The following is a 141,632-nucleotide window of genomic DNA, read 5'->3' on the forward strand; positions in this document are numbered from 1 at the left end:
AAGACTTTGGGCCCTCCTTGACTGTCTTTCCAGGCCACAGGCAGGGATCTGGGTGGGAAGTGGAGCTGCCAGGGTTAGAACCGGCGCCCATATGGGATCCTGGTGTGTGCAAGGCGAGGATTTTAACCATTATGCTATCGTGCCAGGCCCTCTTAGTACTTTTCTAAGAACTTACATTCAGAGAAATAAAGCACACCTACCTCCTAGAAAGCGTTTGGGGTGCCAGCACCTCTAAGCGTTGTATGTTATCTCGCTTGGTCTTTGCAACACCCCTATGAGGCTGGTCACCTGGTCAGGTCCAGTTTTCAGATAAACAAGCTGGACCTCAGAAAGAGGAAGCAGCTTGCTCACAGTCACACAGATGTGAGGAGCAGGGTCCAGGACTTGGATCCAGGCAGGCAGCCTCACAGTTGGTGCCTGTGAACAGCACCCCTCCCCCATCTCCCTTCCCCGTGCCACGCTTGTGGCTTCATTCAGCGATCACAGCTGCCTCATGTACCAGGTTTCGTGTATTACTGTGTGTGGGGGTTGGCCAGCACGGACTTGCTGCTTCTATCCACAGGCAGGCAAAGGGTCAGATACTCACCTTGCAGGCCTCTTTGTAGCTAGAAGCAAACACGTGACCCGCTCACTGGGAACTCAGGCTCAGAGAAGCAGTGAGCGGGTGTGTGTGTGCTGGGCCAGCGCCGGTGGGCAGCAACGCTGTGGCAGTTATGGGGTGGTGGCATGTGGGATCTGGGGAGCACAGCAACATTCTGGAGAGGGATCCCAGGCCAAGGACCAGCTCTCTGGCTGCTCCTGGCTGTGGTCCAACCTTGGCTGCCACTGTGACGTTATGACTCAGCACATCCAACGGTACTGCGCAGGGTGGGGTGAGGGGTGAGGCTCCAGCAGGCAAAACCCAGAAGGAGAGTGGCTTGGGCGGCCCAGAGCAAGCAGATCAAGATGCAGCCCTGCTCTCACAAGCAACGGGTTTTCTCCTAATGAGCAGCTCCCTTGTGAATGACCCCCAGGCTCGGGGTTGTGGGACCTCTGGCAACCTATGAGTCATGAACTAGAGATTGTGGGATCCACCTGACTGACCTTGGGGGGAGGGTGAGAAGGTGGGCATGGATACAGAACTCTTGTCCTCTGCCAGAAGTGGTGGGCAGCACCTGAAAGCAAACAGAAGCTGCAGAACAGGCCCCTTCCCTGCTCCCCTCCCCCGCCGCTGGCCCCCAGCCTGCACTGCCTGTAATTGCAGCCGTTTCTTCCTCATTCCACAGCAAGGCATAGAGAAGTTGCGCATGGAACATTTGGGGAAAAGCACACAGCAGCCTGCATTGCGGGTGGCTGGCTTCCCGAAGCACACCCTCTTGGGCCGATTATTAAGTTACTTCGCTATATGAATCTGAGAGAGCCCTTTAATCCCTCTCCCTCTCCCCTTCCCCGCCTCCCCCCTCTCCCCGCCGGACCCATCACTTTGGTTTCCTCATCTCCAAAGAAGGCCCATGAATTACCTGTCCCCATAGGCTGTTTGCTAAACTGAACGCGTGCAGTCCTTAGTGAAGCCCCAGATCCTGTGAGCCACCCACCCCCAACACACACGTGTTCTTGTTATCAGGTCAGGAAACGCCCTCTTCACAATTGTGCGCATGCACTCAGTAGCACTGACCCAGACACATGGCCGAGGTGGGACCCACGTGTGGTGCACCATCCTACTGTGTAAGAGGACTTGTTCGAATCCTGGCTGCTCCTGTTCCCATTTGCTCGCAGCTACTGTGCCCAGAAAGGCAGTGGAAAATGGCTCAAGGGCTTTGGCCTCTGCCACTCAGGTGGGAGGCCAGGATGGAATTCCTGACTGCTGGCTTCGGCCTGGCCCAGCCCTGCCTGGGGTGAGCATTTGGGGAGAGAACCAATGGAGAAAAGCTCTCTAGTTTTCTGTCTCTCCCTCTCTTGTTGTCACTCTTCCTTTTAAATAAAATTATTTTTTTAATTGGCTAAGATGGAGTTAGATGTTTGGACTAGTAGTTAAGATACCCTTGTCCTATGTTGAGTGCCCAGGTATGAATGCCCATCCAGGTGAGGGACTTAGGTTCCTGCTGCCCAGGTGGGCTGGCTGGGGTTCTGAGCTCCTAGCTTCAGTCTGGTCTAGACCTGACCTTTGGGGGGGGGCCATTTGGGGAGTGAACTAGCATACGAAAGCCCTTTTCCTGCCTCTGAAATGGAAAAAAGAAAGAATGGTTAAGATGATAACTCAAATATTGCTTATTTTTGCCATAATGAAAAATAAGTTATAAAGCATTTTTTGCTAAAATAAACACATTTAATTTATCAAAAGAGAATATTTTTTTAAAGATTTATTTATTTTTATTGCAAAGTCAGATATACAGAGAGGAGGAGAGACAGAGGGGAAGATCTTCCGTCCGATGATTCACTCCTCAAGTGACTGCAACGGTCGGTACTGCGCCGATCCGAAGCCAGAAGCCTGGAGCTCTTCCGGGTCCCCCCCCTCGTGGGTGCAGTGTCCCAAGGCCTTGGGCGATCCTCGACTGCTTTCCCAGGCCACAAGCAGGGAGCTGGATGGGAAGCAAGGCTGCCAGGATTGGAATCAGCACCCATATGGGATCCCGGCGCATTCAAGGTGAGGACTTTAGCCTCTAGGCCACCGCGCCAAGCCCTATCAAAAGAGAATATTAAGGGTGTACAAAAGAAAAGTCACTTGGGGCAAAAGATGCCTTTCAACACAAGTAACTGACAAAAATATAAGTTTAGGAGAATTAAACACCTACAAACTGAAATGAAAAAAGTGGTAGAAACTTCGAATGATAGAACAGGGAGGAAATGTTTCCAAAGATGGTCTGAGCAAAGATTTTGTGAACCTGATCCAACTTACAACAAAAGCAAAAATTCACAAATAAGAGGGGTTAACATAATGGCTCAACCGGCTAATCCGCCAGCTGCATCCCAGGTGGGTTCCAGTTCATGTCCCAGCTGCTCTTTTTCCCTGCTTGTGTCCTCAAAGGCAGTGGAGGATGGGCCAAAGCCTTGGGACCCTGCTCCCATGTGGGAGACCCAGAAGAAGTTCCTGGCTCCTGGCTCCAGATTTGCTCAGCTTCAGCCGATGCAGCAATTTGGAGAGTGAGCCAACAGATGGAAGATCTTTCTGTCTTTCATTCCCTGTAAATTTACCTTTCCAACAAAAATAAGTAAATCTTTTGGAGAAAATAAAGTTGACAAGTGAAGATCTTTTGCAGGGCTAGTCATTTTAGCACCGTGGGTTAAGCAGCTGCTTGCAGAGTCTACATCCCATATTGGGGTATCTGGGATGAGAACCCCCTCTGACTCTGCTAATATTCCTGAGAGGCAGCGGATGAGTCTTTGCCAAAAGCAGCGCTGAGATGGAATTCATGGCCCTTGGCTTTCAACTGACTCAGCCCCAGTTGTTATGAGTATTTGAGAAGTGACACAGCAAACAGACCATCTCTCTCTGCAACTTTGCTGTTCAAATTATTAAATAAACCTTTTTTTATTCTTAAGATTGATTTATTTTTATTGCAAAGTCAGATATACAGAGAGAAGGAGAAATAGAGAGGAAGATCTTCCATCCGATGATTCACTCTCCAATGACCTCAACGGCCGGAGCTGAGCCGATCCAAAGCCAGGAGCCAGAAACTTCTTTCCAGGTCTCCCACATGGGTGCAGAATCCCAAGGCCTTGGACCATGCTCTGCTGCTTTCCCAGGCCACAAGCAGAGAGCTGGATGGGAAGTGGGGCTGCCGGGATTAGAACCGGCGCCCATATGGGATCCCGGAGCATTCAAGGGGAGGACTTTAGCCGCTAGGCCACTGCTCCAGGCCCCCCCTTTTCTTTCTTTTTTTAAAGGCTTTGTGAAGCAAAGGAAATCAGACTCAAGAGACAACATACATGATAGCATAAAATGATTGCGAACTATTCATGTGACAAATGATTCATTTCCAGAATATATGAGACTAATTCAACAGGAAAAAAAAAATATTCCAATTGAAATTTAAGCAAATTAGCTGAATGCTTTTCTCAGAAAAGAATATGTACAAATGGTACATGTGAAAAGCTGTCCAGTGTCACTATTCATCAGGGGGTGCAAATGGAAAACACAGTGAGCAATCGCCTTAGTTGTCACAATGGCTGTTCTCAAAAAGACAACAAATGACAGATCCTGGCAAGGAAACGGAGGAAGGGGGAGCTCACATATTCCGTGGGTGAGAACGTTAATTAGTATAGCCGTTATGGAGAGCAGTACGGAATAAAAAAAAAAAGTCTACCTGCAAATAGATCCACCATATGATCCAACCATTCCACCACCGGATATATAGCCAAAGCAACTGAGTTGGTGTATCAAAGAGACACCTGCAGCATTGTTCACAAGAGCCAAGATGCAGTTAATCTAGGTGCTCATTGGTGGAAGAATGAAAAAAGAAACTGTTCTTTCTCTCTATTTAAATAGAATAGCTTTAAAATTATTTCTTTGAAAGAAAAGTGCTTCTCAGAGCCCAAGGAGGGTGTGGAGGAAGAAGAGTACAGACAGGATGGTTGTGTGGTTGGACAGGAGGATAACATCTAATGCTTATAGCACAGTAGGATAACTGTGGTTGACAACAGTTGATTGTATTTTTAAAAATAACTAGCAGGGGGCCCGGTGGCATGGCCTAGCAGCTAAAGTCCTCTCCTTGAACTCACCAGGATCCCATATGGGCGCCGGTTCTAATCCCGGCAGCTCCACTTCCCATCCAGCTCCCTGCTTGTGGCCTGGGAAAGCAGTTGAAGACGGCCCAAAGCTTTGGGTTCCTGCACTCGCGTGGGAGACCGGGAAGAGGTTCCTGGTTCCCGGCATCGGATCGGCGCGCACCGGCCCGTTGCGGCTCACTTGGGGAGTGAATCATCAGATGGAAGATCTTCCTCTCTGTCTCTCCTCCTCTCTGTATATCCGGCTTTCCAATAAAAAAAAAAAAAACAAAAAAACAAAAAAACAAAAAACAAACAAACAAAAAAACCTCTCTTTTCTTTTTGCTAATGTTTACATAGTTGACCGGCGAGGGAAGAGACAAGGACTGCAGGAAAGTGGATGTGATCATTGTTTCTACGCTTTTGTTTTCTTCCACTTGCATCTGGGCGAGGGGGAGAGATTAGGGGAGAAGCTGCATCCAGTCTCCCAAACGCCCCTGTACGCAGATCGGGGGATGCCCATCCGATGTCATCCCAGGGTCCCCAGTGTGGAGCATGCTCCTTGGGGTCTGCTCAAGTGGTTTTGATAATTCTGAAATGCTGTTAATCTCGTTGATCCAAAGATGAGGAAATCCTTCCAAGATCCTTCTGCTGACACAGTCCACCCCAGAGTCTCCATTCACCCCAATGTTTGCTGTCAGTGCTTGGCTGGGGTAGCTGACCAATTTGTTCTTTCCGTCTTCTGCTGTGGTACTAGATGTCCTTGCAGACAACAATGTGCTCCCATATCCTTCATGTGCATCTGAGTATGCCGTCCACTCTCCATCTTTAAAGTCAGATACACAGAGAAGATCCTCTGTTTGATGATTCACTCCCCAAGTGTCCGCAACAACCGGAGCTATGCTGATCTGAAACTAGGAGCCTGGAGCTTCTTCTGGGTCTCCCATGCAGATGCAGGGTCCCAAAACTCTGGGCTCTCCTCAACTGCCTTCCCAGGCCACAAGCAGGGAGCTGGATGGGAAGTGGGCTGCCGGGATTAGAACTGGCCAGCATATGGGATCCCGGCGTGTTCTAGGTGAGTACTTTAGCTACCAGGCTACCACGCCTGGCCCCACTGCTATATCTTAACCACTGATGAAGGCCAGTTGTGACACAAGCACTCCACAGTCAGACCACAAATCCTGCTACTTTCCCCATGATTGGAGTTTTGATTCTAGTGGTTTAGTTGAGGGGATCCTCAAAGAAATCTCATCTGAGGAGATTCCAGACCTGATTTTGTGTGTGCCTGTCAGTACAGGGCCCACCTTATTCTGTCACCCACATCAGCCTACACACACGGGCATGGTTGCAGTGTCTAAGCCAGGTCTATCTCCCGCTCCATCTCTTACACAAACCAATAGGTGCTGTGGCCCAATCCAACCCTGCCCACCACCCACTCAACCCAGTGAGGGCTGTAGCCTAGATAGAGTGACCCCCCAATAAATCCCACTAAGACTGTCCTAGCCCTGGTTCCTGTGCCTGCCAGCATATGCAGTGGGCTGACCCAGTATGTCTCATATTCCATTCAGCTCCCGTATACATCATTGGGTGTTGCAATTTAACTCACACCAACTGACTCCATCACCTCATGCCAGAGAGTGTCACTGCCTCTTAGCCAGGTCCACCCTAGCCCTGGTTCTCATGTTTGCTCACTAGTGGGAATTAAAGTCCGTCGGAGAGATGCCCACAGTTTCCCTACTGGAACCACTCCCTACCCTGGATCTTGCACTTTCCAGATGGTTTTGCAGTTTAACTCAACAGGACTTGCCCCCAGTCCCAGCACTTGCCTTCTGATGCTGTGGCAAGATCCAACCAGCCTTGCCCTTACTCTGGCTCATGCCTGCACCAGTGGATACAGTTAGCCCAGCCTGGCTCTCCCCTTAACTCATTTCACATTCAGGCCAACAGGTGTCCCAGCTCTTATGTTTACCAGCAGGAGCCCAACAGGGGAATCCCTACAGCTCCCCTACCAGGCTTGTACTGCCACCCCCCACCTCGGGTCTTGCATGTGCTGGTGGGCACTGCAGCCTAGTCTGACATGGCCTGCCTCACCTTGGCATTTGCTGGTGGGTGCTCTATCCTGGTCCAGCCAGTCTGCCCCAAGTTCCAGTTCATGCTGGCGTATGCTGAAACCCAGCCAAAGCCCAGCCAGCCCCTATTATAATGTAGACTGCTGGTGTTGTGGCCTAACCAGGTCTGTCCTGCAACCCATGCTGGCTCTCAGATCTGCCTGTGGGTGTTATGAATTGGAATTGGCTCAGCCTGGCCTGTCCTCAGACCTGATCTGCACACGTGCCGGCAGGTAACTTAACCTGGCCTGGTCTGGGCTGTTCCCAGTCTTGGTTCTTGTGCTCACCTGCAGGAACTGTATTTTTTTTGTTGTTTATTGGAAAGGCAGATGTACAGAGAGGAGGAGAGACAGAGAGGAAGATCTTCCGTCCAATGATTCACTCCCCAAGTGAGCGCAATGGCCTTTGCTGCGCCGATCCGAAGCCAGGAGCCAGGAACTTCTTTTCTGTGGGTACAGGGTCCCAAGGCCTTGGGCCGTCCTGCACTGCTTTCCCAGGTCACAAGCAGGGAGCTGGATGGAAAGTGGAGCTGCCGGGATTAGAACCGGCAGCCATATGGGATCCCGGCACGTTCAAGGTGAGAACCTTAACCATTATGCTATCGCATCAGGCCTGGGACTGTATCTTGATAAAGGCATTCCCCAAACTCCTCTATCAGGTCTCCTCTCAGTGGCACAGCTCACACACACCGATGGGTTCTTGGTCCAGTCTGACTTAGTTCGCCTCCTGTCTTGGCAAAAATGGTGGCATTGCGTGTCCGACTCTCATGCACTCTGGCTCTTGCTGTTGGGTGCTACAGCCCAGATATATCTGGTGCATGCCCTGACACAGCTCTTGCGTGATTCAGTGGGTACGGAGACCTAGCCCAGCCCAACCTACACCCACTTAACTCTCAAGAGCACCAGTGGGTACTAGTGTCTAGGCCAGCTTGGCATACCCCAGACCCAGTCCACATCCGTGCCAAGGGACATTGCAGTCATGTCCAACCCAGATTGTTGCCTCTTTCCAACTCTCATGCTAACTGGAGAAAACCACCACCCAGCCAGGGTGTCTCCTTAACTCCCCAACCAGGATTCCCCCTCCAAACCATTCCACCTCAGCACCCCTGCTTACTTGCAAGTGGCCTTTTTGGTGGAAGACCCTCAGAAGTCTTTCCTCACTTGCAACATACTCCTCCAGCGGTCTTCTCTTCTACACAACCCCTTTCCCTGCTCGATCTACAGTCGCTGTGCCCAGGAGTGCATGCTTTCTGCAATCCAGCCTTCCAGAGTGTAGTCTTCTGGTGGGGTGGTGCGCTGGCCTGGAGCTCTGACTTTTCTTGGCACATGTGCTGGCCAGGGACCTTTTCACAGACCCAAGATTCAGACCCATTCCTAGTTCCCCAGGTCCAGTCCAGCAGCACTCCAGGCCAGTATTCAAACCTAGGGCTTTCCCCACTTCTCCCCGCAGCCTGTCCAGGACTAAGCACATGGGGGAAATCCCCAGGCTTGCTCCACCTGCCTGAATGTGAGCCACCAGGTCCCCACATGCGCCCATCAGTTCCATCCCCTTGGCCCTCTGTACGCCCACTCTCCCAATTCCCCACAAACCTGCTGCACAAAAAGGTGACATGGAGCTGTCCTGCCCACATGTGCAGAAAGGCAGCCTATTTAAAAAAAATTTTTTTTTTCCAAAACAAACAATGATTGAAGCCAGCACCAAGGTGTGGCACAGTAAGTTAAGCCTCCGCCTGTGGTATCAGCATTTCATAGGGGCATCAGCTCCAATCCCGGCTATTCCACTTCTGATCTAGCTCCCTACTAATATGCCTGAGAGAGCAGTGAAAGATGGCCCTTTGCTCTCTGTAACTTTTTATTTATGGGGAAGGCAGATCTACAGAGAGAAGCAGAAACAGAGAAAGATTTTCCATTCACTGGTCCATTCCCCAATTGGCTGCGATGGCCAGAGCTGAGCTGATTCAAAGCCGGGAGCCTCTTCCGGATCTCCCATCTGGTGCAGGGTCCCAAGGCTTTGGGCCATCCTCAAGTGCTTTCCCAGGCCACAGGCATGGAGCTGGATGGGAAATGGAGCAGCTGGGGTATAAACCGGAACCCAAACCGGATTCTGGTGCATGTAAGGCAAGGACTTTAGCCTTGTGCCCTCCCCTCTCTAAACCTCTTAATTCTGCTTTTAAACAAACCATATATATATATATATATATATTTTTTTTTTTTTTTAAAGAGGCCTTTGAGAGATTGCCATGGAAGTTAACAGCCATAAACAACAACAAAAGTCTCCAGCGGGCCGACTTTCCAAGAGAATGCGTCAGCACATTGGCTCAGCAGTGTTGGAGCAGATCTGTTCCCGTGATCCACACTGATTTATGCACGGGGCCACCAGGGCTCTGGCTGGGAGGACAGACATGGGGCAAACATGACTGGGTCGGGGGGCCAGGGAGAAGGGGCTTTCTGGGAGTGGGTCTCGCAGGAAGATCCTCAGAAAGCCTGTGTGTCTCCTGAAGCAGAGAGGGCGAGGCGTCTTGCTCAGGGATGCCTGTCTACTTCCTGCCCGCTGTTCTGTGAACCCAGAGGTCAATGCAGTGTCAGAGGCCGCCCATGGCCCAGACTTGACCCAACTAGCCGGCCACAGCTGGGCTATCCCTGGAGGTTACTTTGGCAGTTACTAGGGGAGGCACCACCGGGGGCTCAGATCTGTGTGTGGTCACTGTTTCCTTTTTTTTTTTTCTCTTTAAGATTTATTTTTTATTTTTATTGGAAAGTCAGACTTACAGAGAGAAGAAGATACAGAGAGAAAGTTCTTCTGTTTTTTCTGTTTGCTGGCTTACTCCCCAAATGGCTGCAATGGCCAGAGCTATGCTGATTTGAAGCAAGGAGCCCCAGAGACTCTTCCATGTCTCCCACGTGGGTGCAGGGTCCCAAGGCTTTGGGCCGTCCTTGACTGCTTTCTTAGGCCACAGACAAGGAGCTGGATGGGAAGTGGGACAGCTGAGATACAAACCTGCAGCCATATGGGATCCTGGTGCAAGGAGAGGATTATTTTCCATCTGCTGGTTCACTCACCCAGAAGCAACAACCAAGATTGCATCAGGAGCCAGGAACTTCTTCCAGGTCTCCAACATGGGTGCAGGGTTCCAAGGCTTTGGGCCGTCCTCCACTGCTTTCCCAGGCCACAAGCGGTGTCAGTCACATGTGGAGTGGGTAGGACTCTGTCGCTGTCCTGCAGCGATGGACTTGGTGCACGGAGCCGATAATAACACACTTGGACTACTGACTGATGATCAATAGCCAAAATTTATTAGGGGCAACAGACTTTATATGCTGAGGGTCATACAGGAATTAGGGTAGAGATACTTAGTTCATCAACAGAACCATCAACTGTTTCTATGCCTTAGTTTGGAAGTCCTTTTGCCTTGTATATTACTTCCCACTCAACTGTTCCTATACAAATGATATCTCATCAGGTATACAAAGGGCAGTCATACAGTTGTTCTCATGCAAAGGATATCCAATCAGTCACACACAAGACATCCATTCAATTGTTTATCATACAAATATTGTCCCATCAACTGTAATCCTGTGCTCTCTGACTAGGTCGCTGACCTATGGTCACAATGTCCTCCTACAGGACTCAAATTGGCGCCTCAGGCAGAGGCCCAGCCCGCTAAGCCAAGGATCAGGCCCCAGAATCTGTAATTATCTCTGGTTTCGATAAGGAGACTGCAATCCAGAGAAGCTTCATAAATCGCTTGGAGCCAATGGCAGCTGAGGAGTTGGTGCCTTCTAACCCACACACTTCGGCTCCAGAGTCCTGCTCTTAACAGCCCCATGAAGGTCTTTGGGAATCATGGACCTTGCCACGCATGTCATCCCTGTGATGAAGCCTTCTGTGGCTGGAGCTCTGGCTGCAGGACACAGTCTATGCTGTGAGCCCACAACTATTCCTGGAACATGGCTTGCAGCAACCACAACACACATGGGCTCAGGAACAAAGGGGGCAGTGGAACCTCTCCCAGCTGTGATGGTAACCCGTGTTCACAACATGTGTGTTTGCAGTCCCTGATGCTGGGTTAGGCTGGTTTCGTGGTCTGGTTCCTCCCCCACCCCTTCCATCCCCAAACCTTCCATCCCAGTCCCTGCCCAAAGAGATTTGCATCCACAAGGAGGAGATGCTCAGGGGTCCATTGAACTGGAACCCGAGAGAGCTACATGAGGCCGGCTGGGACTCCTTATGCCATGAAGGGAGCAAGCAGGAGAGGGGCTAAGATGTCGGTTGAGGTGATGGAATTTGCTGTCTGGGGGCAGGGAGGAGGCTGGGTGGCACCCAGGACAAGTTCCAGCAGCATCCTGGGGCATCATGGCCAATGGGTCAAGTCAACGTGAGGCTGGTGCAGCTGGAGTGAGCTGACTTGGCTCAGATCCTTCCCCAAACGGTGGTTTACAAGGAGAGCAGCCCAACCTTCTCCAACTCCAGTCGCGACACACGGAGCCTGGGAGGCTGACCCTGGCACCAGACAAGCGGGCTGCATGTCTGAGGGCTCACACCTCGCGGCCCTACACCTCTTTCATCTGTAGTTTCCACATGTGTAAAGGCGGGTAATCCCAATTTCTATCTCCAATAATAATTATGAGAATTAAATGACTAAGCCTTGTAAAGCACTTAAGACAGGATCTGGCTTGTAATAAACACTGGCTACATGTTAGCTATTATTAAGGCAAAGGAATAAGAAGCAAAAGAGAAAAGTCATAAATACTAGCTATGGGCTCAGGGTTGGTTAGGAAAATGAGATGGGTGTACAGAGAAGGCCGCACCGAGATGTCCAAACAAGTTCCATTTGTAATAGCCAGAATTGGGGAGGAGAAAACCCAGCCTCCTTCAGTGTGTGGAGGACAGTATGTTCACACTACCCTGGGTGACTCGGCAAAAATGGAGGCAAGGGCCCGGCAGCGTGGTCTAGCAGCTAAAGTCCTCTTCTTGAACGCACCGGGATCCCATATGGGCACTGGTTCTAATCCCAGGAGTTCCACTTCCTATCCAGCTCCCTGCTTGTGGCCTGGGAAAGCAGTTGAGAATGGTCCAAATCCTTGGGACCCTGCACCTGTGTGGGAGACCTGGAAGAGGTTCCTGGCTCCTGGCTTCAGATCGGTGTAGCATCAGCCGTTGCGGCCACTTGGGGAGTAAAGCATTGGACAGAAGATCTTCCTCTCTGTCTCTCCTCCTTTCTGTATATAACTTTGTTATAAAAATAAAATAGATCTTAAAACAAAAACAAAAACGGAGGCGAGCTGCTGGTATATATGCCTGAATCACACTGAGTGAAAACAGCCACATGCAAAGGATTATAAACTCTGTGATACCACTTAACAGAACATTCTAGAGATGTTGCAGTGGGCAACAGATTAGTGGTCACTGAGAGTTAAGGCTGGGGGTGGGGTTGTGGTGCATCCAACCTAAACTATCATTGTGGCACTGGTATCCCAATTAGGAGCACTGGTTTGAATCCCAGCTACTCTGCTTCCAGTCCAGCTTCTGGACATTGTGGCTGGGAAGGCAGCAGAAGATGCCCAAGCACTTGAGCTCCCCATGTTAGAGACCCAGATGGAGTTCATGGCTCCTGGCTTCTGCCTGACCCATGCCTGTTTGTTGCAGTCATTTGGGGGAGTGAAGTAGAGGATGGAAGCTCTGTCCATTTCTTTTCCTCTATTTGGGTCATTCTACCTTCCAAACAAATGACTACATAGACTTTTTTTTTTAAAGGGTGCTATGGGCATACCAAGAAGTGGAGATACATTGCAGTATGCATCGCTCTACTCTCAAATAAAAGATGGATTCCCAATGAAACTGTTAAATATATGTTGGCCATAGGCTGGAGCCATGGTCTGCTGCCTCCCAGCATGTGCATCAGCAGGAAGCTAGAGTCAGGAGCTGGAGCTGGAGCTGGGCATCCAGGCACCCCGAGAAGCGATGCCGTCACCCAAGCTGCTGTAAACTGCCAGGCCAAATACATACATATTTCCTAAAACCAACATCAACATTCTAGGACCAAGTAGGCATGAACAAAAAAATATCTCACTAAGTTCCTAGAAAAAAGTACTCTGGGCCCAGTGCAGTGGCTCAATGACTGAATCCTTGCCTTGCATGCTCCAGGATCCCATATAGGTGCCAGTTCATATCTGGGCTGCTCGACTGCCCATCCAGCTCCCTGCCTGAGGCCTGGGAAAGCAGTTGAGAATGGCCCAAAGCCTTGGGACCCTGCACCTGGCTCCTGGCTCCAGCTTCACATCAGCAAAACTCTGGTTGTTGCAGCTATTTGGGGAGTGAACCAGAGGATGGAAGATCTTTCTGTATCTCTTTCTCTCTGTAAATCAACCTTTCCAATAAAAACAAATAAATCTTTTTATAAAAGAAAAAAAGATGCTGTCTTGAGACAAGGGACTCCAGAAAAGCAGGTGACTTAGAAGACAAAGACAGGGTAGCAGAGCAGGTGGGGAAGGCTCTGTGGCTAAAATGCTGCCTGGGGGGCTCGGCATGGTAGTCTAGTGGCTAAAGTTGTTGCCTTGCATGAGCAAGGATCCCATATGGGGTCCAGTTTGAGTCCCAGCTGCTCCATTTCCAATCCAGCTTCCTGCTTATGGCCCAAAAAAGCAGCAAAGGATGGCCTAAACCATTGGGACCCAAAGGTTTGGGACTTTCCAATAAAAATGGATAAATCCTTAAAAATGCTGCTCACAGGGCCCGATGGCTAAAGTCCTCGCCTTGAACACGCCGGGATCCCATATGGGCGCTGGTTCTAATCCCGGCAGCTCCACTTCCCATCCAGCTCCCTGCTTGTGGCCTGGGAAAGCAGTCGAGGACGGCCCAAAGCTTTGGGACCCTGCACCTGTGTGGGAGACCTGGAAGAAGTTCCTGGTTCCTGGCTTCGGATCGGCGCAGCACCGGCTGTTGTGCTCACTTGGGGAGTGAATCATTGAATGGAAGATCTTTCTCTCTGTCTCTCCTCCTCTCTGTATATCTGACATTCCAATAAAAACAAATAAATCTTTAAAAAAATGAAAAATACAAATGCTGCTCACTCATATAGTGGTAGAGGTTACTGCCTCACTCAGGAGAGTCAGGTTACATTCCTGACTCCTGGCTTCAGCTTGGCCCAGCCCTTGCCCTGGGAATGAACCCAGGGATAAGACCTATCTGTCTTCCCACCCAGGTTTTGTAATAAAATCAAACATTCAATAATAGTAAAACAAAAAGGGTGATGAGTTAAAAAACAAACAAATGGCTGGCAGTTAGGTCAGAAGTGATCCTGGTGCAAAGGAACAAAGTCCTCGGAGAACAGCCACGTGTTCTCTGAATCAAGACTTCTTGAGGTTCCAGTCAGGACCTCGACGCCTCTGAGCCACAGGCCTGTTTATGGAGGTGCCATTCACACTCTCATCCACGTGGGGAATGAGTTCCGTGAGGCGTAGGAGTCAGTTACTGCAGCCATCAGCACGACCTAATTGTGAGAGTGCTTGCATTGTCTCAAAGAGAAGGACACCGCATCCACGAGTGGGGACTCCTGGTCCCCATGCCCAGCCCTAGGCAAGCCCGTAGGCACACACTGCTCTCATGGCCGTGGTTGGTCCACGGGGCAGCGCACGGTGGAGGCGCCGCTCATTTGTGCGGCTGCCTATGGTTTCACTGGTGAATCTGCCACACACTGTCCATTCACCAGGCGACTGCTTTCTCGCGTTGGTCCGTGTGAAGGCTGATGTCGGGAGGGTTCGGCCCTGGGCTGCTGTTGGTGTGGGCATCTGTGTTTTCTCAGAGCGTTGCAGGGAACTGCAGCTGTCATGGGGAGGAGGCGCGTCTTCTCTCCATACATTCCCGAAGCTCTCCTCCAGGAGCGGCTTGCATTCAAATCTCTCCGGGTTGCAGCATCCCAGTAGCCTTCCAAGGTACCTTGTGTACCCAGTTCCAGGAATTTTCCTTTTTTCTTTTTAAAGATTTGGTTTTTTATTTGAAAGAGAGTTACAGAGGGGGAGAGGGAAAGAGAGATAGAGAGGAAGAGAGAGGGGGAGAGGGAGAGTGGGGGGGGGAGAGAGATAGAGAGAAATTTCAAATCTTCCATCCACTGATTTACTCCACAAATGGTTGCAGCAGCCAGGGCTGGACTGGTTGGAATCCAGAAGTTTGAAACTCCATGCATGTTTCCCACACGGGTGCAGGGGCCCAGAAGCTTGAGCCATCCTCTGCTGCTTTCCCAGCTGCATTATCAGGAAGCTGGGTTGGAAGTGGAGCAGCCAGGATTCAAACCAGTGCTCCAGTATGGGATGCCAGCATTGCAGGCAGGGATGTAAACAGCTTTGCTACAACATGGTCCCCATAACAATTTTTCTTGATGTTATCAAATATATAATTTATTTCCTTTGCGATTTGATTTTTTTTTTTAAAGATTTATTTATTACAAAGTCAGATATACAGAGAGGAGGAGAGACAAAGAGGAAGGTCATCCATCCGATGATTCACTCCCCAAGTGACCACAATGGCTGGTGCTGCACTGATCCGAAGCCGGGAACCTGGAACCTCTTCCGGGTCTCCCACGCAGGTACAGTGTCCCAAAGCTTTGGGTCGTCCTTGACTGCTTTCCCAGGCCACAAGCAGGGAGATGGATGGGAAGTGGAGTTGCCGGGATTAGAACCGGTGCCCATATGGGATCCCGGTGGGTTCAAGGAGAGGACTTTAGCTGCTAGACCACGCTGCCGGGCCCTTTGATTTGAATCTTGCTGAAGAAATGTATTTAATGTCATAGAAATATGAAGTCCTGGTGTGGTGTGGTAGCTCAACTGACTAATCCTCTACATGTAAACACTGAATCCCTTTGGCGGGGGGGAATCCCAGCCTATACAAAATTATACCACAGTTCAAAATTCAAAATCAAAATATATATATTTTTAGGGCTCGGCAACGTGGCCTAGTGGCTAAGGTCCTCGCCTTGATCCCATATGGCTGCTGGTTCTAATCCCGGCAGCTCCACTTCCTCTCTATCTCTCCTCCTCTCAGTATATCTGACTTTGTAATGAAAATAAAATAAATCTTAAAAAAATATATATATATATAATTATATTATATATATATTTTAAAAAGCACTTGGATCCCATATGGGAGTCTGTTTGTGTCCCAGCTGCCCCACTTCCCATCCAGCTCCCTGCTTATGGCCTGGGAGAGCAGTGGAGGGCTCCTGCTTCCATGTGGGAGACCTGGAAGAAGCTCCTGGCTCCTGTTCTTTCGCTCGTCGCCACTCTGGCTGTTCCAGCCATTTGGGGAGTGAGCCAGAGGATGGAAGACCTTTCTGTCTCTGTCTCTCTTTCTCTCAGTAAATCTGCCTTTCTCATAAAAAAAAATCTTTTATATTTTTTTGAAAAGCGATATGAAGTCTCCCAAATGCATATATACATTTGATGCAATTTCAAATGAAATCTTGGTATGATTTGATATTTCTTTTAATTGGATACATGGTCCTAAAATTTATAAGGAAGAATAATCATCTAGGAAGACAAAAAATGCTATCTATAGCACACAAATGGCTCTTGTAAATTAATAAAGACATTCCATCCAGTAGGAGATCGGCAAATAATACAAGCAGACAATACCCAGAGAAACTCTTGCTGCCAAAGAATCTATAAAAATCTCTCAGGAGGGGCCTGTGCCTTGGCATTGTAGGCTAAGCTTGTGCCTGCATCTCCAGCATCCCATACGGACACTGACTTGAGTTCCATTTGCTTCGGTTCCAATCTAGCTTCCTTTTTATGGCCTGGGAAAGTACCAAAGGACAGCCCAAAGCCTTGGGCCCCTGTACCACGTGGGAGATCTGGAAGAAGCTCCTGGCTCCTGGCTTTGAATCCTCTCAGCTCCTTCTGATGTGCCATTTGGGAAATGAATCAGTGGATGGAAGTCTCTCTCTGCATTTCCTTCTCTCTGTAACTCTGCCTTTCAAATAAAAACTAGCTCTTAAACAAACAAAAATCTCATGGGAACCCAGGAAACGCCATGTACAGTTACCATAAGACATTCCACTCAGTCAGGCCAAGATAGGAACGAGCCAGTGCTGGCAAGGATGTGGGAGGAAAGGGATTTCGCTCTCCAATTTTTGACAAAAGTTAATGATTTCAGAAATTTTCAAACTGTTAAAAGCTTGTGTCTACACATTTTTCAGTGTGCCATTTAATTAAGATTTATAATTTACTTTATTTTAACCTAGGCTGAATTGAAGTTTTTAGCTCTCATAATATTATTTTTCAATGCTTTCTGATCTTCTGGATGAAATTCTATGTTTCATTAGTTTTAACAGAATGTGCAGTTAATCTCTAGGATTTCTATGTAGGTCATCACCAATTACCTATATACACAATTTTTCATTCTTCTTTAGCCATTGCTATGGTTATTTCTTCATCTTTTCCTCCTTTTTCTCCTCCCACAATCTCTCTGTCTCTCCTGCCTTCCCTTTCCTTCTTTTTGTTACCTTATTTGTGAATAGCATTACCAGTCTACCAGAAGCAGTGATAACGACTTTCTTTTCTTACTTTTCCTTATTCTGAAAGAGAGATCTTCCACCTGTTGGTCACTCCCCTAATGGTTGCAACAGTACAGCTCAGTCTCAGTCTCTTCTGCATGGGTGACAGGGACCCAAAGGACCACAGCCCTCCCTGCTGCTCCCAGGGGGTGCGTGAGCAGGGAGCTGGAACGGGACGTGGAGCTGAGACTCAAGCACTCCAATGTGGGGATGCGGGCGTCCCAACCAATGTTGGAACTGGTGTAGCAAATCCTGGCCGCTTGCTCTTTATTTTAGTATTATGAGACTACATCTAATTTTTAAAAAATGTGTATTTGTTTATTTGAAAGTGAAAGTTACAAAGAGGAAAGGAGACACACATACACACTGAGACAGAGAGAGAGAGACCTTCCATCTGCTGGTTCACTTTCCAGACGTTTCTAACAGGCAGGGCTAGCCAGATCAAGGCCTGGGGCCAGGAGCTTCTTCCTGGTATCTCACATGGGTACAGGAGCACAAACACTTGAGCCATCCTCCTCTACTTTTCCCAAGACATTAACAGTGATCTGGATTGCAAATGGGGCAGCCAGGACTCAAGCTCACGTTCGTAGGGTATGCTGGCATTGCAGAAGGCAGCCTTACATGCTACCCCATAACACCTCCATCTGCAATCTTACCAGCCATCTGGGTTTCGTACGTAGCAGAGCAGCTCCCTCGCTGCGATCTATTGAAAGTCACCCTTTGACACAAGGGTTTTAAAAAAAAAAAGAAAGAAAGAAATCTTACGACGCTAGTGGACCTTGGCTCAAGAAGGACAAGGCCGTTCTCATCTCTGGTCTCTGCTCTTACTGTGTGACTTAGGAGGATTAAGAGGAAATCTGACTAACCATAAATGGGCAGGGTTTGCTAGTTTTGGAGGAATGAGGAAAGCATGCGTCCAGAGCCCAGAACTTATACTGGGTCTCCCAGTGGTGCAGGGGCCCTAGCCTCGAACCATCCTCCATTGCTTTCCCAGGAGCAGCAGCAGGCAGCTGGATCAGAAGTGGAGCCGCCAGGGCTGAAAAACATCCAGGCACTGCTTGTGGTGGCTTCCCTCGCCATGCCCCAGGGTTCGGAAGTGCTGAACCGCTGGGTTAACTGTATGCTTCCCAGTGTTGGCTTTGGGAAAACATATGTGTATTGTTTAACTTGTATTTTCTCTTTGCAGCAAAAACACCTCTCTAAATCACAGTGAACAGAATGAGTGTGTGTGTGGGAAACCCAATTATTTCTGTGGATACCTTAGAAGGGACTTTGTAGAATATGGAAGGAAGAGTTAGGCTTTGCTTTTAACATTTAAAATCAAGTTTGTTACAATTCATGCATCAGAAAATTCGCTGATGGGTAGGTTTGCTTTCTACTGTGTAATTTTCTATGCTTGTATGTTATAGAATACGAATCCCAGGGTTGTGGGACATCATATCACGTTCTGCATCATATCAGATTCTGCATGGAAACAACTAGACAGCAGCAAGTTGTGAATGGCATTTATGCCACTACACAATGGGTGATAAAGTGTCCCCTACGGAGCCCCAGATGCACCAAACGCTGCAACACCTGGGCAGGGGTTGCCCAGCGTTGAGAGCCAGTTGGGGTTCGGGGTTCGGCCCTGACCAATAACTGATGGCCGTTTTAAGGGGAAGGTCTGAGGGACCGGGACACGCTGGGGTCCGCGAACTCTGGAATAGACCTAGCATGGCTCCGTGTTAGCACAGAGCTCCACAGTGAGGAGAAACTGCTGGAAGTGGGGAGGGGAAAAAAATCTAAACATGACCAACAAATGAAGAGAAAGCCCACATTGGAATGTGGGCGAGCGCGCCGCCGTGCTTTGAAACGTTACCTCCAGGCAACACCAGAGGGCGCTCTTCGAGGTCAGAAAAGCTTGCTGCCCAGCGTTTCTTTCTGCCCAGACACTGAGCCTGTTAGGAAATGAACCTTAGCCTGCTGAGGTTCCATTCAAGAGAGTAGTGAAAATACGGGTTGTTGGAGGTGGGTGCTGTTGGTTCTGGCTGCGCTGAGTGTTTGGTCTACACTCCTCACCTTAGGGCAGAGGCTTGATCGGCCTGACAACACTGTACTGTGACTGCACAGTGCTGGATGGTTTGGTATTTTCCGTGTTTAGACTCCAACAGGTCTTGCTTCCTTGCTGGATCTTGGGAACCTGTACTGGCTAGAGTTCAAATGTAAGGACAGAAACAGGAGGGAGACACCTGTTTACTGCAGGCTTGTAAACAGGGACATGGCTACTTAACCTCTGGCTGAAGGGCACAACGTTCCCAGGGCCCTGGCTCAGACAGGTGACAAGAGCTAGGCCATCCAGGTTTGTTTGCTTTTTAAGATTTATTTAGTTTCATTGGAAAGATAAATTTACGGAGAGAAAGATTTTCCATCTGCTTGTTCATTCCCCAAATGGCAGCACCAGCTACAGCTGAGCCAATCCAAAGCCAGAAGTCAGGAGCTTCTTCCAGGTCACCACATGTGGGAGCCTTCCTCTGCTGCCTTCCCAGGCTGGAGGGGAAGTGGCGCAGCCAGGACATGAACCTGTGCCCATAGGAGATGCTGGCACTGTAGGTCTCCCACTGTGGGTACAGGATCCCAAGTCTTTGCGCTGTCCTCAACTGCTTTCCCAGGTCACACACAGGAAGCTGGATGGGAAGTGGGGCCTGCCGGGATTAGAACCGGCGTCCATAAGGGATCCCAGTGTGTGCCACTAGGTTACCACATTGGGCCATAAATTTAAAAAAATTTTCATGATTACATGGCTGATCAGGGTGGGAAGGATCAAGGGTCAGGGAAAAATGGGTGAAATCACTGTTTCTGAGTTTTCTGTTTCTTCTTGCTTAGATAAAAAATTTTAAACAAAGAGAGAGAAATGGGCCCAGCACGGTAGCCTAGCAGCTAAAGTCCTCACTTTGCATGTGTCCGGTTCTAACTTTGGGCACCGGTTCTAATCCTGGAAGCCCCATTTCCCTACAGCTCCCTGCCTGTGGTCTGGGAAGCAGCCGAGGACGGCCCAAAGCCTTGGGACCCTGCACCCACGTGGGAGACCTGGAAGAAGTTCCTGGCTCCTGGCTTCAATCAGTGCAACTCCGGCCGTTGCGTTCACTTGGGGAGTGAATCATCGCACGGAAGATATTTCTCCTGGTCAATCCTTCTCTCTGACTTTGTAATAAAAATAAATAAATGTTTAAAAGAGAGGGGGGAGGGAGAGAGAGAGAGAGAGAGAGAAAGGATGCTGGGCTCAGTGACATTTCTGGGTGGCCTTTATGATAATTATCCACATGTGTAAGAACTACTAACTTCTGTGTCAAAATCTTTTTCTCTTTTTAGATTTATTCGACAAAAACAAACACAGGAAGCAGATAGGGTGTGACAGAATCTGCCATCTGCTGCTTCCCTCCCCATGTGCCCCATCGGGAGCTGCGAAGCCAGGAGCCGGGCGCGTCCTCCGAGTCTCCCACGCGGGTGCAAGGGCTCCCACGCAGGGTCCCAAGGGCTCAGGCCATTCTCTCCCGCTGTCAGAAGTGCAGTAAGCGGGACTCGAACCGGCTGCATTTAGGACGCCAGAACCGCAACCGACGGCTCTCCTCACTTCTCCACAGAGCCGGCCCGGTAGGGTGTGCGCTGTCCCGGTGCCGCAGCCCTCCTCCTCGTGCCCCGTGCGCCTCATCACTCCCTCCAACGCCACACTGCAGTGGGAAGCCATGTACGAACACTCCAGCTGCCCGCACCGGTCGCCGAGCGGACCGAGGCTTGACCTCATCAATATGCCGGCTGGGAGAGGCTTGCCGGAAGGAGACAGCTGTCGCACTGAAAGGATCACTTCCGCTTCCGTTCGCGCAAGCGCTCTGGCGTCTCCTCCTGCCGTGACTAAGATGGAAGCGCTTTCTGAGTCGCGGGCCGGATTTTGGGCCGGGGGCCCGGCTCCCGGCCAGTTTTACCGCATCCCGTCCACTCCCAGTTCCTCCCTGGACCCGGTGTCCGCTGTCCACGGGAGCCCGATCGCGCGGACCCAGTAAGTGCTGGGGGGCCGTCTGCGGGTGCGGACGGAGCCGGGAGCGAACGGCAGGACCCCGGGCTCGGCGAGGGGCGTCGGGTTGTTTTGTTTTCCCCCCCTTTGCTGCCGCGGTGGCTGGACGCTCTCCACCCTGCAGGAACCCCATGGTGACCGGGACCTCGGTCCTGGGCGTCAAGTTCGAGGGCGGCGTGGTGATTGCGGCAGACATGCTGGGCTCGTACGGCTCGCTGGCGCGTTTCCGCAACATCTCTCGGATCATGCGAGTCAACGACAGCACCATGCTGGGCGCCTCGGGAGACTACGCGGATTTCCAGTACCTCAAGCAGGTCCTCGGCCAGATGGTGTAAGCAGCGGGCAGCGTGGGCAGGCCTGGGCCTCGCGGGGGCGACGTCCCACGGGGGTGGGTGCAGGTTCCGCCTCCCACGCTTCCCGCCTCTGCCCCGTGTCTCTGCAGGATCGACGAGGAGCTGTTGGGGGACGGCCACAGCTACAGCCCCCGAGCCATTCATTCGTGGCTGACCAGGGCCATGTACAGCCGGCGCTCTAAGATGAACCCCTTGTGGAACACCATGGTCATTGGAGGCTATGCCGGCGGAGAGAGGTCGCATAGAAATAGCGTTTGCCCGCCCCCCCCCCCCCCCGGCTTGCTTCAAGTCCCTTGCTTCTCTCCTCCCTGAGTGATCCCGCCTCTTGCCCAGACCCCCTGGCCCCGCTCTTCAATGGGGAACCCCAATTAACTGCCTTGAATCGTTGTGTTGTGTTCTGTTAGCTTCCTCGGTTATGTGGACATGCTCGGTGTGGCCTATGAGGCCCCTTCGCTGGCCACAGGCTATGGCGCCTACCTGGCTCAGGTAAGGTGGTGGATGTGCACATGAACGGGGAGGGGAGACTGCGCGTGTTGGAACTGGCCGCGAACCCGACTCTGGGGAGACAGGTGGGGCTGAGGGGTGCAGACCTGACAGATCCTGGGCTCGGGGTGCCAGCTCCCTGCAGCTGTTCTAGGAAGGCGCAGAAAGAGGACGCCCTAGAACTTCCCTCTTCTGGATCCTGAAGCTCAGTAGGCCACTCCCTCTGGGGCAGTGGCCAGATGTCTCATCATGCGTGCGCGACAACTCACCTGGGAATCGGTGCTTGACGCCCCTGTGTGGTTCTCCCACTGTAGCCTCTGCTGCGCGAGGTTCTGGAGAAGCAGCCGATCCTGAGCCAGGCTGAGGCCCGGGAGCTGGTGGAACGCTGCATGCGAGTGCTGTACTACCGGGATGCGCGGTCCTACAACAGGGTGAGCAGGGCCAGCGGGCAGGCTATGCGTCTTCAAGAGCAGATGGCCCCCCTTCTGACTGCTGTTGTAGCGTGGGCGGACTGGGGAAAGGTCCCTTGCCCTTTGACCAGAGTGATGGAGAGGGTGAGGAGGAGGAAGGATGCCGACACACGCACGGGTCTTCTGTCTGCTGGCTCATTCCCGCAGATGGCCTCCGTGGCTGGGCTAGGCGAGGCTGAAGCCAGGAGTCTGCAACTCCACGGAGTGTCCAAATCCACGAGTCTCCCACATGGGCCCTCATAATTGGCCACCCTCTCGCTTCCTTCCCAGGCAGCTTAGCAGGAAGTGGTGCAGATGTGACCTGAACTGCTACTCTGACATTCCAAGTAGTGGCGTCACCTGCCATTGTGGTTCAACTTCAGCCCCGACCCCTTTTTCATCAGTAGCTGTACTTGTTTTCCAGTTTCAAATTGCCACGGTAACTGAAAAGGGTGTTGAAATAGAGGGACCATTGTCTGCAGAGACCAACTGGGACATTGCCCACATGATCAGGTGAGTACAGATGGCAGGGAAGCCGCGTGGTGCCCTGCGTGGAGGGCTCAGCTGCTTTAATCTACTTCACGGCTGTATTGTTTTCCTTTACAGTGGCTTTGAATGAACTACAGATGTAGTATCCAGAACTGATGTTATACACACTTAACTTTTGAACTTGGGTAGTTTCAAGCTAGACTGCTTTTGTAAAATAAATGCATCTTTTAAAATGTCTGCCGAGTGGTTTTGTCCCGACTGGGTCACACCAGGACGTGACTGTTGAGTGCTGCCCTAGGTCGTCTCCCTCATCAGGGCTCAGGTCTTCAGCACAAAGAGGTACTACTGTCTTGAGACTTCACCTCTCACAGATGTTTATTATCCAAATCCTGATTCTTGGCACTTTAAGAAAACCCAGTAGTGTGTGTTCGTGGAAAAGTCCCAGGAGTAGCTATGAGTGAGGCCAGCTGGCCATTAGCCATGTTCCATCCCTGGAAGGTTTTTTTTTTTCCCAGTAACATCTTATTTTTGGTGATAATGACATAGTTAAGAAGGATGAATGTCCATGGGACCACAAGTAGGGTGGGGAGGGTCGAGGAATGGGGAGAGTGGATGAGACAGCTGCCTCCAGTCTCCTTTTTATTTCCTGTACCTGGGGAAAGTGAGGAAGGGGAGAGGGCCGCTGGCAGCGGCTCTGGAAGGGTGTTCACCAGGGTCTGATGACGATACCAAGTGATTCAGATGTTTTTCATCCAAACCATCTTAAGTTGAAGCACTGCAAGTCAAAGCATTATAGAAACCAAGTCGCGTAAGTGACAGCACACCATCGGTCCATCTGCACTGTGATGACAAACCTGTACATTTAAGCAAAAGGAAAATGAGTTTTAACTTGAAATTTCCACAAATCCAGTCTGAACACAGAAGAGTAGTCAATAAATACGTGTTTATTGATTAAACTGAATTATAAAAAAAACAAAACAAAAAACCCTCTCTTCTACTACTAAGCCATGCAGGCAGAAACCCAGCTCCAATAAGGTGTTTTTTTTTTTTCCTAAGCTGCCCATCAACAAAGTCAGTGTGCAGGGGCCAGGAACCCAGCTCGGCTCTAGCTGTGGCTGCCGCAGACACTACCAGAGGATGGAGCTGTTGTAGACAGAAGTGACCCATCATAGTTCTTGAACTTTCTCACAGGCAAAGGGTTGACTTGAAAGTCCACAGTCAATAAAACGGCATCAGGCAAAAAGCTGGGGAAGAGAGAAGCCTGGTTGGTCCATGGTGGTCTTCAGGTGCACCTCGGTGGCCACGCTCAGTTCACTATATGATAGTGTGCTGGGAGGAGACCAATGGCTGGTACCAAGGGTCACACCAGGCCTATCCCCTCCGGAGTATCTCCCAGTCTGAAAGCCTACACTGAACAGGGCTACCTAGGCAAAAAACCAGTACTGCTCCTCTTATTGACTTCCGTTTATGTACACTTAGATGATGCACTGAGAAGCTCCTACAGGCAGCGGCCTCAGCCCACAGGAAGGAGATGCTGCTGCCGGCACAGGACGGACACCATGGCATGGCTGTGGGACAGGGGTGTGGGCTTTGTTCCTTTTCTCTGGTACAGTACGTTTTGGTTTATACCCACAAGTACATAAAATTCTTTAAAAAAAAATCCCTCATGCAACTTGTAGAAAAAAAAATTTTTCCTCAAAGCTGGCAGTGAAAAATAAAGGTTCCTGTCTTTCTCCGTGTGCACACCCTTGCATCTGTCCTCTCAGTGTTGAGAGACGGAGGAAGCCCCAGGACGAGCTGCGTTTCCACCAGTGGGCTTGCTCTCCTTACAGCTAGGTACTTTATCCTTGCTCCTGGCTGCGGGCCCTGCGACCTCCTGAACAGGCCTGCTGTCCACTTCCCAGAGTGAAGCTCACTGAGGCCAGGGCTGCCCACAGGCTTGCAAGATGAAGACTCAGACTGGGCTTGGCTGGCACCCTACTGTTCTGATCACCTCGGTACCTCCTGCTCTAGTGACACGTGTGATCCTTCGTCCAGAGTGACGGAAGGGGTAAGGACGGGGAGGGGGGCGAGTGCAAAGAATACTGCTTTTGTCGGAAGGAGCGTAGTGAGGAAAAGACAGATCTACTCATCTGGATGATTAGAGGTGGTTTCATGCATTTTTTAAAGCCACAATCTTATATCTAGAGTTGCTGTAGAAACCAACATCTCTGGAGAAGAAGGAAAGAAAAGGAGAAGGAAGAGAGAGAGTTCAGTGGGATGTTTTTTCCATTTTCATTTTTATATAAAAGTGTTAAGACCACAATGAAAAAAGTTTTTATCCATATATAATACACCAGTTTTTGCGCTACATATTTTTGTCTTTCTCATCCTCAGAAATGTTCTCACATTGACAATGGTTAGATAGCATCATGCCCAAAGACATTGGCCACACAGTAAAACAGAAACTCCAGGAAGTTCTATGATACAGCTGAGGTAAGGGGATAACAGAACAATTGAACATTCGCCCACAAAGGAGTTTTTTTTTTTCTTTTCCTCGATTTTGTCAGAAAAATACCAAACACAGTGATTTAAATTTTTAAAAAAAGTCACAAAAACCTGTTTTGAGCAGAACTGAATGACCAACGGGCCAGTTCCTCGGCTCAGATGTGATCACTATTGGTTTTCCTAATAATCCACAAATTCACAGGGACGTTGTAAGTCAATATTAGGGAGTGGTGGTGTAAAATTAAAAAATATAAACCAAATACCCCACCTGGTATGCCCCTTCCCCTGGGGTCCCACTGCCCCCTTCACTTCCCACCCCGACTCCACATGCCCACAGGACCCCACACTCAAATCTCCATCAGATCGAGGTCAGCTTCTTCAAAGCCATAGAAAGACTCGGTCTCACTTTCACCCTCAAACAGCTGGTGCAGGCTCTCGGGATCAACTGTCTCTTCCGGGGAGGCCCTGGGCCCGGGTGTGGAGGCAGACGGCTCCTCAGACTGTTCACCGCTCAGCTTCAGCTGCTCCTCCAAGGAGGCGATGAGCTCCTCCTGCATGTCGGCGTTCCTGGCCGGGGAGCTGACGTTGCCATCCGGGCCTGGCAGCACACTGGCCACTAGGAAGGACCGTTGCACCAGCTCAGGGCAGTCCCCAATGACGCCCAGCACCTCACCCAGCCACGCCAGCACCAGCTGGAGCAGCACGTCAGAATCACACGCAGTGTCTGCCATTTCCCGAGCTTGCTCCTTCCACTTTTTGTGCAGGAAGTTCTTGACAGTTCGCTTGATGCATACGTCTAATGGCTGGATTTTGGAGCTGCAGCCTGCCGGGACCACTGCGGGCAGAGTGCTGGAGGCACTAAGCATGGCCAGCACCTCCTCCGATAGGTGTGTGCGGTGGCAGTCCATGACGAGCATGCCTTTGCTGCGCTGGCATGCCGTGTGCTTCTGCCACACGCGGGTGGACCACAGCTCCATGATCTCATCGTCGCTGTAGCCACTCTCCTTTGCCTCCAGCAGTATCGAGTCCGGCATGTTGGCAGGCTGATCGATCTGTCCTCGGTAGAAAACCAGGGTGGGAAGGACAGTGCCGTCGGCTAGAATGGCCAGCACTACATCACACCAAGGCTCCCCTGTGCCCACTGTCTGCAGGGCGTTTTCCTTTCTGTCATCGCTGCTCAACACTTCCATGTCCAGGAACAAGGAGATCTCATCGATAGCCACGATCATGGACAAGGGTAAGTCTTGGTTGTGAATCTGCCGCTGCACAAACTCTATGAAGAGCCCGGCGTTCTCTGCCACGTCCTTAGGGAGGGTGTGGGCCACTGCCCGCCGGGCGTGGGGAGTCAGGTGGTGGCGCAACATGAAGCGCACAGCCCACTCATAGGAGATCTTAAACCCGCCCTCGAGAGAACGTCCTATCTTGGTGGCCTTCTGGAACAAGGTCTCCTCATTTACAGGCAGCTGCTGCTCCCGCTGAGTCAGCACCCACTCGGCCAGTTTCTCCTCTGCCTCAAAGCTCAGGTATTTGCCCTCCAGATTCTCCCCCTGTGAGGCCTGGAAGCGTCGCAGCCAGCGCCGGATGCGCCGCTGGGGATTCCGGAAGTGTTCGGCCGCCTGTTCCGTGTTACAGCACAGGGCAAACAGTACGACTCGGAGCTTCTTCACTGAGAGCTGCTCCTTCTTGCCCAACCCACTGCTACCGCCACCAGATGCAGGCTCAGGTTCCTGGGTAGCCAGGCTCCCTTCCTCCTGGTTGTCAACGTTCAGACACTCAGTCCCCTCTGCGGCCAAGGGTGGAAGGACTAAAGGTTGTGGGTTAGTGGGGGTGGCTGGGGGGGTTGCCGTGGAGGCTGGTGATGGCAGTGCCTGGGTCACGGGAGGCGGGAGCTCTGCAGGCTCAGCTGGGGTGGCCTCCGCAGATTTCACAGTGGCGGCTTTGTTAGGGGGTAAGGAAGTAGGAGGGTACATGTTCTTCAAGTTCCGGTCATGCATGCGGTCGCGTATCTGGCCAAGCCTACAAGGTGGGAGTGGGGAACAAGCAGACAAGAAAGCTCAGTGAGAGAGGGAGTTGAAGGCAGTAGTCATGTAAACACTGCAAAACAGGAACTTGTCAAGTGAGGGGCTGTTACCTTGAGTGAGAGAGCCAAGTGAGTCCTATGGAGAAGGAGATAAGGGAATGTTAGCTGGGTGAAGAAAGAGCCCTCTAGATACCAAAACACACATGCACGCCACAGTGAGCACCCTGCTGAGCCCTCCAGAGAAACCTGGGGTTAGACGGTGCTGCCTGTCCAGGCAATGTATGCTCCTGGCGGATGGCAGAGGACAGGGAGGGGCCTGACCCACAGCCGTGGGCTCCACCTCTCTGCCCTTGCTTGACTGGCCTCGTCCCTCTGACTTACCCCGGGGCAGGATGCTGCTGGATCTGTGTGAGGGGTTGAACACTAAGTGCTTGGCCATGGCGTCTCCCACAGAGGTAACAAAGCTACACGAAGTGCAGGCCAACTTGGTGCCACTAAGACAGAGAATCAAGAGGATATTAACCCAAGTGCAACACAGAGCCCAGAGCCAAGTCTGATGCTTTGACAGAGGTGCTCCCCCTCCTTTCTCCTCTCTCAAATTAATTCACAGAACCATGCACCAAAATAATTAAGTGATTTCATGTAAAGGCTTAACAAGAGTTACCAGTAAATTTTTCTTACCTCACAGAATTTTTAAACAAAGCCAAATATTTGGGGCTCTTCCGTGGAACATGATTGCTGGAGAAGACAAAGAAGTGGTTCAAGTTATGGGTTCCTGCCGGCTGACTCAGCATTACCAACCAGACCCAGGGTCACACACAACGTACTCCGCCTGCCGCATCCCAGTCTCCACCCCGGCCCATTTTCCTGTAAGCAGGCTTCTAAACTTGAATATACACACGAGGAACTCAAGGATCTAGTTAAGTTCCCACTCTGACTCTTCAGGCCTCTGGCCAGGCTAACAGGTTTCCATTTACCGCTGCTGGTCCTTGGACCACACTGTGAGCAGCACAGAGGGACCCCAGCTCTTGCCCTGCCAGGAGACACACAGCTATGCAAGTGGAAGCAGGAAAGAGACTGGGAAGAGAGGGAATGAGATCAGGGCTAGAGAACCTGGACTCCCGAGAGAAATACGGCTCTCATCCTGACTTACTTGATCATGTGGTTGGCATAAGCTCGGGAGCAGCAGGTGCTGTAGCGACACAGAGAGCAGTGCACATAGGTAGGGAAATGATTGGGGAAATCTGGGATCTCAAAACTGCACTCCAGACAAGTCTGCCGGCCCATGACACTCCTGTCAAAAAGAAAAAAGGAGAATTTGCGTTATTCCTTCGGGGATCCCTAAACTGCAGGAGCTCATTCACCAGGCCTTGCTCCACAACTGCCCTGGCTAAAGGACTGACACCATTCCCAGAGCCCACCCGCCCACCCAGCAGGTAGAAGGCGCTGACATTTTCCTAACAGCTCTCTTCTGGATGTTGCGCTGGACAGGGGGGTAGAGGAAGACAGGCAGCGGGTCCGCTGAGGAGGTCAGTGATGTCGCCTCCTGCAGTGCGCTGGGAGGTGTGTCACTGGAGGACACAGGGACAGTTCGTGGCTGCCCTCGGGAAGCCCGGATCGTCACCTGAGTGTTAGAGGAAAAAACAATCAGACCCCACCCACAGCAGACCTTCCAACACTGAAGAGCTCCAGGGCTGCAGCCACACAGCCAAGCCATACCTTGGTGCCCGGCTTCAGGCCTTCCAGCTGCTTGGGTTTACGGAAGGTTTTATGGTGCTGAAGCTTGTGTTCAATTTTGTCCTTGGCAAAGAGAAACTGCAGGCGGCATTTGTTGCAGTGATAAACATTTCTCTTCTAAAGGGGGAAAAACAAAGAATCCCTTATAGGTTCCCAGTGCATTTTCTTCTAGAAGACAGGATGACTGCTGCCTCTCATTCTTCTCACCTTTTGTTGATAATAAACACACAAACATGACACAACCACTGGAGAATTTCAGTCACCACCACTGTGCCACCAAGACACCTCGTCTTAAGAACCTGGATGAATGCTGTGTTACTTGCTATTTCTGTTTTTTCTTTTCCTGGAGACAGTGCCACCTATTCCTAGACATTAACCTTTTTTTTTTAATTTAGAAATAATCAACATACACGGTCAAAAAAAAAATCACACTTTATTCTATACCTTTTCATGCTGTGAAGTTTACCTACAACTTAAATTCATGTTTCCTTTCTATAGAAATAACCTGTTTTAAATTTCTTGAGTATTCTTTGTCTACACATACTCATAATAAACACACTGATAAGTGGTTTTTAAAAATGCAAATGGAACCTGACTTTGCCCAACCCCACTTAACATACTGATACACGCAGACTTTCTGAGGATTCAGTCTGCCTAGTTATGAAGTCCTCAGGATAGCAAGGATCCACAGCCTCAATCACAGGTGGCGATTTCCAAGCCCCCATTCTGAAACACACGTGTGGAAGATGCTCAAGTCGTTACAACTGTGCAAAGGAGAGGGCGAGCCTTACGGGAGTGCTTACAAGTAGCGTGCGCTTCTGTTCTGCCTCCTCTATACCTTCACTCTGCTCCAGTGGCTCCATTCTTGTAGCATTTTAAACCAAGGCCATATCTATTCCATCTAATTCTTGCTACTTCTGCTGAACCTGCCACCCTCTTCTTCACAAACTTCTTCAAATAAATTATCTCCGTTTCCTAAACTCTCATTTACTGGTCCTGCTGCCCCAACAAAGGGCTCTTTTCAACACTGCTGGGTACAGCCAGCCTGTACGACTCTTTCCTGCTTGACACCCATCACACCCATTTCTTTGAAACCTCGCTAATGCCAGTACTTTTCTGGCTTCCCTCCTAGGACTATAATACAACCTTCCCCTTATTCCTGACAGGTGTGGGGTTGGGGAGGGAGTGGCAGGACAAATGGTGTGAGGCCACCTGGAGTCACATGATTCCCAAGCATCTTTTCAAGTGTGACTTGTCTTCTAGGCCTCAGAACTATCATCAACCACTTACACTTGATGTCCAGATGTTCCTAACACAGAACCCTGAAACTCATAATCTTGCCTAGCAACTTATTTTCTCCAATACTATTTTTACCTTAGTAAACAGTCCCTGGTTCATCCAGCTGCCTAGGAAAGAATCTCGGGTGCTATTCTCAACTACTTTTTTGCTACCTTCTCCCAATCCATCTCTGCATTATAAACACCACGTTGTCTCCTCACTGTCTTTTTTTTTCCTCACTGTCTTTCACAAAGACTGTTTCTTCATTTCAAGAGCTAACAGTTTTAAGACTGTGTTTCACCTCAACTATTGAAAAGGTTTGTGCCTGGTCTTAACTTCCTTTAATCCGTTTGTCTTTGCATAGTCAGTGCAAAATCTTAACTACAATCAAATCTGAACACATCATTCGAGAGCTTGAAACTCCTTTAGTGGCCTCCCAGGGACTCCCTTTAATAGCATACAGAAGTCTGAAAGATGTGTCTATCCCTGCCTGACATCCACCCCTTGAGTCCTGTAAGCCACATCCAACACCCCTCTAATCTCCTGCACCCCTACATTCTTGCTCTGGTCCCAGACACATTCATTGTTCTGTCCTATTTCACTTGGCTCATTTCAGCATCCAGCCTAGTGTACAACACCCAACAGATTTAACACATTTCTATAAATTATCTTCACGTAAATTATCTTCTCTACCAAGATGATTTGCCTAGTTCAGCCCTGGGCCCAGCATTCATAAATCAAAGTGGGAAATGCTTAGCGCCTGGTACCTGGTGCCTCATGTAATGCTGTTGGAAGGCATTGCCGTTTTTGAAGACCTTCAGGCAATAAGGGCACAGCAGATGCCGGGTATCCTCGTGGATCATCCGAAAATGGACATCTACCTCAGAGTAGAGTGAGGAGCGGTACTGACACACCTGAGTCACAAAGAGGGAAAATAAGGCTAAGAGTAAAATGAGCAAGGAAGGCCTCAACAGAAAGGCAACAAAAAATTTAAAATTTGGGGAAAACAATTCCCTTAATGAGTAAGTCAGATGGTTCTTCGGACTTTTTAATTGCAAACTATGTTTATCACAGATACAGTTGTGACCTAAGATTAACAACGCAGGAATAGGAAAATCTGAGAATAATCTGTATTCTATAGGTAGGAGGAATAAAGCTCTGTCTGTCCATCTCTAAAAGGTAAATTCAAGAGATGGACAGTGCCTTAGGACATGGACACCGTCCACAGCTGGGTGAGTGTTAAGTTTCTGTGGTCAAGTCCTTTTATGCATTCCTCCTGCACACAAGAACGTATGCTACTTCATGTAACTCCTTGGAGTCCTTGAGCTGAGTGAGTGCAAGCAATGGAGGGGCTGACACTCCCTGGGAAGGGCAGTACCTGGCACACATAAGGCATCTCTCCAGGCTTGTGAGTATCCTTCATATGCTGGAGAAACAGTGGCTCACTTTCAAACGCCCACTCACAGATCTTGCACTTGGCTGTAAGAAGAAAAACAGTCAATGAATCCATCTGAAAATAAGACAGAATCCTGCTGTTTATCATCTTTATTTTCCCTCACTCCTGCTTCTTGGTTTTTAACAGCTGCTAACCCTCAGGTTCTTTCTGATCTTTAACATCTGTGCCGCTGGTAACAGACCTCTGTACCACAGCTCCTGTCTAGACTGAGTGCCCTGCAGGATACTGAGAACTGGACTGCTAACATCAATTAACTCAGAATCTTCCTGCTCACCACTGCCCATGGCTGTCCGAGTTCAATATCTAGGTACTGCTGAGGACTCTAATCCTTGTGGTCTATAACTGTTACTTCAAAAGGTCCCAAGAAATTCTTACTGCTCCATTTTTTAAGGCAAAAATCTAGTATAAATCTGTGTGACTTCTAACCAGCTGGCTTTCCTTTTTCTCTTCCCAATCAATCTGTGCCATTCTTTATATGTACTATTGTCATATGAATTGTTTTAAAATACTACAAGACTTCATTTATCTATTCAAGGACTAACAGTGAATATCATCCATTCACTAAACACCCACTAAATAAGTACAAATTAATAATTTGCCCTCAAAGGCAATTATGAACAGATGTTCTTGCTTTTCTATAATATCTACTGAATTTTTTTTCCAAGTATAAACAATTTCCATATAATTATACTTTGAAATTGGCTGTGTCAAGCTTACAAAGATGTAATTCTAAATTTTTGGTAAAAGTTTTACCTGCTACAGTTTTTCTTGTGCCAAAGTTTAAAGCTCTGCAAATTTAGAAACTGCAAACATAAAGCCTTAAGTATTTATTGGACAATGTTCAGAAAATGCATGAAATTGAAATAATTTCAAGTAAAGCAAACTGAGGCAGGCACAGTGGTACAGTGGATTAAACCACAGTGTGGGGTGCCTACATCCCATATTTGGCATGTCTGGTTCAAGTCCAGGCTCCCCAGCATTTCTGCCCAAACTTCTGCCTCGTGCATGAGACGGACACTGGGTAACCGCCCATGTGGCACACTGAGATGGAGTTTGTGGCTCTGGCTTTGGTCTACCCTAGCCCTGCCTGCTGTAGGGGTCCCAAGGGTGGGCACTGGGTCGAGTGGCTAAGATGTCCATGACCCACTTGGGAGTGCTGGGGTTGGATTCTCAGCTCCCAAGTTCAGTTTCCTGCAGATCCAGAGCATGAGAAGTAGCTGATAATGACTCAAGGAGCCGGGTCCCTGCCACCCAGATAGAGACCTGGCTCCTGGCTCTGGTTCATAGAACTGGAGGCCACTGTGTACATTTGGGGAGTAAATCAATGGATGAGAGCTGTCTGATTCTGCATTAAAAAAAGAAAGAAAAAGCCAGGAGTTCTTATTGTGGGGTTCAAGAAACAGACATCAGGGAGTGCAGGTGTCCTCTGAAATCATTTGCCATACAGTAAATATGTACTTTCCTGGAAAGAGAGTTCATAGGTTGCATTTATTCTCAAAGTGGTGTGCAACAAATTTAGAAACAATGTCTGAGTGTAGATAAGAAACAATAAATTCTGCCTAGAGGAATGAGGAAAAGTTGTAAGATATGAGACTTCTCCAAACAGCTGATGGAGAATACATGATACGTGTCTGGAAGCTCTCAACAAGCCCAGTGCAATAGCGCAGCAGCTAAAATCCTTGCCTTGCACGTGCTGCGATACTGTATGGGCGCCAGGTCTAATCCCGGTGGCCCCGCTTCCCATCCAGCTCCCTGCTTGTGGCCTGGGAAAGCAGTCGAGGATGGCCCAAAGCCTTGGGACCCTGCACCCGTGTGGGAGACATGGAGGCTCTGGGCTCTTGGCTTTGGATCGGCTTAGCTCCAGCTGTTTGCGGCCGCTTGGGGAGTGAACCATTTGATGATGAACCATTTGGGGAGTGAACCTCTGCATCTCTCCTCCTCTCTGTATATATCTGCCTTTCCAAATAAAAGAAATAAATCTTAAAAAAAAAAAAAAAAATAGAATAGGGCCCGGCGGCGTGGCCTAGCAGCTAAAACCTCGCCTTGAACACCCCGGGATCCCATATGGGCACCGGTTCTAATCCCAGCAGCTCCACTTCCCATCCAGCTCCCTGCTTGTGGCCTGGGAAAGCAGCAGAGGATGGCCCAATGCTTTGGGACCCTGCACCCGCGTGGGAGACCCGGAAGAGGTTCCTGGTTCTCGGCTTCGGATCGGCGCAGCACTGGCCCGTTGCAGCTCACTTGGGGAGTGAAACATCGGATGGAAGATCTTCCTCTCTGTCTCTCCTCCTCTCTCTGTATATCCAGCTTTCCAATAATAATAAAATCTTAAAAAAAAATAGAATTGAAGATTAAGTTTATTTCAGTGCAAAAAGTTATGACACTCTTTCAGGTTTTTCGTAATAGACATTTAGTGAACCTTTTTAAAAAACACTTCATATGCATTGTTTCAGAAATATTTTTGCACCAAAATAAACTAAAAAAAAAAAAGGTTTATTTTCATTTACACGGAAGTCAGAGAGAGGGAGAAAGGGAGTAAGGAAGGGAAGGAAGCAGGGAGGGAAAGGAAGAAACAGTCTTCCATCCACTGGCTTATTCCCCAGACACCCAGGACAGGCAGTCCTGGGCCAATCCCAAGCCAGGAAATCCATCTTGTCTCCCTCACAAGTGGCAGGGATCCAACCTCTAAGTGCCATGGCACGTTCACCACAGGCAGGCAGCACCACAAAAAAGCTAGTCAGGATCAGGGTCACACACTCCAGCCCAGGCACGCCTGAGATGGAACACAGGTGTCTTAACCAGCCTCTTAACCACTAGGCCGAATGCCTGCCCCTCCACAAATGTTTTGAAATACCTTCATACATAAGCAGTTAAGAAGAAAGAAAAGGTGTGTGTACGCGCATGCACGCGACAGTCGGAGATGCCAAGAAAGAAAGGCGCTAAGTGTGGAGGTTCGTGACGTGTCCGGAAGCTCTCAACAAGCACTGTGATAGTACCTTTTTTTTTTTGGTCTCCCCACCTCTCCATTCACTTTTCTAATTTTTTTCTTTTCTAGAACACGTTTAAGCATTTGGTGCTTTCCAACCTTCTTTCAAATTTTTTTTCCCTGGGCAACCTCATTCAATCTCAACAGTTTTTCCTATAACAAAAATAAATTACTCGGGCCCGGCAGCGTGGCCTAGTGGCTAAAGTCCTCGCCTTGAACGCCCCGGGATCCCACATGGGTGCCGGTTCTAATCCCAGCAGCTCTACTTCCCATCCAGCTACCTGCTTGTGGCCTGGGAAAGCAGTCGAGGACGGCCCAAAGCTTTGGGACCCTGCACCCGCGTGGGAGACCTGGAGGAGGTTCCTGGTTCCCAGCATCGGATCGGCGCAGTACCGGCTGTTGCGGCTCACTTGGGGAGTGAATCATCGGACGGAAGTTCTTCCTCTCTGTATATCTGACTTTGTAATAATAATAAATAAATCTTAAAAAATATATATAAATTACTCTTCTAATCTTTGCAATTAAAGTCTTATGTTGATAGAAAGGAGAAAGAACAGTACATTGTGGAGAGTGCAGGGTTGAGGGAACGCTGCCTATGATCTACATTATCAGGCTCTACTTTCAGTTTCAGTAATAAAAACAACACTGAGTATTATCTCATTCCAAGAAATTATATGATAGCAACCACTGACTCATCAACTCCAAAGGGAAAGGAGCTAGTGTGGAAAAAGATTCTACTGGCTCTCCTAACATTGCCCCTCCTGGCACCATCATCCGCCCTTCCTCAACACCCAGCAATCTACTCTATGAGAAAATAAGAACTACAGCTTGTTTCCTGTCTTCCAACTTATGGAAGGCTGAATGTCCTGTCTTTCTGAGGTTCATCTAACCTTATCACTCTATGTATTCTAAGACTTTGTCAATGAATCAATTCTCACTCTTGGTCTTTCCTCATACAGTCTTTTCGTCCTGACACCTGAATAGAGCTAAATCCTCTAAGGCAGCGTTCGCTCAACCCTCCACTCTCCACAATGTACTGTTCTTTCTCCTTTCTATCAACATAAGACTTTAGTTGCAAAGATTAGAAGAGTAATCTATATTTGTTATCTTTAACTAGATATTAAGAAGGTGGGTTAAAATATTTGAAAAAAAATTGGAGCTTAGGAGAGCAGTTATGGAAAACAGGAAGAACTGAGAGCTGGAGGCTGGTGCTGTGGAGTTAAACCACTGCCTAAAGCACCAGCACCCCATATCGGTGCCAGTTCAAGTCCTGGCTGCTCTACTTCCAATCCCGCTCCCTGCTATGTACCCTGGAAAGTAAAGGAGGACAGCCCAAGTCCTTGGGCCACTGCAATCAGATGCGAGAGTCAGATGAAACTCCAGGCTCCCGGCTTCAGCCCAGCTCCAGCCTCTATGGCCACTGGGCAGTAAATCAGGTGATGGAAAATGATCTACCCTCCACCCTTATGTCTGCAATTCTGCCTTTCAAACTGTATAAAATAAATCTTAAAAAATAAAAAGGGAAGGGGTTGGCATTGTGATGCAGTGGGTTAAGCCACTGCCTGTGACACTGGCTTCCCACATCAGCATTGGTTTGAGTTCTGGCTGTTGCTCTTCCAGTCTAACTAAAGCACTTACTTGGCTACCCACAGAAGATGGGGGCCCCTGCCACCTACATGTTTGGGGAGTGACTCAGCAGATGGAATATCTTTCTGTAACTCTGCCTTTCATTTAAACAAACAAGTAAATACATTTTTAATAAAGAATCAAAAATTGGTGGGACTGATATTGTGGAGTATCATGTTCAGCTGCCACCTGCACTTCAAGTCCCAGCTGTTCCAATTCCAACCCAGCTCCCTGCTAATACACTGGGCAAGGCAGAAGATGGCACGAATGCTTTGGCCCTGTACCCATGTGGGAGACCCAGATGAAGTTCCTGGACTTTTGGCTCTGGCCTGGTACTGCCCAAAGCTGCAGCCATCCAAGGGAGTGAGTCAGAAGACAGAACTTCTCTGTCTTGCTTTCTCTCTATAAATCTACCTTCAAATAAATAAATGTATGTTAAAAAAATATGAAGAGTTGTAATTTTTGAGTCTTGAACTCCTATGGGACTAATTAAAGCCCTATGGTTCCCCCCTTGACAAATGTCCACAGCTCGCCAAGCTCCACTATGATTTCCAGAGGTTCACAAGAAGTCTGATCTCCAGCCAGGCTAACATCCCTGGACTAGATGTGAAACGAAAAAGCAGCTTTGAGCCACTCTTTGTGAAAGAACCCAGAAGGTCCCTAAATGCCACAGAATGCCCTTACACAAGTGTGAAGATTTCCACAATGAAAGATAATGATCCACTGGTATTTTGGGAGATACGTCCAAGGAATTTGAGAATAAACTAAATATCAGATCACTTTAAGGGCTTTGCATTAATTCTTACGTCTTGATAAAACTACTGATGATTATAGATAGAAAAACATATTTGGGGCCCGGCGGCGTGGCCTAGCAGCTAAAGTCCTCGCCTTGAAAGCCCCGGGATCCTATATGGGCACCGGTTCTAATCCCGGCAGCTCCACTTCCCAGACAGCTCCCTGCTTGTGGCCTGGGAAAGCAGCAGAGGACGGCCCAAAGCTTTGGGACCCTGCACCCGCGTGGGAGACCTGGAAGAGGTTTCAGGTTCCCGGCTTCGGATCGGCGCAGCACTGGCCTGTTGCGGCTCACTTGGGTAGTGAAACATCGGACGGAAGATCTTCCTCTCTGTCTCTCCTCCTCTCTGTATATCTGACTTTGTAATAAAAAAAATAAATCTTTAAAAAAAAAAAAGAAAAACATATTTAAGATTAATAAGTTTTTAGGGAGTGAAATCTCATGACTTCTATTATTTCGGTTTCACCATGGAAGATGAAAGACAAATATTTCTTAAATTAAAAAGAAAGCAACATGGTTCCAAATACTAGCATTAAAAAAAAAAATACATTATTTCCAGGTAGAATCTGAGAAGATCTGAAAGGGAGTTACAAAAGAATCCAAAACAAAAATGACATGTGCTAAGGGAAGGTGTTCATGTGCTTGGGTCAACAATTCATATTTAGCCCTAAGCTACTCATAATTAAAAACCAAGGATAAGAAAGCAGCGGGAAGCCAAGGGGAAAAAAAAAATCACCAAGAGCGTATCTGTTTTCTGTAAGGGAAACTCCACATAAGTGGAATGCTAAAATCCAAGCCAATTAGATCAAGTATCAGCACAAGTCAGGTATTTTTATTGGAGGTGGCAGTGAATTATTCTAACTTATATTACTGAGAATGAAGAATTTTGGGTCTTTATCTAGATGAACCTGGCTCCCTTGGCACTATGTTATGGTGTCATTCCTGAAGGCATTATCCATTTGAATCCCACAGGATTAGTCCTAAATTCTACTGTATTCCAGTACGGAAACTACTAGCAACATGTGGCTAGTGAACACCTGAAATATGGCATACTCAGAGAACTGTGTTTAAAATATTGAAGAATGTTAAAATATTTAATTTTTCCTTTTTGTTATTTGTTGCAGATTATATTAGAGTATTTCAAAATGTTAGTGGAAAGTCAAATTAAGAGGCAGGCATTTGGCACGAGGCACTGCTTGGAAAGCCCACATTCCACACTGGGCTGCTCTGTTTGACTTTTAGCCCTGCTTCTGTTTTTAGCTTCCTGCTAAATGGGAAACTTGGGAAGTAGTAAGTAATGGTTTAGGTCCTTGGGACCTTGACATTTACCATGGAGACACTGAGTTCTTAGCTTCAGTCCAGCTTAGCCCTGGCTGTCGCAGACATTGAGGGGGAGTGAACCAGTAGATGGAAGATTTTTCCCTTCAAATCAATAAAATACAAGCTTATTTTGGTGCAAAAACATAAAATCTAGGCAAAGAAAAAAAATAAGCACAGATTTCACAATTTCTCTGCACCAAAATAACCTTTTAAATTCCATTTTTGTGTGTAAAGTACTTTTGCATTTTTGACATTAATAGAACATTAAAATTGTTTTCAAAAATTCTATTTACAACGACTACTGTCAAAATCCAAATGACATGTAAACTCACAGTGTATTTTTACTGAGCAGTGCTAGTGTTAAGTCAGTCATGGTGATCCCACTGGCCCCGCCTAATAGCTGGCTCAGGAATGGTCCCAGGAGCCAATCCTCACTCCTAAGAAACAGATGTAGGAGAGACACAGGCCTCGTCTCTTCTAGAGAATTCTGTGCCTGAGATGAACTGCCAGTATATTAGCAGTCAGACACAAGGGAATGAAGGAACACAGCAAAACAATCCATTTGTGAACTTGAAGCCTGTTGCCCACTCGATCTCTCAAATATGACATAAAAACTTTCTTATGCCTTCATTCATTTTTAATCTGAAGCAAGAATATGAAGATAACATGCAAATTTCTAACTTTATTCTTCTCAGTATACAATATGCTTTCAATCACCTAAAAACATCTTATTAATTTCCATCCACATAAATCCTGAAAGTTTAAGTAGCATTTTCTGTGAAACTGGTCACTAGAACTATCTTTCCTTTATCTTTGTCTTTCCCTTCCTGCCTTCCTTTTTTAAAGATTTGTTTATGTATTTAAAAGGTAGAGCGATAGAGACACAGATCTTCAATCTGCTGGCTCATTTTCAAAACGGCTGTAATGGCTGTGCTTGAACCTCCAATCCGGGTCTCCCATGTGAATGATAAGAACACTAACACTTGGGTCAAAAGTGGAACAGCCAGAACTTGAACTGAAGCTCCGTAAGAGAGTTTAACCTGCGGTGCCACAACCACAGCCTCTATCATTGGTGTCATGCAATGCCTATGTTCACAATATAACATTCACATTCTCACATTTTCCTATATTTACATATTTTTTTAAAAACAAAACTGGAAATCCCTTAAAGGTTGTTAGAAATATTCTGAAGACTGGGTTCAAAATCTCAGTACCATCTTCCTAAAGATTACTCTTCTAAGCAAGTAACTTAATGCTGTGAGCTTGAGTTCCCTCACATGTGAGATGCACAGTGTAAACAAAACCCCAAACTCATCAAGGATTTCACTGAAAATATTCTTAATGATGAAGTACTTAACCACAGTATTTTTAATCCTATGTAAAGCCCATGAGAATACTAGCTGAAGTGGAGGTCTACTACAACTCCTTCTATAAGATTCCAACAAATCCTTGACCTGTGTTTCTCTTTAGTAGTCACTGAACCAAAGCCCCTAATAAATCAGAATCTAGTACTAAACTCAATTCATGTTTGAACAAGAAGTTATGCCGTAAGAAATAGGGTTAATAAGACCTGGTTTTGACTTGCAAAGTATCTCTTCTATACCGTTATCCAGTGTGACTCAACAGAAGAGGCTCCCCCAGTGTCATTCAGTATGTGAACAGCAAGGTAATTCCCCCTAAAGTTGAACAATTCCCCAACTTACTAGTAGATTCATAGGGACTATGAACATTTTCCAAGTGACACTGGAGCTGGAAGGGAGTGGAAAACTGGCGGTAACAGTGCTGGCAGATAGTATGACCATCTACCTCACCATTCTGCTGATCAAGTTCTACGTGATGTTTCATATGGTTCATGAATCTGTAGCACAGCACAAAGTACAGAAAACATAAAAAAAAAAAACAGTATCCTTTAATAAATATATGGTAGCATCACAGAACAAACATTACTTGCTCCCCAGTACCCCACAAACCTCCTGTGTGGACCCCAGAAAGATAATGAGTTCCTAAAGCTAGGAGAATACTATGGAGGAAATGCATGGGTCTCTTACTCTATCCAAAGTTACTTTATTTTTGCTTATCACATTGTCTCTTTCTGCAGAACTAGCTATTGTTTTTCTAACAACCCCCAGCAAGCCTGTATGATTGTTAAGATCTCCTTCAAATTCAAGGACTTAAATACACAAGAAAACTTAAACCTCTTGTCCAATGTAACTTTTCAGGCTCTTCATCGCTTACCGAATGTTGTTCTTTAGCCTCTTGGTACAATGTGGGCATCGGAAAGACGTGGCGACCTTAGGGAAATTTGTGAGCTGAGCTACTTTGCCACCATCCCGTCCATAATAAAAGTCATCCACCAGCATAATGAGCTTGGTCTGGACAGCATCTCCTGCATTCTCACTTGGCTCTGGTACTCTGGTAGGTGGTGACAGAGCAGGAATAGGGGTAGAAGAGGGTGTGGAAGCAACAGGTGCTGTCTTCTCAGGGGACGGTGGCTTTGCTGCTGATGGAACACTGGGTTCAGGATCCAAGGATTTTCCTTTTTTCTGGTATTCAACCATTTCTGGGCAACAGTACTATAAAGAAAGAAAACACATATCATTATCCTGGGAGCTGGAACATGCTAATTCCTTCATTTCAGTAACATCCCTTGGTAGGGTTTTAGTCCTAGGTATGCTCAACCACTTTGGTCCTTCAGTTTTCTACAGGGTTTCTAGGTCTTGCTTGCTTCCAGTGTATGTCCACTCCTGCTTTCTTTGATCTCTTAACCACTCAATATCATACTTTGGCTTCAACCTCTCTGGTAAAGAGTTCTTGTTAATAAACCTGTGCTCCTATGCTAAGAAACTAAGGTTACGATACCTTTTATTTGAGGCTCTTTAAATATTTCCTATCACATTGCAAAAAAAAAAAAGACTGAAAGAAAAGGCAACCCTCACAAAGCTTCCAGGCCAGCTCCCTAGACTCCTAACAGTGAATGAGAGAGACAATGTGGTAACCCTCAAGCTGGGTGCCTATCACAGGTGATATCACTTACACACATGTGACCTCGCAAAGCTTCAGTGACACGGAATTGAGCATTACACCGTGGACATATCTTGCGTCCACCGTCCTGGAGGTCAAACACTGGAATGGAAGAGGTCACTGGAAGGAGCAAAAAAAAATTGATGAGATTAAAATGAGGGCGCTGGTAAAAGGACACACACTCCCTCACAGGCACGTCCAAGGCTAAGTCACTATGACACTACTATGAAGCACATTCCTACACTCTAACTCTAGGTTGGGAATCAGCAAGCTGTAGCCTGCACACCAAAGCCAACCCAGCTGGCTGCCAGTTTCTGTTTGGCCCATGAGGAAAGACTGACTTATATTGTTTGTTTAAGAAAATTTTTTAAAAACACAGTTTACTAAAAAAGATTTACAGAAAGAAGAGAGAGAGAGATATCTTCCATCTAGTGGTTCATTCCCCAAATAGCTGAAGCTGACCCAAAGCTAGGAGCCAGGAATTTCTTCAGGTCTCCCACGTGGGTGCACGGTCCCAAGGCTTTGCACCATTCTTCACTGCTTTCCCAGGCCAAAAACAGGAAGCTGGATGGGAAGTGGAACAGCAGAACTGGTGCCCTGGCTGTTCCACTTCCCATCTAGTTCCCTGCTAATGGCCTGGGAAAACAGCAGAGAAAAGCCCAAAGCCTTGGGACCCTGTACCCATGTGGCAGACCTGGAAGAAGCTCCTGGAGCCTGGCTTTGAAAGCTCAGCTCCAGCCATTGTGGCCATTTGGGAAGTGAACCAGCAATGGAAGATCTTTCTGTCTCTTTCTATCAATCTGTCTTTTCAATAAAAATAAGTAAATCTTAAAAAAAAACTGGCAAAATGTACAATAGCTGTTATGGTAACCACGTGAGAATGCATGGCACAGCTGTGTGGTGCACACTTGTGCTGCTGGCAGGCATTCTCTGGAATCCACACTGGCAGAACTGAATGTCGGTAGAAGCTACTAAATGACTCCCTTGTTTCCTTTCTCACCATCAACAACCATTCTACTTCTTGTCTCTCTGAATGTGACTGCCCTAGGTGCCTGGTTTACATGCAATCTTACAATATTTGTCCTTCTGTGATTGGATTACTTGACACAATGTCTTCAAAGTTTATCAATATTGTAGTCTGTTTCAGAATTTCCTTCCTTTTTAGCCTGATCAATACGCCTCATCCTGGATGTACGGATTACATTTTGCTTACCTATTCATTACCAGTGGATTACCTGGATCGTCTTCACTTCAGTTATTGTGAAAAATGCTACGAATATGGGTGTGCAAATATCTGTTCTAGTCCCTCCTTTTAATCCCTTTGGATATACACTCACAGGTGGAGTTCCCAGCACATATAATTCTACTTTTTTTTTAAGGATCCACCATACGATCCGCACCATTTTTATACATATCTTTTTATAAAATCTTTAATTTTTAAAATATTGTTTACATAGTTGAAAGGGATGAATGCTAATGTGGCCTCTGATTAAGGTGGGAAAATGTGTTTTGTTTTTCTCCTGTATCCACAAGGGAGGAAAGTGAGGGGCCACTCCTGGCTGTCAAACTACATCAACACCTGGGATGCGGGATGGTCATTTGGTGACACTTTAGAGACCCTGCTGTAAGGAAGAGTGTTCTAAGGGTGTTAGTTGAATGGTTTTGAGAGTTCTGAGACACTATTTTGTTGTTCAGGGCTGAGAAAATCTTTTCAAGGACTATTACTTGACCAGGTCTACCTTAGTGCATCCACAGGTCCAGGAACATGTGGCATAGCTTGGCAAGGAGAGTGCTTCAATCTGTTCTACTTTCATCCTCTGAAAAGGCACTTGACATCCCGTGCTGGCCTAGATCAGCTGGCCGTCATGTGCCCTGCCATGCATTTGGACATGCTGTCCAGTGCACAGGCATCGGCAACTGAAGAGGCCCAGTCTTGATACATTAAACTTCAAGGTTCGTCTACAGAAATTGTGATTTTCCCTATGGCAGGAGTCTAAGTCCAGCAGTATTGGAAATCCCCTAATAAACCTTGCCTGGGGTGACCTGACTTGACTCTTGTGTGTACCAGCCATGCAGAGTCAGGTTGGGTCTGTCACCTGCACCAGCAATGCACATACTGGTGGATGCAAATTACCTGGTCACCCCAGTCCTGTATCTCATGTGAACTGACAGGTGCTGTAGTCCAGCCCAGTCAGCCCACCACAGACCCTGCCATCCTGCATGCCAGCGGGTACTGTGGCCTAGCCAGAGTGACTCCTAAGAATTTCCACCAGCCCCAAAACCTGCCCTGGTCTTTGTGTATGTCAGCATTTGCTGAGGCCTAGCCTGGCCCAGCCCATGTCCCATCTGACTCTTACGCACAACCTATGGGTGCTGTGGCTTAGCTCAGCCCAACCTGCCCCCAGTCCCAGCTCTCATGCTCACCCGTGGAAGCAGTGGCCCAGTAGGGCAGTCCCAGAGGTCCCCCTATTAGTTTGCTCCCACCCCTGAGATTTGTACATGCCAGTGGTGCTGAGGCCCAATCTAAGATGGCCCGACCCCAGTCCAGCTCTTGTAGGCAGTGCAGCAGCCTAACACAGCCTGGTTCACTCTCGGCTCAGCCCTCATGTGAACTGGCACGAGTTGCAGTTCATTCCAGCCTGGCCTGCAATCTGATCTGACTCTGAATCATGGCAGTGTGTGCTGTGGACTGACCCTGCCTGGTCTGCCCTCAGACTCAGCTCATATGTATGCTAATGGGCGCTGCAGCCCAGTCTGGTTTAGCCTGCTCCCAGCCTCAGCTCCTGCATTCACTAATAGGAGTGCAGCTTAACAAGGGAGTTCCCCAGGTTCCTCTACCAGGCCCGCTCCTAGACCCCGGATCTCACATGTCCCAGTGGGTGCTGCTATCTAGAATGACATGATCAGCTCCCAGTCATGGCACTCACTGGCAGGTACTGTGGCTTTAGCCAAACTGGCTCACACCCATTCTGGCTTTCACCAGTGGGTGCTATGACCTAGCCTAGCCTGATCTACATCAGACTTGGTTCTTATGTGACCTGGAGGATGCTACAGCTTAGCCTAGCCTGTCCTACACCAATTCTGACTTTGACAAGTGCCAGCAGTTGCTGGAGCCTAGCCCAGTCTGGCCCACCCCCAGACCCAGCCCACTTGCAAGCCAGAGGGTGCGGGAGCCTTGCCCAGCTTATAGTCTTGGTTCTTGCACTTACCAATGGGAGCTGCAGCCCAATAGGGCAGTTTCCAGAGTTCCCCAACCAGGCCTGTTCTCAGTCACTGATCTCACGCATGCTGATGTGTGTGCCACAGCCCTGCCTGGCATGGTCTTCCCTCAGTCCCAGCCTTTGCATGTGCCAGCAGGTGCTGCAGCTTGGCCCAGTCCCAGCTCCTGTCAGTGCACTGTTATATATTCCCAACAGTGCACAATGGTCTTATGTTCTTCACCAGCATGTTTTATTATTTTTTAAATGGTGGTTATGCTAGTATATTATTTCAAAACAGTCTGGATTTGTGTTTCTCTAATAATAGTGATGCTGAGCATCTTCTCATATGCTTATTGGCCATATTAAAATTTTCTTGGGACAAAATCTATTTGACATTTTGTCTATTAAAATTTATTTGTGAGACAGAGATGGAGACAGATGATGAAAGAGAGACCGCTCTACCCACTGGTTCACTGTCCAAATGTTCATAATGGTTAGAACTTGACCAGGCTGAAGCTGGGAGAAAGGAACCCAATTCAACCTCCCATATGTTGGTGGCAGGAACCCAATTTCTTGAGCTATCACCTCTGTCTCCTAGGTTCTACATTAGCAGGAAGTTTACATTAGAAGGACGCTGCAGTCAGGAGCTACAGCCAAGGATCAAATTCGGGTACTCTGATAAGGGACACAGGTGTTTTACCTCGCAGCTAACCACAAGGTTAAAACACCTGCCATTTTTAATTGCCAATTTACTTGAGTTGTAGGAGCTCTTTATTTTTCTAGATATTAACCAGATACATACATATAATTGGCCAATATTTTCTCCTATTCTGTGGGTTATATTTTCACTCTGATAATAAGAGTTCTTTACTGCACAAAAAAGGTTAGAATTTTTGATGCGATTTATGTATTTTTTCCTTTTTTGCCTGTTTTTAGTGTCATATCCAAAAAAGAGGAATCATCATGTTTAGTATGATTTCCCCACTTACTTTCTCTAAAGCTTTTTTTAAGCATTCAAGTCATAAGTTTATTTACAAACATGTCTAGTATATCATGATTCAGTACTTGATCCATGTTTTTCAGAGATTGATCCTTTTGAAATATTCATTATGCTATTAAAGGGATGATCTAAAACATCCTATTTCTCAAGCAGTTGCTGTTGTCCTATGAAGATAAACCCAAATCCGAAACACAAGGTGATTGTAACTAGCAACCTCCACTTGTTTGTCACTGAAAACAGGTGAATTCTTTCCTGGGAGCCCCGATAGAGGCACCCATGGATCAAGGAGGCTGCAAACTTCTGGGCGCTCGGTCCCCAAAGAAGGGCTGTTGGGAACTCTGTAGGAAGCACAGAGAATCAATCGGGAAGACAAATCTCCTAAGAGCTTTACAGTTTCTCTTGCATGTTTAAGTCTTGATCCATTTTGAGGTATCTGGCCAAAAGTATGGGTGCAACTGCTTTAAAAGTTTATGTTTTTTTAGTTTCACGGTTGAAATAAAAGAATAAACTTGTCTGACACGGAAAATGACATGAAGCTGGAATTTCAGAGATCTTAAGTAGTTTTAGTGGAGCACAGCCACGTTCACTCACATATGGATCACCTACGGCGGCTTCCACACTGCAGGGCATACACAAACGAGCAGCTCCAACAGGGCCCACATTACATACAAATACTAAAATACACTGGGCCCTTCACAAAAAGTCTGTCAACTGCTGCTCTAGATCACTGCCAAGTCCTCACCTTGGGCGGAACCTTCTCATCCTGCAAGCCTCTATCCAAATCCCAATTTTAAAATCTTGTTCAGAAACCCACCTCTTCCACAAAGCCACCTTTGATTATTGCAACCATCTCTGATCAGTCAATCCATTTCACCACAATGCACAAGTATACATAGAATTCCCTGGAGCTGATTCAGTTAGACTTTTCCCAAGTGGCTGTTCCCTCTATCCCACAGAATCATTAGTTTCTGTGAGGACAGATTGTAGCTACCATGTTCTAAATAACTACACTTCATAAGCTTTTCAATGACTGGCTGCTCAGAGAGGTTCTCAAGGCATTGTACCTTTCACTGAAGACTCAGGTCCGCTGGTTCTTTGAGAGCTGTGGGCAGAGCTGTTGTTGGATACCACTGCTGGCCCAGGGCTCTGGCCCAGGGACGGGATGGTGTTAAGGGTATTCACCAATTTGGCCACTTCATTGCTATTTTCACCTGTAACCCCAGGTCGCTTCACAGTGACAAAGCTGGCAATGCTCACTGCAGGTGGAGAGGGGAAGGAGGGAGCTACATTGACCAGGTGGTAATTACCTGCTCTCCACCCCGCCCTCACCCCCACTCTGTAAGACCCTCTCCCCAAGCCTTACCGAGTTTGGGGTTTGAGGTCTGGTTGGACTGGCCTGGAGGCTGAACAGCTAGCTGTCCCAATGAGGTCGGCTGTGTGGCAGTGGGAGTGGTGGACGTGCTGGGAGTGGACTTGGTCTGCTGGGACTGGGACTGTGGGACGGTGCTCCGAATGGTCAGAGTGGCTGGGATGACGGTGGTAAAGGTGTTGGTGGTGGGCCTTACAGGCATCGTGGAGCCTGGCCTCACTGGTGTCATCTGAGAGAACACTTGTGGAACTCCAACGGTCGGCTTAACAAACTGGGTACCTGGGGCTTTAAAAGAGAGACAAAGAGAAGTACCAAATACTGATCAATAAGCTCACCTACAATACATTCTCCCTGCCTTGACTGGAAATGCTAGAACAGCAGAGGATTATTTCCCCACTGGTGACTGTCAGAGGTTACTGCGAGAAATACAGATTCTAAAATCTAAGAAATAATGTATGTCCAAACTCCCCTAATAGAAAACAACTCCTCTAAAACCATTAAAATTGCAGGAGAGTCCCCTCTAGTCCTCCCTGCCACCCTGCTCCAAACACCTTACCACACTGCCTTAAACACAATCAGTAGCTTCACAACACTACTGCAGGAGGCAGTATGGGTGCCATATAAGCCACAGGGCAGACCTGATGCTGAAAATAGGGATGCTTCTTTCTCAGATTATTGAAGGAGTCTTCTTGTACGTAAACTCATAAAGACAGATCTGCCATTCTAGTAGATGGTCCCAAATGAGAATGGCTCTTGGTTTAGCTGGAAACAATCCCACTGAGAAATATTTAAGAAATATTTAAGAAATACCAGACACGACAAACTAAGCTATTCCAACTGAAGGCTAAAATAACCTTTGTAGTATCTAGAACAAGCAATCAAATAAACAAAGTACAGAGGTACCTTTACAAGCAATTAATTTAAGATACTTTTATTTACTTTTTTGCTTAAATTACAGTAAACTTACACTTAAGAAAAACATAGAGAAACTAGGGGAAGATCTTAAGATATTAAAACATTTTTGGGCCTGGTGGCTAAAGTCTTCGCCTTGCATGAGTCAGGATCCCATATGGGCACTGGTTCATATCCTGGCCTTCTCGCTTCCCAACCAGCTCCCTGCTTGTGCCCTGGGAGGGTAGTTGGGGATGGCCCAAAGTCTTGACACCCTGCACCTGCATGGGAAACCCAACAGAGGCTCCTGGCTTCGAATCAGCTCAACTCCAGCTGTTGAGGCCACTTGGGGAGCGAACCAACGGACGGAGGATCTTCCTTTCTGTATATCTGACTTTCCAATTAAAAAAAAAAAAAATCTTAAAAACCTAATTTTGTAACCTATTTTTTGTTCTTTAAACAAAAACCTTGGATTCTTAAAAAAAAATCCTATCCAGTCATTGCTAGTATTTTTCAAAGGGTACATCATTTGTTTAAAACCTAAAACTGATCTCATAAAGTTAAAGCAAAATAAAGGTTGTAATCCCACCATCTGAGCAGATGTATGATTACAGAATTTGGTAGCTGCATTAGTAATTTTCCTTCGTGACTTGATGACCTCTATTTTACTGCCTCATGAAGGGTGGTGAAAAGCTAAACAGAAAAATAAATAAAGCCACCACCCTGGCCAAAGGTTAGAAACAGTTTTTTTTTTTTCCTCTTTTTTGCAATTTGGCTTGAATCATTGTGAATTTTTTTTGGTACATTTTTAAAGTGACCTAGAATATTCGAAGCAATAAAAACAAATCTGGATGCCAGTTTATTCCAAATGGATAGACATTTTTCCTTACCTGGGACTAGTGTAATTGGTCTAACCGTTTGGCCTTGCTGTACGTTCAGCACAATCCCAACCTGATTCATTGCATTTTGTACAGGCCGGACATTCCTTACAGGAAATCCCTGTATTAAAAAGCAAAATTATCTTTAATGTGGAGTCTACTAATACTAGCAAAGAAGGCACATGATCTATAGGCAAAAATATTCCCACACTTTCACCTAATGGCTCTCTCTCTAGAATTAAGAGCTTTTAAATCTCTTAAGATGAAAAAATTTAAGAAATTTGGTGAACTATTGAATGATAAAATACCAAAACTGGATATTTGGTGCATATGAGCAAAAAAAGAAAACCTACTTCCTCTTTTAAATGAGAGCTGAAGTTGAAAAAAAAACATAACCACAAACTGGCCTCCAAACTACTTTTTTAGCATAGAAGGATGAAAGGGGAAAAAAAAAAGCCCAAATAGACACTAATAGTACTCCTCAGGATGATTCAACATACAAACAATCCTAAGAAATTGTTATCAAACTCAACCTCAAGGGCCTTAAATTTCTGGCAAATTTACAAGATGAGTCAACTCAGGAAGCCCCAGGAAAAATACTCACCTTTAGAGTCCATACTCAGAATTAGGTTTTCAACTTTAAATCATCACATTATATATCACAGAAATCATTCCCCTTTTCCAGAGATCTCCAGGTATGTCCCCAGTTTCATACATAGATCTCCAAAATCCAGTTAACTCACCCATGGGAAGAAAAGCAGCCCCAAAGCAAAGGGTGAGAAGCTTTAGAGCTCCAGGTCCAGCCTTCCTAATGCAAGTGTTCCCGCTAATCTCTGCCCAGACCTTCATGAAAGCATTTAAAAGTTCTTTAAGAGATGTGAAAGAGAAATAGCCCAGCCATGAAGCTAAGCTAGGCTTTCTACAAAAATCAGCAGAGCCAGTCAGAGGCGAGTCTCAGGAACCATTTCTATCAATGCCGAACAACTCTTGAACAGAGCCTCCCATGGGTCAATGCTCCCCTTCTCCGCCAATCCCAGAAGTCAGTTCTACTCACCTGGGTCGTGATGAATATTGGTTGAGAAGCCACAGGGGAACTAGTAACATGATTGGCATTCTGCATGACCTGGACAGGTCTCAGCACTGGTTGAGTAACCATTGTGCCCAGACCTGGGGCTGGATTCTGGGTCAGGATGAGTGGCTGTCCACCTTGCTGGACCAAAGAATTACCAGCTATAGGACAAAACAAAAAAGTAGGGGAGGAAGGAATGTTACAAACCATGCAAAATCCACATTTTACAAAACATTCTGTCTTACATAAGAAATAGTGACCTAGATATCAAAATATCCAAGACAGCCACTCATCTCGGGTTTAACGTCACAACGCTGACCAGAAATTTAAGTTTCACCCAAACCTACAACTAATACAAAAACAGGTGAGAAGGGAAGAATCACTAACACCCCATCCACATGTCTTAGCAAGGAATACAAGACTCCTTTAGATTTCTAAGCAGCTATTATCTTGATTTGGAACATTTAAGTGGCCAGTCACCCCACACCAAATAATTGGAAACAAAGAATATGTAAGATTATTCACATTTTAGTAAATTTATATGGTCAGAGTGTAACTTGTTGTTTGCGAATTCCTATAAACCCTTTTGGTAGAGGAATATTCATTAATAAAGACTAAGTATACAGAATCTAAAGTGAGGCACTTCTTCCTAGAAATTCCCAGGAAACGCAAATCTTCAAATAGCTGCTGTCTTTCGGCAGGTCAAAGCAGACAGTGTCAGGCTACTCCACATTTTTTTTAAACGTCACGAAGGCTGAAAACACAACACTTGATCAAACACTAACTTTCACCAAATGAAAATGATACTCGTTTATAAATATTCATATTATAATTACTGTAATATCTGAAACCTCATTTGTAAGAAGTTAACTTTACCTGCATTAAAAAAATTCACTTTTATTGGAAAGTCAGATTTATAGAGAGAACAAAAGACAAAGACCTTCCATCCGCTGCTTCACTTTATAACAGCTGGAGCTGAGCCTATCTGAAGCTAAGAGATAGCTCCTTTTAGGTCTCCCACGTGGGTGCAGGGTCCAAGGCTTCGGGCCGTCCTCCACTGCTTTCCCAGGCCACAAGCAGGGAGCTGGAAGTAAGTGACGCAGCCAGGATACGAACCAGCACTCATATGGGATCCTGGTGCATGAAAAGCAAAGACTTTGGCCACTAAGCTATTGTTCCAGATCCCTTTACCTAATATTTTTAAGTACTCTATTTCAATTACATTTGGTTACAAAGTCATTAATATCAAGCTTCTTGATTTATTAAAAAGAATACTTAAAAGTGGATAGAAAATTTCAGAGAGCCAATCAATATACCTAAACCAAAGATTCAAGCAATATTGCCTCAACTTTTTGCCCCAAAATCCTGACAACGGGATGGATCCTTTGGAATTCCATTTCACAGATGCTGTCAGTAACTGCAAAGAGTCCAAAGAGTGGACATCAATTGGCCAAAAATGCCTTGTGTCCTGTACTCTTCCAGAAATTAAGAGCCCATTAGTATAGTAGGCCTTCAGTTACCGGGCCAGCAGACTGGCAATTATATTAGTTGACAAATAAGCACACACACTAGCAAGTTTTATATTACAATGGTAATTTATTTATTATGTAATTTTAAATTTTAAAATTTTTTTATTATGGTGAAGTTCCAGCATATATAAAATCCTATAATGAGGGTTGGTGCTGTGGCTGGATGGGCTAATTCTCCACCTGCAACTGCCAGCATCCTGTATGGGTGCCAGCTTGTATCCTGGCTGCTCCACTTCCCATTCATTTTCTAGTTTATGACTTGGGAAAGCAGCAGAGGGTGGCTCAAGTCCTTGGTACCTTGCACTCATGTGGGAGACCCAGAGGAGGCTCTTGGCTTTGGATCAGCTCAGCTTGGACCACTGTGGCCATTTGGGGAGTGAAACAGAGGATAGAAGATCCAGCTTTCACCTTTCCTTTTCTCTGGAAATCTACCTTTCTGATTAAAACCCTTTTTTAAAAAAAATTATTTATTTTTAAATAATCTTATTTAGTTGATTAGGGTCTGATTAAAATCCTTAAAACAAACAAACCAGGGGCCAGCATGGTAGCCTAATGGCCAAAGTCCTCACACCTTGCATGCACTGGGATGCCATGTAAACACCAGTTTATGTCCTGGCTGCTCCACTTCCTATCCAGCTCCCTGCTTGTGGCCTAGAGAAGCAGTATAAGACAGCCCAAAGCCTTGGGAGCCTGCACCCACATGGGAGACCCAGAAGAAGCTCCTTGTTCCTTGTTTCGGATCAGCTCAGCTCCGGCCACTGTGGTCTTTTAGTAGTGAATTAGTGGATGGGAAGAGTTTTTGGTCTGTCTGTCCTCTCTTTAGGTCTGATGTTCCAATACAAATAAATAAATCTTAAAAACTAAACAAACAAGCCAAAAACCCATAATGAAACCTCATTAATTAGCATAACCCAGCTTCAATATTTATTTATGGTAAACCTTATTACAACTAAACCTCCTACATTTATAATCTCTTTATTACACTGAAACCAGTCCCAGATCATATTATTTGTAACCATTTCAATCTGTATTTTTACAAGGTAAGGACTGACAAAAAGGAGGAAGAATCACATCATCACTCCTAAAGATTTTATAGTAATTATTCAATATCAAATATCGAATCAGAATTCAAATTTGCAACTGTACTTCTTAAAGCCTTTGTTTGAATTAGGTTGCAAAATGGTTCAAAAGTTCAAGTGATGAACAAATCTCATATACCTCTTTTCATCTATAGGTTCCTTATCACTATCTTTTTATTCTTCCAAAATATATGGTTGAAAAGTATTGATCAAGGAATAATATGTATTTTTGATTCATTATGGCAACATTTATGGCAAAAGGAAATAAATGGTCTCATTTACTATTTGTTACCTTAAAATTCTTAGATAAGTACTGGCTCAGTTTCCCAATTAAATATAGAGTATAATTTTGTTTTTGCATTTAAGTGAAATTAATCATTAGAATGCATAAAGACAGGCTAGATTCCCAAGAAAACTGTACATACTCTACTAGTATGAAGAATGTTCATATGGTACTTTCTAGAAATATTCTTAAATCAAGGTCATGTCTGAATTTTGGTGGATTGTTAGGACTTTTCCCAAAGTATGGTCAAACAAAATGTGAGTCTCAAATTATGTCCACAGCTCAATGCAATGTAAATGCCAGCATATGGCAAGACTCACTGGGAAAATCAAAGTATGTTTATTAATTAAAGCCTTTCAAATGATTTCTATAATCTTAATTAGCATATTTTGCTCACATAGTATCTAACTATTCAAATGTCTACAGTTTGATTTCCAGAGGAAGAAAGAAGCAATTGGAATTCTGGGTTTTAATAACAGCCTTTAGAAGGATATCTAAACAGTTTTCCACCTTTAAGTTTGCTCTCAAAGTAGGGATGACAATCCTAAACTCATTAATAAGGGAAGAAGATTCAGCAGCATTTTTCATAATATGTTTTATGGCTGACCAATTCTCCACTATATAGACAGACAACAGTTTGCTGACCCATTCATCAGCTGAATGACACTTAGTATTTTGCACTTTTTGACCATGACGAATGATGCCACTATGAACATCTGTGCACAAGATTTGTGTGAACACTTTTTCAATTCCTCACGTGTACAGCTATGAGCAGAACTCCTGGGCTGGGTCATAATGGAGTGGCTGGGTTTGAGTCCTGCTCATGTACACCCTGAGATACAGGAGAAACAAAAACAAAAAAACAACTGAAACATTTGTCCCACCCCCTTCCTCCACACCTGACTCTTCCTAGTCTAATCAGAGGCCAACAAGAGAGTATCCCTCTCAACTGTGTAAACAATACTTAAAAGAGAAAAAAAAAAGACTTGAAAATGCCTATCAGGCACTTTGTTTAAAACCTTGTACTTGCAGGGCTAGTGTGGTGGTACAGCTGGGTACTGCTTCACCCTGTGGCGCTGGAACCCGATATGGGTACCGATTGGTGTTCTGATTCCTCCACTTCCTATCAGGCTCTCTGCTTGTCTAGGTAGGCACAGTAGGATGGCTCAAGTCCTTAGGACTCTGTACACATAAGGCCAACTTGGAAGAGACTGATGGCTCCCAACAGCTCCAACACCTTCAGACCTGTTTTGGCCATTTGTGGAATATGGAAGATCTTTCTCTGTCTCTCCTCCTCTCTATAAATATGTCTTTCCAATAAAAACAAATATATCTTTTAAAGGAGCCAGGAGCATGCTATAAGAAGAGAGCTGGATTGGAGCTGCCAGGACACAAACTGGTGCCCATATGGGATGCCTGTGCCTGTAGGTAGAGGCTTAGCCAATTAAGCCATCACAAAAGCCTCCAAAGAAACAAATTTATTTATTTATTTATTTTTTAAAAGATTTTATTATTATTGGAAAGCCGGATATACAGAGAGGAGGAGAGACAGAAAGGAAGATCTTCCATCCAATGTTTCACTCCCCAAGTGAGCTGCAACGGGCCGGTATGCGCCAATCCGATGCTGGGACCAGGAACCTCTTCCGGGTCTCCCATGCGGGTGCAGGGTCCCAAAGCTTTGGGCCGTCCTCGACTGCTTTCCCAGGCCACAAGCAGGGAGCTGGATGGGAAGTGTAGCTGCCGGGATTAGAACCGGTGCCCATATGGGATCCCGGGGCTTTCAAGGCGAGGACTTTAGCCGCTAGGCCATCGTGCCGGACCCCAAAGAAACAAATTTAAAAATAAAAAAACTTGTCTTTTAGAGGCACTCGGAGAAGAGTCAACTCCTATCTGAGCTTAACTCCCCAAATACCTGCAAATGCAGGGGACCAGGTGTCCCATATGCATGGCAGGCTCCCAAATACCTAGGCCATCACTGCTGCCTCCAGAAACTCCACTAGCAGGAAACTGGCTGGACTGGGGGCCAGAGCCAGGAAACAAACCAGTTCTCAGCTGGTGTCTCAACTGCCAGAGACAATGACAAACACACTTGAACTCGCTACCCATCTCAGCACTGGTCTGTTACTAATGTTAACTACATTTCCCTATGCTTTTCCAATCCGTGGTCTCCCTCCCAGACGCAGTCACTTTCCTGAATTTATAATTACCATTGCTTTTTTATTTTTAATTTTCCATTTATTGCATATTTTTATTTGACAGGCAGAGAAGAAAGACTTACCATATACTGGTTAATTCCTCAGATTCCTACACTGGTTTGGGAGCTCTATTTGGGTTTCCCACATGGATGGGCAGGTACTCAAATGTTTGTGCCATCATCACTAACTCTCCCCCAAGGTGTGCATTAGCAGCTGACACCACAAGCAGAGCCAGGATGTGAGCTGAGGCATTCCAATATGGAATATGGACATCCCAAGCAGTATTTTAACCACTGCACCAAGTGCTCAGTTCATTTTCATTAAAACAAAACAAAAACTAGTTTTGCTGCAGCTCCCACTGGTTTACATGAAGGCTGAGTGTGTGGTGGGCAGGATTGGGCTGGGCTACAACACCCATTGGTTTGTGTAGAAGACAGGGCTGCAGACAAAACTGATCCAGCAATTGCAACTACCAGTGTGTGCATAGGCCGATCTGGGCAACCGACAGACTGTACCAGACTCTGTACTGGCATGCACACACAAGAAGCAGGTCTAGGATCACCTCAGATAAAGTTTCTTTGGGAATCCCCCCAACTGAACTGCTGGACTCAGAACCCCAACATGGAAAGAACTGCAGGTTCCATGGTCTGACCATGGAGTGCATGTGTCAGAGCTGAGCCTCCTCAGTGACTTAGATGGAGCAGTGGATAGCATGTCCAGGCGCACATAGAGCATATGGCAGTACACTGGAGCCAGCAGAGGACACCTGGTACCACAACAGAGGATGGAGGACAGAAAAAACTGATCAGCTACCTTAGCAAAGGCAGTGAACATCTGGGCAAATGGAGACTCTAAGGTGGACTATGTCAGCCAGTGTAGTGATGGGAGTGGCAAGACTGGCAGCAATACAGAACTGTTGAACTATCAAAACCACTTGAGCAGAACCTTCAGAGCATGCCCCACATTGGGGACCTTGGGATGGGTGGGAGGCTGGGTGGGGCTTCTTCCTTTATCTCCCCCCCCCCTTTCACCAGATAAAAGAAGGAAAAAAGAGAATGTGGAAACAATGGTCTCACCCACTTTCCTCTAGCCCTTGACCCTTCGCACCCTAACCAACTATGTAAAAATCATTAAAAAAAAAAACTAGTTTTATACATCCACAACATGTATTTCAATTTTATTTTAGATTTCATTTTTTAAAGATTTATTTTTATTTGAAAAGCAGAGTTATATAGAGGAGAGACACACAGAGAAAGAGACATCTTCCATACACTGCTTCACTCCGTAAATGGCCACAATGGCCAGAGCTGGGCTGGTCAAAAGCCAGGAACCTGGAATTTCTTCTAAGGTCTTGGACTTGCCACAGCTGCTTTCCCAGGCAATTGATCAGGAAGCTGGATGGGAAGTAGAGCTGCCAGGACTTGAATAGGCACCCATATGAGATGCTGATGTTGTAGGCAGAGGTTAGCTTGTATGCCACTGCAACAGTCCCTGGATTTTTATTAACATATAATTTATTTTTGTTGAAAAGGTAGATTTGGGCCCGACGGCGTGGCCTAGTGGCTAAAGTCCTCACCTTGAACACAACAGGATCCCATATGGGTTCTAGTCCCGGTAGCTCCACTTCCCATCCAGCTCACTGCTTGTGGCCTGGGAAAGCAGTCAAGGACGGCCCAAAGCTTTGGGACCCTGCACCCGCGTGGGAGACCCGGAAGAGTTTCCTGATTCCCGGCTTCGGATCGGCACAGCACCAGCCGTTGCGGTCACTTGGAGAGTGAACCATCGGACGGAAGATCTTCCTCTCTTTCTCTCCTCTCTGTATATCTGACTTTGTAAAAATAAAAAAAATAAAAAAAAAAAAGAAGAAAAGAAAGGGAAAAAAAAAAAAAGGTATACTTACAGAGAGGAAGAGAAAAGAAAGATCTTCCGGTTCATTCCCCAAGTAGCTGCAATGACTGGAGCTGAGCTGATCCAAAGCTAGGAGCCAGGAGCTCCCCCCTGGTCTTCCACGTGGTTGCAGGGTCTCAAGGCTTTGGGCCATCCTTCACTGCCTTCCCAGGCCACAAGCAAGGAGTTGGATGGGAAGTGAGTAGCTGGGACATAAACCGGTACTTATATGGTATCCCGGTGCACGGAGGTAGAGGATTGGCCAATTGAATCATTGTGCTGGGCTCTGGATTTTATTAAAATGGTATAAAATGAGGGCACTTTAAAAAGTTAATCCCTGAAATGCTAATTTATTGTAGTATCAACTTGCAATTCCATAATTACTATTGAGGTTTTAAATTTTTTCACAAGGAGGTTGATCATTCTTGTTTCATATTCCATTAAATTTATGTTCATGTCCTTTGCCCATTCTTTTCAAATTATTCTTTCACTACAAGTTCTTTATATATCCCAGACATTGATCCTTTGTAAAGCAGTACATGTGGTAAATCCTTCTTGTTTGTGACTTCTTAAAAGTTGTTTTTCCTTTTTAATCATGTCCTTAACATATTTTTATACATTTTATTATTCTTATTATTATTTTATAGTACAGTTTCATATTCCCTTATCCCCTCCACAGAGAGGGAGTTATCCTCTATTCTCTGGTCTGCCTCCCAAATGGGGCTTGGTAAGCTCCACCTGTTCCTCCCATGCAGGCAGCAGGGACCCAAACACTTGAGCCATCTTTCATCGCTTTCCCAGGTGCAACTGGAGTGGAAAGGCTAGGACATGAACTGGTGCACAGATGGGATGATAGTGTTGCAGGCAGTAGCTCTACCAGCTACACCACAACACTAACACCACCCCCACACACACTTTTTAAAAAAAGACGTATTTCGTTATTTGAAACAGTGATATAGAGAGGGGCAGGCAGAAAGATGTCTTCCATCTGCTGCTTCACTCTCTAAGTGGCTGTAACAACCATGGCTGTGCCAAGCTGAAGCCAGGACCTAGGAACTTCATTCTGATCTCCCTGAAGGGTGACTTCATTCATCTCCCTGGATGAAGCTCCTGGCCCAGCCCTGGCCGTTGCAGTCATGTGGGGAGTGATGTAGCAGACAGAAGATTCTTTAACTCTTACTTTTTAAACAAATAAACAAATCTCTTTTTAAAAAAGATTATTGTTAAAAGTTCATGGAAAATAGAATTAAAAGATAAGATTGTTTCAGTGCAAAACCTTGGAATTCATGCATTTACGGAGTCTTTAAAAAGTTCACAGTAAAGGAACTGGCACTGTGGCACAGCATGCTAAGCTGCTACCTGAAGGTGTACCTGTACCTATGTACATCCCATAGGTGTACCCATTTGTGTCCCAGCTGCTCCACTTCCAATCCAGCTCCCTACTAATGTCAAGCAGCTGAATACAGGTCGAATGTCATCCATGTGGGAGACCAAAGGAGCTGCTCACGCTCCTAGCTTTGGCCTGGCTCAGTGCTGGCCATTGTGGGCCTTCTGGGGAGTGAATCAGTGAACAAAAGATCTCTCTCAGTCCTACCCTCCCAACACCTGTAGACGGCTCTTTCAAAATAAATAAATCTTTAAAAAACAAAAAAAGTTAAAGTAAGGTAAGTTAGACAATTTCTTAACTGGACATCAAAACTTAGGAAACCTGAATAGGGTTGCTATAAATAATGATTCTTCATATTTTCAAAAAGATAAAGGGGGGGGACAGGCATGATGATGGCTCAATGGTGAAATCCTCACCTTGCACGTGCTGGGATCACACATGGGCACTGGTTTGTGTCCCAGCTGCTCCACTTTACATTCAGCTCCCTGCTTGTGGCCTGGGAAAGCAGTGAAGGATGATCCAAAGCCTTGAGACCCTGCACCCACGTGGGAGATCCAAGGAAGCTCCTGGCTTCTGGCTTCAGATCGACTCAGCTCTGGCCACTGTGGCCATTTAAGGAGTGAACCAATGTGAATGCAAGATCTTTCTCTCTGTCTCACCTTTTCTCCGTAATTGATCTGCCTTTCCAATAAAAATAAACAAATATTTAAAAAACAAACAAAACAGCTAGAAGAGGCAGGCATTGATTTGGTGCAGGGTTTAAGTTGCCACTTGGGACTCCCATACCCATACTGGAATGCCTGCTCTGCTTCTGGATCCAGCTTCCTGCCAACACATGCCAGTGAAAGCAGCAGGTGATGGCTCCAGGTTTTGAATGCCTTCTACCTACATGGGAGACCGGAACTGAGTTCCTGAGTCAGTTTGATCAACCCTGGCTACTGCAGACAGGTGGGAGATGAATTGGCATATACAAGATCTCTGCTCTGTCTTTAAAATAAATACAAATACAAATACTTTATTAGAATAAAATGAGTTAATGCTATTACACCGACTGAAATAAACCAGGCACAAAGACAAATGTTGCATGATCTCACTTTTATGTGGACTCTAAAAGAGGTAAACTCATAGGTGAGCATGTGATGCCAGTAGGAAACTCACAGCCTAACTGGAGTGCCTGGTTTGAGGCCCAGATCCTCTGCTTCCTATGAAGTGTACATCCAGACATGCACTGTGATGTCTCAAGTAGCTGGGTTCCAAACTTGCAAGGCAGAACTGGGCTGCATTCTGGATACCTGGCTTTGGCCTGGCCTAGCCCTGCACACTGCTGGGGTTTGGGGAGTGAACCAATGAATGGAAGCTCTCTCTCTTTCTGCCTTTCACATTCCACAATGTACAACTCTATCAAAACATGTATATTGTAAAGATACACAATTTTAGTTTAAAAAACCCAGATAGCTATTAATTTAATGCTTTAAAATAGCAATATACCCTTTTATAACTTACTGTTTAATGTTCAGTAATAGAAAATACAGTGAATCCTCAAATAGGTCATATAATTATTAAAATGAGCAGGTATTTACTACATATTAAGAGGGAGAAGCAGGTAAACAAAGCAATGCTGTGTCTTTATAATCCTGTTTTTATAAATAGCAGATCACTTGTCTGTACTGTATAGACATACACAAAAGTACACGCACACAACAGAAGTTATAAAACGTCATCTCCAGGTGGTATGAATGGTATGATTAGTTAAAAATTTTTTCCTTTGGATTTTTCCTTTACTTTCTAGTTTTTCTACAATACATGTGTTCTCTCGATCATAAAGATATTATAGTTCTCAAGTTAATAAAATAAAAAAATAAGACCCTTTTAGCAATACGATGATGTTATGAAAGTATGTACTTAAGTTACAAACACTGAGATATAACCTATCAATAACTCATCTTTGGAGCGGTAAAAACAGTCAAGTGAGATAGAAACCAACACTCTTCTATTTAGTAATTAGAATACAAACACTACTTTTTGCCATTCCCTTTAGGTCAACACCAACTTCATCCTCCTTCCATACCCAGGATCCAACAACCACATTAACATGCCAGAGCAACTACAGAACCAACTGCGCTGGGAAAATTCTTGCCAAACTAACAGTTTCTCCTAATTAAAAAAAACAAAAGCAAAATCTACAAACACACACATACACCCAGAATAATGTTGGGTTTCTCTTTTGCCTCCTTGAATGGTCAGCAGAAACAATCTGCTGCACCCTGCCTTGAAACGACAGCAGCAACCCAGCACTAACTTACAATAGCAGCACCTAAACACCCACTCAGAGACTCACTATTAAATTCGTTCTCCAAAGAACCGCACCAGTACCAACTAAATAAGAACAGCTGTCCCTAAGACCTCCTTTATTCTCTCATGCCACTAGCCCAAGAGGAATTTCCCAATAATCCAACTTACCATTGTTGTTGGCAATTAGTGTGACAAGAGTCTTCTTTGTACTGTCGCTGTTCTGTGCCCCGCTGCTACTAACGGTGGTGGATGTAGAGAGGTGCCCAGCAACAGAAGCATGGGCAGCGATGGGCACTGGAGCCGAGACTGGCTGCTGGCTCACAGAAACTGTGGGGAAGGGGAGGCACAGTCACTTGGAGACAGGGACAGATGACACTACAGGATACTGCTCTAATTTTCCCTTTCCATCTTGTTGCAGGTCCCTAAAGACAAAGCTTTCTATATCGTTCATAGACCTAACTGTTCGGATTTCTCCTACTTGTTCTTTAGTCCACCATTTAGATACAATTCCTTTATCTTCCATTTCCTGCTTAATGAAGTTAGAACACTGGGCCACTGCACCAGGACTTCACAGTTTTGCTTACACAGCACCAGCAAACTCTACGACTCCAAGGTTTATCATCGCCACTTCTGTCAGTAACTACACGCAGTAACCATCCACAAGATTCTGGACTGTGACCTGTTTCAGACTAAACCACTGCCATCTTCAGGTCTCAGCAAGCGAAGATTATGGTACATTGGGACTATGAGCCACTTTCTGAATTCAGAGTAACCGAGAATGTGACCCTGTAGTATTAACTTTATGAAAAAGAAGCTAACCTAAATTTGTAAACTGTCCTTGGAGGCAACACAAAGGAATTTCTGCTCAGCTCACAAAGGAAACCAAGTTCAAGTAAAACAAAAACACACAGAGACCACAAGGACCTGATGAGCTCTGGCACACACACCACCACGTGCACTCTGTGCACACATCATCTGGTAAGTGGACTGCTCGACCATCAGCAGTAGTCCATCCAACTGCTCAATGTTCTTCATAGAATACAGACAGACTTTGCAATTTTACTGACGAGGAAACTGAAAACTCATAAATTTGAGCACCGAAAAGAAGGAACCACCTTGAGCAATCCCTGGAATTCCTGAAGTCATTTTTCACCTCATATTTAACCAAAATGCTTGAGTTTAATGAAACAGCAACTTAAAAGTCAAAAGAGCTTTGTTACCTGCCGGAGTTTTATCCACTGAATTATAATCTTCAACTACAGAGTCCTCAATGACATCACTGATTTTTTGCCACGGCTCCAACTCCTCCTCCTCACATTCCATAAACAGGTCGGTGTCCGCCATGCTACAAGAAGAAAAATTTAAGTAAGATACTAATTCTAGAAGAAATCATTTTATACACAATACGGAATCATGTTCTTGCCCCCACTAGAAACCCACCCTCTTTAAGCTCCTTCTATCTTTTCTCAAGACTTCCTCCCATTTCCAAGGATTCAGAATTACAACTTGCATTCTTACATATGAGAATCTCTTTCACAGGAAAATATTTAATAATGATTATGAAGTTTAATATATAATACCTATGGTAGGATACAATACCTATACAGTAAATTGAGCAAGTGAGTCACACAAAGATAGGTTGGATCCAGTTTTTATTTAAAATTAATATTCTGTTCATTCTGAATTATTTTACATTAATGTTGATCTTTTTGGAATTATGCATTAAAATACTCTTGTGATTACTGAACCTTTTTGGACTTCAAGTTCTGTACCTTACTATACTGTACTAGAAGTCTAAAAAATTCTGCAAGCTATTTCTCTGTGATTTTTACCTTAATTTGAAACCACTGACTTGGAAGCTAATATGTAACACACAAACAAGGATGGGAATGACATGGTCACTCTGGGATTGGATTAGTGGTTTTAGGCCATGTTTATACTCCAATGGAAATGTAGTCCTGTGTTTTTTTTTTTTTACTTGGTGGATACTATGATTAGCTGCAAACTAAGTCTTTGAGCAGAGTGAATTAACTGGTGACTAAATAATGCTGAGGAGAGGGAAGAGAAAAAGCAGAGCAGCAAGAACAGTGTGGGTGTCTCACGGAATGCATGGGATCTGGTCTCTTTATGTTAAAAAAGAATAAAATGTCTATTTAAAAACCCACTGCCTAGGTTGTACACCTCTGTGTAAAACAAAACACATACCCTCACATTGCAAAGAGCTTACTGCTATTCTGCCCTGCAGTATTAGTAGACCATGGTTCTTATGTCATGGAATGGAAATGGCATTACTATCCAATGTTCAAAAAGCCTTGTTGCAAAGGCTCTCAATGCCCTTGGTATCTTAGTAACGTTTCCACCTTACTCATAAGTCAAAAACCCAAAACCAACTTAACCTTTCTATTAAGTAACTAGGTTCTTACAACATGATAGCAGTAGTTTGGGAGATGCCCAGCAGATGGCGTTATTTCCTGTGAAAACGTCCTGCTCTATGAACAACCAAGAGCAGTTTGGGAATACAGATAGTGTTCTTTTGTTGTTGTTTGCTTGGTTGTTTTCTGTGGTGGTTTGTTTTGTTGTTGTTATTTTTAGATTCATTCATTTATTTACTTTGAAGGCAGAGCAAGGGAAGGAGAGAGGGATAGGTGGGGAGAAGCAAGGAGGGAGAAGGAGAGAGAGAAAGAGAGGAAAGATCTTTCAGCTGCTGGTTCCATCTCCACAAGGCTGTAACAGCCAGAGCCAAGAGCCAGGAACTATTTCCCATACGGGTGGCAGGAGACTAAGCACTTGGGCCTCTGTCCCCTACATCCCAAATGCAACAGCAGAAAGCTGGATCAGCCAAGACCTAAAGTGGTGCTTTAATACTGGAAGCTGGTGTTGTAGGTGATGACTTAACCTGCTGTGCTACAATGCCAGTCCAGAGAAACTAGTTTTCATCGGTAAAGTGCTTAAATTGATTCTACCTGGTCTCCGATTTTTTATTTTAACTATTTTGTCTTTCCAAATTAAAACCACAAAAGGAGGGCATTAGGAGAAAAAGACTTAAGGAATAACTCATTTCTACTTCAAATACGCAAGAAAATGTCAGAGAAATTTAATTAAAAAGCAATCAAATCATTCTTTGAGCATTCTTTGAGCTAAAGACTACAAAACACATGCTTCTATATTTTTAGTCTACTATTACTCAAAACAGTATTTCCGAACTTTTTCCCCCTGATTTTATCCCACAAGAGCCCAGAGTCAACAGACAATGCAGAGATGGCAGTCATCCAGCACAGTAAGAGTTAACCATAAGGACAGCTCTGCAGGCAGTTTTCAAAGATCTTTTTTCAGCTCTGATCAGCTACGAGCAAGTTCTCCACACATATGCTGAGCAATCGGCAGACAAATCTTCCTCAACAGTCACCAACCAGGCCGGTCAGACTCCATGCTTGGGGCCCTGGCTCTAGCCATGGAGACCACGTGGTGAGCTGGGCCAGGGCCTGCCTGGGTTAAGAGGCAGTACGCTGGGAAGTGGTCTCTTGGGAACAAGGCAGGCCCAGGCTCCACCCGTTGCCAACATCGTGTGGTGGGTGGGATCAGGAGGGTGCGACATTGGGGTCTGGGTGGAGAGAACTTCCAGACAGGCTGCTGGGAGGTCCCGGGCCGGGTCGGACTCTGCTGCAGCCAATGTGACCACCATGTGATGAGCTATGCCTGGCTGGCCAGTGTGCCATTTGGCACCAGGCTCTGCCTGCTGGCTGCTTGGCAGCGAGCGCTGGGGTCTTAGGGGTGTGGAATCGCTGCCTAGGTACATCCATGTTGCGTGTGGGTTAGGAATAAATCCTCAGGGAATCCAAATGACAGAGTAACTTTTTCCGGTTGGTAAGTGAGGGTACTGAGACCTGGTGGTTTGGAGGAGAAAGACCGGACTATCTGTATGGGTCAGACTGATATACCAGCCCTTATTATCACCTAACAATGCTGACCACCACACAAAAGTCCATGTGAAAGCTAAGGCCCTGGGGGTTTGTCTAGCACGGCTAGATCCTAGCTGGATCGGGGATGGGTCGACCACATTAGGCAGGGCCATGACACTAACCAGCACAGGAGAGAACCAGGTCAGGGAGTAGATTCTGTGGGGGGATGTGTGGGCCAAACTCTGTGGAAATACTAGATGCACTGGTTAGCTCAAGAGTTGGGGTAGTGGTGGGCTGAGCTAGGTGTGACCATGGAACCTGCCATCACTCATGGGTGAAGGAACCGACAAGTCTTGGCAGGTCAAGGCAGCAGCACCCGATTGTACACACTAAATAGGGTGTGGAGTGGACCAGGCTGCGGAATGTTCACCAGCTCATACAAGGCCAAAATGGAAGGCCAGACTATGCAGGGCACTGGGATAACAAACTCTGGCATGCATGAAATCTAGGTCTGGTAGTGGGTCAAAATTCTCACTAATGATCACATGGTCCAGGCCTGGGGGGGTCAGGCAAGCTAGGCAAAGTAGCTCCAACTGTTGGCCAATGTGTGGGTTGGTTATGGAAGGGGGCAGAGCGGGCAGGATTGAGCAAACCTTAGCTCACAAACATGAACAGAAATCAGGATGGAGCACAGGTCATGCTGAGCTACGCTCTTACACCTACTGGTCTGCATGAGTCAGGGATGCTAGGCTACAGAATCTAAGGCAAAGGCCAATACAGGTGAGGGGCTATCCCAAGTTGGGTCAGAGCAACCACTGGCATGTGCATGATCTATGGCTGGGAACAAGGCTGGTCAGGGAGCTAAGAGGAGACACCCTGGCTGGGTTGAGGTTCCCTCTGGTGAGTGCGGGGGCCGGAGTGGGGGCTGCGTTCTGGTCTGGATATGACTGCAGTCTCCCTAGGCACAAGTGTGGACTAAGGCTGGGTACACCAGGCCAGGCTAGACTCCATCACCATCTGGTGCTCTGGAGGACCAGGGTAGACAAAGGACAGACTAGGCTAGGTCTCTGCCTATACTGAGCCATGTATGAGCTGTGTCTGGGTATGGAAGAGCCTTGGAGCATCCAACAGTAAGAAACAGAATGGGTTTAAGGCCAGCAAGGAAAGGCCACTGTTATTGCCAGGACAGGAGGTGGACTAAGTAGGGCTGGTCCATGCACCCACTGGTATGTGTGAGATCTGGCATTGCGAGAGGTTCTGATGGAGGAGCTTGGGAAATTCCTCTATTAGGGCACAGTCCCTGCAGATGAGCGCAAGAACCATGACAAGGAGCAATCCAGACCAGGCCAGAGAAAGACACCCACCGGCATACATTTGGCACAGGTCGGGGGTAGACCAGGCTGAACCAGTTCACATCACCCGCTGGCAAATCTGAACAGCGGAACAGAGTGTAGGTTGGGCCAGGTTTCATCGAAACACATACCAGTACATATTACAGCTGGGATTGGGTGCCTGCTGGGCTGGGCTAAGCTGTAACTCTCACGAGCATCAGCTGGAATTGGGCGTGGGCCAGGCTGGGCCAGGCTACAGCACCCACTGGCAAATGCTGAGGTAAGGCGGGCCATGCCAGATTGGGCCGCAGTGCCCAACCAGCACACATGGAAACCAGGGAGGGAGGGGGCAATGTAGGCACCTGGAATGTGGAGGGCTACTCTGCTGAACAGCCACTCCTACTGGAGAGCGTGAGTTGGGATGGTGGTAGACCAGACCAGGCAGGGCTACAATACCTGTGGGACTCATGTGAGCTAGATTACTGGTGCAAGCATAAATCAGAGTGGGTGAGAGTTGGTTCGACTTTGCAACAGCATCAGCTGGCAGATGCTGGCACTAGGGGCTAATTCTGTCAAGCTAAACTGCAGAAACACCTGGAGAGTGCATGATCCGGGAGTGCGAGCTGCCCCATTAGGGAAACAGTGGGCATCTCCCTCTTGGTTTATTATCACTCTCACTGGAGAGCATGAAAAGCAGGACTGAGTCAGTGGTGGCTAGACAGAACGGCACCCGCCAGCATGTGTGTGGGCTGGATAGTGGGGCTGGTTGGGTTGAATTAGGCTTCAATGCCCACTGACATGTATGAGAGCTAAATGGGGTGTGGGACAGACTGAACAAGTCTGCAGTACATACTGGCAAGCATGGAAACCAGGGCAGGGGGCTGGCCTGGTGGGGGTTATTGCAGGTGGTTCCAACAAAGCTACAACTCCCACTAGTTTGCGTGGGGGCCAAGTGTGTGGTGGGCAGGATCGGGCTGGGCTGCAACACCCATTGGTTTGTGTGGAAGACAGGGCTGGAAACAGAACTGACCCAGCAACTGCAACCAGCCGATTGGGGTGACAGACTGCTGGGCCCTTTACTGGAAATCACACACAAGAATCAGGTCTGGAATCACCTCAGATGAAGTTTCTTTGGGGGAATCCATCCAACTGAACTGCTGATCTCAGAATCCCAACCATGAAGAAAAGTACAGATTCCATGGCCTGACCATGGAGTGCAAGTGTCAAAGCTGAGCCTCCTCAGAAGCTCAGACAGAGCAGTGGACAGCATGTCCAGGTGTACATGGAGGAAATGCAGTCCACCAGAACTTAGAGAGAAAACCTGGTAGCACAACAGAGGACGGAGGACAGAACAAATCAATCAACTACCCCAGCCATGTACAGGCAGTAAAAATCTGGGCAAACGGACTCTAGGGTGGACTATGTCAGCCAGTGCATTCTACGGCGATTACATTATGCTTAGAATGGTGAGATTGGCAGCAATTCAGAACTGTTGAACTATCAAAACCACTTGAGCAGGACCCTCAGAGCATGCCCCACATAGGAACCTGGGATGGGTGGGAAGCCGGGTGGTGCTTCTCCCTTTTTCTCTCCCTTTACCCAAGATACAGAAATGATGATGATGATGATGATAATAATAAAACAATGGTCTTACCCATTTTCCTATAGCCCTTGACCCTTTGTTCCCTGATCAACTATGTAAATGCTATATTTACATAGATACTGAAGATTTCTTTCATCCGACCAAAGTTAAATTATGCTCCTCTTACAAAAAAAAACAGTTCTAAAAAATGCTAAGAGATCGGGTCCAGTGCCATGGCCTAGCAGCTAAAGTCTTCTTGAACGCCCCGGGATCCCATATGGGCGCCGGTTCTAATCCTGGCAGCTCCACTTCCCATCCAGCTCCCTGCTTGTGGCCTGGGAAGGCAGTCAAGGATGGCCCAAAGCCTTGGGACCCTGCACCCATGAGGGAGACCCAGAAGAGGTTCCTGGTTCCCGGCCTCAGATCGGCACAGCACTGGCCATTGCGGTCACTTGGGGAGTGAATCATCAGATGGAAGATCTTCCTCTCTGTCTCTCCTCCTCTCTGTATATCTGACTTTCCAATAAAACTAAAATAAATCTTTAAAAAAAAAAAAAGAAATGCTAAGAGATGAAAGAGAAATCTGATGTTTATGTATTAACTACTTTTTAATCAAGTGAGAAAATTACTGCTTCTTCTCAGGTGTTATGTACTGCCAGGACAAACAACATAAATTAAAACCAAAAAGAGAAAGAAAATTCCATTTTATTGGGAACTATCTTCATGTATTTTCCAGCATAGACAAGAGTTAACAGAAAGGTCTGTCAACACAGAAATAGTAAATCCGCTGACAAAGCAGTATTTTACAGAAGGCACACAATTTATTTCTCCAAGATGTTACAGCTAAGTTTTTCAAACAGTTCTCAACACCAGCACTGTTATCTCAAATGTAATAAACTCATGTCACTCTGGCATCTACAATTTAGAGTAAAAAAGACGAACCATGCTGGTATACAAGTAGCAACCTAAATACTTTTTGACAAACCTTAAAAAAAAAATCCTGCAAATTTGGCATTCTCATAGTTTTCCAACTATCAGAATCTTCATCAGTGTGGTGAAATATAGCATTTAATGTCTTCCCAAAAACTCAGGACATTTCATCATTCTTATATAGTTTTTTTTAAAAAATCTATTTTTATTGCAAAGTCAGATATACAGAGAGGGGGAGACAGAGGGGAAGATCTTCCGTCCGATGATTCACTCCCCAAGTGACGGCAATGGCCAGTGCGTTACCGATCCGAAGTCAGGAATCAGGAACTTCCTCCACGTCTCCCACGCGGGTGTGCAGGGTCACAAAACTTTGGGCCATCCTCTGTTGCTTTCCCAGGCCACAAGCAGGGAGCTGGATGGGAAGTGGAGCTGCCGGGATTAGAACCGGCGCCCATAAGGGATCCCGCCATGTACTAGGTGAGGACTTTAGCCACTAGGCCATTGCGCTGGGCCCTCTATATAGTCTTTCAAGTGACCAATGGCATATAATCACTTTTCAATTATTTTTGATCAAAGAAAACAAGAAATTACACAGTATCAAAATGTACAGCTCTTCCCAAGCTATTATTCCATTCATGTTTAACCTCCTCATGTAACAAACTTTTCTCATCTTTTCCTTATGATTTTGCTACAAGGGACAGATACACTCAACAGGCTTGGATTCTTGAAATTCAATCCTTATTCAACTTAGGAATATTTTAACTTGCTCTGAAAAACTGCGGATAAAATTGTGAATTTTGGGCCCGGCAGCCTAGCCTAGTGGCTAAAGCCCTCACCTTGAAAGCCCCGGGATCCCATATGGGCGCCGGTTCTAATCCCGGCAGCTCCACTTCCTATCCAGCTCCCTGCTTGTGGCCTGGGAAAGCAGCAGAGGACGGCCCAAAACTTTGGGACCCTGCACCCGCGTGGGAGGCCCGGAAGAGGTTCCTGGTTCCCGGCATTGGATTGGCGCAGCACCAGCTGTTGCGGTCACTTGCAGAGTGAATCATCGGACGGAGGATCTTCCTCTCTGTCTCTCCTCCTCTCTGTATATCTGACTTTGTAAAAAAAAAAAACAAATAAATCTTTTTTTGATATTAAATAAAAATGGTTTTATTTTACTGTTGTGGCATGACTGATAAGATTTTTTTTATATTTTGTTTTTTTTTATTCATTGATTACATTGTATTATGTGATACAGTTTCGTTGGAACTGGGAATCACCCCACCCCTCCCCCCGCCCTCCCCCGAAAATAAATAAATCTTAAAAAAAAATTGTGAATTTTGCTTTCTTGGTGGTGTACTTCCATCTCTCTGGCACTCTGACTCGACTTTCCCAGGACAGAAAACTTGTACCTAATTATGAGCAGCGTCCTAGGATGATCCTAACCACATCCTTACGATCCTGTATCTTTGAACACATTTACTAACTGTGACAGACACAATGGTGTGGTGTTGCAGTGACTGATACCCCAGCGGCATTCAGCGAGCCATGATCTAAACTCCACTGGCAGCTGGCACTACACCAGCAACCAGGTGGGAAGGGGATGTTTACCGGGAGCTCAGGAAGGTGAACCCAAAGAATTGCCTGTCCTGCTGCTCTGTTTGATTTGACCAGGAGCAGAGACAGAGCAGCAGGTCCCATACGGGCAGTGCAGGAACAGGGTAAATTACACAGTCCAGTCCGCCCCCTAGAGCTGAACTGGGCGCCATTTTGCACAGGGTGAAAAACTAAGACTGCAGGGACAACAGTGAGCAACACATGTGCTGAGCTGGGAGCGAACTCACTGAGCTCAGTGCATTGAGCTGGTGCCACAGTAAAATAATACTGACTTTGGCATTATACAGGTCAAAATAGGTCCGTGTGGCCCTCAGACCTAACAACCAACAGCTTCTGGCAAAATCAGTACCAACAACTTAGCTGTAGAGGGTACCTGGTGTCTCCCTAATCCTGGGACCTACTCCAACCGGAAGTAGGAGAAAGGTTGTACAGACAATGGTGCAGCCTCAGCACGATATCACAGGAAGAGGAGAGTGGTGAGCCAGGAGTTGGGGGTGCGGAGACCATGATGGAAATCAAAGTAAGAACCCAGACCTAGAACTTGATGGAGGGAATGGCACAAGTGACTGCTAATAAGTACCAGGTACCAACTGCAATATGTAAAATTGAACTGTAGACTTGTGAGTGACACAGCTTAGAAACCTGCCCTAATGAGAAGAATCTGATAACCAGAAGTACAATGACCAAGAGCAAAAGAGGGGACAAAGGTACAATGAATATTACTGAAGACTCCCCTGCAAAGGAGCAAAACCCTATGCTCCCAACCTCAGAGTTATCTGAGGAATACATCGAGAAAATGGGGAGGGGATACAGAATTTAAAAAACTTGTTATAAAGCTTCTTATCAACAATGAGAAGTACATAAAGCAGGCATTCAAGGAATTTAAAGAATCTGTTACACAACAAACAACAGCAGTGAATCAAAGGAAAGCTGATATATCAGAAATGAAGAATACAGTGGAGCAAACTAAAAGTACAATGGGGAGTCTCCAAAATAGAATGAAGGAGGCAGAAGAAAGAATCTCAGAACTAGAAGATATTTCCTGTCACCAGAGGGAAACAAAGAAAATGCTGGAAGCAGAGCTGGATCAGGCCAAATAAAGTATTCAAGAAGTGAAAGACACTATTAAAAGGTCTAAATAAGAGTTATGGGAGTCCCAGAAGGTGCAGAAAGAGAAGCTGGGATTAAAGGTATATTCAATGAAATAGTAAGGGAAAATTTCCCTAATCTAGAGAAACAATAGGAAAACATCCAGAAGGAGCACAGAACTCCCAACAGGCTTGATCAAAAGCGATCTTCACCAAGACACATCATAATCAAGCTCTCTTCAATCAAATATAAGGGAAAGATCCTTAAATGTGTTCATGAAAAAAATCAATTGACATATAAAGGATTGCCAATTAAACTCACAGGAGACTTCTCACAGGAAATTCTACAGGCCAGAAAAGAATTGGAATGACATATTCCAGATTCTAAAAGTAAAAAATTGTCAGCCCAGGATAATGTACCCAGCAAAGCTTTCCTTTGTCTTTGAAAATGAAATAAAATTCTTCCACAGTAAAGAAAAGTTAAAAGAATATGCCTCTTCCAGCAGGAAGGGGACCCCAGAGTGGAGCAGGCGGACAGGAGGAGGGTTTTATCCCAACCCTGAAGACTCCTAGATCCTCACCAAGGACTATCAGTATGAGCACCGAGGACTACATCCCTACTGCCAAGGAGACCACGGGGGAAACGGAGTGCCTTCGGAGACCAAGAACTCTGAGGTCACCCACCCCCATTTAGATCTACCACATGGGATGGAAGAAGCCCAAATCCTGCCTTGCAGGATCCAAGGTCATCAGAACAACAACCAGGATTCCTGAGCGGTCCACAGAAACAGAAGAACAGTAAACTTCCTTCGGGACTAGGGAGAGGAGCTTTTTCTGGTCCTTGCCTGCTTCCAATTTTGGGTCTCCACCCCCTCTCGTAATAACCATCAGGAGCGCTCCAGAAACCCCTTAAAACTAACAAACAAACAAACAAAACTAGAATAGAGAACAACAAGGAAAGCTTAGAAACAGACAGGAAACGGTCAGCGGGGATGCACTTATACCTCACTGGGTGGGACACAAAGATTAGTCACTCCTCACTGGGGTATGGAAGATTTCTCTGCACACCCCTCCTAAACATGCTCACTTAAACTGTTGACATATATCCTGTTAGAATTATAGAGTTAGACCACCTGAAAAACAGCCAGGTTCAGCGAAAACATGCTTCAATGCTATAAACTGCTAAATACTAAAATTAAAATAGGCATGAGACAGCTGAATAGCCATCTAAGTCATTTTAAGGTGTATAGAACACAGTTGAATGTAAACCAAAATTGAAATGTCTATGAAGAAGTCACAGGTTGTGGTTGAGAACCTGCATTTTCCTATTAACATACTGGTTAATCAATACCATGTCAATTAATGCCATAATGTTGTAAATGGTTGAAAATATTATGTTGGGGCTTTTAATTGATTGGGATGATACTCTGCCGGCTCTACCTTCAGACCAGAGATGGTCTCACCAAGAAACCATTGAACTTACCAGGACAATAAGATGCTGGACTTTATGCTTGGTAAATACCTCCAATGAAAGAATCTCAACTGAATTTGAACTATGGAAATGCAAAAAGGTGGAGCAATCCACCGTCGGGGGGGAGGGTTAGGGGAGGGGAGAATCCCAGTGCATAAAAAAATGTATCACATAATGCAATGTAATTAATTTTAAAAAAATGAAATGCAATAAAAAAAGTAAAAAAAAAAAAAGAATATGCCTCTACCAAACCTGCCCTACAAATGACACTTAAAAGATGTTCTCCATGGAGAAAAGGCAAATGTGAAGAGCATCCCAGTAAAGTAACAACAGAAGACTAAATCAATGAATAATCCATTGCTAAAATGACAGGACAAACTTACTACCCATTCATATTAACCCTGAATGTAAATGGCTTAAACTCATCAACCAAAAGTCATAGATTAGTGATCTGTATTTTAAAAAAAACTAAAACCCATCTATTTGTTGTCTACAGGAAACATATCTCACCAACAAAGATCAGTGGAAACTGTATCGTGGATTTTGATTTTTTTTTTAAGTTTCATTTCTTCAAATAGATCATACAGTAGCATCATTTTCTTCAAAAACATTCTTGATTTTCTTTTCCATTTCTTCAGCGACACATAAGTCATTCAGCAGCATGTTATTTAACTTCATGGCATTGTTAATTTCTGTTTTCTTCCTGTTGTTGATTTTGTTTTGTGGCTTTTCATTTAAGGGGATGTACAGTAAATGTGTAGTGGAGACTATCATATCTAGTAGCATGTAATTTAACTTCATGGCATTGTAAATTTCTATTTTTCTTCCTGTTGCTGATTTTGTATTGTGATTTTTTCATTTAAGGGGATGTATAGTAACTGTGTAATGGAGACTATCATATCCAGATGTGAGGATACAATGTTGTAGGCATCTCTACTTCCAGATCAAAGATAGACTCCCAATGAAACTGTTTACTATATCTTGACAATAGGAAGCTGGACTCTGCCATTGTCCATGCCTGCAATGATGGACATATGACTGTTTATTAAGAACTGTATAGTATAGTAATAATATAGAGGAACTCAGTGAGCGGGGAGAGAATTGGGGAGGGGGTGTAGGAAATCCCAGATCCTATGGAACTGTATCAAAATGATAATAATAATAATGAAGGCTATGAAATAAAAATAAAATAAAATAAATCTAAGCAAATAAATTGGAAAAAAACCTGAATTTCTGGGGCCTGCACTGTGGCACAGTGGACTAAACCCTCCAACTGTGGTGCTGGCATTCCATATGGATACCAGCTGGGTGTTCCAGCTGTTCCACTTCGAATCCAGCTCCCTGCTCATGGTCTGGGCAAGTGACAGAGGATGCCCCACATGGGAGATATGGAGGAAGCTCCTGGCTCCAGACTGGCCCAGCTCTGGCCACTGCGGCCATGTAGGAAGTGAACCAGTGGATGAAAGATCTCTGTCTCTCCTGTCTGAACTGCCTTTCAAAATGAACTTCAGTCATTAAAGATCAGCCACAGTGCTACATCAGGAGGAAAACCCGGATAGACAATCTGAGAATCATCCTGTAACCCGGTGAAGAGGGAAATTTTTATCAGACTACTACCATGAGTCTCTAAGTCAAGACAGTTTCTGCTGTTCTTAACAATATATTTAATTAAATATAAACATATGCAGAAATGTATTCACTGCCCACATCAAAAATGATCAACTTGGGTCAGTGCTGTAGTCCAGTGGCTGAAGTCCTCTATGTACACACCGGGATCCCATATGGGCACTAGTTCTAATCCCAGTGACCCCGCTTCCCATCCAGCTCCCTGCTTGTGGCCTGGGAAAGCAGTGGAGGATGGCTCAAAGCCTTGGGAACCCACACCCATGTGGGAGACCTGGAAGCAGCTCCTGGCTTTGGATAGGCTCAGCACCAACCATTGCAGCCACTTGGGGAGTGAATTAGCAGATGGAAGATCTTCTTGTCTTTCCTTCTCTCTGTATATCTGACTTACCAATTAAAAAAAAAATCTTTAAAAAGAATAACTCAAAGCTGAGTGCCTTTCATTTATATATCTATCTCCCTATTATTCTGAAACAAATCCCTAACATCATACTTGAAAACATTTTTGATGTGTAGTTCTAAAACAGACTTTAAAAAATCAGTGCCTAGGGCCCAGCGGCATGGCCTAGAGGCTAAAGTCCTCGCCTTGAATGCCCCGGGATCCCATATGGGCGCCGGTTCTAATCCCGGCAGCTCCACTTCCCATCCAGCTCCCTGCTTGTGGCCTGGGAAAGCAGTCGAGGACTGTCCAAAGCTTTGGACCCTGCACCAGCGTGGGAGACCTGGAAGAGGTTCCTGGTTCCCAGCATTGGATTGGCGTAGCACCGGCCTGTTGCGGCTCACTTGGGGAGTGAAACATCAGATGGAAGATCTTCCCCTCTGTCTCTCCTCCTCTGTATATCCGGCTTTCTAATAATAATAAACTCTTTAAAAAAAAAAATCAGTGCCTAAAAAATTGGTATCCTCTTAAATATCGAATCAACATTCAAATTTCACATTCTTTCAAATGTCATACTTCAAAAACTCTGAACTAGGATGCAAATAAGGCCATAAACTTTGAGCGTTTAGGTTCTTCAATCTCTTTTTAAGCTATAGATATTTCTTCATCAAGTCTTTCCTCCTGTTAATTTGTGTTTGAAAGAACCAGCTCACTTCCTGCAGCTTCCCACAGCTGGGATATAGATGGTCACATACATATGGCGCATCATGCACCTCTGTCCTCTACAGACCGTGAATATTGATAGCTGGATCAAGAGGCTGGATTTAACTTCTTCCTTTCCCAAGACTACTACTGGGGTAGCAGTGTTTTACCAGGAGACATACTCAGGTAGATACCACCATTCCAAATCTATCACTCCTGTGTGCATTAGTGACACCTAAAGCACAAAATCAGGGGCAGACATTCGGCCTAGCAGTGAAGACACCCATATCCCATTACGGAGTGCCAGGCTTGATTCCCACTTCCAGACTCCAGCTTCCTGCTAATGCAGACCTTGGCAGGCAGGCAGGATACTCCTGTTGCACCCCTGCTTCCCTACATGGGTGAAGAGAACTGAGTTTCCACTCCTGACTGTCCTGGCCCAACCCCAGCCAGCAGCAGTAGGCATGAGGAGTGAACCGCCAGTGAGTGGAAGCTCATTTTGTGTCTCTCAAGTTAAATCCATTCCACCTACTTGACTGCCCTGTGCTTCAGTTCATGTGGGAAAAGCCTGGGTTCCTGCCCTTTATTCACCAGTTTTCAAAATAATGAGTTGAGAATTTCCCAAATGACTAATAAGCTTGTTGAATTATCACTAATGAAGGCTCAGGTTTGGTCCAGGCAGCTATCATTACTGACATTTCATCCAATTTTGGACAAAAGAACTTCTTGAGTTGGCTCCTGAGTCCTGATCCAACTCTAGCAGGGTCTGTTAACATCCTTGAACTAAATGACAAGCTGTTCCAGATTGTTCTCATACACTTCCTGCCATCTCTCTCCAAGGAACAATGTGGGTGGGGAACAAAACTTCATGACAATAATTTACATGAGCCCTTTTTACTCTTCTTCAACACATAATCACTTCCACACTAATCCTTGGCTATAAGGGCTTCAATTTTACTCTGATGTCAATGTACAGGATAATCCCACATCCACAAATAAAATATTTGTCACAAAGATTAAAAAGAAAAATTTCTTGAATCGTTCAACTATTTCAGTCCCAAAACTTGCATTTAGTCAAGTCCTGTTACTTCCACTCTTAACCTATTCCCATTTCCTTTTCTTTCAAGATTTATTTTTATTGAAAAGTCAGATTTTACAGACTTGAGCAGAGACAGATAGAAAGATCTTTCATCTGCTGGTTCTCTCAAGTGGCTGCAATGGCCGGAGCTGAGTCGATCAGCCAGGAACAAGGAGCTTCTTCCAGATCTCCCATGTAGGTACAGGGTCTCAAGGCCTTGGGTCATCTGCTATTGCTTTCCCAGGCCACAAGCAGGGAACTGGATGGAAAGTGGAGCAGCTGGAACATAAATTGGCACCCATATGGGATCCTGGTGCATGCAAACCAAAAATTAGCCATTAGGCTACCACTCTGGGCCCCTCATTCCCTTTCTTGTTGCCTAAAAATATATCCAGACTTTCCTTATTAGAAAAAATTCTATATGATTTTTTGAAGATAATCAAAGGCCAACCAGGAGGACACATTTAATTTGATCAATTTTTTATTAATTTAAAAAGCTGTCTTTTCTTAAATGCCACACTATAGACATAAGATCTCAAAGATAACAACAACAACAAAAAATTATCAACTACTTCCAACAAAAACTCAGCTACAGTACAAAGCTAATAAGAATTGCTTCCGCAGGATCCTAGCCTCTGATTGGCTGGATCGGGCGGTGGGCGGGACGAGAAGACGCCTGCCGGACGTGCGGCGCTCGGCAGGACCAGAGGCCGGTTGGTGTGAGCGGTGTTCGTCCCTGTCGGAAGATTCTTCAAGCAATCAGTATGGCAACCAATACAGATGTTTCTCTTTCTTCCTATGATGAAGATCAGGGATCCAAGCTTATCCGAAAAGCTAAAGAGGCACCATTTGTCCCCATTGGGATGGCGGGTTTTGCAGCAATTGTTGCCTATGGGCTCTACAGACTGAAAAGCAGGGGAAATACGAAAATGTCCCTTCACCTGATCCATATGCGTGTGGCCGCTCAAGGCTTCGTGGTAGGAGCCATGACTGTTGGTATGGGCTATTCCATGTATCGGGAATTTTGGGCGAAACCTAAGCCTTAGAAGACGGGATGCAGGCTTGGGTCTGTTAGACATCTCATATTGAGGTTACATTTTCTGTTGAAAATAAATAATTTGAGTGGATGTGGACAATAATACATGGTGTTTTCAATACTGACCTCCTTTCTTGTAGGTGCAATTTGTCTAGTAACCAAAATTATTTGTGACTAGTTCACTCAGGGGTCATTCAGAGGAGCCAAGTTAACACAATGTTACATTTTAGTTTCCCCCTTCTGAAACTTGTAGTCCTGAATAACAACAGGCCAACCTTGAAGCTACTCCCAGTTTGCTGCAGAATATCACATGCTTTGCATGTTAGGAGTATAATTACCCCAGTTAATTTCACTTTTTTCCTGCCTGCCTCATAGACTGGTTGACTATTTCAATTTTTTGGGCTAGTTATCTTTTTTAAAGAGTTCGTGGAACGGAACTTGTAAACCCCTTCCCTGAGAGAGTGTAACCCTTCCCTAACTGAGAGAGAGAGTGTGTATAACTGCAGATTTATATTTTTGCTGCTGTTATACTAGAATAGTTTCTAAATTCATTTTGAAATTGAAACTTGTGTTTTAACTGCCTAAAGCAAAGGTAAATTCACATTTTTAAATGTGTACAGTATTTTTTTTTCTTCTGTGCAAGACTTATAAATGTTAAATTACCTATAATGGAAGTGACTAATAGTTTGTGAGCAAGTTGGTTGGTCAGACATTATACACAAACTTTGATATATACAGAATATGTAATTATACTTGTAAAATTCTCTTGTCTAACCTGAACTTAAATTCTATGGTGATAGTCTGATCTATATATTGCTATTAAAGTGAGTGAACACACACACACACACACAAAAAAAAAAAAAAAAAAAAAGAATTGCTTCCAGGGCCTGGCGTGATAGCGTAGCGATACAAGGTCCTCGCCTTGAACGCGCCGGGATCCCATATGGGCGCCAGTTCTAATCCAGGCAGCTCCACTTTCCATCCAGCTCCCTGCTTGTGATCTGGACAGCCCAAGGCTTCGGGACCCTGCACACGCGCAGGGGACCTGGAAGAGGCTCCTGGCTTCAGATTGGCTCAGCTCCGGCCATTGCAGCTGCTTGGGGAGTGAATCATCGGATGGAAGATTGTCCTCTCTGTCTCCTCCTCTCTGCATATCTGCCTTTGCAATACAAATAAATAAATCTAAAAAAAAAAAAAAGAAAGAAAGAAAGAAAGAAAGAAAGAAAGAAAGAAAGAAAGAAAGAGAGAGAGAAAAAGAATTGCTTCCAAAGCAACACTTGGGGATTGGGGAGGGGATGTGGAGATTTAGATATAGCAGAAAAGACTACAACACCTTGACTTCCAACTGAAGAGCCCATTTCTATCTTCAACAAAACTTCTGGGCTCCAACATCTATCAGACACAACCCCAGCTGTGCAATCCACCTGCAGAAGGCAACTGACAACTGCATGCCACATGTGTAGAGAAATCTAGTTTATGAAGATGTCATGAGGGCCTGGTGCGATAGCATAGTGGTTAAAGCCCTCAACTTGCACACGCCGGGATCCCATACAGGCGCCGGTTCTAATCTTGGCGGTCCTGCTTCCCATCCAGCTCCCTGCTTGTGGCCTGGGAAAGCAGCAGAGGATGGCCCAAAGCTTTGGGACCCTGCACCCACGTGGGAGACCCTGAACAAACTCCTAGCTCCTGGCTTCGGATAGGCTCAGCTCCAGCCGTTGTGGTCAATTGGGGAGTGAACCATCGGACAGAAGATCTTGCTCTCTGTCTCTCCTCTCTGTATATCCGCCTTTCCAATAAAAACAAATAAATCTTTAAAAAAAAAAAAGTCACAAAATAACTTTCTAATGGATGCTAACTAATTCAGTGGTATGAAATGAGGCCAATTTTGTCCTCCCCCCATGATAACTGGGAATGTATGGAGGCATTTTCAGTAGTTGTAATTGGAGTGGGAATGAGATAGGGGTGTTACTAATAATTCACCTAGCAGGTAGAGGCCAGGAGTGCCACTAAACATTCTATAATGCAAAAGACAGCCTTGACAATATCTGGCTCAAAATGTCATCATGCCAAAACGGATAAAACCTGGTGAAATTGAATGTATATTTTGAAAAAGGAAAGTATTTAAAAAAAAAATCACCCCCACATTCTATGCATAAAGAGGTATAATTTATCTTAAAAATATCCTCTCAACAGAATAAGGCTTCTATCAGTTATTCAATCGGCCACATTTTGTACAGGAAAAGATAAATTTTACAAAACCCAAACACCCCTCAGCTGTAGGCAGTTACCCAGGTTGCCTTGTAATTAGGCAAGTGTTATACTGCTGGGGAAAAAGCAGCTAATAGCTGGTAGGCACACTGGGTCTGGTTAGCGTTTGTTTACCATTGAGCCAGCATAGTTACCTCTACCTACCTACCTACCTACCTACCTACTTACACACACACACACGCCAGCATGTTGGCAGACAGGGTCTAGGGACCTGCTGCAAGTGTGCATGGGCCCTGGTAGTTAGGCAGGGCCTCAGGCCAGCAGCCACACCCCCAGAGGACCATGCTCAAGACCTGTGCAGTCGTGGGCAAGGAGGCTGTGGATTACTTAAGGAAGGGGGTATGGAGATGTGTGGGAGGGAGGACTGCTGAGGGAGTACATTGCAGGTGAGGGATGACTTCTGGGGGATTTCTACCAACCAGACTACTGCACTTGCAGGTAAGCCAGGGGGCTGAGACCAGGTGGTTTGGAGGACCTCTTTGGATAAGACCAATGCACCCAACCATGTGGGAGACCTGAACTGGGCTAGTTAGCACTGACCACCATCCAACAGTACACATAAAATCTAGGGTTGGGGGCCTGCCTTCAAAGCTAGACCACAGTCCCCTCCAGTGAGTGTCAGGGCAGAGTGGGCCATGTTAGGCTGGGCCATGACACTATTACGTGAAACAATTGAGTCTGGGGGCAGATTCTGTGGCGGATTTGTGGGTTCACTCCTGTGGAACTGCAAGACCCATTGTTTTGCTCAGGAGCCGGGGGTGGTGATGGACCAAACTAGCCATGACCATGGAACTCACTGACCCTTAAAAGAAACTGGCGTTGGGATCAGGCCAGGCTGGTCCAGGTTGCAGCACTGGCAGGCAAACCCAAGAATTTGGTGTGGGGTGGGCCAGGTTGCAACATCTACCACCGCAGACACAAAGGCTGAGATTGGGGGCAGGCTACTCCAGCTAGAGGCCTAGCACCTGCTAACACTGGTGAGATTTAGGTCTGGGAGTGGGCCTGATGAGGGAACTTGAGGAACTCCCTGCAACTTCCGCTGGTGAGCACTAGTCACGGCTGGCTGTGGGACACACCAGCAAGGCTGATCCACCTGTCAGGAGGTGTGTGAACTGGCTTGAGGGGGTTGGGGGGAGACCAGGCTGGGCCAAACTGTAGCACACTGCCACGTGCAGGAGTCAGGACAGGGTGCGGGCCATGCCGGGCAGGCATAGGCTGCATCACCCACCTGGGAGAGTTGGGACTTGGGGCCAGCCGGGCTGGGCCAGGCTGCAATATCCAATGGTAAGGGTCAAAATGGGGACTAGAACATGCCAGGCTAGGCTGGAACAACCACCGGCATGTGCAAGATCTGTGGCTGGTAATGGGCGTGGTAGGGATGCTAAGTGGATGCCCCTGCTGTGTTACAGTTCCCACTGGTGAGAACAAGAACCAGGAACAAGGGTAGACCTGGCTGAATATGGCAGACTGCTGTAGCATCCTTTGGCATGTATGTAGGCTAGGTCTGGGGATGTGCCAGACTGGGTAAGGCTCCAGTACCTGCTAGTACATGCAAGAGCCAGAGTGGGTGTGGGATGGGCTGGGCTAGGTAGTGGCACCTGGCAATCCACATAAGAGCTGGGTTTGGGGCTGGGTCAGACAAGGATGCAGCAACAACCAGTGAGTGCCAGAATGGGTGTGGGCTGGTCTGGCAAGGCCACAATACCCACTGGTGAAGGTGGAGACTGGAGGTGGGCCAAGTCAGGCTGAGCCAAACATTCATCAGTGTGCACAAGATCTGCAATTGGGGGCTGGTTTGATGGGGCAGCTTGGAGAACTCCCTTGTTAAGATGTAGCCCTGATTGGTGAGTGCAAGAACCAAAGCTGGGGCAGTCCAGTCCAGGCTGGTCTATAATACCTGTCAGAATACCTGTGGGTCAGATCTGGGGGTGGGCCAGACTGGGCTAGTCTGCAACACCCACTAGTTCACAATAAAGCTGGGACTAGGAGTTGGTCAGGCTGGGTTAGGATACAGCACCCCCTACCATGAACTGGCACTGGGGGCAGGCTGGGCAGAGCCGACTGTAGCACCCACCAGGACACATAAGAACCCAGGCCAGAAACAAACCTGGTTGGGGGACTGCAAGGCTTCTGGGCCACTGTTCCCACTGGTGAGTATGACAGCTGGGCCCGAGGGCAGACCAGACTTCAACAAACCCTGGGCAGGGCTGCAGCAACTGTCACCTCCATGTGAGCTGAGTTTGAGGAAGGGCTGGGCTGGGGCAGGCCACTGCCCCTACTAGTGCATGCAAAAGTCAGACTAAGTGCCAACTGACTGGGCTTTTACCACAGCATCTGCTGGCAAGGACCAGGACAGGGTGCAAGTTATGTCAGGCTGGATCTCAATACTCCCTGGAAAGTGCAAGATCCAGGATGGGGAGTGGGCCTAGGAGAGAAACTAGGAATTTCTCTGCTGGCTGCAGCTCCTGCTGGTGGGCATGAGAGCCAGGGCTGGATGTAGGCTAGGCTGGATAAGGTGGCAGTACCATTTGGCATATGGGAGGACTGGTTCATGGGGTGGAAAGAGCTAAGCTGTAACACCCATAGGTACCGACTGGGATGTGACACTGACTGGACTAATCTGGAGCTTGGAATTCCATTTGGGTCTCTCAGGTGGGCAGTAAGTACCAAGCACTTGGGCCATCCTCTGCTGTTTCCCAGATGCAATAGCAATATCTGGATTGGAAGCTGACCAGCTGGGACTTAAGACATTGCTCACAATGCTGGTGGCAGTTTAACCCTCTTTTCTGTGTCACAATGAGAGCTTGGGCCCCCTGTATGCACATAGCAGACTTCGCTCTTGGCTCTGGAACAGCTCAGTTCTGGCTGTTGTGGCCATTTAGGGAGTGAACCAGATCTTTCTGTTTCTTCTTCTCTCTGTAAATCTGCCTTTCCAATAAAAGTAAAACTTAAAACAATTTTTTTTTCAAGTTATAGTTTCTGTTCAACTTCTCTGTGAACTGCTTTTGCTAAATGTATGAACTGTTTCAACTTTCACAGTAAACCTAAATGACACACTGAAAACATTATTTCTGTGATCTTTCTCAAAGTTTTACTGCTATGCCTGAATTTAAACTGAACCTAAAATACTATAAATTTCAAAAGTCAAAGGTTATGTCCGAAAGTTTAAATAGAAAAAAGATTGCCAAGGGACCAGCACTGCAGCAAGACTGGTAAAGTCGCTGCCTGCAAGACCAGCATCCCATATGGGCACTCCACTGCTCCACTTCTGGTCCAGCTCCATGTTCATGGCCTGGAAGAGCACAGGAGGAGGGCCCAAGTGCTTGGACCCATGCACCCTCATAGGAGATAAGCTCCTAGCTTTGGACCAGTCCAGTTCTGGCCACTGAACCATTTGGGGAGTCAATCACTCTCAATCTCTAACTCTGCCTTTCAATAAATAAACTTAAGAGAAAAAAAGCAAAAAAACAAAAAAATAGATGCAGAATATGAAACATTCTTTTAAAAGGTCTCTTGAAAATGTCCATCTCTAGAACGATAGCCTAGTGGCTAAATCCTCGCCTTGCACATGTCAGAATTCCATATGGGCACCGGTTCCTCTCCTAGCTGCTCCACTTCCCTTCCAGCTCCCTGCTTGTGTCCTGGAAAAGCAACAGAAGATGTCCTAAGCCTTGGGACCCTACACCCATGTGGCAGACCCAGAAGAACCTTCTGGCTTTGGATCAGCTTAGCTCCAGCTTTTGCAGCCATTTGAGGAGTGAACCACAGGATGGAAGAAGCTCCTCGCTCCTGGCTTCGGACTGGCTTGGCTCTGGCTGTTGCAGCCACTTGGGGAATGAACCAGTGGGCAGAATATTTTTTCTCTCTGTATCTCCTCCTCTCACAGTAAATCTGCCTTTCTGATAAAAATGAATAAATCTTAAAAAAAAAAAAAGCAAAATGTCCATCTCTTATATTGTCTCTCTCTCTCTCTCTCTCTCTCACACACACACACACACACACACACTGACTATACCACATGAAAATAAGTGAGACATAGCCAAATGCAGTATGTGAATCTTTATTGTATCCTGGTTCATAAAAAAGACATTTTAGGGACAACTGGAAAATCTGAGTATGGACTAGATACTAGACAATGTTTAGGAATTGTTTTAATGGCATTGTAATTACACAGGAGATTATATAAGCAAATATATTCAAATTTTAGGCTCGGGCCTGGCGGCTTGGCCTAGAGGCTAAAGTCCTCGCCTTGAAAGTGCTGGGATCCCATATGGGCACCGGTTCTAATCTTGGCAGCTCCACTTCCCATCCAGCTCCCTGCTTGTGGCCTGGGAAAGCAATTGAGGATGGCCCAAAACCTTGGGACCCTGCACCCGTGTGGGAGACCTGGAAGAGGCTCCAGGATCCTGACTTGGCTTGGCACAGCTCTGGCCTTTGCAGCTGCATGGGGGAATGAATCGACGGACAAAAGAAGTTCCTCTCTGTCTCTCCTCTCTGTATATCTGACTTTGTAATAAAAATAAATCTTTAAAAAAATTTTTAGGCTTTATTTAACACTTGAACTCTCATATAATTATCTTCAAAACCCATAGTCTCTTGTCTTTGGCAATTATCTTTCCACCCATGATATGGGAGTGCCATATAGATACCTTTCAGGAGGTGCTGGCACCATTGCATAGTAGGTTAAACCTCTGCCTGCAGTGGCTCAACAGGCTAGTCCATAGCCTGCCATCCTGGCATCCCATCTGGGCACTGGTTCAAGTCCCAGATGCTCTACTTTCCTACTTCCCATTCAGCTCCCTGCTAATGTGCCTGGGAAAGTAGTAAAAGATAGCCTAACTGCTCGGGCTCCTGCACATGGGAGACACAGAACAAGTTCCTAGCTCCTGGCTTCAGACTGGCTCAGCTCCGGCTGTTACAGCCACTTGGGAATTGAACCAGTGGATTTAAGATTTCTGTGTCTCTCCTCTCTCTATAACTCCAATTTTCAAATAAAAGTAAATAAATAGACTTAAAACATTCTTTTAGGACAAAAGGAGATTGTTACTTAAATACCAGCAAATATGGTGGTCTATTTTATACTCAAGTTCTACATACTCAGCTAATTAGTAAAGGGCTACATAATTGAAAGGCAAGATACAAAGCAATCCTATTATTTAAAAACAGCAAAAACAATACTGCCAGGTTCTTCAGCCGGCTCTGGAGGTATGAAATGGTTATCTATCTTTAACTGAAGATTAGAAAACTTCACAAATACTTGGTTTTTGAAGCTCAGAGCTCCTTGATTTGCTGAGTTTTTTCATTTTCGATTCATTGCTAGTACATTCCTGTCTGTCAGGCAAGATAGAAAGAACATCTGGAACAAGAAAAACCATATATATAAACAAAAATTTTAAACACCACCGCTCTTATTCCAAGCTTGGAAAATAAACAACAATTCTCAAAACAACTGGCATTTGTTTTCAAATTAACTACATTTTTGGCTTTAAAAAGGATTAATTACAAAAAACTCAGCAGGGTTTTATTTATTCTTTTGCTTGGTTCATCTCGTCCCTCATAGCATCTAACTGTTCCAGGACCTTATTCCCAAACTCAGATTACTTTCTATTTGCTTGACAATAAATCCTGCATCAAGATGCACCAAAATATTAGTTGTGTGTCCTTACTAAAACAAAAAGTAAGCACTAAATCCCCTGTACCTCATACATTTCGTTGATCTTCATTTCTGTGAGGCAGAGGAGAGATGAGGAAGGAGAGAGAGGCAGAAGTTGATTCACTTTTCAACAGCTTGCAACAGCTCGGATAATGGTCTCAGCCATTATCTTTCTGCCTCTTCTGATATGGGAAGTTGAGTATCCCAAACGGCATTAGAGAGCACATACCCTTCCCTTTAGTTACATATAAAAGTACGCTTTTATGTATATGGCTTTAGTATCAAGCCAGAATACCAAAACTCTACCATTCTTACCATACTGATATGACAAAGGCATGATGAAAAGCCTGTACGGTATGCAATTTAAATCAAGAATTTTTGCTTTTAACAACAATTAAAAGCACAAAATACGGAAAATAAAGATCAAAATAACATATAGACATATTCCGTATTTACAGGAATTCTCATAATAATCATGTCTTAAGTATCCCTTGTTACAGATAAACTCAAAGCAAACATTTAGAGACCAAGTAATCTCCCAAGGTTAGTTAGCAAGGTATCTTAGCCAGCACTCAATACAAGTGATTTTTGCCCTAGGACTCTTTCCTATGTCCCTGCCTCTTCCGACAGTAGTCCCAAGTAACATCAGTGAATTCAACAGATTCTCAGAAGCAGATCTGAATAACCTAAAGGGTAGAAGAGTTAAAACAAAACCCAGTGATTCATTTTAAGAGACCAACATTTTGGTCTCTTAAATTCTAAAATTGTGGGTCCACCCACCACTGCCATGTTAGTGAGTGGAGTCCAGGTAAGTCTGAGCAGCGGCACACGGGTCTGAATCCCCAAGCCATGGCCATGCTGTGCCGGCCTAAGCTTCCTACTGGGGATCCTAGCTCCCGAGCCAGTGCTTCTAGGCGGGGAGGGTCGGGGGGAGTTCTTGGGCCTGTGGATGGCCAGAGTGCCAACTGGAACCAGGCTTTGCCCACTGGCCACCTGGTGGCAAGCTCTGGGGTCTTAGGGGTATGTAATTACTGCCTAAGAATATCCATGGATAAGGCCATTGTTCATGTAGGTGAGGAATGAATCCTGAGGGACACCCAATGATGGGGCCACTGTACTTGCAGATAAGTGAGGGGACTGAGACCTGGTGGTTTGGAGGGCAGAGACCTGAAGATCTTTATGGGTCAGACTGATGGACCAGCCCACATGGGGTCCTGGGTTGGCTTGTGAGCATGGAACATGGCTGACCATCACACACAAGTACACATGCAAGCTATGGCTGGGGGCCTGTCTGGCAGGGCTGGATCCCAGTACATGACAGTGAGTGTCAGATCAAGGGATAGATCACATAAGACTGAGCCATGACACCAACCAGCATGCAACAGAACCAGGTCCAGGAGGTGGATTCTGTCGGGGATATGTGGGCCGAACCTATGGAACTACAAGTCCTGCTAGTTAGCTTTAGGGTTTGGGACGGTGATGGGTTGAGCTAGGTGTGACCATGGAGCTCACTGCTATTCATCAATGCTGGGACTGGGCACAAGCGGGGAAAGTCCAGGCTGCAGCACCAGCATGAGCACTCTAAAACAGAGTGTGGGGCAGGCTGGGGAGTACCAGCTCATATAAATGTCAGGATGAATGGGGCAGGCCATGCTGGGTAAAGGCATGCGTGAGATCTGGGTTTGAGAGTGGTCCGAATGGGGAAACCTGTGAAACTTCCCTAGTGGGTCATAGCTCCTGCTGATGAGCACATGGTCTAGGCTTGGGTGTTAGGCAGCCTGGGCAGGGTAGCTCTATCCGTCTCTCAGCAAGTGTGTGAGTTGGTTTTGGAAGGGAGCGAATTGGGTGGGGCTAAGCAAACCATAGCCCACTGGCAAGTGCAGAAACCAGGAGGGAGTGCAGGTCATGCTGGACTAGGCTGCCATATCTACTGGTCTGCATGAGCCAGGAATGAGAGCAGACTGAGCAGGGCCAGGTTGCAGCACCTACCAGCGAAGAGTTAGGACTGGGGGCTGGCTGGGTCAGGTTAGGCTGCAGCATCCAAAGGTAAAGGCCCAAGACAGGGGAGGGACTATGTCAAGTTAGGTCAGAGCAACAACTGGCATATGCGAGATCTGTGGCTGGGTTATAGGTCAAACTGGTGAGCGTGGGGGCCAAAGCAGGGGTTGCACAGGTGTGGATGAGACTTGGGGTGTGCTAGATTGGGAGACTCCAGCACCAACTGGTGATTGTAAGAACCGGGTGATGTAGGGTAGACTAAGCTAGGTCTCTGCCCCTGCTGAGCCATGTGCGAGCTGTGTCTGGGTGTGGACCAGTCAGGAAAGGCTACTGTTCCTGCTAGGGCAAAAGGCGGACTAAGAAAAGCTGGCCCATGGACCCACTGGTGTGCGTGAAATCGGACATTGGGAGAAGTTCTGATAGAGGAGCTCGAGGAATTCCTTTATAGGGACTTGGTCCCCACAGGTTAGCTCAAGAACCAAGAAAGGGAGCAGCCCAGACCAGGCAGGTTATGGTACCCATGGGCTTATCTTTGGATCAGGTCTGGGACAAGCCAGGCTGGGCTAGTTCTTATCATTCACTGGCAAATTTGAGAGCCAGAATGCTGTGTGGGTCAGGCAGGTCAGGCTACAATACCAGCCAGTTCACACTAGGTCTGGGACTAGGGGTTGGCTGGGCTGGCGAGGCTGTAGCCCCCACCAATGTGAGCAGGAAATGGAGGCAGGCAGCCCCTGGCAAATGCCGAGGTGAGGCAGACCTTGCCAGACTGGGCTGCAGTGCCCAAACAGTACATGTGAGAGCTGGGGGAGAATGGGTGAACCCTGTAGGGGGGATGCAAGGAGCTCCCCTGCTGAGCCACTATTCCCACTACTGAGCCTGAGAGCTCGGACTGAGGGTAAATCAGGCCAAGTAGGACTACGATACCTGTTGGCTTGCATGTAAGCTGGATCAGACACAAGCCAGGCTGGGCTGACTGTACCTACTAGTACATGCATAAGCCAGAAGGGGTGAGGGTTGGCTGGGCTTTGCCACAGCATCAGCTAGCAGATGCTGGCACAGGGGGAAACTATTGAAACAAACTGCAGTGCCAGTTGGACAGTACAAGATCCAGGAGTGAGAGTGAACCCATTAGGGAAACAGTGGGCACCTCCCTCTTGGGTTGTCACTCTCGCTGGCGAGTATGAGAACCAGGACTGGGACAGGCATGGCTAGACAGTGGCACCTGCCAGCATATGTGTGGGCTGGATAGTGGGGCTGGTTGGGTTGAATTAGGCTTCAATGCCCACTGACATGTATGAGAGCTGAATGGGATATGGGATAGACAAGACCAGTCTGCTGTACATACTTGTTGATGAGCACAGGAACCAGGGCAGGGGGCGGGCCTGGTGGGGGTTATTGCGGGTGGTTCTGACTAGGCTACAACTCCCACTAGTTTGCGTCGGGGCCGAGTGTGCGGTGGGCAGGATTGGGCTGGGCTACAACACCCATTGGTTTGTGTAGAAGACAGGGCTGCAGACAAAACTGATCCAGCAATTGCAACTACCAGTGTGTGCATAGGCCGATCTGGGCAACCGACAGACTGTACCAGACCCTGAACTGGCATGCATACACAAGAATCAGGTCTAGGATCACCTCAGATGAAGTTTCTTTGGAGATCCCCCCAACTGAACTGCTGGACTCAGAACCCCAACCATGGAGAGAACTGCAGGTTCCATGGTCTGACCATGGAATGCATGTGTCAGAGCTGAGCCTCCTCAGTGACTTAGATGGAGCACTGGACAGCATGTCCAGGTGCACATAGAGCATATGGCAGCATACTGGAGCCAGCAGAGGACACCTGGTACCACAACAGAGGATGGAGGACAGAACAAATCAATCAACTACCCCAGCCAAGCGTTGGCAGTGAACATCTGGGCAAACGGAGACTCTAAGGTGGACTATGTCAGCCAGTGGAGTCTGGAGACATTTCATCGTGATTGGAGTGGCAAGACTGGCAGCAATATAGAACTGTTGAACTATCAAAACCACTTGAGCAGAACCTTCAGAGCATGCCCCACACAGGGAACTTTGGGATGGTTGGGAGGCTGGGTGGGGCTTCTCCCTTTATCTCCCCCCTTTCACCAGATAAAAGAAGGAAAAAAAGAGAATGTGAAAACAATGGTCTCACCCACTTTCCTCTAGCCCTTGACCCTTCACAACCTAATCAAATACGTAAAAATTATCAAAATAAAATTTATACAATTTAAAAAATTCTGAAGTTTTTAGGTCTTGTAAAATTTCTAATAACTCCAAAGAGCTTTATATTGGCACACTTAAAAACATACCAAAAAAAAACATCACAATATTTTCACTTAAAAAATAGTAATCACCCCTCCCACCAAGAGTGAGAAAAGCACCACCATTTCACGTTTCTGTAAATCTTATTCAACTCAGTCGACAACAACCAAGGGACAGTGTCTGGCCAAGTAGACACACTAGTTAGGCTGCCCAGGTCCCAGATCCTGATTCCAGCTGTCAGCATGGAAGCTGGGAAGCAGTGGTAACGGCTCAATAACAGGGTTTCTGCATTCCACATGTGAAGCCTGGACTACGCATCCAGCTCTGAGCTGCTGTGGACATCTGGGGAATACACTAGCTGATAGCAGCTCTGTCTTCCTCTCACCTCTCAAATAAACACGTAAAAGATAGATGCAGTCTCACAGCTGCTTCTATATCCAGTCTGATGCTAGATTTTGCTTTGGTTAAGTACAGGATATATAGCAGTGAAAGGGTAAATATTTTATTTCTTAGATACGCTTTTTCTTTATTTGGAAGGAGGCATAATAGAGACAGAATAGCTTCCATTCACTGGTTCATTCCCCAAATGCCCGCAATGACCATGACTGGTCTTGACTGACGCCAGGAGTCTTGGGCTGCTTCTGGGTCTCCCACGTGGGTGCAGGGGCAAGCACTTAGGCCAACCTTGCTTTCTCAGGTGCATCAGCAGGGAGCTTGATCCTAAGTGGAGCAACCAGGACTCAAACAAGTACCCACATGTGATTTTGGCATTTGAAGTTGTGACTTAGCCTACTGTACCATAATGCTGGCCCTTTATATGTTTTAGATTTTCTTTGAAAGAGTTACAGATAAAAAGGGAGAGAAAGATGGGTGTAGGGTGGTGGGGAGCTAGAAGGAGAAGGAAAAAGAAGGAAAAAGGACGAAGTGGAGAAGGGCGGGGAGGGGGAGAGAGATCTATTCATCTGTCCCTCCCCAAATGGGCAGCAGCTAGGTCTGGGCCAGGAGGAAACCAGGAGCTTCTTCTGGGTCTCCCACAGGGATGCAAGGGCCCAAGCACTGGGTTATCCACTGCCAGGATGCCAGTGCTGCAGGCAGCGGTCTAATGTGCTATGCCACAAAACCAGCCCCAGGAAGTATTTTGAATTTATCAGGTAACTACAACTTTATAAGTTCTAAAAACTTAACAAATGATAGTTTTGTAAAGGATACTTGCATCCTGGAACCCAAAACCCTACCAGTGAAATTTCTGTACTCTGCTACATTAAAATACATGCACACAAGGATGGGTACTTAGTGCCACAGTTAGGCCACCTCCTGGGACATATGCATTCCATATCAGAGTGCCTAGGATTGAGTCGTCAGCTCCACCTCCAATTCTCACTTCACACTAATATGCAGCAAGGGAAACAGTGAGTAATGGCTCAAATAATGAGGTCCCTGCCACCAACACAGGAAGCCTACATTGAAGACTGAGCTACAGCCCTCAGTTTGGCCCAGCTCTGGGTGTTGCAGGCATACAGGCAATGAAACTCTTGCTTTTTTTCTTTCTTTTAAAGATTTTATTTATTTTTATTGGAAAGTCAGATATACAGAGAGGAGAGACAGAGAGGAACTTCTTTTGTCCGTCGATTCATTCCCCCATGCAGCCGCAAAGGCCAGAGCTGTGCCAAGCCAAAGTCAGGATCCTGGAGCCTCTTCCAGGTCTCCCACACGGGTGCAGGGTCCCAAGGTTTTGGACCATCCTCGACTGCTTTCCCAGGCCACAAGCAGGGAGCTGGATGGGAAGTGGGGCCACTGGGATTAGAACCAGAGCCCAATGGGATCCCCGTGAGTGCAAGGCAAGGACTTTAGCTGCTACACTAGGCTACCTCTCTTTCAAAAAATAAAATATAGACATATATTCAATCATTGGTATACTCTGCAGTTTGAAAGAAATTTTCACCCTTCTGTAATTCTGCAGCATCATGCACTGGCCACTGAGAAAACTTGTATGGAAAATATGTATTTACTGAGTTACATCATCTTTCGAATGATGCATTACACAGTGCCTTAAAAATCATAAATATTGGGCCTGACACAATGGCTTGATTGGCTAATCCTCCCCTTTCAAGCACAGGGATCCCATATGGATGTCAATTCCTTTCCCAGCTGCTCCACTTCCCATCCAGCTCTCTGCTTGTGGCCTGGGAAAGCAGTACAGGATGGCTCACTTTTAAAAAACTCTATCTTCCAATCAATCTTATCACTGGTAACAAATACTGTCAATAGCTTTCCTAGAAATGACAAGCATACTGCATTTTCAAGAAAGCACCATCAAATATTCAAACAGGAAAACAGTAGTCAATCGTTAGCTCAAAGTACAATGCCATTCCATGAAACGAACAGCTCACAAATCATCATAAATGCCTCATGAAAGATAACTTCATCAGAATTTTGAAAATTTAATAGTAGTACCCAGAATCTGTGATCTTCAAGAAAAATCTTAGTAGTGGGTGAGTGCTGTGGCACAACGGTCCTGCCCCATCCCTCAGCAAGTGCTGGCAGGAGTCCTCACCACATCATTATCACACCTGGCAGCCGTGGCTGATGGCCCATGTACTCCAGCTCCTGCCTCCATATGAGAAACTGAGACAAAGTTCCCGGCTCCTGGAAACTCCAGCCTGGCCCAACCTTAGCTGCTGTGGTGACCATCTGGGAAGTGGTCAAACCAGATCAAAGGTATCTTATTCAGTAGTATTGCTATTCCCCACATCTCTGCCTTTCCGCCTTTCAAATAAATCCAAAAGAAGGAAAAACCAACAACCTCCATGGCAGGCCAGCTTCCAGTTCAAAAAAAAAAAAAAAAAAAGCTTATGATTTAATTATCTACTACTTCATTAAGGACATGCTTAAGTACCCCTGTCTAGTACTACCACCTAGCTCTGTTGATGCCACCAGTAGGGTTTTTCAATGTTTAATTTGAAAGGTAGTTACAGAGAGCGAGAGACAGAGAAAATATCTTTCTTCCAGTGGTTCACTCCCCAAATGGCACAACTTCCAGAGCTGAGTCGGTCTGAAGTTTCCTCTGGGTCTCTCACAAGGGTACAGGGTGCCAAGGCTTTGGGACATCATCTTTCCCTGCTCTTCCAGGGAGCTGGAAGAGAAGTGGAGCAGGCAGCTGCTTCACCAGCCTCATCCGGCACTGGCCCTAGCACCAGTAACTCATCGTCACTTTGGAAGCATCACAGCCAATATCAGCAAAAACACAACATAACTTAGATTTGAAGAGTTCTGATCTCCACCTCAAGACTCCCAGCAAAGATCCCAGGGATAAAACAAGTAAGCAAGCAAGCAAACAAAAAACCCCAGGGGTAAGTATCCCCAGGGCTTGGCAGACCACACTTGGAGAAACCAGACAGTACCACAGGTTCACTTCTCATAAAATCCTGTTCATCCCAAGTGTCCCTCCTTTAATTGGGAGACAAACCATCAACGCAGCTCAGGAGAGCAGGAACACAGGTGGCCACTGAACTGTTGTTAACAGCTGTTTTCAGCACCTTAACCTTCCGCCAGTAAAACACCTGGGTGGTTACGAGCCTCAGTCAGACCTGAAAGAGTGCCTTCAAAAACGTGCCAGGGACACACTCTCTCTACTTGACCCAAAGCAATTTCGGGGATGAAGCCCCCAGATCTACACTTGCACAATCTTCAAGGTCTTTCTCACGCAGCCCGAAGTGCAGCACACCTGGAACAAGCGTTTCCAATTGAGTCCCAGAGCACCCAAGCTCATTGTTGTTGGCCAAGCAGCAGCCCTCCCCTCCCCTTCTCCTAGTTATGAAAATCCCTGTTAAAAATTTAAAAAGTACAAGCTTATTTTGGAGTTCTGAGCTGTGGCAAGGAAGTGTCTAAAAGAGCGCAAGAGACGAGCTACTGCCTGCACTGCTCCGGGACAGAACTGGTCCAGCCCTGTCTCAATGTCCATGTCAAAGAAAAAAAAATCACCGTGGGCCAAAACAACAAGATTCTTCGGCTCGATTTCCACCCCTTGTCCCCCTCCCCCTGTTTCCTGAGCTAAGAAACGTGCAAGACAAGTGAACCGAAACATGTCCAGTGTTATGAACAGTTTGTGAGGGAATCCCACAAGTGTCGCGGGCTGCAACCGGGACAAGCCACAGCCAGGACAGGGAGAAAGCAGGTGGATCGATGACACGACTCCTTTCCAATACTAAGTGCTGAGAGCTCCAGAAAAAAAAAAAAAAATAGTTCCCGGGATAAACATGGCGCCCACCGCGGCAGGACATGATCACCAGAAAATAAAAGATTCTCCGCCCCATCCGTTTGATAAATCACGGCGCGAGCCCTCCTGCAACCTGGGGCCGGGCGCGAGCCGACTTGGCAAAGTAGCGGCCAAAAAGGCTCGGGAGGTTCCTCCCCGAGCGAGCAGGGGAGGGGGATTACATAACACAAGGGATCGCCCGAGCAAGCCTGCAGCCCGCCTCCTCGGGCTCGCCGCCGGGCGCCCCGCGCCGGCCCCCCGGGCACCGCTCCCGCCCTCCTCGGCCTCGCCCCCTCGCCGCGCCCGCCGTCTCCTCCTCCTCCGCGCCGCCGCCCCCTTCTCGGCCGGCCACCGCCCGCGCCCGCGCCGCCCACTCCTCCGAGACGCCCCGCGCCGGGCGCTGCGTGTGGACGTCGGGGTGTGTGCGGGGCCGTGGGGCGCTCGAGTGCGCGCACGCGCCCGCGCACAACGCGGCGGTGGCGGCGGCGGCGGCGCCGGGGGGCGGGGGCGGCCGGCCGGCCGGGAGGGAAGCGGGGAAGCGGGCAGGCGGCCGGGCGGGCGAGCAAGTAAGGCAGGCACGCCGGCGGGCGACGGGGACGGCCGGGCCGGGGCGGAGGGCAGCCCCCGGCTCCCGCGCCCACACGGCCGCCCGCACTCGCACCCCGCCACGCGCGCCGCGCCCCACGGCCGCCGCCGCTCCACGGTGGGCTGCAAACGCGCGTCCCCCAGCCCCGGCTTCCCCCGCCGCCGCCACCGAGCGCGCGCCCGCCCCATTCCCCCCCCCAGCTCATTGTCTGGCCTCGCCGAGCGGAAAAAAAAAAAAAAAAAAAAGATAACGGAACCCCCGGGAGCAGGGGGGTGGGGAGAGCCGAGGCTCGCTCGCTCACTCACCTCCCGTGGTCGTCGCCGCCGGTCGTCTGACCCGAGGAAGGCGCCGTCGCCTTAAAGGGCCCTCGCACCCGGCGCCGGGAGAAGGGGGTGGGAGCGAGGGGAGGGGACGGGGGCTAGCGGGGGAGACGAGGCACGGGCGACCGGGGCCGGCGCCTCTCCCCGAGGGTGAAAGGAAGCCTCCCTCGGGTTCGAGTGACTGGGGATGGGGCTTCTTTTTTTTTTTTTTTTTTTTTTCTCCCGCGGGGGGCGGGGGCCCCGAGGGAGGGGGTGGGGGGGCCGAGGAATGCGGCTCCGTGTACGGGAGCTGGCGCGGGGGAGAGAGACGCCGACTCCCCCCACCGGCCCGCTCGCCGCGCGGAGGGATACGCCTCGTCACTTCCGCCCTCCCCCTCCTCGTGGCCTTGCTATTGGCTGCCGCGTGTGGTACGTCATGGGCTCATCCTAACCCTCACCCGGGCTTCTTTTCTAATCAAGTTTGGTTGGGCCTGCAAATAAATAAATAAAGAAAAACATTTTTTTTTTTTTCACATGAGAAAAGACTAAACAGCTTCAGAAGCAAGATCTACATTTTGGTGAGAAAAAAAATATAAGATTTCTGAAGACAATAGTCCCTGACTATTTGCTTTAGACTTTCCAGGGAAATTTGGGGATTCTTCCACCCCCCCTCCCCAGCCCTACTTTGAACTCAAGGCTTATCTACCCAATCAAGGGGGGTGCCCTTCGTGCCACCGGCCTGATGGGGCGACCCAGTGGCACCAGCAACTGTCAGGGAAACAAAGGGAGCAAAATGGCACCTGTTCTTTGTCAAGAGAGGCAGCAACCTTGAATCTGTGGCCTTAACTGCAGAACTTTTCCAAGCCATTTGGATCTGCCAGACCCTTCTGGGTTCAGGAAAGAAGTCATACACCACTGCTTATCCAGGGGGTTTTTGTCATGGGGATTGCTAGAGAATCGTCATGAGTAGACTCGGCAAAGGCCGCCCCATTGTGAAAAACCCAGTAATCCTGCTTTGTGCCATGTGGATTGGGCCAAAGGAATGGACTAACCCACTTAGGATCGTCCACCTGCTACTTTTCCCCCAACAAAAGCTAATCTCTTCTCTAGGTATCCAAAAATCATCGTTTGATTGCCTCCTGTGATAATACCATGTTGACATTTCTCTTTGGATATTAATGTTTGCTTGAAGCCACATGCTAAATCAAGGTGCTTGGTGCAAGAATTGGAGGTGCGGAGCCATGTGGATTCCTTCTGTTTATATACAGGCTCCATTCAAACCACCAGACCATATAAGCAGGTCCTGCAAGTAGACGTTCCTGAGTGTGCACATGTGTAGTTGTTTGCCTGCACAGATGTGCATACAGGGGCACACACACACACACACACACTGACATCACTTGTTCTCATCCCTTTGAGACCAAAAGCACATGAGCAATTCCAACAAGTCATTCTGAGGAAGAATGTCATAGTTTGAATCAGAAAAAAAAAATTACTAATCCTGATAATAGTCATGAAGCCTCACTAGACTAAATTTGGAATCAATGACCAAAAAAAGACGATTTTACATAAAACTAATCCTATTTTATGCTGTCCAGCCATTGACTATAATTCATGATAAATGTTATATATGCATTACATATGGTACAATGTATGCTCTGAGCCCTCAAGACCCAACCCAGAGCCTGTGTCTGCACTGCTGCCCAACGACCAATGCAAAAGCATCATTCATTCATTCAAAAGACGTCTCTTGAATGCTTGTCTTGTGCCAGGCAGGCGCTGTTCCAGATGCTTGGAATAGAGCAACAAAGAAAATGAAAATCTCTGAGTTCATGAGACTTATACACTCCTGGGAAGGAGACATAATTAGATATTAGGCAAATCTTCCCTTTGCCTATGCTTAAAGGACAAATGGCTCCAGAACTTAATGGCTTAAAATGACCATATATGCCTTACCTCTCTTGGTTTCTGGAAGGTGATTAGGTTTAGCTGAATGGTTCTCATGCAGGGTCCCTTAGGCAGTGGCGTCCTTGCATAGTGTGAAGTCATGGTTTACCCACAGTTCACCAGAATTTTGACAACTGGCTTCTCCTCCCTGCCAGGGTGTCCTTAGACTGTCAACATGCTGGATTCCGAGACAAGGCCCAGGAGAACCAGGCAAATGGCTTCCACTGGCCTAGCCTTACCTGTCACAGAGTGTCGCTTCCACTACCTTTCTGGGCCTTCCCCAATTCAAGGAGGCTAGAGACTGTTCACAGAGAGAGGGCAGGGGAGATATCTCTGTCTTCAGAAAAGCATGGGAAATCTTGTTGAGGCCAACTTGGGTAGTGCAATGTCATGTCTTATATCAATAAGCATGTAATATATGGTATGTTGATGAGTGGACTGGAGGGGACAAGGAGCAGTCTGGGTCTGATGCAGGATTGGGGGTGTAGAAGTCGCTCTCTTTCATGAGGTGGTTGGAGATGTCCTCATTGTTTAAGGTGACATTTGGGCAAAGAAAGTGAAGCAAAGTTTGGTTTTATTAATAGTGAAAGCAAAGTCATTGTAGGATTCTTTTATTTATTTATTTTTTGATTGAGGAGGAGAGATTGATTGAGGAGATTGACTGAGGAGGAGAAACAAAGAGGAAGATCTTCCGCTGATCCAAAGCCAGGAGCCAGGAACCTCCTCCAGGTCTCCCACACGGGTGCATGGTGCCAAGGCTTTGGCCTGTCCTCGACTGCTTTCCTGGGCCACAGGCAGGGAACTGGATGGGAAGTGGAGCTGCCGGGACTGGAACCGGTTCCTATATGGCATCCCGACACGTTCAAGACGAGGATTTTAGACACTAGGCCACGACTCCGGGGCCCCATTGGAGGATCCTAAGAAAAGGAATAAAATGACCTCCCCCTTTTTGGAAGGCTCGCTCTGTGTGTGGAGGAGAATAGCTGGTTGGGGCCAGGGTTCCCCCAGGGAGAGCGGTTAAGGACCGTGATCCAGGTGTCGTGTGGCCAAGGGGTGGGGAGGTGGGAGGGGTGAAACTGCAGATGGAGTGGAGTGAGTCCCACTGTGGGCTCTTTACTCCTCTGGAACCTATTTTTCTGTCATTTAGTTTGTGCCTGTGGAGTCAGTTTTGACTCATAATAGCTAACAAAATGTGCATGTGAACTATGGTCCTATGCTTGCTGCAAAGAAATAAAGGAGGAATGTGGTACTGAATGGGAAAACGGGAGTTTTTGAGGGCCTGGAGTCACCTTCAAGGAAAGGGGTGAGGAAAGAGAGAGAAACTAGGCAACTACAGAACAGAATCCAAATCATGCCTCAGCAGAGAGAATCCAACAGTTGAACAACTGATGGCCGGAGGAAATGATAGACAAAGGCATTTAAATTTCCAAGGAGTTTTTCTAAAAATCTAAAAAATGAAATAAAAAATAAAAACTCTGCCACCTTACAACACTGGGGCAGTATTTCAAAAAGGCGCTGTACCCACAACAACAGTTCTATTTCCAGAAACATGTTCCCTGTGATACAAAGGGAATGCCTGGCTTAATCTGGACAGCGTCAGAGCATTTTCTGCTGTCATCTAACACATGAATTTCCAGAGGAAAGTAGTAGAACCAAGAGTCATGGCCTCTCTTTTGAGCCATCTAGATAATGAGAAATCAAAGCAGGAAAACGAAGAACCTGGTGGGTCAGATCCTTTGCAATTGATGCACAAGGACCTCTGTAATACACTGGAAACAGAACACTGGTCCAGTCTGATATAACAGAGAAACTGAAAGCCCCCCTGGTCTTCAGGAGCCTCCTTAGCAAAGTTTAATTCCATCAGGGTTTCTAAGAAAGAAAGTCAGGTTGGGCTTTTCACTGTTAGGCAGCAGGAGAATGTTCTCTTCTACAGTTTATGGAAACACTTTGTTACATCCATGACTGATGGTTTCTGCCACAAGTTGAAAATTGGAACTACCTGTAGCTTAGAGAGTGTCGTCCCAGGGAGACAAATAAATGTCTCCACCACGCCACCATGGGTGCTGAGTCCTGGGTGTCCCCTGTGGTCATTTTACTAACACACACACCCCCAGTGTGGGGCTGACCAGGGTGTATTGGGGGGTGGGACAGACCAGATGACAAGGTCGGATCAGGTAGAAAGCAGCAGCTTGGTGGGATGGTGGGAAGAGGAACAATGCCAGGTTACTTTAAACACAGGCATCCCACCCACAGCAATAGGGTGATCAAGCGTAGAAATTCAAAAGGAGTTTGGAAAATACCAGAGATAAAGAATGGAGACATTTTCCCCAGCTAAGTATCTCCCAGATGGCAAAAACCGACAGCCGCAAGCCTGGGAAGTCGAGATGTGTAAGTGAATGAAACGACAGGGAAATAGATGCCTGGCTTGACAGGGAAGGTGCGGCACCATCAAGGGCGAGTGCAGATCTGTGTCTGACCAGTGTCAAGTCAATAATGGTGAACAGAGAAGGTTGTGGCTGGATTTTATTCAGGGATGGTATTTGCTGTCAGGCCACGCATATTGAGAAGAGTTGGGGGCTTTCCCAGAGGCACAGGAGGCGAGGGGAGGCTTGAGGAAGTTTCCAGAATGGGCTCTAAAGGAAGAAATGTTCAGGTTTCGGGAAGAAATGATGTAAGGTCTCCATTTTCAAAACATATTTTGTAAGAGATGCCTTAGTAACAATCACGTTAGTTTTCAAGGCTTTGCTGTGAGTTACTGCATCGCTTCATAGCAAATCATGACTTGGTATAACTTCTAATTAAATTAGTACTTTTCTTAAGATTTTTTTTTTTTATTGGAAAGTCGGATATACAGAGAGGAGGAGAGACAGAAAGAAAGATCTTCCATCTGCTGGTTCACTCCCCACATGGCTGCAACAGCCAGACCAAAGCCAGGAGCCAGGAGCTCCATCCAGATCTTTTATGTGGGTGACAAGAGTTCAAGAACTTGGGTCATCCTCCGCTGCTTTTCCAAGGCCATTAACATGGAGCTGGATCAGAAGCGGAGGAGCTAGGATTTGAACCTGTACTCCTATGGGATGTCAGTGTCAGAGGTGATGCTGTGCTGGACCCTTAAGATACATTCTTTTCTAACTTATTGTCATGGACAATTCCTAGAACACAATGGTGGACAACAGGTAATTTATCAATTAATTCTTTATTTAAAATAAAAAATATTTATTTTTACTGCAAAGAGTTACAGAGAGACAGGGAAAGAGAGAGAGGAAGAAGAACTTCATCTGCTATTTCACTCCTTAGATGGTTGTAACAAACAGAGCTGGGCTGAACCGAAGCCAGGAGCCAGGAGCCTTTTCCGCATCTCTCACATGTGTGCAAGGGCCCAAGACTTTGGGTCATCCTCTGCCTTCCCAGGCCAAAAGCAAATGAAACAAGCAGGTCTCTAGCTGGTGTGTATATGTCGTGTGGTGCCAGCCTCACAGGCGAGAATTAGACTGTACCACACTCATCATTTCATTCTTTTAAATAAGAATTAGTGCCATTGCCTTACAGGTGAGAATTACATATCCTTTAGAATTAAGTTTTGAAAGTTTCTTGTACTCAGAACACTGGTTCAACTGCCTGTTGCTGTGATGCGGTTTCTGCGGATCCATCTGGGAAACACAGGAAGATGGTCCAACTACCTGGGTCCTTGCCACCCGCGTCGAGAATTCCACGATGGAAGCCTTCCACCTGTCCCAGCCATGACTGTTATGCTCATTTTGGGAGTGAACAGCAGCTGGAAGCACTTTCTCTCCCTGTCACTCTACCTTTCAAATAGATATATACATCCTTTTAAAAAAGGTTTTTAGTATAGAAAAGCAGCTCTTTGGGTCTTGTTTTTGCATATGTGTAATAGGGATTGGAACAGCCAAGGGCCCATTTGTAATTCCTTCTCTGTTGCCTGAAGCATAAGGATAATGCGTAAAATCTGAACTGTAAAAGTGCCAGCCTTCAGCAATTTAAAATCATATGACAGGAGGCAAATGACTTCACTCCTCCAAGAAATAATTCGGCTTTCTAGGTTTGTGAGTCAGTGAAACTGTGTGTGTGAGTACGGTGACCAAGGTGTGAAAGTGAGTGCTGTCTTTCCACACTCTTCTCGCCAGGCTCTGATTTCTGCATCTCCTAGGCAGAAGGAAATGAAGCTTGACCTTTATGGTGTTATAAACTCCTTTAAAAATTGCTATGAAAGTTATGGATTATCTGACTTCCCGTGCCCAAACAACATTTGTATATAGACACAAAATTTTACAAATACTCTCTGGCTTGGACCTCCATAAACACTTTCTAGTCCTGGGTTCATCAGAGAAAATGTTTCCTCTCCTCTCTTCCCAGGAAAAAGATTATACCTCTCAAAAAGTCATCTAAACATGTGTACCCAAAAAAGTAGTAATTCTTGGGCTAAGTGCAATGGCTCAATTGGCTAATCCTCCCCCTTGCAAACTCCAGGATCCCATACAGGTGCCACTTTGTGTCCCAGCTGCTCCACTTCCATCCAGCTCCCTGCCTGTGGCCTGGGAAAGCAGTCAAGGACAGCCCAATGCCTTGGAACCTTGTACCTATGTAGGAGATCCAGAAGAGGCTCCTGGGGGAACTGGACCAACAGTTGAAAGACATTTGTCTCTGTCTCTTCTTTCTGTAAATTTTCCTATCCAAAAAAAAGACAGAAGTACTTAAGTAACAATCCTTCCCACTCTTATCAAGTAGCTTACTACTACTATTACTTAACTTATTCCTTTATTTTGTTTTTTTTTATATTTTAAAAATTTTACTTCCTTTTATTATTATCATTTTATGATACAGTTCCACAGATCCTGAGATTTCCCTTATACCCTACCCAATTTGCACCCCCCTTACTGAGTTCCCCTAGATCGTTAATGTGGTACAGTTCCTCATACACAGTCATATGTCCATCATTGCAGGCATGGACAATGACAAAGTCCAGCTTCCTATTATCAAGATATAGTAAACAGTTTCATTGGTAGTCCATCTTTGTCTGGAAGTAGAGATGTATACTGCATTGTATTCTCACATCTGGATATGATAATCTCCATTACGCAGTTACTATACATCCCCTTAAATGAAAAGCCAAAATGCAAAATCAACAACAAGAAGAAAAATAGAAATGTACAATGCCATGAAGTTAAATTACATGTTACTAGATATGACAGTCTCCACTACACAGTTATTATACTTTCCCTTAAATGAAAAGCCACAAGACAAAATCAACAACAGGGAGGAAAAAAAAAAAACAAATTAACAGCACCATGAAGATAAACAGCACCATGCTACTGAATGACTAATGTGTTGCTGAAGAAATGGAAAAGAAAATCAAGAACCTTCTTGAAGAAAACGATGATTCTGTATGATCTATGTGTCATTGAAGAATTTAATCAGAAGAAAATGTTTTGAAGAGATGAAACTAACGAAAAAAATCAAAATCTATGATACAGTTTCTGCAGATCTTTGTTGCTGAGATATGTCTCCTGTATCCAAAAAATAGATGGGTTTTGTTCCTTAATCCAGACTAATAATTTATGATGTTTTATTGATAAGTTAAAGCCATTTACATTCAGGGTTAATATGAATGGGTAGTAATTTTGTCCTGTCATTTTAGCAATGGGTTGTTCATTGATTTAGTCTGCTGTTGTTATTTTACTGGATGTTTTTCACATTTGCCTTTGGTTTTGTTGGGTACTATTCCTTTTCTCTGTCAAGAGAACATCTTTAAGTATCATTTGTAGGGCAGGTTTGGAAGAGGCATATTGTTTTAACTTTTCTTTACTGTGGAAGAATTTTATTTCATTTTCAAAGACAAAGGAAAGCTTTGCTGGGTACATTATCCTGGGCTGACAATTTTTTACTTTTAGAATCTGGAATATGTCACTCCATTCTTTTCTGGCCTGTAGAATTTCCTGTGAGAAGTCTCCTGTGAGTTTAATTGGCAATCCTTTATATGTCAATTGATTTTTTTCATGAACACATTTAAGGATCTTTCCCTTATATTTGATTGAAGAGAGCTTGATTATGATGTGTCTTGGTGAAGATCGCTTTTGATCAAGCCTGTTGGGAGTTCTGTGCTCCTTCTGGATGTTTTCCTATTGTTTCTCTAGATTAGGGAAATTTTCCCTTACTATTTCATTGAATATACCTTTAATCCCAGCTTCTCTTTCTGCACCTTCTGGGACTCCCATAACACTTATTTAGACCTTTTAATAGTGTCTTTCACTTCTTGAATACTTTATTTGGCCTGATCCAGCTCTGCTTCCAGCATTTTATTTGTTTCCCCCTGGTGACAGGAAATATCTTCTAGTTCTGAGATTCTTTCTTCTGCCTCCTTCATTCTATTTTGGAGACTCTCCACTGCACTTTTAGTTTGCTCCACTGTATTCTTCATTTCTGATATATCAGCTTTCCTTTGATTCACTGCTGTTGTTTGTTGTGTAACAGATTCTTTAAATTCCTTGAATGCCTGCTTTATGTGCTTCTCCTCGTTGATAAGAAGCTGTGTACCAAGTATTTTGGATTCTCTATCCTCCATTTCTCCATGTATTCCTTAGATAATTCTGAGGTTGACCAAGGCTTTTGCTCTTTTTCAGGGACTCTTGAGTACTATCCATTGTGCCTTTGTCCCCTCTTGTGCTCTTGGTCATTGTACTTCTGGTTATCAGATTCTTCTCCTTGGGGCAGGTTTCTTTTCTTTTCTTTTTAATTTTTTTTTTTTTTTTTTTTTTTTTTTTTTTTACTGAAAGACAAAATACAGAGAGGAGAGACAAAGGAAGATCCTCCATCTGATGGTTCACTCCCCAAGTGACCACAACAGCCAGAGCTGAGCCAATCCAAAGACAGGAGCCAAGAGCTCTTCCTCTGGGTCTCCCACGCAGGTGCAGGGTCCCAAGGCTTTAGGCCGTCCTCGACTGCTTTCTCAGGCCACAAGCAGGGAGCTGGATAGGAAATGGAGGTACCGTGATATGAACCGGTGCCCATATGGGTTCCTGGCGCGTTCAAGGCAAGGACCTTAACAACTACACTATTGTGCCAGGCCCTAGGGCAGGTTTCTAAGCTGTGACACCCACAGGACTACAATTTGATTTTACTTATTGCAGTTGGTATATGGCTGTTTGTTTGCAGTCACTTGTGCCACTCCCTCCAGCAAGTTCCAGGTCTGGGTTCTTCATATGTTAGACTTCCACCAAGGTCTCTGTAGCTCCAGCTCCTGTCTCACCAGTCTCTACCTCCTGTGATATCATGCTGAGGCTGCAACATTGTCTGTACAAACTTTCTCCTACTTCGGTTTGGAGTAAGTCCCAGGATTAGTGAGCTACCAAGTGTCCCATATAGCTAGGTTGTTGGTGGTGCTGATCTTGCCAGAATCTGTTGACCATTAGGTCTGAGGGCCACACGGACTTATTTTGACCTGTACAATGCCAAAGTCGGTATTATTTTCCAGTGGCACCAGTGCAATGCACTCAGTTCAGTGAGTTCTTGCCGAGCTCAGCACACGTGCAGCTTACTGTTGTCCCCTGCAGTCTTAAATTCTTAGCCACACGATAAGAAATGGCGCCTGTTGTGCCACTGCTAGAGTTCTTGATTTGCTGGCCATCAGGTCTTGGGTGGAACCTGTAGGATGCCACGTTGTTGCAGTTTACTGAGCCAGAAACTAGTTCACTCCCAGCTCAGTGCGTGCACCATAGCCCTTGCCTCCTTAAGCAAAATGGCACCTAATTCGGCTTTAGAAGGCCGACTGGACTGTGAAATCCACCCTGTTCTCGCACTGCCCATCTGGGATCTGCTGCTCTGTCTATGCTCCTGGTCAAATCAAACAGAGCAGCAGGACAGGCAAATACTAGAACAAAAACAAAAAAAACATTTTTTGTGCTAAGGAACTGACATTCCGGGATTAATTTGTTACGGCAACATAGCATAATTATACTGACTAATGCAGTGACATAAAGGTTGGACACTTTTATGGTTAAGAATGGGAGACAGCAAAGTGAACTAGTTGGAACTAGATATTGGCTGCCATTGCACAGTTGTTGTATTTGAGATACAACTTATAAAATGTGTAGGTCAGGGCCCGGCGCTATAGCACAGTGGTTAAATTCATCGCCTCTCACATGCTGGGATCCCACATGGCCGTTGGTTCTAATTCCGGCGGCCCTGCTTCCCATCCAGCTCCCTGCCTGTGGCCTGGGAAAGCAGTGGAGGATGGCTCAAAGCCTTGAGACCCTGCACCTGCGTGGGAGACCTGGAAGAGCTCCTGGTTTCTGACTTCGGATTGGTGCAACTCCAGCCTTTGCAGTCATTTGGGGAGTGAACCATCGGATGGAAGATCTTCCTCTCTGTATATCTGCCTTTCCAATAAAAATATTAAAAAAAAAAAACAAAAACAAAAACAAAAAAATGTGTAGGTTAGTACTGGCTTACAGCACTTATTCTGAAAATGGTAGCTCTTATTTAAATAGCCTAGATCATAATATAGATATTTTATTGAACATAACATTTTCCATGCTCTCAAATGATAAGCACCCTCTCTGATTCTTGCCTGTATTCCCAGATTTCTCACCTTAAGGTATTCCTTTATTTATATCTTCTTTATGATTTATGGAGGTGGGGGAGTTGGCACTGTGGCTCAGCAGCCTGATTCTCCACCTTCAAGCGCCAGCATCCCATATGGGTGCTGTTTTGTGTCCTCACTGTTCCACTTCCTATCTAACTCCCTGTTTATGGTCTGAGAAAGCAGTAGAGGATGGCCCAAAGCCTTGTGACACTGCATCCTTGCGGGAAACCCAGAAGAATTTCCTGACCCTGGGTTCAGATCAGATCGGCTCTGGCCATTGCGTTAATCTGGGGGGTGAACCAGCTCATGGAAGATATTTCTTTCTCTCCTTCTTTGTGTAAATCTGCCACAAATAAAAGCAACTTTAAAAAGGCATATGGTTTTTTTCAAGATTTATTTTTTATTGGAAGGTAAGATTTACAGAGAGGAGGAGAGAGAGAGAAAGATCTTCTGTCCTCTGATTCACTCCCCATGTGGCCACAATGGCCGGAGCTGTGCCAATCTGAAGCCAGGAGCCAGGAGCCTCTTCCAAGTCTCCCATGCGGGTGCAGGGTCCCAAGGCTTTGGGCAATCCTCACTGCTTTCCCAGGCCACAAGCAGGGAGCTGGGAGGGAAGAAGGGCTGCTGGAATACAAACTAGCGCCTGTATGGGATCCCAGCATATGCAAAGCGAGGACTTTAGCCATTAGGCTACTGCGCTTGACCCAACTTTTAAAAAAAATTAATTTATTACATTAGTTACTCCTCACTGGGGTATTGAAGATTTCTCTGCACACCCCTCCTAAAAATGTTCTGCACTTTTTGGGACTGAAGCCATGTTGTGGCACAGTAAACTTAAACTGCCAGCTACAATGCTAGCATTCCATCTGAGTACTGGTTTGAGTCCTAACTGCTCTGCCTCAGATTCAGCTCTTGCTAATACATCTGGGAAGAGAGCAGAAGACAGCCCGAGTACTTGACCTCTGTTGGCCACATGGGAGCCCTTGAAGGAGTTCCAAGGTTCTGGCTTCAGTCTGGCTCAGTCTCTGTTGTTCGGGCCATTCGTGGAATGAACCAGTAGATGAAGATCTTTCTCCTATACTCAGCTCTTCCAATAAATAAAGAATCCTTTAAAAAAAAAAAAACTTAAAAGTGCTTTCTTGGACCCGGCGCAATTGCATACTGGTTAAAGTCCTTGCCTTGCACGTACTGGGATCCCATATGGTCATGGTTCTAATCCCAGTGGCCCTGCTTCCCATCCAGCTCCCTGATTGTGGTCTGGGAAAGCAGTCAAGGACGGCCCAAAGCCTTGGGATCCTGCACCTGCGTGGGAGAGCCGGAACAGCTCCTGCTGGCTCCAGGCTTCTGATTGGCTCAGTTCTAGCGGTTGCGGTGACTTGGGGAGTGGACCATTGGACGGAAGCTCTTCCTCTCCATCTCTGTATTTCTAACTTTGTAATAAAAATAAATCTTTTTTTTTAAAGTGCTTTCTTAAGGAAATAAAATAGTCAAATCATTACATAAGAAGTCCTGGAACGGCCCAAAGCTTTGGGACTCTGCACCTGCGTGGGAGACCTGGAAGAAGTTCCTGGTTCCTGGCATCGGATTGGCACGTACCGGCCCATTGTGGCTCACTTGGGGAGTGAATCATCGGATGGAGGTCTTCCTCTCTGTCTCTCCTCCTCTCTGTGTGTCTGACTTTGTAATAAAAATAAATAAATCTTAAAAAAAAAAAAGAAGAAGAAGAAGAAGAAGAAGTCCTGGAGAGTTGCTACCTAATTTAAAAGAAGAAGAAATCTTGGGATAGAGCCTTGATACAGAATTGCTGACATCTGACTTGACCAGGTGAAGCTGTTCCCAGTTAATTTAATATGGTGGTGCACTTAAAAGTAAACATTGTTGACGATAGCCACTGATTTCTTTGAGATTTGTTTTGTTTTTATTGCAGAGTCGGATGTACAGAGAGGAGGAGAGATAGAGAGGAAGTGGAGCTGCGCCCTTATGGGATCCTGAAAACATTCAAGGCGAGGACCTTAGCCACTGGGCCACGCTGCCGGGCCCAATAGCCACTGATTTCTAAGTTAAATACACATTGGCAATCCTGGAGCGATAGCGTTACAGTTAAGGTCCTCGCCCTGAACGCACCAGGATCCCGTGTGGGTGCCGGTTCTAATCCCGGCAGCTCCACTTCCCATCCAGCTCCCTGCTTGTGGCCTGGGAAAGCAGTCGAGGACAGCCCAGAGTATTGGGAAAAGAAGTTCCTGGCTCCTGGATTTGGATCAGCGCAGCACTGGCCATTGTGGTCACCTGGGGAGTGAATCATCGGACGGAAGATCTTCCTCTCTGTCTCTCCTCCTCTCTGTATATCTGACTTTCCAATAAAAATAAACAAATCTTTTAAAAAAATACAAAAAAAATGTTCTGCACCTAAACTGTTGACATATGTCTTGTTAGAGTTATTAGCCTGTTCAGACCACCCGAAAAACAGTTTCAGCAAAATCATACTTCAACACTATAAACAGCTAAGTATTAAAATGAAAATAGACACGAGACAGCTGAATAGTAATCTATAGCCATTTTAAGGTGTATAGAACCCAGTTGTATATAAACCAAAATTGAAATGTTTATGAAGAAGTCACAGGATGTGGTTAAGAACCTGCATTTTCCTTTTAACGTATTGGTTAATCAATACTATATCAATTAATACCATAACGTTGTAAATTGTTGCTGATGTTATGTTGGGGCTTTTAATTGATTGGGATGATACTCTGCGGGCTCTACCTTCAGACCAGAGATGGTCTCTCCAAGAAACTGTTGAACTTACCAGGATAATAAGATGCTGGACTTTATGCTTGGTAAATACTTCCAATGAAAGAATCTCAACTGAATTTGAACTGTGGTAATGCAACAAGGTGGAGGAATCCACCATGGGGAGAGGGTTTTGGGAGGGGTGGGGGGAATCCCAGTGCCTATAACACTGTGTCACATAATACAATGTAATTAATAAAATAAAGGAAATTTAAAAATAAAAAATATTTATTTTTATTGCAAATTCAGATATGATTTCCTCCCCAAGTGACAGCAACTGCCAGTGCTGCGCCAATCTGAAGCCAGGGACCAGGAACTTCCTCCAGGTCTCTCACACAGGTGCAGGGTCCCAAAGCCCTGGGCCGTCCTCAACTGCTTTCCCAGGCCACAAGCAGGAAGCTGGATGGGAAGTGAAGTTGCCAGGAATAGAACCGGTACCCATATGGGATGCCGGAACATTCAAGGCAAGGACTTTAGCTGCTAGGCCACGGCACCGGCCCCCACCTTTTTTTTTTTTTTTTTTAAGTATGTGTTTCAAATGCAGAGCAACAGAGAGAAAAACACAGAGATCTCCCATTCCCTTGTTCACTCCCTAAATGTTCAAAACAGCCAGGCCTTGGGCAGGCCACAGCCAGGGCTCAGCAACTATATCCAGATCTCAAGTATGTGGGCCATTGTTTGTGCCTCCCAAGCACATTAGCAGGAAGCTGAATTGGAAGTGAGGCAGCGAACTCAGACACAACTCCAGCAGGGGATGTGGGCATCCCAAATGGTTAAGCCTGACCTGCTGTACCACAACAGTTATCCTGAACAATGTTATAATTAAATAAGGAAAAAGAGACACAACTTTAGAAAGAAATGAAAGCAGACTGGCCAGGGTCTTGGGGTACATGGTATTCCAGTAACCCAAGTGTTTCTCGAAGTGGCCTGGATGGAGGCAGGCCCAGGTTGGGAGGGCAGAGGAACCATGGAAGCCGGGGAGCTTGGCAGTTGCCGTCACATTGTAAGTGAGTTTTCTTTGCTGAGATGAAAGTTTTAAGGAGACAGATTACTCACAAATCATCATTAGTGAATGTTGAGACAAGAAGATGATATGCAAGAGAGATAAACATAATTACTGGGGCTGGCAAGGTAGCCTAGTGGCTGAAGTCCTCGCCTTGTATGTGTCGGGATCCCATATAGACGCTGGTTCTAACCCTGGCGGTCCCGCTTCCCAATCCAGCTCCCTGTTTGTGGCCTAGAAAAGCAGTTGAGGACGACCCAGAGCCTTGGGACTCTGCACCTGCATGGGAGACCTGGAAGAGGCTCCAGGCTCCTGGCTTCAGATCAGTGCAGCTCCTGCTGCTGCCGCTTGGAGAGCGAATCAGTGGATGAAAGATCTTTCTCTCTGACTTTCCTCTCTGTATATCTATCTTTCCAATAAAAATAAGTAAATATTTTAAAAAATGAAACTATTGAGGCCAGTGCTGTGACTTCGAAGGTAAAGCTGCAGTGTAGAGCCAACACTCCCACAGTGGGTGCTACTGGGAGTCCTGGCTGCTCCACTTCTCTCCCAGCTTCCTGCTAATGTGCCTGGTAAAGAAGCAGAGGATGGCCCTAGAGCTTGGGCTCCAGTACCCACATGGGGGACTTGGAAGAAGCCCCTGGCTCCTGGCTTCAGACCGGCTCAGCTCCAGCCACTGCAGCCACAGGTAGGGAACAAATCAATGGATGGAAGATTCCCTCTCTGTAACTCTGCCTCTCAAATCAACCAATCGATCTTTTTTAAAAATAAGAAGACTGTATTAGAATAGAATAAATTCAATGACTTTTCAAACCATTTGAATATAAACATCCTAAAACTAATTTCACAGACAGGGTTTCTTGAGCATTTTCCAACAGCAAACCCACAAGAAATATATTCTCCATCTCCTCTCACCACACACCAACCCACACTGTCGGTTTGTCACAGCACACTCATTCTCACCCTCTAATCCTTTCCTATCCTCTTTGATTCCAGATTCTTCCTCCCTCCCCATTTGGTTCCTCCTACCCTTCCTCCCTTCCTAATACCCCTTTGTCAAATCAATTTTGTTACCCACAGTTTGAAGAACACTGGTCTATTGGGTTTTCCTAACCATTTAGCACGTGTGTGGGTTCCTTCACAATTCAGTTGGCAGTTCAGCCAACTGCCTGCTCAGGTGCAGTTTCGAGGCTGTATTTTCCCTCCCCAGGATTTCAGACGTCATTTCCCATACTAAGAGTCTCAGGAACCAGGGATAAACACGAAAATGCACAGAACTACAAGTCAGGAGAGAAGAACCGTCCGTCTAGCGGGATCTGCTTTGTGCCAGTATTTACTTATTTGTAATTTTAGCATCAACGTGCACCTGGAACAATTAACCTGAGAAACAAAACTCCAGTTTGGTGGCCCCTGGGGTCCACTGTCAGGGAAGAGAGCCCCGAGCGATCTGAACGCGGGCTCCCTGCACCGCCCAGTACTTCGCCAGTCTCGGCTTACTTTCCCCTCCCGTGTGGTGGAAGGTTACAGTGGAAGAAAAGAGTCCCTCCCGTCTAGAAACTTTTCAGGGGAAGCCGAGCATCTGGCATGCGGGTGGGAGGGTGGCCCAGCAGGGGCGGGAGGAGCCACGCGCCGGGCGGGCGGTGGGCGGTGGGCGCAGCAGCGAGGAGCTCGCCGGGGTCTGCGAGCCTGCAGGGGCCCGCCGATCCGCAGCGCAGGAAAGCACGGCGCCCGGATCCCGGGAGTCACAGACTCTGGTCTCCTGCACCTTGCAGCCCACTTGGGCTTTCCAGAATAGTCTTTTTTTTATTGATCATTTTTGTCATCAGGATCTCTTGGTCTCGGACTGCGTTAAGGGAGCCCTAGTAGGGGTGCAGCTGGAGAAAAAATGGAAACACGATTTATTTATTTACTCATTTTTTAAAATTATGTATTTATGGAAATGCAGATTTACAGAGAAGGACCGAGAGAAAGATCTTTCGTCTGCTGGTTCACTCCCCAAACAGCCACGGTGGCTAGAGCTGAGCCTATCCGAAGCCGGGAGACTCTTTCAGGTCTCACCATGCTGGTGTAAGGTCCCAACACTTAATACCATACTCCGCTGCTTTCCCAGGCCTTCAGCTGGAATCTGGATGGGAAGTGGAGCAGCCGGGACACAAACCAGTGCCCATATGGGATGCTGACATTTGCAGATGGAGGATTAGCCAATTGAGCCATCAAGCTGTTCTGAAGTTGTGATTTAAACAATGTCATTTTTTCTTTAATGTCAAAGTAATTTAGGTGTGCACTTTGGTAGCCACCAAGATCAGGCTTTCAGGTGCTGCCTTCTGCCCTTGCCTGACTGAATGAAGTTTCTGGTGTGATTAGGTCAAATGGAGGGCAATTGAGCCAAACCACACACTGGTCAGTGATAAGCAGTTCCCAGGGGCACAGAGGACGGTCCATGTTTGTTTCTGTTCATTCATGTGCATGCCTTGTTTTCCGGTGGGTACATTTACTCCTAGCTCAGTCCAACTTTAATTCTGATTTAAAAAAAAAAAAAAAGATTTATTTTATTTGAATGAGAGAGAGAAAGCAGGAAGAGACAGAGAATTAACTTCTTGCTTTTACAGGTTCACTTCCCACATGAGGCAACCATCCAGGAGTTGGTCAGGGCAAAGCCAGGAGCCTGGAGCTCCCATCTGTGTCTTCCACACGTGTGGCACAAACCCCAGGCGCACTAGTAGGGAGCTGGAAGGGAAGCCGAGCAGCTGGGATTCAGGCTAGCGCTGCCCTGTGGAATGGTGGTATTGCAAGCAGCAGCTTGGCCTGCACATCATGACCCCCCCCCCCCGCCCAGTTTTTTGTTCTTAAAATTCATTTATTTATTTGAAATTCAGGGTTAGAAAAAGATCTACATCTTCAATCTGCTGGTTCATTCCTAGACGGCTGTGACAGCCAGGGTTGGGCTGTATTCAAGTCAAGAACCAGGAGCTTCTTCCAGATCTCCCACACAGGTGCAAGGGTCCAAGTACTTGGACCATCTTCCGCTGCATAGGGAGCTAGATTGGGGATAGGTCATCCAGGAATTGAACCTGTGTCCCCCTGGGGTGCTGGCATCACAGGTGGAAGCTTTACCAGCTGTGCCAAAAGGCCAGTCTCCCTCAACCCACAGATTATTATTATTAATTTTTAAAGATTTAAAGATTTATTTCTTTTTATTGGAAAGGCAGATCTACAGAGGATGAGACATAGAAAGATCTTCCATCTGCTGGTTTACTCCCCATGTGGCAACAACTGCCAGGGCTGAATCAATCCGAAGCCAGGAGCAAGGAGCTTCTTCCAGGTCTCCCATGCGGGTGCAGGGTCCCAAGGCCTTGAGCCATCCTCCACTGCCTTCCCAGGCCACAGGCAGGGAGCTGGATGGGAAGTGGATCCCATGTAGGATCTTGGCACCTGCAAGGTGAAGATTTAAATATTCAGCCATTTCGTCGGGCCCAGCATTTAGGATTCCATACAGTGTATACCACATTATATACCAGAAATCTTTGTCAAATAAAAACTCCTTAAATGTAGGGCTCCTTCAGTGAAATGGGGTTCATCCCCCTGCTTTGCTTTGCACTGAGAGGATCTAGGACACAGAGTTTGGCTAAATGATTGCTATTAGTACAATTTATCTTGATATCTCCCCAAGTGCCTTGCATATGCATATACTCAGTAAATGTGGATTGAATGAATGAAGGTGCATGTCCCATAGCGTACACACAGAGAAAACACCAGCCAGGAAGGGACTCTCCAGGATAACGAGGGTTGGTGTGGTGGAGTTACATCCGCAGCACTTTCACCAGATACAGGTGCTCTTGACATCGGAATGCAGAGCACTTGACATTTTCAGGGAAGGAGTGGGTGTTTAACCTAGTAGTTAAGGCCCCCACATCCTATACCAGCATACCTGCATTTTATTCCTGGCTGCTAACTCCAACTTCTTGCCAATGCAGACATGCAGAAGCAGTCATGACAGCTCAAGTGATTGGTTTCCTGCCACCCACATGAAACACCTGTATTGAATTCCCAGCTCTTGGTATTGGTCATTGCCGCTGGGGGCAGCAGAGGGGATTCTGCCTGTCTCTCTCAAATTTACACAGAAACTTGAAATTCTCAAATGCAAGAGAAAGTCTGCTCAATTAGTGTGGCCTAAACTCTTATCAGAATAGAACTTGATAAGTTTTTTTTCTCTTTAATATGGGAAACCTAAGCTCACTTGACACAAATCAGGGTCATCAGAGTTAATTCATTTATACCACAAGGGGATGAGCAGGGGGTTTTATAAGTTACATGATCTCATGAAGGAGTTAGCCTGGGTTCTCCCTGCACTTCAGCCCTAAGCCATACTCGGTTTTTAGTGTTTAGAAGAGGGTGGAGCAGGACAAAGAGGGCTAGCTTATTTTAATGTCATCAGACTGGACACTTGATGAGGCTTACTGAAAGATTTCTCTTTTTTTGGTTAAAGATTTATTTATTTTTATTGGAAAGGCAGATTTACAGAAACAAGGAGAGACAGAGGGAAGGATTTTCTGTCCACTGATTTCACTCCCCAAGTAGCCAAAGTGGCTGGAACTGAGTCAATTCCAAAGCCAAGAGCCAGGAGCTTCTTCCAGGTCTCCCACGTGGGTACAGGGTCCCAAGACTTTGGGCCATCCTCGACTGCTTTCCCAGGCCACAAGCAGAGAGCTGAATGGGAAGTGGGGCAGCCAGGACACACACTGGCACCCATATGGAATTCTAATGCATGTAAGGCAAGGACTATAGCTACCAGACTACCGTGCCAGATGCTGAAATTTTTCTTTAAAGACTTTAGTAAATTAATGTAAAGAGTTTTCAGAGATACAACATGCTAGAACCAGACTGGCGAATTACACTGTACTTCCTGGTGTCCAAGTTTGGCTTAGCAATGAAGATGCCCACTGGAATGTTTCTCAGGAGTATTTGTCCCAGTTTTGTCCACCGTGGTAGCTTCCTGCTAGCGCATGCGCTGGGAGGCAACAGGTGATGATGCTTCAGTAGTTGGGTCCCTGCTACTCAGGAGGGAGACCTCGAATGAGTTCCAGACTCCTGGCTTCAGCTTGGTCAAACCCAGCTGCTGTGGGTTTTGGGGGAAATGAAACATTTTCTTCCTTCTCCCTCTCTTTTTCTGAATTTAAAAAAAATACATATTTACTTTTTTATTTGAAATTGTTACAGTGAAAGGAGAGATAGGTAGATAGATCTACTACTTGTTGGTTCACTCCCCAAGTGGCCACAACGGCCAGACCTGATCTGATCCGAGCCCAGGAGCTGGGGGGCAGGAACTAGGGCTCTTCTTTGCTACCTTCCCAGACCGTTAGTGGGGAGTTGGTTTGGAGGTGGAACAGCCAGGACTAGGACTGTTGCCCAGAGGGGATACAGTGCCACTGGTGGCAGTTTTACCCCCTACGCTGCAGCGCTGCCCACAGTTGAATAATATTTCAGTGTGTGTGTGTGTATTTTATATGTGTATATTTGCTCTTAATCTATTCATCTGATGAAAGGCACCTTGGTTAATTCCATTTTCTGATTCCATTTTCTGGATGTTGTGAATAGTACTACTAAAATCATGGTGGATCAGGTGTGAAACAATTCATTTTAAATATAAATTTTGATAGTACTGTTCTAAGTAGACAAAACATGAAAATCATATTTTAGAAAGAGAAAAAGTACATTTTGAAATTTAGCTGATTTTTCTTTATATTACTGTAACAAGACTGTGGATTAGCATTGTGGCACAGCACGTTAAGCTGCTCTGTGCTATCTGGGAGGTATAACGTGTTGGCAGCTGACAGTTATTTCCGTCAGAGATATGAACAAAAAGGTGAGTATGAAAAGGGTCACACATCCATTTTTTTTTTTCAGAACTCAAAGGGAATGGTCCCTCTGGCTCACCTGGCTGAGAACTGATCCAGCAAAGAACATCTGTGAAGGTGGAGTGTCTGCCAGCTTTCAGCACCTGAAGATTTATCTAATTAGATTTTTCTCTTGTTTATGTCTGCAGACACTGAATAATTAATTTGCCTCACTGCTCTACTGCAAGGAGGTAACAGCCATCTACCCAAGAGGTATGGCTCTGGACAAGAACCTGGGCTCTTCTGATGAGTTTCACGTCACTGTTTCCCTGTAACTGCACCATTTTCTCCTCCACAGCAGAGGGATTTGTTTTCCTTCAAGTAGGAGAAGACAATGTATATTCTCTTATAGAAGCTCTTTATTCTACAAGAAAGTTAACCAAAGCTGGTGCTTCAGCAAAAAAAAAAAAGTATCAGTCCTGATAAAAGATCAACTTCTCTGATTTTTAAAAAGATTTATTTTTATTGGAAAGGAAGATCTACAGAGAGAAGTAAAGGCAGAGAGAAAGATCTTCCATCCACTAGTTCATTCCCCAAGTGGCCGAAATGACCGGAGCTGAGCCGAACTGAAGCCAGGAGCCAGGAACTTCCTCCAAGTCTCCCACGTGGGTGCAGGGTCCCAAGACTTTGGGCCATCCTTTGCTGCTTTCCCAGGCCACAAGCAGGGAGCTGGATGGGAAGTGGAGCAGCTGGGATACAAACTGGCACCCAAATGGGATTCCAGCACTTGAAGTGGGCAAGATTGGCCAATTGACACATCACATCAGTTCCTCTTCTCTGACTTTAAATTAAACACTTGTAACTCAGAGGTAAATAATTACAGCTCAATATTTAAGCATTGTTAAATTCAATACTATAATAAACTGAAGCAGCAAGGACAAAAAGTAAAGACAGAAGAAGACGGAAGAAAGTGGAAGGCAAGAAAAAACGAGAAAAATTCCTGTCCTAAGACAGTGATAAGGAGATACAAGGAAGGAGGTGTCACCGGACGAAGAGGGCAATCTCATTTCTTCTCTTATGCCAAAGAAGACTTTCCACCTAGGCAGGGACAGTGAACAAAGCTGCAGCAGTAGCTTCCTAGGGAGAGGTACCATGGAAGACTGCGAGAGCTGGCTCTTTTTATACACAAACTGGCTCTCCCCGGCTACTGAGAAGGGTGTACAGATTTAACCAGAGAGTAGGGGTGGGGACAGAATAACATCCGATCGGGAAGTCAGAGTAACAACCAATCAAGGGGCTGATGCTGTAGCAGTTTTGCAAGGAAATGTGCAGAGTGTTCAAGCAGGTGGGAAGGGTAGACTTAGCAACGTTTGAAGATTGCGTTGTTTGTGCCTTTCCCCAAACTAATCTCCTGTCTCCCCCTTCCTAGGGCATCCTGGAGAGTCACAACCTGTGTTTTTTCCTGCCCTATAGTTTTCTTTTCTGTCTAGAGACCCCTAGAGTCCGATCAGAGGCAGTCTGGAAAAAAAAATGCTGGGGTTGCCGGGAAGAGGCAGAAAGAAGAGAGTTGAAGGGAGGTAAACTAACCACTAAGCAGAACTCTGGGGCCAAGTGCGTCGTGCACATCACTTTACATCTGTTCAGTGGGCATTCATCACATATTTAAGTTTTGTTTGTTTGTTTGTTTGTTTTAAGATTTATTTTGGGCCCCCGTGCTGTAGCCTAGTGGCTAAAGTTCTCGCCTTGCATGTGCCTGGATCCCTTATTTGCACTGGTTTGTATCCTGGCTACTCCAGTTCCCATCCAGCTCCCTGATTGTGGCCTGGGAAAGCAGTAAGGACAGCCCAAGTCTTTGGGATCCTGCACTCACATGGAGACCCGGAAGAGGCTCCAGGTTCCTGGCTTCGGATTGGCATAGCTCCTGACAGTTTGGCCGCTTGGGGAGTGAATCAATTGATGGAAGTTCTTCCTCTCTGTCTTTCCTCCTCTCAATAAATCTGTCTTTCCATTCAAAATTAAATAAAACTTATTATTTTCTTATTAAAATTTATTTATTTGAAAGACAATTATACAGAGAGTAGGAGGAGAGAAAAAATATCTTTCATCAGCTAGTTCACTCTCAAAATGGCCACAATGGTTGGAGCTAGACCAAAGCCAGGACCCAGGAGTTTTCACACGGATACAGGAGCCCAAGCACTTGGGTCATTCTCTGCTGCTTTTCCAGACCATTAGCACGGAGTTGGATCAGAAGTAGAGTAGCCGGATCTTGAACCGGCATCTATACAGGATGTTGGTGTTGCTTTACTCACTGTGCCACAATGTCAGCCTCTACCAATTTCTTTTAAAATCTTGAATGTGGGGCCCGGCGGCGTGGCCTAGCGGCTAAAGTCCTCGCCTTGAAAGCCCCGGGATCCCATATGGGCGCCGGTTCTAATCCCGGCAGCTACACTTCCCATCCAGCTCCCTGCTTGTGGCCTGGGAAAGCAGTTGAGGACGGCCCAATGCACTGGGACACTGCACCCGCGTGGGAGACCTGGAAGAGGTTCCTGGTTCCCGGCTTCGGATCGGTGCGCATAGGCCCGTTGCGGCTCACTTGGGGAGTGAATCATCGGACGGAAGATCTTCCTCTCTGTCTCTCCTCCTCTGTGTATATCTGGCTGTAATAAAATGAATAAATCTTTTTTTAAAAAAAAAATCTTGAATGTGGCTCCTAGTAAATGTCATGTTAACTTTGTGGCTTTTATTACACTTAAATTGACTGGCATCATTATGTAGCATGAAAAATAAAATATCTCCAGGATTTAACACTTAATAAATATGCATTGAATGAATGAATGAATGAAATATAATTGATGAGAACCCATCCAATGTCTTCTTACAGGTGTGATAATGGCTGTCAGCTTCCATATGGGCATTTTCATCAACCATCATGCACTTTCTAAGCTAGCTAGACCTGAACAGTGCCCAGGATTTGGCCAGAAATTTCAGAACAGTTGTGTCTTTCATCTACTTGACTCTACAGTTACACAGACAATTGTTTCCTTGCGGAAGTAATTCACTTTCATCTGCATTAATCACCCTGGAAATTGAGTGGCACACACAGGGTTCCCAAATGGAGAGCTATCTTAAGGTGGGAATCCAACACACCTGTTGTCAAATGAAAGGATGTATATACCTGAAAATCTGAAGTTCTTGTGAGGTGGTGGTGGTGATTTCATGTTTACTAATCAGGTCAGCACCTTGTCAAGATCTGTGTCTCCACTGTGCTCAGAGTGCTCAGAGTCCCAGGGTCCGGGGCACTTGTCGAGGCCACTTCCTGTCTGAACACCTATCTGTTTTAGACATTCAGCGTGCTCTTGTGTGACTGCACTAGAGGCTGGCATATGTGGTCCTCAGCTGCCCCAGCAATCAGTGAGCTAGTCCAACTTTTGCTTTATTATTATTATTATTATTATTATTATTATTATTATTATTATTTAAATAGAGAAAGGAGCTGGCTAATCCTTTGCCTATGGCACCAGCCTCCCATATGGGCAGCCGTTTGAATTTCTGTCTCTCTCTCTGTCTCCCCCAATCCTAAAATTGACTTTGAAATAAATAAATGTTTTTTAATTAATATTATTCAACCAAAAAAAATTGTGCAGCACAATTGTTGGAACCAGAGGCTATCATGTTGAATGAAGTAAGCTAGACATAGAGAAATATTACATGTTATTCCTTATGTATTGAGCTAAAGTTAAAAAGAAGAGGGACCCAATGCGGTAGCCTAGCGGCTAAAGTCCTAGGTTTGAGCACTTCAGGATCCCATATGGGAGCAGGTTCTGATCCTGGAAGCCCTGCTTTTCATCCAGCTCTCTGCTTGTGGCCTGAGAAAGCAGTTTGGGACAGTCCAAAGCCTTGGGATCCTGTAACCGCATAGGAGACCTGGAAGAGGATCCTGGTTCCTGGCTCCGGATCGGCTCAGCTGCAGCCATTGCGGTCCCTTGGAGAGTGAATTGGTGGATGGAAGATTTTCCTCTCTATCTCTCCTCCTTTCTGTATATCTGCCTTTTCAACGGCTCAATTGGCCGTTGGCCATGCAGTCCCTTCCTACCCGCTGAGTTTCATCTTGCCATCTGTACCTTGGGAAGCCTGGGCCCCAGGTTTGCAGAACTCCTGACTTTCCTGGAGCACTCCACGCGCTCACCAGGTGACTTGCCTGGTCCTTGTGCTTTCCATGGGGCTTGCTACCGCTAGTCCTCCAGTGCTTGGTTCAGTGTCACTTCATCTGGGAAACTTTTCTGAATTCCCCTTTGCACCCTGTCTGTGAAAACCATAACCGCCTGATGAAGAACAGCTATGTCCCTAAAGAACATTCTCTCCCCTCCATAGACCAGGAGCTGATTGAGGCCTGAGAGCACTTTTTTTTTTTTTCCCCATCAGTGCATCTCAGGTGCCTCCTACAATTTCTGGCCAATCGTACTTAGTGAGTGGCTGTCGAGGGAATGAAGGCGTGAACATTCACACACCAGATCTCAGAAGGACATCAAGGACAAGATGGAAATACAGGTGTTGCAAGAGGGGTTGTGGCCACTGAATGCCTAGAAAAAGGAAATTTCCTCTTTCTACTCAGTATTTAGTCTGTCAGGGTGGGAGTTTTGGTGCAGCAGGTATATCCACCACTTGCCAGGCCCACATCCCATACCAGAGTGCTGGTTGGATTCTGATGCTGTTTTTCAGATCTGACTTTCTGCTAATGCACTCAGAAAGACAGCAGAGGATGATCCACAGTGGGATACCCAGAGTTCTTGGCTCCTGGCTCTGGCTTGGCTCGGTTTTTGCCTGTTGTGCTCATTTGGGCAGTGACCCAGCAGATGGATGATCTCTCTGTCTTTCATGTAAATAAAGCAAATCTGTTCTTTAAAAGATTTCTATTTTATTTTATTGGAAAGGCAGATATACAGAGAGAAGGATATACAGAAAGATCTTCTGCCCAATGGTTCACTCCCCAAGCGGCTACAATGGCTGGAGTTGAGCCGATCTGAAACCAGGAGCCAAGAGCCAGGAGCTTCTTTCAGTCTCCCACACAGGTGCAGGGTCCCAAGGCTTTGGGCTGTCCTCTACTGCCTTTCTAGGCCACAAGCAGGGAGCTGAATGGGAAGTGGAGCAGCTGAGATATGAACCAGTTTCCATACGGGATCCCAGTGTGCAAGAAATGGTTTTAGCCATTAGACTACCACACTGGGCCATTAAATTTATTCTTAAGAATCCAATCTTTGGCACTTCCTTATTAACATAAACCTGGTGCTACTGAGGCTGAAAGTGGGTCCAGCTGAATAGCTGTCTCCCTCAGACTCCGCATAGATGAGAATAGTGTGAGATGCCGGCAGGAGTGGTTGTGTGGCCTTCCAAAAAGCTTTCAAGCAGGCGAACTCAGCTGAGGAGTCTCCCCAGATGCCTTCGCTGCATCCTGGTTCCTGTGGCAGGCCACCCAGATGCAGTGTCTGGACATAGAAATCCAGCTTCCAGAGGCCACCCGGAGGAGGGAGACCACATGGTAGGGTGGCAGAGCAAACCTGGTAAAACCTGAGGCCCTCCTGAGACAGAGCCACCCACCCAGCCCAATCTGCTTGTTTTAGACTTCTGGCACGTAAGAGACACCTTGTCTTGAAACCACTCTTCCTTAGATGTTCTCTTTGATACAGTCAAACCTAATGCTAACTAATTCATGGGTGGCGGAGGAGGTATTCACCAAGGGCCTGCCTGGGCTAGGTGCTTTGTACATATCATCTCCTGCACGTTCATGATAAGGCTACAGAAATTGGCCAGATGGCAACCTGCCTCTCTGTGTTATTGGGAAGTTGTGTTCCTGTGCATCTGTTTCCTCGTCTGTAAAATGCAGACGATGGTAGCCACTCCTCCTGGAGCTGTGAAGCTTAGGGAAGTTCATGAGTGCTAAGGCACTGTCGATGGTGCCTGATGGATAGTCAGTGTCACCACTGCATTAGCAACAGAACCATCAGATTCAGAGCCTGGCATCCATATGGGATCCCGGTGGATGCAAGGCAAGGACTTAACCACCGTGCCCTGCATTCTCCTTATTTTAAAAAGATTTATTGATTTGTTTGAAGAGGCTGGCATGGTGGCCCAACAGACTAGTCCTCTGCCTGCCAGTGCTGGCATCCCATATGGGCACCAGTCTGTCCCAGCTGCTCCACTTCCAATCAAAATCCCTGCTTGTAACCTGAAAAAGCAGCGGAGGTGGGCCCAGGTCCTTGGGCCCCTGTACCCATACAGGAGATCCAGAGGAGGCTCCTGAATTCCGGCTTCAGAACAGTTCAGTTCTGGCCATCGTGAACATTCGGGGAGTGAACCACTAGGTGGAAAAATTCTTTCTCTCCTCTCTGTGAATCTATCCTTCAAATAAAAACAAATTTTAAAGAAAATATTTGTTAATTTATTTGAAAGGCAGAGTTACATACAGAGAGAAAGGGAGAATTATGTTACATCCACTGGATCACTCCGCAAATGGCTGTGACAGCCAAGGCAGCACCAGGCTGAAGCCAGGAGTCTAGAAGTTCATCCAGGTTTTCCACATGAGTGCAGGAGCCCAATTACTTGACTCATCTTAGACTGCTTTTATGGGTACATTAGCACAGAGCTGGATCAGAAGTGGAGCAGCTGGGATTTGAACTGGTGCTCCAATTCTGTATGTTATTTTCACAAACAGAGGCTTAACACGCTGTACCACAACACCAGCCCCAGCTGCTCAGCTTTTGATCCAGCTTTCTGCAAATGCATCCTGGGATGCAGCTGATGATAGTTCAAGTGCTTGGCTCCTTGATACTCATATGGAAGATGTACATGGAGTTTTAGTTTCCTGGGTTTAGTTGCTCTTCTGCTTTTCAAGCAGATGAAAATAAAAAATAGGACCCAGTGTGATGGCTTAGCTGACTAATCGTCCCCCGCTGCAAGTGTTGGGATCCCATATGGGTCCTGGTTCATGTCCTGGATGCTCCACTTCCCATCCAGCTCCCTGCTTGTGGCCTGGGAAAGCAGTTGAGGACGGCCCAAAGCCTTGGGACCCTGCACCTGTGTGGGAGACCCGGAAGAAGCTCCTGGCTCCTGGCTTCAGCACAGCTCAGCTCCAGCCATTATGGTCAATTGGGAGTGAGCCACTGGATGAATCTTTCTCTCTGTAGGTATGCCTTTCCAATAAAAATAAAATCTAAAAAGGAAAAATAATAATTATCTTTTTCAAAAAAGATTTATTTATTTGTACTGAAAAGGCAGATATACAGAGAGGAGGAGAGACAGAGAGGAAGATCCGATGGTTCACTCCCCAATTGACCGCAGTGGCTGGAGCTGAGCCAATCTGAAGCCAGCAGCCAGGAGCTCTTCCAGGTCTCCTACGCTGGTGCAGGGTCCCAAGGCTTTGGGCCGTCCTCAGCTGCTTTCCCAGGCCACAAGCAGGGAGCTGGATGAAAAGCAGGGCCGCCAGGATTAGAACTGGTGCCCATATGGGATCCTGGTGCGCTCAACGCGAGGACTTTAACCACTGAGCTGTTGCGTCACACCCCTAAAATAATAATTTTCTTAAAGAAAGCTTCAGGGTCAGTGTTGTGACATTGTTCAGCTGCCACCTGTAAGACGGCATCCCATATGGACACAGATTTGAGTCCTGGCTGCTCCGTTTCCAATCCAGCTCCCTGTTGATGTGCTTGGAAAAACAGCAGAGGGTGGCCCAAGTGCTTGTGTCCTTGACCCTCATGGGACACTCAGAAGAAGATTCTGGACCCTGGTTTCAGCCTGCCCCAGACCTGCCATTGTGACCTTTTGGAGGGTGACCATCAGAGGATTCTTTCTCCGTAACTATTTTTCAAAAATATTTATTTATTTAGGGGCCTGGTATTATGACTCAGTGGCTAAATCCTTACCTTGCAAGTGCTGGCATCCTATATAGGTGCCAGTTCGTATTCCAGCAGCCCTGCTTCCCATCCAGCTTCTTGCTTGTGGCCTGGGAAAGCAGTCGAGGATGGCTCAAAGCCTTGGGACCTTGCACCCACTTGGGAGACCCAGAAGAAGCTCCAGGCTCCTAGCTTCAAGTGAGCTCAGCTCCAGTCATTGCAGCCACTTGAGTGAACCAGTAGACAGATCTGTATCTCTTTAAAAAGTTTTTTTTTTAAACTTATTTTTTTATTGGAAAGACAGATTTACAGAGAGAAAGAGAAAGACCTTCTATCACTGGCTTATTCCCCAGTTTGTCAATCCAAAGCCAGGAGCCTCTGTGGAGCTGCCATGTGGCTGCAGGGTTCCAAGGCTTTGGGCCATCCTGCTTTCAAAGGCTACTAGCATGTTGCTGGATGAGAAGTGAAACGGCCAGGACATGAACCTGTGTCCCTATGGGATCCTGGCATTTGAAGAGGGGAGGATTAGCCAATGGAACCGTTTATTTTTCAAATAAATAAAACAAATGACAAAAAAAAAGAAAGAAAGCTTATGTAAGATGTTTAACCTGACTTATTAGGTAAGTAGTATTGCCTGTAGTGAAACCCAGGGCTGACTTCAAGAGGTGGAGCGTGGACACCTTGGGCAGAGCTGCCAGAGCCAGGTTGACTGCCATTGGTGCTTCTGTGACTCCTTGTGGAGGAGTTGAGGTCCACCCTGCCCTCTTGTGGCTGTAGAACTCACTCGCTCTGAGCTCTTGGTATTCAGCGAAAGGGAAGGGGGAAGACTTGAGTTTGTGGAGGGCTTGATCTGGCCTGGCCCCTGCAGGAGAATGATGTGGAGTGGGTGTTCAGAGAGAAGGAAGGCAGCTAGCAAGTTCAGGGACCCTTGCTTAGCTCATGTCCAACTCCCCAGTCCCAAGTCCATTCCCAGGGCAGTTGGTAAGTATTTCTTCAAACCTGTGTGCGTGTGTGTGTGTGTGTGTGTGTGTATTTACTCATGAGGCAGGCAGAGACATAGCGCTGCCATCTGTTGGCTTACTCACCAAATGCCTGCAGTTGGAACTCAATTCCTTTCCCCCCTGAAAGTGGCCATCAACACTGCCTTCCAAGGTCTACAGCAGCAGGAAGCTGCTTGCAGGTGCCAGAGCCGGGAATGGAACACAGGCAAGGCATCCTGATGCTGCCAGCCCCGATAAAATGCCCCTGCGCGTGCAATGGGACTCTCAGAAGAAAGGGGAGATGAATCCCCCTCTCAAAGATCTCATGTAATGACTGAGCAGGCACGCTTGTGTTTAGCCCAGAACGTGATTCTAGAGTCAGACTGTCAGAGTATGAGTTCTGTTCCTTGTTGTGTCAACTTTGGCGCTGAGTTCTTTGCACTTCACCATTCTCATTCAAAATAGGGGGAAATGGGCCTGGCGCAGTAGCCTGGTGGCTAAAGTCCTCGTCTTAAGTGTGCCGGGATCCTATATGGGCACCAGTTCTAATCCTGGTACTCCCACTTCCCATCCAGCTCCCTACTTGCAGCCTGAGAAAGCAGTGGAGGATGGCCCAAAGCCTTGGGACCCTGCACCCGCGCGGGAGACCCGGAAGAGGCTCAAGGTTCCTGTCTTTGGATTGGCTCAGTTCTGGCTGTTGTGGCCATTTGGGGAGTGAACCAGTGGATGGAAGCTCTTCCTCTCTGTCTCTCCTTCTCTTTGTGTATATGACTTTTCAATAAGAATAAAAATAAATCTTTAAAAAAAATAGGAGTGAAATATTACTTGCCTCAAAAGATCATTATGCAAATGAAGTGAGGTAACATTTGTAAAGTAATTAAAATAGCACTTGAAGTCATCACAGTAAGTGTCTAACCACTTTTCTAAATAAACATACACAGAATAATTAGACATTAAAAATATCATAAGAATAAAATGCTAACAGTGTGGTTCAGCTTTGTAGGAATTCAGAGGCAGGAAAGTTATAGAATAATTTAGGTATTCCACTGAAGTAGTGAGATTAACGAATGCGTAAGATTTGAATAGACACAGAAGTGTGTTTCAGAGGTGGGCAGGCAAAGGTTGGAATGCAGGAACAGGTGTGGCTGGGCAGATGAAGTGGGGCTTCGCAAAGATACTGAACTGAGTCAGGGAGAGGGAGGTTTGTTTTTTTTAAGAATTATTTATTATTTACTTATATTGGAAAGTCAGATATGTAGAGAGAAGGAGAGACACAGAGGAAGATCTTCCATCTGTTGATTCACTCCCTAAGCGGCCGCAATGGAGGAACTAAGCTGAATTGAAGGCCAGGAGCCAGGAACTTCTTCCAGGTCTTCCACGCGGGTACAGGATCCCAAGGCTTTAGGTCATCCTCAACTGCTTTTCTAGGCCACAAGCAGGGAGCTGGATGGGAAGCGGGGCCATTAGGATCCATATGGGATTGGCGTCTATGTGAGATCCTGGTACATGCATGGCAAAGGCTTAAGCTGCTAGGCTACTGCACTGGGCCCGAGAGGTAAGGTTTATGAGAGAATTTGAGAGTGAAATTTCCCTGAATAGGAGAACTCTAGAGACTTTCCCAGGGGGAAAAATGACATGTGATGTTTTCGAAAGATTTATCTGGCAGGAATTTTCCAGAAAGTTTAGAGAAAGGATCAGAAGGAAGGATGGATGGTTGTGATAATTCTGGTTTGAGGTGATAAGGATATAATTTAACGCAGTACTAGAAAACAAAAAGATGAGAAGCATTTAAGAAACAACATGGTTTTAAATTTACTTTCAGAAAATAAAGGTAGGATTATGGAATTGGTGTTACCTGGGTAACTGGTTCAAGTCCCTGTTCCTCCACATTTTGATCCAGTTTCTTGCTGCTGTGCCTGGGATCCAGTAGATGACGGCTGAGGTGCTTGGGCTCCTGCCATCCGAGTGAGAGACCTGTTGGTATTCGTAGTGGGAATCAGCAAATGGAAGAGCTCTCTCTCCTCTCTGTGTCTCTGTGCATTGCCTCCCTTTCTGTCACTTTGCCTTTTGAGTAAATAATTACACTTTGAAAAAGATAAGCATATACTTACAGCCAGAAAATATTCGGATAGTACATATATACACAGCACAAACAAATGTCTGTACAACCCCCCCCACACACACACACAGGTTTTGTGTTGTTGTTGTTTTGTTTTAATTCCTGGTCATTATGCTCTGTAAAGTTGTCAAAAACACTGAGTTAGCAAATACAGAATCATTGCTCCTATGGGAAATTCGGGGTTAAGTTCTTACGAGTGTCTGGTTTCCACATTTTCAACAGATCAATACCGTAGCTGTTTTAAGCACGGCTCCGTTTAAAGATTGATTCACTCACAGTGAAGTTACAATCAGCAGCGCTCTAACTCACGCTTGAGCGAAGCTGACTTGACACTGGTGTGGGCTCTGTATTACCCATCCCGGTCCTAGCTGTGGGAGGCAGCATTTCAGCACTTGAAACATGGAAATAGATTTCCCTTCTTTGAAAAGCATGAAAAACCACCGCTACACAGGCTACAAGAAATGCTTATGATGGGGTGAGAGTGGAAACAAGAAGGCAGGATCTTGCCTTGTCTGACCGCCACCAGTAATGAGTCTCAAATCTTTTTGTTCCTCTGTGCATATCCTTGGATGGCGGTGAAAGCTCCAGGTGTATTAACTTGGAGGTTATGTGTAGGAGGACATTGTGACCATAGGTCAGCGACCGTAGTCAGCGAGCACAGGATTACAGTTGATGGGACAATATTTGTGTGATAAACAACTGAATGGATGTCTTGTGTGTGACTGATTGGATATCCTTTGCATGAGAACAACTGTATGGCTACCTTTTGTATACCTGATGAGATATCATTTGTATAAGAACAGTTGAGTGGGAAGTAATATACAAGGCAAAAGGACTTCCAAACTAAGGCATAGAAACAGTTGATGGTTCTGTTGATGAACTAAGTATCTCTACCCTAATCCTGTATGACCCTCAGCATATAAAGTCTGTTGCCCCTAATAAATTTTGGCTATTGATCATCAGTCAGTAGTCCATGCGTGTTATTATCGGCTCCGTGCACCAAGTCCATCGCTGCAGGACAGCGACAGTTATGGGTATAACTTGGGGATTATAAGTAAGTCTCAGTGAGCAGATGAACGGACAAGCATGAGCTCCGTGTGGAGTGCTGTGCAGGGGACCAGCTCCCTGGGCGTGTGAGCTGGGTAGCCGCCCTCACTCCAACAGGCCCCAGGCTCTTACTCTAGCCCTCTGTTGTCAATGACTCTTGAAATGACTAACTTTTGAATAAGAGCCTCGCATCATTTTTGTCCTGCAATGGGCTACAAACTCTGTAGTTGGTCCTGTAAGTAAGTGCATGCATACGTTTAATTGCCTAAGTGATATTTTATTACGCAAACGGGTCTGTGCTTGTCTCCTTTCTGTCTCTTCCTTAAACTCAATGATCTGTGTTTGGAGATCTTTCTATTTTGACACATGCAATTCTACCTCCTTCCTTATGCCATCTATAGTATGAATATAGTATGGTTTATTTTCTATTGATTGAACCTATAAATTTTTGTTGTTGGAAAATATCCCAAAAGGAATATATATTCATATATATGTATGTATATGTGTGTACACACATACATATGCCTTAAATTTATATTCATGGGGTCAGCATCATGGCATAGTATGCTAAGCCTCTGCCTGTGTGCTGGCATCTCATGTGGGTGACTGCTCAAATTCTAGCTGCTCCACTTCCAATCCAACTCCCACCTAATGTGCCTGGGAGGGCAGCAGAGGATGGCCCAAGTCCTTGGGCCCCTTGTACTCACGTGGGAGACCAAGACAAAGCTTCCAGCTCCTGGCTTTGAATCAACCTCGCTCCAGCTATTGTGGCAATTGAGGGAGTGAACCAGCGGGTAGAAGATCTGTTTCTCCTCTCTCTGTAAATTTGCCTTTCAAATAAAAATAAATAAAAAGTTTAAAAAAGTACATTCATATGATACACTAGCATTAGGATTGTTGCTAACTCCAAGGATATCTGTATTTTAGATGACAGTTGTTGTCCAAGAAGTTTGTACTGATTTTCACTCTTACCAAGAATCTTTGAGAATGTGTATATAAATATTTTTTTCTCATAGTTTTCAAACTCCAGAAACTTAAACCTTAAACATTTTGCCAATGTGATAGGCAAAAAGATCATACCTTGTGGTTTCTTTAAAAAAAAAAAAAAAAAAAAAGGATTTATTAGGTCTGGCTCAATGGCTTAATTGACTCATCCTCCCCCTTTAAGCATCAGAACCCCATATGGGTGCTGATTCGTGTCCTGGATGCTCCATTTCCTTTCCAGCTCCCTGCTTGTGGGCTGGGGAAGTAGCAGAGGATGGCCCAAATCCTTGTAGGAGCCATGGAAGAAGCTCCGGGCTCCTGGCTTCCGATTGCCTCAGCTCTGGTCATTGTGGCCACTTGTGGAGTTCACCAGCAGATGGAAGATCTTTCTTTCTGTAACTCTGTCTTTCCAATTAAAAAAAAAATCTTTTAAAAAAAAATTTAAGATGGGCCTGGGGCTGTGGCCTAGCGGCTAAAGTCCCCGCCTTGAACGCACCGGGATCCCATATGGGCGCTGGTTCTAATCCCGGCAGCCCCACTTCCCATTCAGCTCCCTGCTTGTGGCCTGGGAAAGCAATTGAGGACGGCCCAAAGCCTTGGGACCCTGCACCCGTATGGGAGACCTGGAAGAGGATCTGGGCTCCTGGCCTTCGGATCAGCACAGCACCAGCTGTTGTGATCACTTGGGGAGTGGATCATTGGACGGATTTTCTTCCTCTCTGTCTCTCCTCTCTGTATATATCTGACTTTGCAATTAAAAAAAAATAAATCTTTAAAAATTTTAAGATGACTTATTCATTTATTTAAAAGACAGAGTTACATACAGATAAGTCTTCCATCTGCTGGTTTACTCTCCAAAACGAGGCCAGGTGGAAGCCAGGAGCCAGGAGTATCTTCCAGGTCTCCCACATGAGTACAGTGTTCCCAAGTACCTGAGCCTTCCTCTACTGCTTTTCTAGGTGAATTACAGGGAGTTGGATCAGAAATAGGGCAGCCAGGATTTGAACAGGTGTTCATAGCAGATGTAGACAACACAGGAGGGGGCTTCATCTGGTAAAACTACAGTACTGGGCCATTTTGTAGTTCTTCTAATTTGCATCTATTTATTTCTGTGTACAGCTGAATATTTTCTCTGTACATTTTTTTGAACTCTGTTTCTATTATTTCTCTGTTGTTGTTACTATTACATATGAAATACCTATGGTTGAAGAACTGATAAAGGAAAAGGATTTGCTTAACTCATAATTTCGGAGGTTCAAAGGCTGGGCACCAGGTGGCACCATAAGCATGGGGTGTATGTGAGAGTGAGAGCCCATACCACCTGACAGATAGCCAAGGTGGGTGGTGCCTTCATGGCAGGCCTCCTGAGAGCCAGCCCCAAGACCCCACCAACTCCACCTGAACTGAACTCCACTTTTCTCTTTTCCTTCTCTTTCTCCTCCTCCTCCTTCTGTTCACTTATTTCAAAGTCAGTTACAGAGAGAAAGATATTCCATCCACTGATTCACACTTAGAAAAAATGATTTATTTATTTTTAGTGGAAAGGCAGATATATAGATAGACGGAGATGAAGACCTTCCATCAAATGATTCACTACCAAGTGGCCACGACAGCCGGAGCTGAGCCAATCTGAAGCCAGGAGCCAGGAAGCTTCTTCTGGGTCTCCCACGCAGGTGCAGGGTCCCAAGGCTTTGGACCATCCTTTGCTGCTTTCCCAGGACACAAGCAGGGAGCTAGATGGGAAGTGGGACCACTGGAACATGAACTGGAGCCCACAAGGAATCCAGGAGCATGTAAGATGAGGAATTTAGCCGCTAGGCTATTGTACCAGGTCCTGATTCACAATGGACACCTTATGCTGTTGTGGCACATTTATCAATAGTGATACATTATTATTAATAAAGGCCACACTTGATCCGGGGTATGCATGGAGGCACAGTGGTTAAACTGAACTTTGCAAGACATGCATCCTATACCAGAGAAGCTGGGTTTGAGTCCTGCTTCTGCTTCTGTTCAAGCTTTCTGCCAATATACACTCAGGGAGGCCGCAGATGCTGACTCAAGTACTAGGGTCCCTGCCACCCATGTGGAAGACCTGGATAGGACTCTGGGTTCCTAACTTCAGTTAGACCTGGCGCTGGCTGTAGGCACTGGGTAGTGAACCAGCATATGGGTGATCTCTATCTTTCTCTGTTTTCTCTCTAACTGCTTTACAAATAAATAAGAAGAAATAGAAGAAATAAAGACCACACTTTACCAAATATCATTAATCTCATATTCTTTTCTTGGTTCAGGATGCTACCCAGGATATTTGTTTGTGCATGTATCTTTTTAGGCTCCTATTTGCCGTGACCTTGAGTTTCTGCCTTTCCCCATTGTTCTCCTTCATCAATTCACTAATGGAAGCAAAACCCTGTCTGAGTGGGCTATGCCCAGGATACAGAGTCAGCAGTTAGGTCTAGATCCCTCTCCCCATTCTTTCTGCTGCTTCGGTCCTCTTTCTCAGGCGCCCACTCCCCCTCAGACCCACCTTCACGTCATGCACATTCCTTCTTTGTCCTAAGGCTTCCACCCAGCAGTGGTTAGCCTTCCTTTGAAGTCCAATGCCACTTTCTGAGCTTCTTTGCCAAAGGTTGAGATCACCCTCACAAATTCCCATAAACTTGCTTTGTAATTATTCATTTTAACGTATAGTTTCCTGAGTAGCTGACAGGTTCTTCTTAGTAGCTAGCAAGGGCTGGCATCCCCCAATCCTGGTGAGCTTGAGTCTCTAGCAAGGGCTGGCATCCTCCAAGATGGGGTAGAGAAGGCAAGGGAGGAGTGGCGCGATTGACTGTAGGGAAGCAGAGCTGATGTCCTAGGGAGTTCGTGCCTGGTTTCTGCATCCCTAGTGAAGCGAGGACGCACACGTGCAGAAATCCTGGAGGCGGTTAGAAAAACAAACGTGGTGTCTGAATGAGAGATCAGTGTGTGAAGAAAGGACTTGAAGGCCGTCTGCTTTTGGAAGTGGCTAAGGAAGTAGAGAGGGAAGGACGCACTGAAGGAAGAGAGGGCAGGGGAGAGAGAAAGCATGACCTTTTCCACGTGCAGAGGACACGGAGAAGACACAGAGCAGAGACAAGGAAACCCAAAGAGGAAAAGAATGTGAAAAGCCGGGAACAGAGGCACAAGAGAGGGTCAATAAAAGCAGGACTGAGCTCTAGGATAGGAGAGGGACAAGGGGCCTTGGAAGCAATGGACACAAAATATGGCAATGGTTAAGGGAAGGAACAGACGTGGGAGAGCAGCCACGAGGTGCCAACTGTTACAGGAAAGTCACACACATGTTACTTACCTAAGGAGGTAGCATTTAGCTTCCCATTTTCACTCCAACGTGAGCTTACAAAAGCAGCTGTTACCACTGGGTAACTTCTGCCATAGTCCAAGAGCCCAGTGCAGTGCCTGGAACCTGGCAGGTGTGTGCTCGATACAGCTGAGCAGTAGAGAAGAGCGAGGATTCAGATAAGGTGAGAGGCTTTAGGCCTGCAGGATAAATCCCTCTTTCTCTTAGACTGCAGGCAAAACTAGCATCCAGGGAGAGGGGAGGAATTCAGGCCTCCTAGCCCTGGGAGGGGCTGAGGATGGTCTGTGGAAGACCAGGCCTGTTAGGGAGCAGGGGACAGGAAGTCCCTCCTGATCCACACATGGTGGCTGAGGCTGGCCAGGGATGCCCAAGGGACTTGTTTCCCAGTCTTCCGCAGTCCAATTAAGCACTGAGTACAAATGAAGAAAAAAAAAAGTGACAGGGTGGTGACACGATTGAAGTTAATGAGCTACTGAACACCTGCCAAGTAGGTGGGAAACTGTTTTTTCCTCTGTCTGTCTTTGTTGCAAAAATTTTTTGTGAATGACTCATCTTGTCTCATTCTCAGAGTACAAATTTGTGGGCTGATAAGAAGTCAAAACTCAGGGAGAACAGATCTGCTCTGTACCCCCTCCAGAGAGTTCCAAGTTCTCTGGTGGATGGATATTCTCATTAGGGTTGATTGTGCTGAGCATTTCATAGACAGTTGTATACATAAGTCAAATATCAAATTGTACACTTCACAATGGTGCAGTTCACTGCCTATCAATTCTATCTCAATACAGCTGCTTTCCAAGAGGGAAAAAAAGAACCTTGTATATAACAATTTTAAAATTACACAGTGTGGTTGTTTACGCTTGCTTACCTGCATATATGAATTGATCTAGTTCATCTTTGCAGTCAAAGAGAAAATCATTTTGAAATAAAATCAAATAATGGCCCTGGGAAAACAAAGGACAACTTGCAAAAACCAAACACAAGGGTGCCATTGTAGGGTTTCTAGCACGTACCGGGATAAACCAGCCACTCCCCAGGAAAGAGGAAGAGGTCGTTGGTTAGCTGGGTTGAGAAAGTTATGTGTTTTCTGTGGTTTCTTATTTGGTGGATTGACCAACTTTTTCTTATTCCGTTGACAGAAACCATTCTGTTTCACAGGCCAGGAAAGAAGAACATGTTCTGCTAGGGAAGCAGCTGCTCCTCCGTTCACCGACCCCAGGATTTAGATGAGACACAGAATGTGAGAGGCATTAGAGGGCTGGCATTGTGGCACAGCTGGTTAAGAGGCTGTATCCCACGTTAGCCCTGGTTCGAGTCCCGGCTGCCCAACTTCTGATTCAGTTCCTTGCTAATGCACCTGGAAAAGCAATGGAGGATGGCCCAAGTGTTGGGGCATCTGCCACCCACATGGAAGACCAAATGGTGTTCCAAGCTCCTGGTTTCAGCCTGGCTCAGCATGAGCTGTTGTGGCCATTTGGGGAGTGAAGCACTGGATGGAAAATTTCTCTTCCTCCTACTAACTCTGCATTTCAAATAAATGAAGAAAGGAAGAATGAAAGAAAGAATCCACAGCTTGATTTCCTTGTTCCTAGCATTCAGCAAGGAATTAGACCCTTCCTATGCAAAGCCTATTTTTCTTTTTTTTTAGATTTATTTTTTTTTATTACAAAGTCAGATATACAGAGAGGAGAGACAGAGAGGAAGAGCTTCCGTCCAATGATCCACTCACCAAGTGACCGCAACGGCCAGTTCTGTGCCGATCCGAAGCCAGGAACCAGGAACCTCTTCCAGGTCTCCCACGCGGGTACAGGGCCCCAAAGCTGTGGGCCGTCCTCAACTGCTTTCCCAGGCCACAAGCAGGGAGCTGGATGCGAAGTGAAGCTGCCGGGATTAGAATCAGCGCCCATATGGGATCCCAGTGCTCTCAAGGCGAGGACCTCAGCCGCTAGGCCACGCCGCCGGGCCCGCAAAGCCTATTTTTAAAAGATTTTATTTATTTTCATTTGAAAGGCAAATTTACAGAGACAGAGATCTTTCATTGCTGGTTCACTCCTTTAATTGCCAAGATGTCCAGAGATCCAAAGTCAAGAACCAGGAGCGTCTTCTGGGTCTCCCACATGGATACAGGAACCCAAGGGCTTGGACCATTCTCTATTGCATTCCCAGGTAATAATCAGGGAACTGGATCAAGAATGGAGTAGCCACACCTGGGATGGGTGGGAGACTGGGTGGGGCTTCTCCCTTTATCTCCCCCTTTACCCCAGATACAGGAAAAAAAACATTGTGGAAGTAATGGTCTTACCCATTTTCCTGTAGCCCTTAAACCTTTGTGCCATAATTAACTATGTAAATATTGTCAAAAGTAAAGAAAAAAATGGAAAATATATATATAAAGAATGAAGTAGCCGGGATACAAACTAGTACCCATATGGGATGCCACCACTGCTGGTGGAAAATCATCCTGAATGCCACCTTGCTTGCCCTGTGCAAAATCTATTTTACTGAAGAGACGTTGGAACTTATTTCCAAAGGAATTAAATTTGAATGACTGAACATTTAAATTATTCCAAAATTGATCTCCTTCACTATAATCCTAGGGCTTTAATTCCAGATAAAATGCAAAAAACAGTACTAGGTGGGCCTGGTGCAATGGCTCAATTGGATAAATCCTCACTTTGCAAGCTCTAGGATTCCATACAGGTGCCAGTTTGTGTCCTGGCTGCTCTGTTTCTGATCCAGCTCTCTACTTATGGCTTGGTAAAGCAGCAGAAAATGGCCCAAGGCCTTGGAAGACCTCCCAGACCTTGGACCTGGAAGAAGCTCCTGGCTCCTGGCTTCAGATCCGCTCATCTCTGGCCATTGCAACCATTTGGGGAATGGCAAATGGAAGATCTTTTTCCGTGTGTGTGCGTGTATGTAAAATCTGTCTTTCCAATAAAAATAAATGTGTCTTAAAAACACACATACATATATGTATGTGTGCATATAATACATATAATATATATGTATATATTATATAATATATAAATATATGTATTATATATATTTTAAACTGTAACCTCCATCGTCAGGTTCTGCCCATCCATTCTTGCATTTGTTTGATTTTATAAACTCAACAGCCTCGTTGCTATAACGGCCCAGTGATTTTGCCCCCAAGAAATGCCAGGTTCTGTTAACTATAATCTCCCTCTGAGTCAGAACTCTTTGGTTATCATTGTGGTTTTTCTGGTTGCTACAATCATTGTAATTCCATCCTCAGGCTTCTGGCAGTGAGATGCTGCCATTAGCCTCCATGGCTTTAGGACCCCATCATTCCTGTTGCAATAAGGGAGCTGTGGTTGGGACAGTGACTTCCCCTGTTAGCTCTGGCTTGCAGCAGACAGCAAGCCACCTCTCAGCTGCTTGGTACTTCTCTCCCCAGTGCACTAAAATAGCCTTGGCAAATGGGGTTTCCTTGGACCTTCTATTGACCATCCTTTGGTGGGGCTTTGACCACTTAGACTCGACTCTACTATGCCCACTTCACTCAGGCACCATATCCTTCCCACCTGCTATGACAACTGAAACATTTAGCCTTCACTCAGCAAAGGTTATCTTTTCCTTCATGCTTGTAGGAATCACCAGGGTATGTCCCTACCAGAAAGTGAATGTCTCTGCCCCCAAGTCAAAACAGCCTCCCTTATTTGTTCTTGTGTTCCAGGTCCCTGATTAGGTATCTTCAAAATCCAATCTCCTATGTACTCCCCAACTCTTATCATGACATGTGAATGAATTCTTGCAGACTCTCTAGGGACAGACTTCCTTTGCCTCTTTATCAGGCCCAGCATGTTCCTGCTGGACTGTGCCAGGCTTAATCCTGATTAAGAAACTGTCCGTCAGGAGATCCTGGGTGGGGGAGACTATGTCTTCTCACGTGGAAGGCATGCTGGCTCAGGGAGCAACGTCCCTCCTAAGGCTCTGAGGATCCAGAAGCGTGTAGGGAACCAAAATCTTTGAGGACAGCCACCCAGATGTCTGCCTTTCATGTGTCGCAGTCCCAGTTGTTCCCAGTTTGAGTCCTAACCCTGACTGCGGATCTGTACCTATGAAGTCCAGAGTTTGGTCTTCAGTATTTTTCTCTCCCATGCTGTTGTAAAGAAGGGCCTGTATATAAGTCATCAAAGAGCCCTCTGGCCTCCACTGCTAATTTTCAGTGTTAACTGCTCTCAGCTTTCCATTATCTCTTGACAGGGTTTGATGTAACTTAATAACAGCCAGCCAATTCCATTGTTCCTGTGTCCATTGAGTTGGCCTACCCCACATGTCTGAATCCTTGTGCCACAAAAACATCCTCTCACTTTGCTGCCAGTGACATTTTTAGCAACTGGATCACTATTTGTCACAGAGACTCTCTGTGCCTATCTGGGGGGGGGGGGTGTTTCTTTTTTTTTATTATGAATGTAAAGATAACAGATCTTATGCATTCCATAGGTACAGTTCCAAGAAGACAACCACATTTCCCTCACTCCCCTGCTCGCCCCACTTACCCCTCCTTACTTCTCCTTTCCATCAGTTCTTTTTGTTTGTTTTTGCTTTTCAAGGGTCCAAATTTTATTTTTCTAGAATTGATTTATGTAAAGTGAACAAATTGGAGAGCAAGAATTACACAGTTTCAATTTAAATTATTCCCTGCAAGGTTATGAGAAAACTTCTTTTCTTTATTTTTGACAACCTTTACATAGTTAATCAGGGCACAAAGATTCAAGGGCCACAGGAAAGTGGGTAAGACCATTATCTCCACATTTTTTTTCTGTATCTGGGGTAAAGGGGGAGACAAAGACAGAAGCCCTACTCAGCCTCCCACCCATCCCAGGTCCCTGACGTGGGGCATGCTCCGAGGGTCTTGCGCAAGTGGTTTTTTTTTTTTTTAAGGTTTATTTATTTTATTACAAAGTCAGATATACAGAGAGGAGGAGAGACAGAGAGGAAGAGCTTCCATCCGATGATTCACTCCCCAAGTAAGCCGCAACGGCCGGTGCTGTGCCAATCCGAAGCCAGGAACCAGGAACCTCTTCCAGGTCTCCCACGCGGGTGCAGGGTCCCAATGCCTTGGGCCGTCCTCGACTGCTTTCCCAGGTCACAAGCAGGGAGCTGGATGGGAAGCGGAGCTGCTGGGATTAGAACCGGTGCCCATATGGGATCCCGGGGCGTTCAAGGTGGGGACTTTAGCTGCTAGGCCACGCCGCCGGGCCCGCGCAAGTGGTTTTGATAGTTCAACAGTTATGAATTGCTGCCTATGTCACCATTCCAAGCACAAGGAAGTCACTGCAGAATCCGCTGGCTGACATAATCCACCTTAGAGTCTCTGTTTGCCCAGTTTTTCACTGCCAACTCTTTGCTGGGGTAGTTGATTGATTTGTTCTGTCCTCTGTTGTGGTGCCAGGTATCCTCTGCGGGTTCTGATAGACTGCCATATCCTCCATGTCCACCTGGTTATGCTGTCCCCTGCTCTGTCTGAGCCCCTGAGGAGGCTCGGCTCTGACACTTGCGCTCCATGACAGACCATGGAATCTGCACTTCTCTTCATGGTTAGGGTTCTGAGTTCGGCAGTTCAGTTGGGTAGATCCCCAAAGAAACTTTTTCTGAAGTGATCCCAGACCAGATTCTTGTGTGTACTTGCAAGTATAGGGCCCAGCACAGTCCATTGCCCCAATCAGCTGGTGGTTGCAATTGCTGGGTTGGTTCTGTTTCCTGATTCTGCCGAGCACACACTCGGCCCTCACATTAACCAGTGGGAGCTGCAGCCTAGTCAGAGCGGCCTGCAATAACCCCCACCAGGCCCGCCCCTGCCTTGGTTCCCGTGCTTGCCAACATGTACAGCAGACTAGTCCAGTCTGTCCCACTTTTCCATCAGTTTTTGCAAACCATGTAATTTTAATCTACTCTACACTGACAGACTTAATTTTCCGCTAATCATAATATTCAAAAAGTAAAAAAGGAGGAAGACCACAGTTCCACAGAAGCCTAAACATGGGCTAAAAATGACAATTATATCTCAAAATGATCATTTCATTCCTATTTTTTGTATGTGTGCCCTATATTAGCTGCCTCATATCAAAGGAAACATATATTATTTATCTTTTTGAAACTGGCTCATTTCACTAAGTGTAATGATTCCAAACTGCAAAAGTTGATCCCAAATTGTTGGAAAAGATAAGGTTTCTTTATATTTTATGGCTTGGTAGTAATCCATCATGTATATATGCCACATTTTCTTTATCTAGTCATGCATTGTTGGATATCTGGGCATTAGTTGATAGACATTCCATATCTTAGCTATTGTGAATTGAACTGCAACAAATGTAGGGAAACAAATAACTTTCTCATATGGTGTCTTCATTTCTATTGAGTAAGTTCCCATGAGTTGCATAGCTGGCTCATATGGGAGATATATTTTCAGATCTCTGAGGAATTGCCATATCATATCCACACAAGCTTTTTTTTGGGGGGGGGGGTGATAGCCTTTCCAACTGGGGTGACATGAAACTAAATTGTGGTTTTTATTTGCATTTCCTTGTTAGCTAGTGATCCTGAGCATATTTTCATGTATCTGTTGGCTATTTGTATTTCACCATTTAAAAACTGCCTATTCATGGGCCCAGGGCAGTGGTCTAGTGCCTTAAGTCCTTGCCTTGAACGTGCCAGGATCTCATATGGGTGCTGGTTCTAATCCTGGCACCTCCACTTCCCATCCAGCTCCCTGCTTGTGGCCTGGGAAAGCAGTACAGGACAGCCCAAAACCCTGCACCCACGTGGGAGACCTGGAGAAGGTTCTTGGATCCTGGCTTCAGATTGGCACAGCATCAGCCATTGCAGTCACTTGGAGAGTAAATCATCAGACGGATGATCTTCTTCTCTGTCTCTCCTCCTTTCTGTATATCTGACTTTGCAATAAAAAATAAATAAATCTTTTTAAAAAATTGCCTATTTATGTCCTTTGCCCATTTCTTAACTAGATTTTCTGTTGTATTTGTTGGATTTCTTGAATATTTTATAGATCCTGCATGTTAATCCTGTATCAGTTGCAAAAGTTGTAAGTATCTTCTCCCATTCTGTCGGTTGCCTCTTCACTTTGTTAATGGATTCCTTTTTGTTTGTTTGTTTCTAAATTTATTTTTATTTTATTTTTTAATACATTTTATTATTGTTGTTATTATGTTATGATACAGATTCATATTCCCTTATCCCCTCCCCAGTACCCTCCCCCCCAATTCCTCTATATCATTACTAACATATAGTTCTTCATACTCAGTTTTATGTCCATCATTGCGGGCATAGACAATGGCAGAGAGTCCAGAATCCTATTATCAAGATATAGTAAACAGTTTTATTGTAAGTCCATCTTTGTCTGGAAGTAGAAATGCATACCACACTATATCCTCACATCTGGATGTTAGTCTCCATTTCACAGCTACTGTACATCTCCTTAAATGAAAAGTCATGATTCAAAATCAACAATAGAAAGGAAAGAAGAAATTTACAATACCATGAAGTTAAATGACATGTTACTAGATATGACAGTCTCCATTACGCAGCTACTGTACAGCCCCTTAAATGAAGAGCCACAAAACAAAATCGACATCCGGGAGAAATAAGAAATTAACAACATCAAGAAGTTAAATAACACGCTACTAAATGACTAATGTGTAGCTGAAGAAATGAAAATCAAGAACCTTCTTGAAGAAAATGATGCCACTTCATGATCTACGAGTCATTGAATGATTTAATCAGAAGAAAGTGTTTTGAAGAGATGAAAACAATAGAAAACAACAAAACCCATGTGACATAGTTTCCGCTGATCTTTGTTGAAGTGTGTCTCCTCCAGACAATAAGCAGATGGGTTTTGTTTTTTAATCCAGTGTACTAATCCATGATGTTTGATTGAGCTTAAGCCATTTACATTCAGAGGTTAATATACATGGGTGTTACCTTGGTCCTGTCATTTTAGGAATGGGTTGTTCATTGGTTTAGTCTTCTGTTGTCATTTTACTGCGATCTTCTTCCCGTTTGCCTTTGGTTTTGGTAGGTGCTATTCCTCTTTTCTGTCAAGAGAACTTCTTGAAGTATCATTTGTAGGGCAGGTTTGGAAGAGGCAAATTCTTTTAACTTTTCTTTACTGTGGAAGAATTTTATTTCATTTTCAAAGACAAAGGAAAGCTTTGCTGGGCACATTATCCTAGGCCGACAATTTTTTTCTTTTAGAATCTGAAATATGTCACTCCACTCTCTTCTTGCCTGTAGAGTTTCCTGTGAGAGGTCTCCTGTGACCTTAATTGGCATTCCTTTATATGTCAATTGATTTTTTTCACGTGCACATTTAAGGATTTTTTTTTCCTTATGTTCAAGTGAAGAGAGCTTGATTATGATATGTTGTGGTGAAGATCGCTTTTGATCAAGCCTGTTGAGAGTTCTGTGTCCCTCCTGGAACTTGTTTCCCAATTCTTTCTCCAGATTAGGGAAATTTTCCTTTATTATTTCATTAAATACATTTGCAAACTCAGCTTCTCTTTCTGCACCTTCTGGGACTCCCATAACTCTTATATTTGGCCTCTTAATAATGTCTTTCAATTCTTGAATACTTTTTTTGGCCTGATCCGGCTCTGCTTCCAGCTTTTTATTTGTTTCCCCCTGGTGACAGGAAATACCTTCCAATTCTGAGATTCTTTCTTCTGCTTGCTTCATTCTATTTTGGAGAATCTCCACTGCACTTTTAATTTGCTCTACTGTGTTCTTAATTTCTGATATACCAGCCTTGATTTGCTTTATTGCTTCCTTAAATTCTTTGAACTCTTGCATGAGCTTCTCATTGTTGATCAGAAGCTTTAAAATGAGTCTTATGGATTCTGTGTCCCCCATTTTCTCGATGTCTTCCTCAGTTAACTCTGAGGTTGGCATAGGCTTTTGCTCCTTTGCAGGGGAGTTTTCAGTAATATTCATTGTACCTGTCTTTTCTTTTGCTATTGGTCATTGTACTTCTGGTTAGCAGAGTCTTCTCCTTGGGGCAGGTTTCTAAGCTTTGTCACCCACAGGTCTACAATGCGATTTTACTTATTGCGGTTGGTACACAACTTTTTCCTTGCAGCCACTTGTGCCACAACCTCCAGCGAGTTCCAGGTCTGGGTTCTTATATCAAATTTCCACCATGGTCTCCACAGCCCAGCTCTTGGCTCACCACTCACCACCTCCTGTGATGCTGTGCTGAGGCTGCACTGTTGTCTCTGCAACCTTTCTCCCACTTCTGGTTGGAGAAGGTCCCAGGATTAGAGAGGCACCAGGTGTCCTATATAATTAGGTTGTTGGTGGCACTGATTTTGCTGGAACTTGTTGGACGTTAGGCCTAATTTGGCCAGTACGATGCCACAGTCAGTATTATTTTCCTGCGGGACCAGTGCAATCAGGGATCTCAGCACGTTCTCACGAGATCAGCACATGCACAGTTCACTATTGTCCCCTGCAGTCCCAAAGCTATTGCCACAGTGCCCAAAATGGCACCTGATATACAACCACTATAGTTCTTGATCTGCTGGCGGTCAGATCTGAGAGCTGTCCAGACCTGCCCTGGGTGGAACCCATAGAATGCCACGTTGTTGCAGTTCACTGAGACAGAAATGAGCTCACTCCCAGCTCAGCGCATGCTCCTTCCCTTCCCTTCCCTTCCCCTTTCCTTGTTACACAAAATGGCGCCCAATTCAGCTCTAAGGGGCTGACTGGGCTATGGAATCCACTCTGTTCTCGCACTGCTCGTCTGAGATCCGCTGCTCTGTGTCTGCTCCTGGTCAAATCAAACGTACCAGCAGGACGGACAGGTCTTTGTCTGGGTTCACCACTCGATCTCCCAGTGAAAGTCCCTTCCCACCTGGTTGCTGGTGGAGTTCCGGATGCTGGTGGCGTCCATTTGTTTCTGTTTGTTGTTGTTGTGTTTTTTTGTTTGTTTTGCTTTTTGGCTTTTGTTTGTTTGTTCGTTTTTTGTTGTTGGCTTTTTAAAAAGTTATTTGATGGTCCAGCATGGTAGCTTAGCGGCTAAAGTCCTCACCTTGCACACGCCAAGATCCCATATGGGCACTGGTTCAT

General features: G+C 46.1%; 3 protein-coding genes across 5 annotated transcripts; 2 read left to right on the forward strand and 1 right to left on the reverse strand.

Annotated features, from left to right (window-relative positions):
• Positions 1-21,194: 21,194 nt before the first annotated feature.
• On the forward strand, positions 21,195-23,394 carry PSMB4 (proteasome 20S subunit beta 4). The gene is made up of 7 exons (XM_004588890.3): positions 21,195-21,370; positions 21,510-21,716; positions 21,828-21,974; positions 22,143-22,224; positions 22,536-22,652; positions 23,095-23,183; positions 23,277-23,394. Exons 1-7 carry the CDS (start codon positions 21,231-21,233, stop codon positions 23,287-23,289), a joined length of 795 nt encoding a protein of 264 aa, XP_004588947.2. The 5' UTR covers positions 21,195-21,230; the 3' UTR covers positions 23,290-23,394.
• Positions 23,395-25,428: 2,034 nt separating this feature from the next.
• Positions 25,429-95,349, reverse strand: POGZ (pogo transposable element derived with ZNF domain). 3 transcript variants are annotated; one of them, XM_058660262.1, is made up of 19 exons: positions 95,003-95,348; positions 62,163-62,287; positions 61,111-61,269; positions 50,276-50,451; positions 49,234-49,342; positions 47,447-47,737; positions 47,148-47,366; positions 41,897-42,003; positions 41,098-41,435; positions 40,566-40,720; positions 32,060-32,160; positions 31,449-31,595; positions 29,386-29,520; positions 29,118-29,290; positions 28,820-28,960; positions 28,348-28,404; positions 28,048-28,160; positions 27,778-27,802; positions 25,429-27,662 (listed from the first exon to the last, which is right to left on the reverse strand). In XM_058660262.1, exons 2-19 carry the CDS (start codon positions 62,284-62,286, stop codon positions 25,994-25,996), a joined length of 4,239 nt encoding a protein of 1,412 aa, XP_058516245.1. In that variant the 5' UTR covers position 62,287; positions 95,003-95,348; the 3' UTR covers positions 25,429-25,993. The 3 variants fall into 3 exon arrangements, with proteins under 3 accessions (XP_058516245.1, XP_058516247.1, XP_058516246.1); XM_058660264.1 differs by lacking the exon at positions 47,148-47,366 and having other exon boundaries at positions 95,003-95,349; XM_058660263.1 differs by lacking the exon at positions 61,111-61,269.
• Positions 77,289-77,751, forward strand: LOC131479510 (HIG1 domain family member 1A, mitochondrial-like). Its single transcript, XM_058660265.1, has one exon. It carries the CDS (start codon positions 77,389-77,391, stop codon positions 77,668-77,670), a length of 282 nt encoding a protein of 93 aa, XP_058516248.1. The 5' UTR covers positions 77,289-77,388; the 3' UTR covers positions 77,671-77,751.
• Positions 95,350-141,632: the final 46,283 nt, after the last annotated feature.

This window comes from Ochotona princeps, chromosome 2 (genome assembly GCF_030435755.1).
Source record: "Ochotona princeps isolate mOchPri1 chromosome 2, mOchPri1.hap1, whole genome shotgun sequence".
Lineage (NCBI taxonomy): Eukaryota > Metazoa > Chordata > Mammalia > Lagomorpha > Ochotonidae > Ochotona > Ochotona princeps.

What these genes read in the sequence shown, in the direction of transcription:
- POGZ (XM_058660262.1), bottom strand. Translation starts at nt 62,286, where the DNA reads ATGGCGGACACCGACCTGTTTATGGAATGTGAGGAGGAGGAGTTGGAG. An exon ending in AGTGGATAAAACTCCGGCAG is followed by an intron (nt 61,270 to 62,162) that starts GTAACAAAGCTC and finishes CCTTCCCCACAG; the next exon opens with TTTCTGTGAGCCAGCAGCCA. An exon ending in CAGCAGCATCCTGCCCCGGG is followed by an intron (nt 27,803 to 28,047) that starts GTAAGTCAGAGG and finishes CCTTCTCCATAG; the next exon opens with GACTCACTTGGCTCTCTCAC.
- LOC131479510 (XM_058660265.1), top strand. Translation starts at nt 77,389, where the DNA reads ATGGCAACCAATACAGATGTTTCTCTTTCTTCCTATGATGAAGATCAG.
- PSMB4 (XM_004588890.3), top strand. Translation starts at nt 21,231, where the DNA reads ATGGAAGCGCTTTCTGAGTCGCGGGCCGGATTTTGGGCCGGGGGCCCG. An exon ending in AGCCCGATCGCGCGGACCCA is followed by an intron (nt 21,371 to 21,509) that starts GTAAGTGCTGGG and finishes TCCACCCTGCAG; the next exon opens with GAACCCCATGGTGACCGGGA. An exon ending in CAGGTCCTCGGCCAGATGGT is followed by an intron (nt 21,717 to 21,827) that starts GTAAGCAGCGGG and finishes GTGTCTCTGCAG; the next exon opens with GATCGACGAGGAGCTGTTGG.